Here is a 114,901-nt window from a genome sequence, read left to right on the forward strand (position 1 = left end):
AATCTTAGAAATCAGTAGGCATGTTTGACCACCAAAATCATGATTTCTGACATGTCATACTCATGAACTTCAATCCTAAGAATTGCATGTTCCTGGGACCGATAACGGGAATTCAAATTCTTCGTTCCATGCGGGTATCCAATTGTCCTCGATTGCTTTTGTTCTTTTCATTATAGTATCAGCAGATACTCCCGCTATTCCAACCTGCATTGCATCATGTTATAATATGTTTATAACACGTGATCGATAATAAATAATTACTTTCTGAAAGTGGCAAATGGATGGGTAAATACAAGGCAACTGGGTCGGTTTCCGGTTGAATTGATGATCTCGAACATGATCATATATTTATTCTTGTCAGAAGTACCAAACTAACCCAAACACACCTAAAAATCGTGTAACCCAAACAGGACCAATGTAACTGACTTATCTAAACAAGTCAAATGGGTTTGTTGGCAGGTTGTAAATACATTGTAAACACGTCATAAACGGGCTTATGAATTGCAAAATATTGGGTTAGTGGGCTAACGGGTCTGAAATGCGTTGACGGGAGGATCTGGTCAACATTTTTATTAAACGGGTTAAACATGTCAACCTGAACATGGTCTGTTTAACTAAACGAGTTAAACATGTCAACGACAACGTCAACATGGCTTGTTTATTAAACGGGTTAGATCGACCCATGCTTTCGTCGCCGTGTCAAAGAATTGTCACCATTAGGCATTATGTGAGATGGGTTTGGTAACTTATTCTCAAAAACAATTTGTTATTTAAAAAATTGTGTGTTAAATATTATTGTTAAAGTTTATCTTTACAACAAAACTATAACTTTTGAATAAAACAACAGCGGAGGTTTTATGTACTGAAAATGTGGACAATTTAATTATTTTAAAAACAATTTAGTTATGTTGAAAACAACTGGTTTGTAAAAGAAAATGATTAGCTCATTAGAGATCAAACCTAACCTAAATCAATTAACAGAACACACGATGAGTAAAATAATTAGCATGCTAGAGATCAAACCTAACTCAAATCACTTGACCATTATTACATAAAGTGTCTTACCCTGGTGTAGAAATCAGGAGGTGTGTATGCATTAAAATGTGTAGGCTTAAAATCAGAGGACCATCCTTCGCCCATAAAAACGGTTACCTAAGAAGCATCAAGAAAACTTTTGTTAGTCAAAAAGAAACTTAAGAGATTGAACTACAAGAATTAAAAGAAATGTAAATAGGCGATTTAAAAATATCCAATTGTATGCAATGGGACCCACAAAAGGCAGATGAAAAAAAATATTTTTTTACCTTGAGAGTGATTTTGGCAGGTAATGTAACTCTCGGGTCAAAGATGGAGTCATTTCTCATCAAGATATCAGGTTTCTTGACATATCCACAACCACCATTGGCCTTGAACATTCCTTGCATAACCCAAAGTGATCTTCCATATCCCTGCCAACATAATTTATCATGGGTGGCTTATAAGTAATAGAAACTAGGAACCAAACTGCCACTACACCTTTATGTTGTCTATCATTTATTACTAATATACTTTTTTCTGTGAGTGAATACCATCAGTCTTTGTTGGAACTAGTAAGCATCTTGACTACTTTGTTACTTTTGTTAATCATTAGACCGGCTACTATAGCTTTAACTCAATATTTTTGTGTTCTTTTTAGCATGCTACTTTTAAGTATTTTAATTGATATTATTCAATAACTTTGCTCTTCTTTTGGGGCATTTAGCCAAATCAAGCAAAAATCGACAGTAACTTAATATTTTAGGAACAAACCTGCATATTAAATGTCACCATCTGAGCTCCATGCATCCACCCAATCAGTGGGTTATAATTAGACGAGTCAAAACGTATCCCCTTAGGATATACTCTCAGAATATTCCTCAGAGTGAACCTAAATCAAGCGAATTCTTAGTATATATCTGTATATAACTAAATATATCATCATCATCATCATCATCGTACTCAGTATATCCCACCAATAGCAATGCTATGGTAGGGTCTGAGGAGGGTAAGATGTAGACAACCTTACCTCTACCCCATAGGGATAGAGAGGCTGCTTCCGATGAGACCCCCGGCTCGATAGTAGTTTTGCATCAAGCCTTGGACATAAGGCACATAGCACTCAATCATCGGGACACCGGCTGATTGGTGCATGTGCCCTTGTCTTTCGGCTATCAACGCCACCACATGATGCCTGATTAACCTTCCCCCACTTTTAACGTTATTTTCACGAGATTAGTAAAATAACGTCAAAATTAGTGCAATTTTACTTTTGCCCACCCGAGAGTTCACACATATATACATTATATGCGTGCACCGCCAGCAGGGCATTGTATATAACTAAATATATATAATGTAAAAACTAAGACAATACTTGACAATCTGTGGCCCATGAGTTTTTGCTGCCTTCTCAAGCTCTTGCTCACGTAAGCTAAGATGTCTGACTTTATCAGGGTCAACTCTCAGCCAATCGTCTAAACCGCCCTTCCCTCTTCCAGCATGAATATCAATCAAATTCCTATATTCAAGGGCACAATGGTCATCTTCTGCTTCTTCCAAATCATCCTTAAATTCAGCAGTACTCCTGGATTTAAAGCTGGGAAGTTCACCACCCCATGCTTCTTAGGAATCAATTTTTCTGTGAAGCGCTTCCACTAGCCTTAGTTTCTTGGGATTTAAGATACTCTTTTGGAGGTTTAGTAGATATAATAATCCTTCTTTTACAATGTGCTTAAACTGAAGATGGTTACTGAAACATTTGGAGACATGCTGTTTACTCCAAACACAGAGAGTTTAGAGGAATTCCCATCTCCAGAAAATCTGAAAAGAAGGATTATTATATCTACTAAACCTCCAAAAGAGTATCTTAAATCCCAAGAAACTAAGGCAAGTGGAAACGCTTCACAGAAAGATAATGATTCATCAGAAGCATGGGGCGGTGAACTTCCCAGCTTTAAAATCCAGGAGTACTGCTGAATTTAAGGATGATTCGGAAGAGGAAGAAGATGACCATTCGCATGGGGCGGTAACCGTTTTTATGGGCGAAGGATTGTCCTCTGATTTTAAACCTACACATTTTGATGCATACTCACCTCCTGATTTCTACACCAGGGTAAGACACTTTATGTAATAATGGTCAAGTGATTTGAGTTAGGTTTGATCTCTAGCATGCTAATTAATTTACTCATCGTGTGTTCTGTTAATTGATTTAGGTTAGGTTTGATCTCTAATGAGCTAATCATTTTCTTTTGCAAACCAGTTGTTTTCAACATAACTAAATTGTTTTTAAAGTAATTAAATTGTCCACATTTTCAATACATAAACCTCAGCTATTGTTTTATTCAAAAGTTATAGTTTTGTTGTAAAGATAAACTTTTGTAATAATATTTTACACACAATTTTTTAAATAACAAATTGTTTTTGAGAATAAGTTACTAAACCCATTTCACCTAATGCCTAATGGTGACAATTCTCGACACGGCGACGAAAGGATGGGTTTATCTACCCCGTTTAATAAACAAGCCATGTTGACGTTGTCGTTGACATATTTAACTCGTTTAGTTAAACAGACCATGTTCAGGTTAACATGTTTAACTCGTTTAATAAAAAGGTTGACCAGTCAACTCCCCGTCAACGCATTCCAAACCTGATAGCCCACCAACCCAATATTTTACAATTCATAAGCCCGTTTATGATATATTTACAATGTACTTACAACCTGCCAACGAACCCATTTGACTTGTTTAGATAAGTCAGTTACATCGGTCCTGTTTGGGTTACACGATATTTAGGTGTGTTTGGATTAGGGTGGTACTTATGACAAGAATAAATATATGCCTTGCATTTACCCAACCCACCTTCAGAAAGTAATTATATATTATCGATCACGTGTTATAAACATATTATAACATGATGCAATGCTGGTTGGAATAGCGGGAGTATCTGCTCATACTATAATGAAAAGAACAAAAGCAATCAGAGGGATACCCGCATGAAACGAAGAATTTGAATTCCCGTTATCGGTCCCAGAACCTGCTATTCTTAGGATTGAAGTTCATAAATATGACATGTCAAAAAAGGATAATTTTGGTGGTCAAACATGCCTACCGAATTCTGAGCTTCGTAAGGGCATTCGAGCAGTTCCATTGTACAACCAGAAAGGCGAAAAGTACAAGTCGGTAAAGCTGCTTATGCAGTTCGACTTTGTTTAATTTGTTGCGTGTGTGGTTCAGGCGGCATTGTGTTCGTTGGTGAAGGCTTGGGTGTTGTGTGTACATGTTGTATGTTGTGTGTATACGTTTGTATGTTGTGTGCATGCTGTATGTTAATATTACCGAGAAGTGTTATACAATACGAAACCCCGTCCGTTCAATTGTTCGTGTTCGACCGTTTGTTTGGTTAATGTTAAACGAACCAATTTTACACAGGCCTACACTTAATGCAACAATTTTAGTAATTTGGTAAAAGAATGGTAAGTATTAATGGCACAAGTCAGATCGCAAACAATAAGAAAAGAAACGAAAACTCACATTGATCAAAACTATGATAGTCTTTTTATTAATATGAACCGAATACAATTATTAAAGACAAGACTAATAGACCCTTTAAATGGGAGAACCAAACTTAAAGAACAAGAAACCCTAAACCAATTAAAAGAAAACTAAATAAAAAACCTAAAGTAGAACTACAAAAAATAAACTAAAACTAACTCTAAAATATTCTTAACCCAATTAGCCTGTGAGCCAAAACGAATTAAGTCCAACAGGTATGTTGCAAAAAAAAACGGTTATAATAAGTATGCTATGTACATTGAAAAAAACATATATATAGCTTACTGCATTTTTTTAAAGTTTGCTGGATTGTAAATAAGAAACTAAGACAAAGTTACTCACCTTAGCCACTTTAGCCTGAAGATCAGTAGTAAGATGGTCTTCAAGGGTAATCACAACAGGATACTCAGATGCAGTGAAAGCATTATTCTTGATAGACTTTAAACACTTAAATCAATTGAACCGGAGTTGTCAATGTCCTACACAACAAACCAAACATTGACAACAATTACCATGAAAACAAAGCAAATTTCAATTAGAAAAATTAGCAAGTAGCAACAAATATACACCATACCTTCCATGAAGAACATCCACGTCATCCTTATTTGAATTAGGCCGTTTATCCAACTCAATAACCCTCACACCTTTCTGCAATGCTTTAACTATTGTAGCATCACTACAATCACTGCTCAATTGGTTCCCATTTAAATAAGAATTGTGACCAGTGAATATAAAATAGTGAGATAACGGAGCATTCATATCATGATGAACCTGAAAGATAACAAAGACATTTATCCTCATTACAGCTGTAAACGAACCGAACGAAGCCTTTTTCATGTTCGTTTGTTTAGCATTAAACTAGTTCACGAACGGTTCATGAACGCTAATCAAACGTCAAATCTTGTTCGTGTTCGTTCATTAAGGAATTGACCTTGTTCACGAACGCAAACGAACATGTACTATTTAAGAAAAAAAATCTTAATCCAAAACATTAGACATAATCACCTTAATAAAATATAAAGCTAAGCACTGAGATAATAATAATAATAATAATAATATAATAATAATAATAATAATCTAAACATAATCATCCACCAATCGATTGTTTTATTCTGATAATGTCAACGAAGCACAAGTTAAATTTGTTGTTAGTTAAAGCAAGACTTTATAAATCAAACCATTAATGAAACAAACTCAACATAAACCATAAAAATTATAAAATTTAAATGTTAGGTTGATTATTTTTAATTTGTAAAGACCATTTTCCATTGCATTAATGTTTAATACAAAGTCCATTTTATTATTATTATTATTATTATTATCATATAATTTACTATAAAACGATTACAATAAAGTTGCAGGCAAACGGGCAACAAGCTGCGCCGCAACCCCCTTTTGAATAGCAAAGCCAATCCTGCTAAAAACGAAGCTTTGGGACCTAGAAGCTGAAGAGGTTCCGTGTACGACGCGCTGAACCCTACTCAAAAATTTCACAGCCTCTGGAGCCAGAAAACCAAATGTATCAAAGGCAAATGGTAGAAAGACATGTTGATTATCTAAACAAGCTTTCTCGTGTTTAACAACTTTGCCCGATTCAGCCTTCAACGCAGCCTGACCCACAACAAACCCACGGTCCCTGAGCCCAACAAGAGGAGACACTCCTGTAAGATCCACACAGGCGTGTTCCCCCCCTGCCCACCCGAACACAAGAATATCAGCTGGTCGTAAAGTAGACCTCCCTTCAATAGGATCCGTGAGAAAGTTAACAGGGGCCTCCTTTTTAGCAGAAATCCCTGCCCGTTTAAGAACATCACACAGAACATCCCTAACCAGATCATGTCTGTATTTAAAGCCAGGCAATTCTTTGCAATGCACCGCATGGTCACCAAAAGAATCCAAACAGACCTTACGACAAATTGGGCAAGGTTCATCCGTCGGGAACATAGGGATCATTAACCGGTACTTAAGGATAGCCCGATACTCCAAACCCGACATACGTTGGCCTAATCCTTCAATGGGGATGGCCGTTAGAAAATCCTGAGCCCGAGGAGCCCGAAGGCATTCAAACACCGCCTTTTGGCGAGGGGATAGATCAAACTTCACTTCTAAACTCTTGACGATTCCACTAAATAAGGCACTCGCCACAACATGTTGGGCTTTAGGGGGGGCGGTGTCCTTATTAGAGAACCCGCTAAGATCAAAATCTGGAAGTGAAGTACGTAAACGATCCATCGCACACCCATAATCAGAGTCCAACCCATAAATATCACAACCCCGAAGAATATGGTCTTGCAAACACCACGACTGTGCTCTCGAAGCCACAAAAGCATATGTAGATACATCCTCGGCCGAACAGAGACCCAACCCCCCATAACGGATCGGAAGTGATGCCAACCTCCATTGGAGATCCCCAAAGAACGGACCTCCACAAACCACGATGTCCTCAATCGCCCTTCGAAGGCCATTGTCAAATATAGAAACAACTTCCCCCACATACATAGGTTTGCACGTTCTCAAACCGAACAAAAGCTTGGCGACTCCCATACATGAGCGAAGCAAAAGAAGCTCGCATTGAGGATCCCGAAGTCTTGGGAGACAGCTCTTCAGTTCCACAGCACTAGATGCCCTTTTCATAGCCAAACTGCTGATAAACCCCGCATCCCGGCTTACAGCACCACCAAGGAGTTTCACGCCAAGCACCGGCCTTCTAATCCCGCAAGGGAACAACCCCTCCTGTGCCTTCACCCCATTGCATGTTAGCCAAAATAACTCTGTTTTCTTAACGTTTAATTCAAGACCCAAACGAGGCCCGTCAGACCTGATACTATCTAATGCTTTGGCTACCTCTCTAGTATCCCCGATAATCGTGCCATCATCCAAGTACCAAGCATGAAAGAGAAGCTTGCACCGATCTCTGATTTGGTGAACAAGTGGGTGCAAAGCTAAGGCAAAAAGGAGAGGCCCAAGAGGGTCCCCCTGTTGAACCCCAGTGGTGGATTTAATGAAAGTATCACCCACATATAACCTAGCCGACTGCCCATATAAAAAATCCACCCAAAGAGAAATGGAAGGACATCGACTCCGAACCTCATGTAAAAGGGTCGTCCTATCTACTAAGTTGAAGGCATTGGAGAAATCAACAGTAAGCATAGCCAATGACCCATCCGAATGAAACTGATTTAGAAACCTGTTCGCGCTATGAAGCACGACCTCTGCCCCACTGGGGACTCCCACCCCAAATTGAAAGTCACCGAGGTATTTAGCCATCTCCTTCCCGACACCCCTCATAGCCACCTTAGAGACCAACCGCCTCCAAATGGCCCCAACGGCAATAGGTCTAATCCCATTGTCCGGTTTAAGCAACGGCGTAAGTGGGGCAGACGCAACAAACTCTGCCAACACCTTAGGACACCTTCCCCCCAAAAATAAATTAACCACCGCAGAGAAAGCCTTGAGCAAACCATCCGCAATCGGAGACCCCTCTCCGCACAACGCATCTAAAATGTGTTGGGCTCGCAAACCGTCCCGCCCACACGAAGTCCCTTTAGGGAAAGACTTAATGCACCCAAGCACACTATCAACGTCCACGACAAGGGGAGACTCAGAAAGCAAGGAAGCAGGCATGATCGGAGATGCCATGATGGGATGCTTAGACAACAAAGCGTTCAAAGTATCCTTACCGAAAGGTGTAACCTCTGAAGAGCATAATACCTTGACCGCAGCAGTGAAATGCCCGTCCGCAACTTTTCGCAAACATTGTTTAACATTGGCGCCCAACCCGGCGTTGTTAGACTCGGGTACAAACGCATCACCACCCGGGGCATCTCCTAGGGGTTGGTTAAAAAGCGATATAAGGAGCTCAAAGAAACCGTCACGGTCACCCCAAGCGGATAGCGACCGTTGAATAATTCGGCATTGCTCAGACTTTCTATTGCCAGACCTGCGTTGCTGACGATTAGAAGGTCTGAAAACTCGTAAGGTGCAACGTGGTAACAACAGTTTCACCCACGCCTCAACAGACTCTAGCATAGCCGCCACCTTACCCAGAGCACCCACTAAGGCTTGGGAAAAAGCCATACGACAACTATGAGGAATGTTTTTAACAGTCGTAATAGGAAGAGTGAAGACACGCTCAAGGAGAGCTACATCCACCTCCACCCTTCCCACCACGACAACCTTCCTCCTAACATGTGGCTTCGCAATCCCCACTATATATTCCTCCACATCTCCCGTGACACACCTGTACCAGACCGACCCGTCATCATGATGGCACCCTCGACGGAGAGCATGTGACTCCATACACGCTCCACACATCCACCTACGCGAGACCTTTAAAGCCTCACCAACCGAAATAAACAAATCCAAATTTGTCGAGATCGCCTCCCGTAAGGTCTCTTTCTTGTCATCCGATGACAAATGAAGCCGCTTAATATGTGCGGCCAATCGAACCCCCTTGGACCCCGGTAATCCATCCGGGCAACAGTGGAAGCCTCTAAACGGACACGGCCAAACAACCTCCTCAATAGCCCCGGTCATACCACCCCCGACCCACAAAACACCCCGGTAGCCACGTACCACACCAAGAAAAATAATAATAAAACAAAACTCGAGTTAAGTTTGAGGAATGAACACCCGAACCAAAGAGGAAGGAGGAGAGCAACCACCCGTTGCCCTCCCTTCCTCAAAACACCAAAAACAAAGATTATTTCATTGAAGCGTTTTGTCGAACACCTGGCGGGCAAACTATTTTCTTCAAAATTTTAGTTGATGATGATTCCTTTTTGAATGTACAAAGTGAAAATGGGATTTGGGTTATTTTCGTTGAATAAACTCTTCCTGTTAAAGATTTAACAGTCAATAGCTCAAAAGACTGAGAGAAAGAGAAAGAGAAAGAGGTGTGATAACATAAACAAACGAACGTAATAACACATTACCAAACGTTCACAAACACAAATGAACGAACACCACATCTAATAATGTTCGTTCATTTAATTAAAAAAACAGATAGTTCTGTTTATTAGCGGAAGTCGTAATCATCGTCAACATCATTAATGAATTCGTTTTGTTCATGTTGTATGTATGTGTGAACAAACAAAGTATGGAATCGAATTCTTGTATGAACGAATGGATATTTTATTGAATATCTTGGGTGAATGATACATTAGTACAATAGTCATATTTATACACAAACAAAATGGCGGTTAACCGTTTATAACGGTTATACAGCCAGCCGCCATATTTTATCTATCTAATAATAATAATATAAGTATATAATACTAGGTTTAATTTATCATCTGATACTGTTCGTGTCCGTTCATTTTTTAGTAGATTGTTAGCTTGTATATTTTAAACTGAAAAGTAGTGATCACATCGAAACAGAAAGCAAGCTGAGCTGCTATCTTGGAGTCATAACATTACTGTGTCGTTGAACTCAGCTAAGTAACTCGCTAAGTAACTCCACAGCTTCAGACGCGAGAAAACCAAATTTTCCATGGTACGAACTATCAACTAACTGTTTTTTATAAGTTTTCTATGTTAAAAAAGTGCAAAATCAATTCTAATTAGCTAAATATTAATTAATTAAATCTCTTCTACAAAAAAATATCAAAACATACCGAACGATTAGGATCAAGAGCCGGATTAGAGTCACTAAACAAGTACTTAAAGAACGCCTCAATGTTAAACCCCTTGCGATGAAATAGATGAGTCGTACTACGCATAATCTCGAGCACGCCGTGTCGAGAATTGTCACCATTAGGCATTAGGTGAAATGGGTTTAGTAACTTATTCTCAAAAACAATTTGTTATTTAAAAAATTGTGTGTAAAATACTATTACAAAAGTTTATCTTTACAACAAAACTATAACTTTTGAATAAAACAATAGCTGAGGTTTATGTATTGAAAATGTGGACAATTTAATTACTTTAAAAACAATTTAGTTATGTTGAAAACAACTGGTTTGCAAAAGAAAATGATTAGCTCATTAGAGATCAAACCTAACCTAAATCAATTAACAGAACACGATGAGTAAAATAATTAGCACGCTAAAGATCAAACCTAACTCAAATAACTTGACCATTATTACATAAAGTGTCTTACCCTGGTGTAGAAATTAGGAACGCAAACGTAAAATCTTGTTCGTTGTATTACATAACGCTAATCAAACGTAAAATCTTGTTCGTGTTCGTTCATTAAAGAATTGACCTTGTTCACGAACGCAAACGAACATGTACTATTTAAGAAAAAAAAAATCTTAATCCAAAACATTAGACATAATCACCTTAATAAAATAAAAAGCTAAGCACTGAGATAATAATAATAATAATAATAATAATAATAATAATAATAATAATCTAAACATAATCATCCATCAAACAATTGTTTTATTCTGATAATGTCAACGAAGCACAAGTTAGATTTGTTGTTAGTTAATGCAAGACTTTATAAATCAAACCATTAATGGAATAAACTCAACATAAAAAATAAAAATTATAAAATTTAAATGTTAGGTTGATTATTACAAATAAAATATTATAAAAAGTATAAAACAAACCTTTAAATTACGAATATAAACAAATGAACGTAATAACAAATTACCAAAGTCCAAACGTTCACGAACACAAATGAAGGAACACAAATCTTGTTCGTGTTCGTTCGAAGGAATTGAACTTGTTCACGAACATGTACTATTTAAGAAAAAAAATCCTGATCCAAAACATATGACATAATCACCTTAATAAAATAAAAGGCTAAGCACTTTGAGATAATAATAATAACCATAAACATAATCATCCACCAATCGATTGTTTTATTCTGATAATGACAACGAAGCATAAAGTTAGATTTGTTGTTAGTTAAATCAAGACTTTATAAAACAAACCATCAACGAAACAAAGAAACTAAACATAAGTAATAAAATTTTAAAATTTATATGTTACTATGTTAGGTTGATTATTACTAATAAAATAATAACAAATTACCGAACGTTCACGAATGAACGAACACAACATCGAATAATGTTTGTTCATTTAATTAAAAAACAGATAGTTTTAAACACAGTACATACTAATTCGTACTAAATACTAGTAATTAATTAGATCTCTTCTATAATATCATATAAAAACATACCGAACGATTCGGATCGAGAGCAGGATTAGAGTCACTAAACAAGTACTAAAGGAACGCCTCAATATTAACACCCTTGCGATGAAATAGATGAGCCGAACTACGCATAATCTCTTGAGCATCTTCCAGAGTAGCATTCTCTTGCTTCTGCACCTCAATTAAAAACCGGTGGAGTTGATCGGCGTTCATGATGCGGAGTACTTCTCGAACAGAGCTTTGACCGGCGGCGGAGCCTCGGTGGCGGCCAGCCGGAACCTCCACCGGAAACAGAAGCAGACTTTGTAGGTCTGCTTTGACATTGTTGTTGATTTGTGAGTGGAGAATTAGGGTCAGAATTGGGGGTTCGTATAATAATAATAATTGGGGATTTGTATTGTATTTTATAGAGATAGGAAGGTATGAATGTATGATTGTTGTAATCAGGTTTAAAGGTACAGCAAGGCATTGAGTGTGTGGGACCCACTGTGTTGTTATTGTGGAGACGTGAAGGAGACGTATCATGGGAACGTAATCTATAATATATATAAACGAAGAAATAAAAATCTTATCTTAAGTGTCGCTCTTTGTTTTTTTGAGTCACCAGATTTGCTTGATTTTTAAATGGAGTTTTCTCATGCATTTGATCCGAATTCATAAGTATGGGTCTTACCAAACCCAGATATTCCTAAACGAGTTATAACATCTCATTAAATTAAAAATTATTCTCACCAAATTATTTATTTAAAAATCCTATAACATAGGATATAATAAAAATTAATATCTTATTTATTTTAAAAAAGATATATATATATATATATATATATTATTTAAATTAGAAAACCAATTTTATAGTAAAAAAAATAAACGAGTCTTTGGTCTCATCAAACCATAAGTATATTATTAACTTCCATAAATATTATTTATAATTAATAACCAATTTTTATAGTAAAAAACATAAACGGGTCTTGGGTCTCATCAAAACCATATAGCTTTTAAACCGGGTTATAATATCTCATTTATTTGTGAAAAATATATTATCAAACCATAAGTACATTATTAACTTTCATACAATAAAAATATAAATTCAAAAAATAAATAAATATTAGAATAAACAATATTAAACAACCCCCCGTAATACGGGGGATAAAAACTAGTTAACTTTATATGATTATTTTCTATTTATAGTTTCTCTACTTGTTTTTAAGTAAGTACTTTTAATTCTTATCAACTTTATGACACCATGTGTAATGAATTGACGTTTCACTCTACATAGAAATTTATTTAGCGTTCACATAACGCATTGCTTTTATAATGTCATCATGTGTACTACTTCCATACCCCTCACTATTTGTTGATTGCCTTGGAAAGGAATATCACATTATCATGATAAAATACATACCCGTCTCCTTTGGTGTATATCTTTCATTTGGCTTTGGTCCTAGGTGCATTTTGTGATCTTGACGTGGTTCTAAGTTTCAACTCGAAATGTGTAACTACCCCCCATGTAGTTAGTTTTGTATCATTATTAATTAACTATTTCATTTTTCAATAAAGTCACGCATGTCTCTATTGATGTTGAGGCGAACCACATCAAGTACAATGAGTCCTTAAGTGTGGTTGTAACACCTCGGACAAGCCCAATATCGTTCATCTACATTTGTTAACATTAAGTGTTGGATGCTACAAGTTTACTCATGAAACGTGGGCCGTTGATCTCATCCAAAAACCTTATATCCTAACATAATGATCTCTTTATTCTTTATAGTAAAGCTTAAATCATACATGGAACTTGAGAAATAAAAGACTTAGCAAACTAGCAGCTCCACAAATTCTATATTTTTATTGCCGTGCAAATTTATGGTCCTCTCTAATACACATTTTCAACCATACAACAAAGGTCATTTTCACATGGATATGATTATTAGTCGCCACTTGTAATTTAATTTGTGTTTGATTGATTGTTGATTTGGTTTTTGCCAAAAAGTTTGTTTTTATAATGATTTGGAACTAAGAAAAATCCTTTGCATTAAAGTTTTGAATGCTGGGAGTTGTAACCTTTTGATATTGAGGCATTGGTTCGATTGTTAAATTTAATTTAAATATGGTATTTGCATCATGTCGATAGATCTTTAAAAATTCATACTATGGACACGTTGAATTGTTAAAAACATATCTAGGATTTACAATTTGGTTGTTTGATTTTAGATTTTAGTTGTCTATAATGTGTTTTTATTTATTTAAATTGTTTAATTAATATTGAATTCTACTACATTTGATATTTTCATTTAGGGTTGTAAACAAACTTGTATTTTATTCGAATAATTTTTAAATAAACAAGTGAGCAGTAAATACAATGGTCGAAGTGAAGATGGTGGTGGCGTGACGCAACACTTGAGGGATAGATGAAATTGATCTGGTTACAATAGATGATGAATTGAAGAATCGTAACACCGGCGACATCCCCACACCAGCCCTAAACACATCAAAACACACGTTCAAGTGAAAAAAAATTAATCGATGCCCAAAATATATTAAGCACAAACCATAATTACAATAGAAGAAATTGGTAAATTAACATTAATCATACCTCAAATCAATCAAATTGACTTGTAAAATGAAAGAATCACGGCAACAAACAGGTGAATCCATGCATCAGACGAACCAAAGGAAAAGATGATTCAAAAAATAGACACGTAGCAAATACTTGGCAATTAGATAGATGACCAAAATGAAATAAGCAAGGTACACACATTTCAAGCGTAAGATATAACACAGAATGCACAAACTCAGATGAAATTGTAACATATAAAATAATATTCCTTAATCCATGATTGTTCTTCTTTTGACCTGTCAGATTGTTATTGGATATTTGAATTAGCTATAATTCTAATTCTAGTATTAGTTAGATAACTTATTTTATTTCTTGAAAGTTATAATAATAATCTAATGGGAATATTCTTTTTTTAAACAAAAACTGATAAGGATCATTCGAAACAAAATCTCAAGTATATTGTTCAGTCAAGCTTATATTCCTATAATAATCACAAATCTAGTGAATGCTCTCTTCTCTCCAAATCCTATATTCGATATTTGTTAGGGATGTTCTTATTATAACTAGAATATATACGTAAAACGTTTATTATAAGCTTTTTACTTGTGTAAGATTGAAATATTGAACTGTGAGTATATATGTATAGTAAAACATATTAAGGATAAAGATAACGAAATGAAATTTATAGAAATAAAGGTTAAAATATGTAAATATTCAAGCATGCTAAGAGTAATCGAGTTAGGTTAACTCAAAAAACTATTTAGCTCATTAAAAGTTTTAAAGTCCCTAAATTATAATAAAAATGTAATGTTCTCGTACTGTGATGCCTTTTTTAGTTATTTCTATTTTATCTAAACTATAGTTTTTTTTTAATGTTTATGTTACTAATGACCTTGAGAACCAGATCTCTATTTTAAGATATAGTTAATGACTTAATTCATCATATATTTTGATAGTGTTTTTAACTAACAAGATAGATATACATTAACTAGACGCAAACATAAGAATATAGAATCAAAGCTAACTAGATTATTTTCATGTCATGTTAGAAATTGTCACTCTATTATACACATGCAGTTATGTGGAAACAAATAGAATTTTGCAGGTCTATTTTTTGCATACACATCTCCTTAATGCACTTTGTTTTACCTTAGCCTCTTGTTCCTTAGCATCACATGACTTCTCGTTTAGCTTAGAGTCCTTTTGTACTATTTGCCCTTGTTTCTTTGCTTTAAGCCTTCGCGACTATTACTGGTATTAGTCCTTTCAGCATTCTATGTTTAGTGGTAGTATACCACAATTATTATTAGTACTCATCTGTTTTGTTGGTTCATGATCCACCACTCACATTTCCATGTCAAAAGGTTTATTTAAAAGCCATGTCTCTGAGTGGGAGCAACCTCCTCAAACCCTACTAGCTAGTAGCTTTTATTACGAGTGACATTTTACTGGGTACGTTTGTTTGTTATAATAGCATGATATAAGTATACATGCTACATTTGTCTATCTGTTTAACTTCCATATAATACAGACTTAAAAAGCCATTAATACATGTCAATACTTCACTTATCAGCCTTGTAGCCATTGTCATATGGAACATGCTAATATTTTTGTTAGTAACACGAACGAAACCTTATGTGTTATGCAGTATCTGATACTTATTTCTATACGCTATAGATTCGTTTTTTTATTTGCAATACGTATATCCAACACTTGTTGACAATGATTCCCTAACATTTTCAAATATTGACACCAATGACAAAAACCTCTGAATCCGCCACTTATTTCAACACGACAACATTTTATAACCAAAATTCTGTTATGTGCACTGAACCAATTATTGTAAAAAGTTTATTCAAAAACTATGACTGTAATTTGTATTTATACAAAAAGAAACCGCATAAGAAGCTTTACAGATTTAAATTTCTCTCCTTTCTTGTTATGAAGTGGAACAACACGAATCCCAGGTCTCAACTCGGAAACAGGCAAACATGTTTGACCCGCAAAGTCATCTTTGTCGACATCATATTCTTGTACAACGATTTTAAGTAATGCGAGTTCGGGGACTCTTAACTGGAATGTGAACTCTTCGTTCCATACGGGCGTCCAATCGTCTCCTATTACTTTGGTTCTCTTCTTTGCCACGTCAGCAGCCACTCCAGCCATATATAACTGTTAAACGGGTCATGTTTATGGGTTGAAGACGACACAAACCCAAAAAGTTGACACACACCTCAAAACTGTACCAGACACATGCAACCAGAAACACGAAACGAATTTTCGTCAGGTTGACACAAACACGACCAGTTTGGCTTTGAGGTTTTTATTTTTTAGCATACTAATACTCCAATGACATAAAAATAAAGATGTTTATTAAAACAAACGGGATAAAACGGGTCGACCCGCAAACCCTACAGGTGAACCCGAGCACGAACCTTATAGCTAAACATGTTCATAAGGTCGGCATATATTTTAAAATATATACATAAACAAACTGGTTAAAACAAGTCAACCCGCAAACTCACGAGTTCAAACCGAACACAACCCGTTTAGCTAAACGTGTTCATAGGTTTCACATAATTTCTAAAAATAATTACAAAAACAAACTGGTCAACCCGCAAACATGTCAGGTCAACATATATTTTAAAATGTTGACCTGTCACCTAAACGTTTAGCTAAACATGTTCATAGGTTTGACATAGTTTCTAAAAATAATTACAAAAACAAACTGGTCAAAATGGGTCAACCCGCAAACCTGTCAGGTCAATCCACGTACCGTTTAGCTAAGCGTGTTCATCGGTTTGATGCACTTTTTTAAAATATTTTCAAAAACAAACAGAATAAAATGGATCAACCCGAACACAACCCGTTTAACTAAACGTGCTCATTGGTTCGACATCTTTTTTTAAAATACTATACAAACTGGTTAAAACAGGTCAATCATCAAACCCACTAGGTCAAACCAAACACGACCCAATTAGCTAAACATATTCATGGGTTCGACATATTTGTTAACAACATTCACAAAAGCAAACTGGCTAAAATGGGTCAACCCGTTTATCTAAACATGTTCACGGGTCGACCAAAACTAACCCGAACCCGTTTATTCAAAACCCAAAGTCCAAAGTCCAAACCCATAAATTTCGTGTTAAGTTCAAGTCACGTCATAAGTTCACATGTGAAACGCTGACCTTTGTGTAGAAATCTGGTGGTGAGAATGCATCAAAGTGAGTCTGGCTAAAATCCAACCGCCACCCGTCTCCCATATACACTTTCACCTGAAACATCAACTCATGTTTTTACAAAAGGATCACAAATAATGTCATGAGGTCCAGGAAAAACAAGACTTGTTAGACAACCTTTAATGTTTTCTTCACTGGTAACGGTGCCTTCGGGTCAAATACTTCACCTTTAGGACCCGTGTTCATAAGAAAATCGGGCTTTCTAACATAACCACACGCCCCATTCGATCTGAACATCCCATGCATCATCCAAAGTGATCTCCCATACCCCTAATCACAATAATCAAACAATTTAGTAAAACAGGAAAACCAAAATGTCACAAATAGTTTACTGTCTAGGGGTGTTCACAGTCTGGTTTTGCCGGTTTCTATGGAAATTTAGGTCGAACCACTAACTACTGGTTTGGGTTAGTAGGCCCGGCCAGCCGGTTTGGCGGTTAAAGGTTCATTTTGTGGTTTGAACTTATTTTTTTCAAAATCACTGGTTTTTTAAAAAAATTTTAAAATGATAAATATCATACTAGGAGTGTGAATTTCTGATACGACAGGAAAACACGACACGAACCTAACACAAATTTTACAGGTTTGGCTCGAACCCATAACACGTTTAGCTAAACAGGATGTGTTTGTGTCAACCCAACGGGTTCATGGGTTGACCCATTTAACTTATTTATTTCTTTTTTTTAAATGTGCTTTATGTTCATGGGTTGACCTGGACTGAACCGTTAAAACCTTCAGCACACAAAAACCGAACCATTCGGATCTCCAACCAGCCAAACTGGCTGACTTGCTTCGTTTGTGCGGTTTAGTGAGTTTCAATGGTTTTGAACACCCCTAATCTCGACTTCAAAACTCACCTGCATATTGAAGGCAACCATTTGCGCACCATGCATCCATGCAGTAAGTGGCCTAAAATTTGTTGATGTAACGCGTGTGCCCTTAGGGAATACCCGGAGAATATACTTTTGAGTGAATCTGTATGCAAATAAACCCGTGTTTAGTCCCAAAGAAAAGAACATGTCCCTTGCTTTCATTGCTGAAATTGTGCTTAAAACATAACTACTTACTGGTTGTAAAAAGTAAATAAAACATGAAAAAATGATGCATTTCAAGATTTGTAGTTACAGTTAATTTATACTTTTCATGTAATTGTTGTTCCCTCCAAAAGTAAAACTACTTACTGGTTTTACCTGACAATATCAACTGCATAAAGATTTGCAGCTCTTTGAAGGGCTTGTTCACTCAAACTTAAACGTTTAGCTTTCCTGTGTTCATCTCTTAACGCCTTTCGTGTTCCGTTTTTTGGTTTGGAAGCATGAATTGCAATGAGGTGTTTGTACTCGAGGCCCTTTTTGTGCCCCGATTTTTCGTCTTCAATATCATCATCATCATCCTGATCATCATAGCCAAGGATTTCTGACAATGGTTGAGTCGTGCTAGTGCTTGTGCTTGTGCTTGTGCTTGTGTTGTTGCGTACCTCATTTGCACAATATCTATCACTTACACTGCATCTACCATCGTCGTCATCCGGATCACTGTTGCTCTGCCAAGAAGCCAAATCAAGATGTTATCTTTTGCAAACATAAAAAGAAAATGTTTGGTTTGATTAGGCACGAGCCAAACGTTTAGTATACTTAGGAAGTTTGTTTATTTAATAAACGAATAGACATTAACAATCTTTTTTGTTCATATTGTTAAACGAGCGAACATGAACACATGTCTCGTTCGCTTGTTTATGTCCGTGAACATTCGTTTATTTATGCTTGTTTATGTTCTTTCGTCTACGTTCATTAGTTTACATTTTTAAGTTCATTCATTTATGTTTATTTATATACTCATTTAAATTATGCGTGCATTACAATTTAGTCTAGTTTTATTGTATTTAGGCCAAGCATATTGATGTTCATGTTTATATTAAGTGGTGATCCCTTAGTTATGTTTTTTTCATTTATGTTTAGTTGTATTTGTTCGTTTGTTTTATAAAACCGTTCGTTTATACTATTAACAAACGAACACCAACACGAACACACTCATTTTCTTAACGAACAACACAAACATGCCCCGCTATGTTTGTCCGTTTCATTTACAAGTGAAGAAATCTAGTTTCATCTTTTTTGTTGCATTTTCTTGAGCTTGAAGGTTTCTTTACAGTAGTAAATGAACAAATGGTTAAAAAAAAGACAATTACTCACTTTAAATACAATGAAAAGAATAAATATTTAGTTAGCTCACCCGACGATCTTCGAGCTCATCAGAAGAAGAATCTTTATCCACTGACGAACGTTCTTTGCCAGCATTCTTGGATTGAAGATACTCTTTTGGAGGTTTTGTTGAAAGAATGATTTGATGTTTTAACGCATCGGGTGAAGGGAATGCATCTTTGTCACTTTCCTTTGGGTCGTATAGCATATCTCCGAAAGTGCTTGTGACCATCTAAACAACAACCATGAATGAATGATTTAATATTTATAACGATACGAAAATGTTTGATGTACAAAGACTTAAGTGGAACATGAAGCTAACCTCTGCAACCTTAGCTTGAAGAGATGGTGTTAGATGATCCTCTAAAGTGATAATAACAGGATATGGAGATTTCACAAAAGCATGTTCTTTAATCGACTTTAAACATTTGTGAAGCGTTACTGGGGTCGTCAACGTCCTATTTTATTCAAATTTGAACACAAAACCATGTAAATCATAGAAATTAAAATTAAATATTGTTAACAAATATGAATATGAATATGGGACATGTTTAGAACAAGTTAAAACGGGTTGGGTCAAGTTGAGTAAACATTTTCATTTGACCCGTTTGAGATAAAACAAAACCAGTATACTGGTTTAACTTGCCAGATATAATAAAAACGAATGAAAATGTGGTATGCATAGTCATACCTCCCATGAAGTACATGTATATCATCTTTTGCGTTATTTGGCCATATGTCAAGTTCAATAGCCCGAACACCTCTTTCAAGAGCCTTTATGATTGGTACTTCGCTAGAATCACTACTTAGTTGATATCCGGTAAGATATGAGTTATGGCCCGTGTATATAAAATAATGTTGCAACGGAGCGGTCATATCATGATGCACCTAAAACCATACATATTGTTAAAGAACATAACACCAAACACACAAAAATGAAAGGGCACAATTAAACAAGTAAAGACATAAAGATTGTATTTTTAGTGTACTACATAATCCTATCAGATTCTTGTTCTACTCCATGGATAATTAATTTTGGATTAAATAACATGTTTTGGTTAAAAAAAAACCATTTTGAAATTACATGTAGCTATCAGTGCAAGCTGCATTTTACCTGATCTCATTGTTACCATGGGGCCCGTGAGTTTTCGGTAACGAGTTATCCTACTAAAGAAAACTTAACTACATAATTTTCACATGTGAAAATATGTACAATGTGCAAGTTGACTATTTTGCATAGGTTCACTTGAACTTTCAAGCAAATCTTTATTAAACTATGGTTCCACATAATTAGCATTGACCTAAAATAAGGAAATAAAAATATCCCACTTACCAATTTGAAAAAGAACAAATCTTTTTCATATGGGTACCATAGCTTTGAATTTCTAGGTCAAACAGATTATCAACTAAAAACTTGACACATAATTCAAAACAACTTCACAAAAAATGCATTAAACACCATAACAAAAGATACCAACATCTAATTAGAGAATGTAACATCAGCAACACAACTTTTAACAATCATAAAAAAAGTTCAAATTACAAAAAGTCAAAGGTGACCAAACCTGAGTCTTGATGGGCCCATTGACATCATCCATCATCAAATAATGAAAAAAATCATTAACAGTGAAAACATATCGTGTCAAATGCGACCGTGACATGTTCAAGACCCGCTCCATGATCCGCTCCACGTCATCAATGGTGGTCCCTTCTTCTCTCTGGAACTCAACCAAAAACCATAAAAATTTATCTTGTGAAATCTCCGACTCACCTTTCGTGTACAAATTAAAAATGTCGATCACGTCACGTGGTGGGCCCAGGTCGCTGATTTTAAACTTTCGGTTAAAACAAACGAACATTTTGTAATATTATAGCTTCCCATGACACTTTTACGTCGTCTTCGGTCCTTTTTTTCGTCATTGTGGCTCATGTGTGGGTTGTTGTAACGTGACAAAAATAATTATTATTAGATTTTGTTATTGGAGGTTATTTTGTGTGAATTTGGAAGATGAATGTGAATAAAGGTTTGGTATTATGGGTGTTTTGTTTGAAATGTTACAAGATAGGAAACAGAAAGAAATGATGAATGATGATGGTATTGGTATTGGTATTGGTATTGGAATTGGAATATCGGTAGATACAATTTTTGGACTTTTTTGAGGGTTTGATTTATTTTTGCTGATTATTTGATATGTGTAATTGGATTAGCATGCCACATTTGGAGTTGCATGTTTTTCCACTGTTTTAAAAACCGGTTCAAACCGGCCGGTTAAACTGGATTTCGCACAGTAAACCGGTATTTTGAGACCGGTATTTTTGACCGGTTAGCTAGAACATCGTACCGGCGGTTTTTGTCTAAAATATCGGTTTTTACCGGCAAACCGGTTTTAAGTCCAAGAAATTTTTAATATTTGCGGCCCATGCATATTTTTTCAAAATTATTTTTAACCCAACAATTAACATTAAATGTGTAAACTTTAGGACTAATTTTTAAAATTGAGTGGTTTTGCATTATTCTTTTAATATAGATTAACTTTTGGGTTATGCTTTGTTATAGGATCATTTAGTTTTGGGTTATTTGTGAATTAAAGTTACATTTAATGTAAACTATAAGGTAAATTATTCAACCGGTTGAACCTTCCAGTATAACCCGGTTCAACCGGTTGTACCATTTTTTAGCATAAACCGGTACAAGTAAAATACCGGTTTTAAAAACATTATGTTTTTCGTTTGATTGGTCTTTAAATTTAAAGAAAAAATGTATAGGTTGTAATGATCGAAGTCATTGTATTAAACTGGACTAAAAAGCCAAGAACAACTGAAAAGTTTTCACTTATATTTACCTCGGTTATTCCTACTTTGATAGAATGATAAGGAGGTTAACGTATTTTATAGGATGCCAAGATTCAATCCTTTCAAATGTAACATTTAATCGTTCTTAAAATAAAAGGCCTTATATTTACTTTGATAATCACACACTAAATGATACTTACATAATTGTATTTATTACATAAAGTATCTTACACATTCTTCAATAAATTAACATACATTGTTTAGGTGTTTAGTTATAGTGAATACATAAAAACCAGCCAAAATATGATTAAGAAAACTTACACACCGATAAATAAGAATAAACATTTGTATTTTAACACACATTTAAATCTAAATCTAAGTCTATGATAAGATTTGAATACTCATAACATAAGTAGGGGTGCATTTATCCAACACAGTGATACCATTAGAACATATGTTTTAACATACATAACATAATTGTAATTTAATACCAGAAAATAATATTTCTGGTAAATGGTATCTAATCTAAGTTATTAAAGTGTGATATTATAATTGAGTTTGCTCATGTTAGACAAAACTCACAAAAAGGATAAAACAAGTTGTCTCTTAAACAAATATATACAATTCTAAGTTGTAATAAAAATGTTATACCACTCTTTAATTTTTAGTTCAACAGTTAGCTAATGACCAGCATTCAAAACCTGATTTTGTTTATAAACTTCAAAAAGTCAATTAAAATTTGACCGAATCAAATATAATAGGCAGTTAGTGCTATACCTTGGCATGATAAGTAGAGTATATAACAACCACTTACCCTGTTTTAAGGCTAACTTTAATCAGAAGCTCAAGTTTGACTAAGAAAATATTTTTGATTGCTATTACATATTTACATTGCTAATATACTGATTTATCAAACTAAATTTTAATAGTTATAATTAATGTTATTAGTTGGCCATACACTAATTTTAGAGTAAAATAACTTCTAATAAATGCAATTATATATAAAAATATTTAATAACCTTAACAACTTGTGCTATTTCTTTTCCAATTACGGTTACAAATAACTGAAAACCAATAATAGCCAAATGTTTGGTTTCTTTCGAAAGCATTAAAGAGTTTTTCTAATAATGTACTTGCTAAATACAACAGGTAATACCTGTTTAAGTTTTTATCATATTCATTTACGAAAATGTATTTAAAGTCAGCTACATTTTTAATGTTAATTAAACATATGTCGGAGGAGGTGTTGACTGTGGATTATGGGTATGTTTGGCAAAACTAGCTGGTAGCTGTAGCTGAAAGCTGTTGGCTGTTAGCTGGAAGCTGGTGGCTGGAAGCTGTAGCTGGTAGCTGTTAGCTGTAGCTCTTTAGATATATTTAGATGTTTGGCAGAGTAGCTGGAGCTTTTAATAAAACGTATAAAATTACTAAAATGGGCATAACTAAAATCAATAATAGTGAATGTATTTGTTTTGGAATGTTATTTAAGTAAATTATCATACTAAAAGCTTGTAGCTCTTTCTAAACGCTACTAGTAGGAGCTTTAAGCTTTAAGTTTTTTCTCCTGACCTAAAAGCTTTAAGCTCTTTGAACCAAACAAAGCTTTTAATTGAAGTATGAGTTTTTTCTTAAAAGCTTGAACCTTGTAGCTCCTAAAAGCTTCATGCCAAACATACCCATATATATATGACAAGTTGAATTTTAATAATCTCAACTTAATGCAGTTGACTTTTAATAATTCAAATTTAAAAAATAGCTGTCATCAGTCTCAACTTTCATACAATTTGTTTTCATTAGACATCTGTTAAAAAAACTTACCTCGAAACGGTGCTTCAAACAACTTGTTTTTTGTTAATTAAAAGTTTGCACACCGAAATTGAAGCATCCTTTAGTCATTTGGACCACTGTTTTAAAGCAAATTTTACCTCAGTCGACTCGTATCCTCGTTCCAAACGTAAAACCTAAAACATCAATTTAAAATTTGGAAAAAACTTAACGCCGTTAATTTTTTTTTTTTAACGGAGGTCCAATGAAAACAAACAATATGAAAATTGAGACCGATGACAACTATTTTTTAAATTGAGATTATTATTGACCAAATGCTTAAGTTGATATTATAATACAATAATCAGCCTCTAATAAAATGAAATTCGAACCGATTTTTACGTCACATATGATTTATTTTATAAATTTTATTTTCTTTTTTTATTGGGTCAATTTTTCAAAAAGTGTTAAAAAGATTTTCTAACGTTTTCTCAAGTAGTGTTCTGTTCTGCCCTATGGCGCCGCACCAACACGTGCGCTTCTTCTTATTTATTTATTTATTTATTTATTTATTTAATACGCATTTGTTTCTCACAGAGTTATCACTGCACTGCCCACTGTAACGCTTTGCTCTGTAATATTAATTAATTTAACACCTTCCACTTCATATTTTTCCGATCACCATATTACGCCGCCGATCAACTCTTCATCGTTTCCGGCGGCGACGTTTACAAACAGGTATATATATATATATATATGTATCACATTCCCTCATGCTCACTCATTTTTGTTTGAAATATGCATGTGCCGGAAGAATAATTCTTGTAATCATGTGTGAATCAGTTGTTTTTAATATTTGGTTAAGTTTTAATACAATTAAATAATTAATTAATTGGATTGTCATGAAAAAAAAATGGTAGCATGTTTTTATGGTACAACCTTCCAATGCATGCATGTTTTATTCGATTTTGTGATGTAATCAGCTTGTTATAGCCGCTCAATCGTTATAGGTCGTGCTATAGCTACACCACCTCAATCTGATTTCACTCATGGCCTTTCACAAAATTAAACACTTGGTTTTGACCCGCAAAAAGAAAGTCAAACTTTGAAAATTATTGGTTAAAACAGTAATTTGAAGATTCCGATGACCGTTTGACCAAAAAAGTCAAACATTGAAAATTATTGGTTAAAAACTTAAAATGGTTATTTGAAAATTCTGAGGGGTGTTTGACCAAAAAAGTAAACATTTAAAATTATTGGTTGAATGGCCGTATGAAAAATATTTTGACCCTGTGACTAGGAGTCAAACTTTGAAAAGGTATTAGTCAAGAAACCCCGTTTTTCTAATTTCCGGACCCATTTTGGCCATAGACGGTTAAACTTTAAAATTTTTTTGGTCATGACGACGGCCATTTGAAACGGTGTGGGGATTATATGTCACTCGTGTGTATATAGATGGCCGCTTTCGTTAATTCATTTTCAAACCTAATTCTATTCAGAGATGTACTTGCTCTGTAGTAGATTCATTGTTATGCTGTGGTTGTATGATAATTGTTATATATTCAATGTAGTTTACAAAAGACTTGGTTTTTCTATTCAAAAAGAGCTAGTGTGGCAACTTGTTGCCTGTTTGCTTTCTATTTCGATGTAAAAGTTTACGTGTTTGAAACTTTGAAGCTGCAATGTGCATCCCTAATTATGCAGCTAAACATAATTTTGAATAAGTTGATGATTCTGTTATTGTGAACAGGAACTGAAGAAACATGGTGAATGTTAATGGCAGTGATAATAACAACATCACCAAAGCTAGAAACAGATCTTGTGGATGTCAAAAAGATGACTTCTTACCAGAAGAATCATTCAAAAGCTGGTCAAACTATGGTAAAGCCTTACTGGAAACAAGAACCCGTCTCAAAGACCGGTTTCTAGCCCGATCATCAGACCAGCTCGAGCTCCATGACATGCGAGCCCAAAGCCAAAACGAGCTCAAAAAGACCCTTAACTGGTTCGACCTCTTATGGTTCGGTATTGGAGCTGTGATGGGTGCTGGTGTGTTTGTCCTCAGTGGTGAAGCAGCCCATAATCTAGCCGGGCCCGCGGTTCTAATATCTTATCTTATTTCGGGCTTTGCTGCTTTACTCTCGGTTTTATGTTACACCGAGTTTGCAGTTGAACTCCCGGTTGCAGGTGGCTCGTTCGCATACTTGCGAGTCGAGTTAGGTGATTTTGTTGCTTATATTGCTGCTGGTAACATACTCTTTGAATATGTTGTGGCTGGAGCCAGTGTGGCTCGGTCATGGACCTCTTATTTTGCAACCTTATGCAACCATAAACCTAATGATTTTCGGTTCAATGTCACATCTTTAACCGAGGGGTTTAACCACTTAGACCCGATAGCAGTCGGCATATCAGTCATCATTTGCTGTATGGCATCGTTTAGCACCAAGGGCTCGTCTCGGTTCAACTCGGTTGCAACCATAATGTACTTAATTTTAATGATCTTCATGATTGTAGCAGGGTTTACAAAAGCAGACACATCCAATTTCCAACCTTTCGCGCCATTCGGGGTTCGGGGCGTTTTAAAGGCTTCATCGGTGCTTTTCTTCGCGTATGTCGGGTTTGATGGAGTGGCAACATTAGGCGAAGAAACCAAGAATCCAGGTCGTGATATACCGATCGGTCTAGTCGGGTCAATGATGGTGGTCATAACTATTTACTCACTTCTAGCCACTGTTTTAACCCTGGTCCAGCCATACAACCAGATTGACCCGGATGCACCATTCTCGATCGCGTTCCAAGCCGCAGGTATGAACTGGGCTAAGTATATAGTTGCATTAGGTGCGTTACAAGGAATGACGACGGTTCTATTGGCTAATATTATCGGTCAGGCTCGGTATTTCACTCACATTGCTCGAACCCACTTAGCCCCACCGATCCTAGCCGTGATTCATAAGAATCGCGGGACCCCCATGAACGCGACCATAATAATGACATTGTGTAACTGCCTAGTCGCGTTCTTCACGAATCTTGACATCTTGGCTAACCTTCTTTCAATCTCCACATTGTTCATTTTCTCATTGGTTGCACTCGGGTTACTAGTGAGGCGATATTATTCAACGGGTGAAACATCGGTTCTGGACCGAAATAAGTTGATCGTGTTCTTGTGTTTGATTATTGCATCAGCTATCGGGCTCTCAATTCTATGGGCGATGAGTGTGAGTCATTGGGTTGGGTATGCGGTTATGGGGGCGGTTTGGTTTTTGTCAACACTTGGGCTCCAATTGTTGGTGAAACAAGCTAGGAGCCCGAAGCTGTGGGGTGTGCCAATGATGCCTTGGTTGCCATCGGCTAGTATTTGCATTAATGTGTTTATTATGGGGTCAATTGATGGTGCGTCTTTCTTGCGGTTTTTGGGATGGACCGGGGTGTTGCTTTTGTATTACTTTCTTGTTGGGTTGCATGCTTCTTATGATGCATCTAAGGATGATATGAAGACTGAGATTGTGGTGTGAGTTCTGAAGAAAAATGCAGTTTAATTTGGTAAACATTTATTGCTTTTGAAATAGTTAGTTTAGTTTTAAGTTTAATTGCTTGTTTTATTGTTTAAAACCATGATTGAAAAATGCAAGCAACTTATTGATGAACTAAGATATACCTCATTATTCGACTCTGCATGTACATAGTGATTGTTAGATAAGATAAAGTCGGAAAACAAATAAATTGTACTAACACTGGCGAGGTGATAGGAGGCTTAACACTAATTCACTGACTAATTTGAGCTTATTGGATATCTTCCTATAAACTAGGATTATTAACGGAAACCAAAAGAAAGATTCAACAGAGTGTTCAAGTAGAAAGGTATCCATGAGTGTTTTATGGAACCATAAAAAAAGTTTGACCTCCAACAAATTTTCTAAATAGTTTGATGTATATCCTTATTTTTCGTTGCTCACAATTAAGAGGTTTTCAATGAAACTTGGAGTTACATTTTTGAATATGAAGTAGGAGTGTGAGATATATCATATAGCCATGTATATTCAAATCAAACTAACAGTTTTAAGTATCAACACAAGAGTAATAAAACTCGGGAACACAGTGTTAATATATCATCAACTCAAGAGCATTGCCATCTTTGAGAACAAAGGGCCAAAGCTTATAGTATTGTAGCGATTTCCTTGCATTCTTTTCAGCGGGGCAAACAAATGGGATAAGTGGAAAACCACTCTCCATTACAAAGGAACATATTCCATATAATTATTCCAAAGGTTTATGATTCAGTGAGGTGATTTTACTCGGGACATAGTTGAAGCGTCGATCTATTGTTAAATTTATTCTCGCATAAGTAGCTTTCGTATAAAGAACAAGATTATTGATTCCTCCTAGCAAGATTCGGTTCAAATACGATTAGGATAGATTCTTTGAACCATTGAAGGCGGTAAAATGGATAGATAAAATTTATTTGTATCAACAAACACGTTTTTTTTCTCAATCTAAATTTTATATTAAATACATTCACAACTTTTTACATTGAAATAGAAGGCAAATTGGTTCCGGTTGGGTAGATGTAATAATAATACTCTTATTTAACTTAATATAAAGTTCAAATGTTTTATGTCAGGGCGAAGCTAACCCACTTAGGTGCTGTTTGTTTTTTCAGAGGTAAAACATCTGCAGTCTGCGGACCATATCTGCAGGCATCTGCAACAGAAGAGGTGGACCAAATATCTGCAGTCTGTAAGAAGAAGACTGTTTGTTTTTTAACGTCTACCTATAAACTAAAATTTATTATAATTAATGGATGGCAATGAGCAAATCATGGAGACTTTTTCAAAAAGTATTACTCCTTGATCTACTTGCTCCTATATCATCATCATTAACAATACAATGAAAACTTTTTCACAGATTAATCACCAAAACAATGGAAATAAATCAATAATAAAGCCAGATTTCATCAGGTCTTCCAATAATACCCTTAATCAACAGTCCCATCTTCTTCAATTCAACAAACCAACAACTGGTACCGTCAATCAGCTAACCGAATTCACCTATCTTAATAGAATCTGTTACGATCACATCTAACATAATGAGAGGGAGAGAGAGAGAGAGCGGTGGTGGAGGAATGGAGGCGCCAGCGGTGGAGGAGTGGAGGCGGCAGCGGTGGAAGAGTGGAGGCGGAGGCGGAGGCGGAAGTTAGGGTTGGAGATGGAGAGAGAAGGAGCGGTGGTGGCGTGATGACGGTTGGGACAGCGGCGGTGGCGTGACCGGCGCGGTGGCGGTGGTTCGGGAGGTGCGGTGGCGGTGGTTATGGAGGAAGAGAGGTTGATGGTTGGAGGGGGAAGAAGAGACTAGGGTTAGAGGTTTATGTGTCTGATGTAAAAGAAAGAAGGATAGAAGATGTTAGAAGTTAATGGTCCATCACTTCTAGGAAAAGAGGACGCGCAGATGTTTTTTAATGAAAGGTCTTCCGAAAAACAAACGCACTGCAGAGCCCAATGTCTGCGCGCCCTCTTCTCAGTGCAGACAAAAGATGTGGAAAAGTGCTTTTGAGGAAAAACAAACAACACCTTAATAGAGGCTCTGACCTCTTTAGATGAATGGGTAGATTTGTCGTCCCAAAAAAAGTTATCGTACAATCTATAAAACATGAACCTTTTGATCCATGTAGCAGCATCCACAACAAGCTCCATATCCCTAGGCCCGGATCTACGTGGTGGACGGCAAACCCAAGATAAGCAAAGTCCATCATTATGAAGAGAAGTCTTTAAAAGGGAAGTTTGCTCCTTCAAACTTGAAACAACCCTTAGGTGTCACATACTCTCTCTCTCTCATACATACATACATGCAATTGTGCACATTATATATGTATATAATTTTAATAATTTTTAACAGGTTTGTAGAGATTGTTTGTTGTGAAATAAAATTGCGTTTTTAATAAAAAAATTGAATATGATGTGACAGGATTTGACGGTTTGTGAAAGTGTGTTGTTGTAGATGCTATCACGTAAACCTTTCACTTTAGCATTTTAACAACTTTTAGGTAAACATTTCACTTTAGTTTTTTTTTTTAACTTAATAATGTAACAACTTTTTACATAATTTATCTGTAGTTAAATCTTTCATTTTAACTTTATATTTTGTTTTAAGATAAACATAACTTGAATAATTAAAGTAACTTTTTACCTATTTTAACTTACATTTGCCTTTTAATTAAATTTTCCAACTTAACCTTGTCCAGTCTTTTCTCTTTGAAATTGCAACCTTGAAGATAATCAACATAACAAAATAACAATATTATTTTTGCAGATTTGTTTCATCACTTTGTCTCAATTTACCCCAAAATTCATCATAAAATCACAGATTAACAATCAACATAATATAATATTATAACAATTCATCTCTTACTCATATCATCCGCATCAACCTCCGATTTCCGTTGATGAAACACGGTCGAGAAATTAGTAGACAAATCCGAATACAGCGAGACGATCTTCGAGACGTTGCTATTAATCTCTTGAATTAGGGCAACATTTGACACCATGCTTTCATGATTCTTCGATCGGTGGTTCTCGTTAACCTGCTGGATCAATACTCGGTTCCGATCCAATACCGATTGCACTTCACGGAATCCATCGCTGAAGCTGCTCCACATCACCTGAGACGACTCATCGCTGTTCTGTTCTTCGTCGGAAAGGTTGTTGTTGACGGTGGAAGGAGGTGGTTGTTGGTGGTGGTTAGATTGCTCATGTTCATGTTGTTCATCCATGGTTGAATCGGAAGAATCGAGGGTTGTCATTTAGTCTAAGGGATTATTATTATTATTATTATTATTATTATTATTATTATTGGATTAAAGAATGGATTGTTGTTTTGGTTGTTACAAGTCCACGTGAACCTCACTCGTTAGGGTCGGTCGGGTTACGGCTCCACCCGGCTTTATCTTGTCTTAAAAAAAGTATTCTTTTGTCCATTTCATAATTAAAGAAATTTTCCATTATTAAATATTAATTATAACTTTAAGCACCGCTGTAAAAATCGTTAATCGCTAGTTGGGCGGTAGTGTGAGGACTAGTGATTAATCGCTAGTCGGATTTTAATGTATGATTTTCAATTTTATATGTACACATACACATTTTTATGTGTATTTTTTTGTTTTATATATACACAAACCCATTTTGGCCAGAAATTGGCTAAAATCTCGCCGGAAACCGCTAATTTTAGCCGGAATTTCTCCGAAACCACTGATTTAGGTTCAAACCTCAGAATAAGCTGATTAAGTCCGATTAATCCTAATTTTGGCCGGATTTGACCATTGACCGATTAATTGGCCGATTAGACCAAACTTAATTAGTGAAGTAGGGACTAGCGATTAATCGGCGCATAGTCGGATTTTTACAACATTGCTTGTTAGAGTATTCACATCCAGCCCATCAAAATCAAGTTATCTGAGTACGTTTTTATAATGTATGGAGTAGTTTAGAGTGTTGTGAGTGAAGGAAGAAATGCAGTGATTTTTTTTTGTATATTTGAAAAAACAATTGTTCATGTTCTATAATTTTTTATTATATTTTGAAAATGTTGTGAGTGAAGGAAAGAGAGATGATAATTATAAAGGTATAAAACGGTATTATTTAATTGAAAAGAAGAGCGGAAGCGTATTGATTTTTAGTGTAATTTTGGATTTGGAAATATGGTAAGAGATGAGAATGCTCTTACATAGTTAAAGAAATTCTTTTTTTAACAACCAATGAAGCTCCATCACCCGGGTATACCCATTGGTAAAATGTCATTCATGCCCAAAGGCTCAATATGGTAAGACCCTTGACTTGTGCATGATATTTTGTCACGAACGAGATTTTAACCGGCGATCTTCTCTGGAGAAACTTTCCGGCGCACCCCAAGATTACTGCTCCTTTGTACCTCTGGGTATTGTGTGTTTCTTGGTGATATTTTAGTTTCTTGTGTCATCCAAACGGCAAACAAAAATATTTTAAAGTCTAGTGCAGGTGGCGGCCGAACATCGGGTCGTGGCTAATGTCTTTGCTAAAACTACTTAACTGCGAAATTTTAGCCCTGCTTGCGGTGCGCACATATGATGTATATATGTGTGAACCCTCGGGTGGGCAAAAGTGAAATTGCACTAATTTTGACGTTATTTTACTAATCTCGTGAAAATAACGTTAAAAGTGACGGACGGTTAATCAGGCATCATGTAGTGGCGTTGATAGCTGAAAGATAAGGGTACATGCACCGATCAGCCGGTGTCCCGATGATTGAGTGCTATGTGCCTTATGTCTAAGGATTGATGCAAAACTACTATCGAGCCGGGGGTCTCACCGGAAGCAGCCTCTCTATCCCTATGGGGTAGAGGTAAGGCTGCCTACATCTTACCCTCCTCAGACCCTACCATAGCTTTGCTATTGGTGGGATATACTGAGTACGATGATGATGATGATGACTTAACTGCGAAATTTGTTACTCGAGTTACATAACCCGTTGTCCTAGGCAACAATTGTTTATTGTGATAATATATCCGTTGTGTACTTATCGCATAATCTAGTCCAACATCCATGTCGATATTGATTTCCATTTTGTTTCGAGAGAATGTTCGACACGTCCGCGTTCGTGTACTTCATATGTTCGTCTGCATTTCAGTATGCCGATATCTTTACGAAAAGTTTATCCCGTCAACTATTTGGGTCTTTTCAAGTCAGTTTAAGCGTCCATCAAACTACCGCTCAAACTGACGGGGAGTATTGGTATGTATATTCCAATACTTTGGTAATTAAACACCACTTACGACTTTGTGACACGAGAACTCATCACCGGTATATTAGGAGACACTACTAAAGCCCCATTAACCAATGAAATAAGATAAAACACAATTAGAAGTAAACTTTTAGAAAGTAAAAACAGAAAACAGGTAAAATTCAATTTGATCATTAGAACCCTGGGTGTACGAAGTTACAATTAAAAGACTCACTGAATCAAACAGACTATGACCAAGGTGATTTGACACTTCTTGACCCATACCATTTACCTTGCAAATTTATGGTCACCTACTATACTGCCATCTCTGATGTTGCTCATTATCACCACTAGCCTTCATAAAACAAATGGACAGGGGCGTAGGCAGCTTTAGGGGAATGAGTTCGGTCGAACCCGTACAAAATTTTGTTTTAATATATTAGTGTATTTTGACGTCGAACCCGTAGAAAACCCAAATCTAAGTGATAAACAATCGGTCGTCCGTCCATCGAAATTTTCAGAACCCATAGGAAAATATTTATGGCTACGCCACTGCAAATAGAACGAGAAACTTGTTATGTCAACCCACTTTTTAATGCGTCACATTTTGATTTAAACTCATGTTAGCCCGTTACACAACCCAACCCGACTATTTTGCCACTCGTAACAAAACATTATCAATGTATTCTATATTCTAAGCAGTTAATGCGGAAAAATATCGGATATCGGTTGTGGACCGATATTTGAGATATCAGTAATCGTGGTGAGATATCGGTAACTTTAATATCATGCATAATGTATATATATAGCACTTGAACGCTAACAATCCAGTATACTCTCTTACCATTAACAAACTATCCATTTGCAACTTGCAAAACACTAACAATTGTTACAATTAGGAACAGAATAAGACTCAAAACACCAACATTAAACACTAAAAGTTGAAAATTAAGACTTAAAACACTGATACCGGGAATATCGGTGATATATCGGTCAATATCGCCGATATTATCGGTAAAGGTATTTTGACCGATGTTTCACATGAGGACCGATAACCGAGATATCACCGAGACACCACCGAGATTGACTGCATAGTCTATATTTTACATGACTTAACCCATTTTCTCACTTGTAGTCTTTCATACTGTTTTTGCCACACGTCTTTCCTTTTGTTTGACTTAGTTTTTTTCAGATAATCATCAAAAATTAAAAATACTGATCTAAGATACTTTGTAGTATGATAAACCTCATAAACTATATGGTACAACCGTTCGCAGTAAACAAGAAATCTTAAGAGCAATCCTACATGTAGATGTTGCATTAGAAAGTTGCAACATAAGAACAAGTACAGGAAACCAGATTAAATATCACTAATACAAATCTCAGTTATTGCAATACAAACTAATACATTTCAGTCAAATGCGCGTGTTCTGCGGCTATGAACGAAACCATCTTTTTAATCCCACTGTATTTCCCTGTGGAAAGTCCAGTCAGACGGGTTCAGGGTCGTTTTGCCATCCTTGTAGACTAAATCATAAGGTGAGTCTTCTGAAAACTCAGTGGGCATAGATTTCCAATGTAGACTCGGTTTCCACTCGGCTTCTTTAAGCACCTTTAGTATCTCCTCAACAACTACTTTGCTGCCCTCACCTGATAAATGCACCCCATCCCTGCAAAATCAGTTGTTTTGGGTCAGCTCGTTTTTAACCTCTAGGGTTTTTACTACTTGACAGCTAACATTTTAACACTTCGAATTTATTCGTGGTCATAGAATGATACAGAGCTGATCCAAAAGCTAGCAGACTCATACTTTGACCTAGGAGTACGCAAGAAACTGAAAAAAACGAATCCAAACAAAACCAACCATTTGGTTTTATGTTTTCATAAAAACCTAACTTTCGGTTCGGTTTTAGTTTGCATGTAACTAAAATTGAAAAACTGAACTGAGCTTTTGAATTTTCATTTTTAGTTTTGAATTTTCTGAAATATAAAAATTTAATTAATAGTGTAACCCAAATATTTTAGCCCAAGTGTATAATAATCGAATAATTGTTATTAAACAAAAAGATTTAGGCACAAATTAATTATTTTGGACCAATTTAACTTTGTCGGCCCAAAAATTTCAGGCCCAAATAGCAAAACCAACACCAAATCAAACCCAAATAAAAAAAACGAAAAGAATACCGAAACCGAAAGACTTTTAAAAACTAAATAACCGAATTTTCAGTTTTTGGTTCAGTTTGAGCCCTAAACCGACACAAACCCACCCATAGTTTGACTAGTTCGACAGAGGCAAAAGGGAAAGAAAACGGCCAACTTAAAAGGGCATACTAAGCAGCTTGTCTCAGCTTTCACACCCAAAATCCATCTCGACCAAAAAAATAAAATACAAGTGTAGAAGGGTTAACACTTACGTAAAGCAAGCCTGCCAATCATCTCGTTTCTGAATTGCGGTCCAAAGATCGATAACTTTTATTCCCATATCATTGCACAGCTCTACACAGGCATCTGAATAAGTGTGGCATAACTCATTTGTTCTTACAAGTTCACTAAATATTGAGCTGTTTTACATCACAAGTAACTAGTTTTAGATGAATTACTAGTAGAATACAAATATATAAAAGAAACAAAAAATAATTATCAATACATGTACCTTGTGTTTTCACCAAATTTGACCTCGTCCACTGGTGGGCAAGTGAGGAAAATTAAACGCGTTGTGTCTGAAAGCCCCTGTTCATATTTGTATGTGTGTGGTAAATGTGGAAAGTGATTATGAGATATTGAATAATCATATCAGATAGAGAGATAATAATGAGATACTTAGATATTTTAAGTGTCTTGCATATTCGAATTATTTAACAGCTTGCTTAATATATAAAACGACCAAAAAGGACATCTTTTATATGAAAAAATAAATATGTTGTGAAATGGGAGTAAAAGTCTGTTAATTTAAAAGTATGGTTAAATTATCATATAACCAGCAGGAACTGTGTTCATTCAATATTCAAACATGAAAAACTGATTATAACGACTTCAAGTCACAGTTTTCAGATAATCAGTTCCAACATCTGGTTAAAAATTTAGGTAAATTGATACATTTAAAATTTTTGGAGAAAATGGTACCTGGAGATGAGTGGCTATTTTTCTCATGTTTTCAATATATTCAGGAAGAGGGACATGAGGGCCTAGACCAGACGAGTGAGGCCCCATTGAATCATTGCCTCCAAAATAAGCAATGATCAGTGAAGGTTGGCACTTACCATCCTACATGATTATAACACAAAACCATCATAATCATAGTTTATAGCGTAACATACAGTATAAAAATGCCTACTTGCATAAAGACAATAATGTCAGACACCCCATTTCTCCAACAAAAAGAAAACAAATCAAATAAGTTAAACAATCAATTTAATCAACAAGTGGCAGTCAAAGATTGACCTTTGGAAAAACTTGATCAAGGACCTTGACAGCACGCCTGGAATTCCAACCATAGTATCCACGCAAAACTATATCGGCCTGCAGTCGATAAAATCTTAAAAGCCATGATATGTAAATACTGACTACCTAACTTTCATGAATGATGTTTTGTCATAAAATAATAACTGAATATTCATATTTAATTGGTGATGTATCAAACAAATTTAAACTAGAATCTATGAAATAGGTATAAGAAGTGCAAAACATGATGAAAAGTTTTTACAAGCTCTGTTAACCATCTCTGTATAGCGTTAGTTAAACCAAAATTAAAGCAATCACATCAATTCTCTATCATAGATTCATAGGTTTATAATCTGGTACTCCTAACTATAAAATGTAATTCCAGTTTGTTATAAGAGAGAATTTAGAAACATATTTCACAGTTTTCATTCCACCATAACTAAATACAGAAACTATAACAGATCACAAAACCTATGCAGATCTCTTCTACCTCAAAATTCATTAGTTAATCCAGCAAAATTACACCATTAACACTAGGGGTGCAAACTGCAAATGAGCCGAACTGCTCACGAGCTACTTGACCTCAGATCAATAAAAAGCTCGAAACGAGCCCGAGCCTCAAATAAAGCTCATCTAGTTATCGAGCCCAAGCTCAAGCCTAGTTTGGGAAACTCATTTAGGCTCATCGAACCTTAACGAGCCTTGAATACTTTCAAGTTTCACCTCCTTTTGATTTCTCTATATTAATTTCACACTGCACAGACGAGCTTTCAAGCAAACCAATCATCAAACAGCCGGTCCATGTCATTAAGCTCGTTTAAGTTTTTTCTCAAAAAATATATTAAAAAAATATAAAAATAATAAAAAACGTATATAAACTAATTTTATTGAAAAAATAAATGAGCCAGGCCGGAGCTTGAAAAAACAACTCACGCGCCGAGCTCAAGCTTTAGAAAACGAGGTCGAAAGTCCAGCTCGGTTACTCGGTTACACCCGTAACTAATACCTGAACTGAGACATCCATCCGGACGCAATTTAAATCATACCTACACCGCTACACACGCAAGCTACAAAATAAAAATAAAAAAACCCTGAACCTCAATAGTACGTACAACTACCAAGTAAGTCTAATTACGCGGCTATTTCCGTAAATCGTTACATAAAATTACGATCAATCAGCTAAACAAAATAAAATAATAATAATAAACAAACGAAATTTGATTTGATAAAAAATTATAGTACCTTACGAGCGTAGACATCGGCGAGAATGGCGCCCCAACCGTCATTACTGAAACTGAGCTGAACAATTGACGATCCAAAGAGTACAATCTGTGGCCTCTGTGGTCCGATCATCGTTAAATTTGAATGACGTAAGTGTGGGATGTTGGTGGATTTATAGATGGAGGTTAAGGTTAGGTGATGGGTACAGTGGCGCAGGGATAGGAGAACAAGGAGGGAGATCTTTTCATTTTATTATTTTATATATCTTTATATATTTATTAATTGGTTGTGTGTACTCAGTCAGAAGGTGGACACATTTATTAACTCCTAACTACCTCTTTATTTATTTCATTTATTATATTTATATATAGTTATTTTCATTTTACTACTTTAGAGTGGACAGTTTTTTTTTATTTGTGATTTTCGTTCACGTGGTTTTATTTCACTTACAATTTAACTGAGCCCTACTAACCACGTTAACTCTGGTTGTTAAACTCATCAGCGTACTCCACACATAAGAGACAATTTTGTTCTTTTCATTTAATTAAAAAAATAGACCTCAACCCTAAGTCAAACATGTTAAAACTTGGATTTGAATAACTAGAAAGTAGGATTGGGTTATGATTTAGGAGAAATAAGGACAAAAGTGCATGTCATATGAGTGGCGTACTGATGAGTTTGACGACCAGAGTTAATGGGGTTAGTAAAGTCGAATTTAAATGCATGTAAAATATAACCATAAGAACAATAACTGTAAAATTTGAAACTATTTGACTAAAACCGTAAAATTAGACATACTACGGGACGAAAACCGCAATTACCTCTTAAATGTATTTGAATTTCTGACTTCTATTTATTGTACAAAGAAAAGTCTCCAAAATTTTGTAGTACGATAAATAAATATCTAGGAAGATTAATTGAGTGTAACGAAACGGAGAAGACTGGCTCATAACGTACACTAGATTGATGAACCTGTAGTTACGTACATACGTACCAATATTATACTCGAATTATAGATGGAAAATTTTTATTTTATGGTACATCTTTTCTTTTTTTTTTTCAAAAACAACAAATTGTATAAAACTTATATATGTATTTTATACAATGAAACTTAATATAATTCAATGAATAAGGATTTTTATTATATTACTACTCCAATAATAAAAAATATTATAATGATTATTAAATGAATGATCACGTTCTCATTTTTTTAACAACTAAGTTTGTTTCATCTATTTCATCTCTTGTATCAAGTGACTTTAGCTCATAATCACTTGATCGTAAACTATACATTTTTGTCACTAGACCAATCTACTGGTTGTTCTCACGTCTTCATCTTAGTCATCGACTTAAGGGTTTAGACCGTACTTTCTTATGTTTTAGACATTTTTTTTTCAAAATTACAGTAAAATATGCATTACTTAGTTATATTGCGTAAATAGTTTTTTTATGAAAGAAAAGAATATCATCATCATCATCGTACTCAGTATATCCCACCAATAGCAATGCTATGGTAGGGTCTGAGGAGGGTAAGATGTAGACAGCCTTACCTCTATCCCATAGGGATAGAGAGGCTGCTTCCGGTGAGACCCCCGGCTCGATAGTAGTTTTGAATCAAGCCTTGGACATAAGACACATAACACTCAATCATCGGGACACCGGCTGATTGGTGCATGTGCCCTTGTCTTTCGGCTATTAACGCCACCACATGATGCCTGATTAACCTTCCGCCACTTTTAACGTTATTTTCACGTGATTAGTAAAATAACGTCAAAATTAGTGCAATTTTACTTTTGCCCACCCAAGGGTTCACACATATATACATTATATGTGCGCACCGCAAGCAGGGCGTTGAAAGAAAAGAATATGAACATTATAATTAAATTATAGATTTGTTTTAACACGAAAAAGTATAGGGCGAAATATATTTTTAATGCACTTGTTGAAAGAAACAAATTATATTTTCATTCGAAAAATAGAAAATAAGATATGATCAATACAAAGTAAAACATTTGTATTAGTTTAAAGAAACAAACTATATTTTCATTTGTTTTAATGTACTTGTTTGAAGAAACAATTTGTCTTAATACAATCGGCAGAAGTCCAACAACGCCATACAGTAGAATGGTGAATTACATATGATATGGGTGTGGTTCTTGGATAACTCAGGTGGATTTTTGGCCAAAAGTATAAAGAAAGGGATCGGGTATAATCTTTCTTCACAAGATATTTACAAACATTTTAGGTTAAACCGTCTTCCAACAAGAAAAATGTTTGCAAAGAGGGGTGTATAGCGAATGCCAACAACAGTTGTGTACGTATGGTGCAATGAATCGGAAGAGACAAGTTCTCATTTGCTGGAAAAAAGAATCACGATCAATCTTACAGTTGGCATTAAGACTACTCCCATCTGCTCAGTTATGTTCGTTCGGTCGGTCGGATGAAAAACAATTTTAAAAAAATGAGAACTCTATTAATTGGGTCAACTTGTTCGCTGGACCAACCATGAGTCGATTGTAAACCTGACACCAATACATTTTCCGATCCAAATTTAAATTAGTTTTGCAACATGTAAAATCCTATTGATTTGTTATATATTTTTATTATTGAATAGGTATATCATCTACAAAATCTAATCTTATACGATTCTGGAAAAAAAAAATTCACGAAAAAAAAATCACATTTTTTTCACTATTTATAAATATAATGTTGCCCTATTAATTTCCATACCACTTTGAGTTATCTACTTTTTAATTTCTTTCAATTTCTTATTTTCGAATATAGATCCAATTTTTTTTACCTTTATTTAATACAATAAAAACTAATTATAAAATATATTTATTTGGTTAGGTTGAATAGTTGAAGAAAAAGAAATTAGTCTTTTAATTAAAAGTTGCGTTAAGTGGGGTTATAGATGAGAATAGTTTACCGACCGTGGACGCGTTGATTAAACGTAAGATTATTAATGACCCAAACGCTTGTTGTTTATGCTAGTCTGACGCAGAGAATGTCAATCACCTTTTGACATGGTGCTTTGTTGTTTCGTTGGTGTGGCAAGAAATTAGCAACTGGTGTAAAATCCCTCCAATTTTTTGTTTACGATAGGCGATCTGTTTAATGTTCATAAACACATCCTAGGCCACTTCAATAAGAAAAGAACAGTGCATTCAATCATTTTGGTTGGTTGCTGGAGTTTATGACGAGCCCGTAACAGGTTCGCTTTCTCGGATGTCCCTATAAGGGCAGAAAAAATAATTGGCGAAATCAAGTTTTTGGCTTTCATTTGGATTAAATATAGGTCAAATAGTGTGGTTCTAGAATGGGAGAAATGGAGGAGATTTGATTTCTAATAGTGTATGTTTCGTGTGGTGTTTTGTCTTACCCGTTAGCTGCTTGTTAGCGGGTTTGTAGACTGTTTGTTTTATTAAAATTTGTTGTTCGAAAAAAAAATGAGAATAAAGAGGAGTAAACTAAACGTACAGTTTTTAAAAACCAAAGTTAAACATATTAAATGTTGAAAATGACATGTTATTTAAAAAGAAATCAACATTAATAATTGTTAATTTTTATTTGTAACAATAAACGCAGGTTAGGTCAACCACATAATAACAGAATAAAACTAATTAAACTTTATAAACATTATAAAAAGAGGTCACCGTAAATCCTTAGAAATCCCAAAGTTTTTTTTATGAAAATGAAATATTGAGCAATTGGTAGGATTAAATTGAATTAGATTGATTATGTGAACTTGATTGGTTGGTTTTATTTATTTTTATTTTTTCTAGAAACGATCGTAGTCGTATTAAAATTTAAAATTATACAAAAATAATAATTATAATATACGAAAGTAACAGGAAACATATGTAAATACTAAATATCAAATAAATAGTACAAAAATTGAAAAGAAAGTGTGAAAGCAACAAAAATAAAAAAAATAAAAATAAAAAAAGCCACAAACAACTTCCTTTTTGTTTTCATTTCCAATAACGAAAAGTATATTTAACTTTAACATAAATAGAGAAATCGAGCTCTTCTTCTTCAACCTCACTTCTTAAATATAAGTTTTTTTTTAAATGAATCAAGATTTCATTATATGAACAAACTGAATACAATATACTAGCAGGTAAACGGGCAATAATAATAATTATAATATACGAAAGTATAATATACGAAAGTAACAGGAAACATATGTAAATACTAAATATCAAATAAATAGTACAAAAATTGAAAAGAAAGTGTGAAAGCAACAAAAATAAAAAAAATAAAAATAAAAAAAGCCACAAACAACTTCCTTTTTGTTTTCATTTCCAATAACGAAAAGTATATTTAACTTTAACATAAATAGAGAAATCGAGCTCTTCTTCTTCAACCTCACTTCTTAAATATAAGTTTTTTTTAAATGAATCAAGATTTCATTATATGAACAAACTGAATACAATATACTAGCAGGTAAACGGGCAATAATAATAATTATAATATACGAAAGTAACAGGAAACATATGTAAATACTAAATATCAAATAAATAGTACAAAAATTGAAAAGAAAGTGTGAAAGCAACAAAAATAAAAATAAAAAAAATAAAAATAAAAAAAGCCACAAACAACTTCCTTTTTGTTTTCATTTCCAATAACGAAAAGTATATTTAACTTTAACATAAATAGAGAAATCGAGCTCTTCTTCTTCAACCTCACTTCTTAAATATAAGTTTTTTTTTAAATGAATCAAGATTTCATTATATGAACAAACTGAATACAATATACTAGCAGGTAAACGGGCAATAAAGTTGCATTACAAGTTTGCAACCCATTTTTAAATAACAAATTTGACTATGCTAAAAACAAAGATATTGATCTAAGTGAACGTAAAAAGCACGGTCCGCTAGATCATGGTTAAAAACTCCATAGACTCTCGGGCTTTTGGTACATGTAATTTCTTCTTCTTCTTCTTCTTCTTCTTCTTCTTCTTCTTCTTCTTCTTCTTTTTACGGTCCGCTAGATCATGGTTAAAAACTCCATAGACTCTCGGGCTTTTGGTACATGTAATTTCTTCTTCTTCTTCTTCTTCTTCTTCTTCTTCTTCTTCTTCTTCTTCTTCTTCTTCTTCTTCTTCTTCTTCTTCTTCTTCTTCTTCTTCTTCTTCTTCTTCTTCTTCTTCTTCTTCTTCCTCCACATACATGAATGGTATAAAAATTTTATCGTATTTATTGTTCTATTAAAAGAATACCAAATAAGGCATGCAATGTCACTCATGCATTTACTTGCTTAGCAGTTAGCACACACTTTCTATTCATTCCAACAACACCGTATTCCCAACTAGTCCCACTCCTTCATAAATAATCTACCCATCCACCCTAAATAAATAATGTAATCGTTTTGAATTTACAAAATTTCAATGCAATTATTTTCATATAAATTGAATATCAATCAGTCAGTAAATAATAGAGCATACATTTCCATAATTATTGAAGATTTCAATTCAAAACGCTCTGCTTGCAGTGCGCGCATATAATGTACATATGTGTGAACCATCGGGTGGGCAAAACTGAAATTGCAATATTTTGACATTATTTTACGAATCTCGTGAAAATAACGTTAAAAGTCGAACACTAGGATATGTATTTGAATAGATACACCACAATCTACATTCTACTGGTTTCGAATCCCCAACCATATGGTTTTGAGGCAATTACCAAACTGGCCAAGTCCAATCATTAGTTAAATTTATCTTTCATGTGGTCCTCATTGACTATGAGTGTTACATAAATCTAACTATGCGACCTATAACTAAATATGCATTATCAATTTATCATTTTATGTTTTGCGGGAAAATGTATCTATACAAATGGTGTATTACAAAAAAAAAAGAAAAACTTTATTACAACAAATATACATTGAATTAATAAAACGTGTCACCCTGTAAAAAAGATAAAAAAATAAAGTCGTAACATGTCAAAGAAATGTTTTTTTCACATATATAGACTCTGAATTGAGCGAGAACCTGCTGTTCCATTGATCCGTGAGAGGTAGCAGAGTTTGTTTGTTTTTTTTTGGTCATTGTCTGAATCTGAAAATGGTAAACGATTTAAAACAGGGTTAGGCTAAACGTACCCCCCTCTTCTACTTGTCATACCCCCTCCCCTACACTTTCACTTCCTTTAACAATTTTATTTGACAAATTATATCCCTCTAACATTTTTTAATATTAAATCAAAAATATAAAGTTTTTATTTTTATATAAAAATATAAAAATGTTCATAATACTAAATCAAAAAATTAAGTATAAGAAAAATGTTCTTTAAATAATTTAAAAATCTTTTTAATTATATTTCTATAGCTATTTCTTCATTTTTTAATAAAATATATTTAAAGAATAATGATATAATGCCTTTATAAAAACGATACAAAATGTATTGTATATTTTTATATTTTTTTTCTTATCATATGTCTTTTCCCATTTACAAAAAAAATCAAAACAATTTGAAAATTTTGGCGTTAGGTTCGTAACATGAGATTAATGACACTTGAGAATAAAACCAAACTTGTTGATCAAGCCATATATTATTTAATCTTTTTTATTTATTAAAAACTAATACATTTTTTTAATGTAAGTTATCTCTATAGTTATTATAAACAACACTTTATAAAAAAAATAAAAGAAAAAAAATGGTTTAAAGAAGAAAAAAACCGATTTTAGTCGTTTTAAAATAATTTCAAAAAAGTTTTATAATATATATATATATATATATATATATAAGTTCTTTTAAAAACGTAGAGATAAAACGATTTTTAAACTAATGGTAGTAAAATATAACAAACTGACAAAAAGTAGAACAAAAGAATTTAAATCGTATTAATGTGAAATTTGGAGGACGGGTATATTTAGTAAAAATAGAGGAGAGGGGGTATGTTTAGCAGCACCATTTAAAATAATGATGAAGAAGAGATGTGATTAAGGGGGAATGGAATGGGAGAAAGAATGAAATGGACAAAGGAATGAAATAGAACATTACAATTCCTTTGTCTTGTTTGGTTAATATATGGAAATGAAATGAATAATTACGTTATGTTGTTTGGTATCCGAAAAAATTTTTATGAATGAAATAGAAATAATTAAAATATTCCTATCTCAAAATATATAAATTTTTTACAAAAAAAAAAAAAAACTGAAATGACGACAGTGGTGGTAGCTCTAGAGATGAAAATGGTGGTGGCGGTGGCGACGGTGGCGGTGGTGGCGGTCAGGCGGCGGCGGGGGGGGGGGGGGGGGTCAAGCGATGGCGGTGGTAGGGTGGTGATGACGGTGGTGGTGGCCAGGCAGTGATAGTGGTGTGGCGGTTATGGTCGGGTGGCAACGGTGATAATGTTTGTTGTGGTTATGGCGACAATGGTGGCGGTGGTAGCTTGGGTGGTAAGGTGGTGGTGGTGTAGGTGGTGATGGTGGTGGTGGCGGCGGAGGTGGTGGTGGTGGCGGCGGAGGTGGTGGTGGTGGTGACAGTGGCGATGATGGTCAGATGATGGTGGTGGTGGTGGTGGTGGCGGCGGTCAGGCGGCGGGGGTGGTGGTTGTGGTGGTGGTCAAGCGATGGTAGCATTAGCAGTGATGGCGGTGGTAGGGTGGTGATGACGGTGGTGGTGGCCAGGCAGTGATAGTGGTGGTGGCGGTTATGGTCGGGTGGCAACGGTGACGATGATTGTTGTGGTTATGGCGACGATGGTGGCGGTGGTAGCTTGGGTGGTAAGGTGGTGTAGGTGGTGATGGCGACGGTGGCGGTCAGGTGGTGGTGGTGGTGACGATGGCGGTGGTGGTCAGATGATGGTGGTGGCTATGATAGTGGTGGTGGTGGTGGTGGTTGTTGTTAGATGATGGTGTTAAGAAAATAGGTTGAAGGAGGAATTAAATGAAGAAAAAAAAAAAGGGTATGAAGGAATGGTTTTGATGGAATGAGATTCCATGTGTAATGGATGATTCCATTCCATTGTGTAACCAAACACCTCTTATTTCATTCCTACGTAATGAATCATTCAATTCCGTCTGTCATTACTGCATAACAAACGCTATCTAAGTATGATTTAATTCTAGCTCATGTTTGTTTGTAAATTTGTTAATTGATGTATGAATTCATGTGGGGCCGATAGAGATGATTACGTAATCGATAGGTAAGTTGGTGGGCCCATAAAATGAGGCTGTTGAAGAGAGGACTTGGACTAATAGAGACTTCCTTTGGGCTCAATTAAGAAGCACTATTTTCTATGCTGGTGAATCAGCTTGTTTGGGCTTGATTGATATGCCAGGTGAACGGGCCTAACATTATTTCATCTGATCCTCTTTGTTTATTTATTTCTCTCTCTTTAATTCCAAAGGTCCGGACACCGGGGTCACCATGGCAAGTAATCACCCTTCCGCCCGAAGAACTAAATATGATGACCCTACCCACTCACACAAGAGAAACCCATGGATGGAAAAACCCGCTGCCTTAACCTGGTTAATGGTTAATACTACAGCTTATTATAATCGAGGATTCGAGATCTATAAAAAACATGGATGGAAAAACCCGCTGCCTTAACCTGGTTAATGGTTAATACTACAGCTGATTATAATCGAGGATTCGAGATCTATAAAAAACACCAAACATTTTTTTATTCATACATGATGGTCCAGCCGTTCCATTTCACATGTAATTTTTACATACACACACATTGTCCAAGGCTTTCATTTTAACTACTTCTACACCGTAAGGTCTTTATTTTTATTTCAACTACATAAAAATTATTCTTCAGTTGTAATTTTTTGCACACCAAACACTACATAAGACTTTCACCTTAACTAAGTATACGCATTCCGGCCTTCACTTACATTTCAACCCTATTGACATTTTTATCCACATGCAATGCATGCATATCAGTAACTAGCTAAGGCATTCATTTTAACCACTTCTACACCTTAAGACCTTAATTTACATTTTAACTACATAGACATTATTCATCAAGACATGATATTAAATTCCTAAGCCCTAAAAGGATAATGTTTTGACGTGTATGCATCACTTATGATATTATAATGATTGAGGACACGTCGCAACTTTTTCCATCACGAACTTTAAGTATTTCAATATTATAATTATATATTGTTATAATATACTTGCTACTTATTGCTTGAATACTTGCTTCAAACTTGGTCATTCTAAGTTGAAACTTCAAGTCAGAAACTTGATTCACGAATTGAACGTTTATATGTTTAATTAATTGGAACACACCGAACACTTTGTTTTTGTATTAAAGTTTGGTATTTGGATCATTATTCTTCACATTACTATTACTGATATATATAATTAACAAGTTTGGTATCGCAAGTGGCCTATTGACGACACCGTATTGCCTGGTAAAATTTGTTTTTCTTTTCTTTCCTTTTTAATTTGGTTGCCATACTAAACATAATGAAAACCGATCAAACGTTAATTTTTTTATTTTTAGATTCGGTAGCATAACAAATCTGAAAGAAACCAACCAAGTTCGTGAAAACTCGCGGCCTTATTTAAAGCCCATGACAGACAACGCTACTGACCCCCCCCCCCCCAAATTGATCTTTGGTCCACCTCCATTTTATGTTCTTTCGTTTTTTTAGTTCCGGTATCGTAAGATACACAATCATAATCGACCGAATTTGTGTCAAGTTATCGCCTCAATGCCCAAGACCGACAACGTTTGGGTTTTACCATCGACAGTGTTTGCCAACCTAATAAACATCGTCTTAAATATTTTGTTTTCTTGTATGTTAATGTTTTTATATGCTTATTTGACGAATTAATTTTTGAGTTTTAACCCTCAAATTTTACCGATGATGTCTATATCGTAGCGAACGCAGTTAGTACTGACCGAATTCGTGTCGACACATTGTCGTAACGCTCGAGTTTTACCAACGCAAAGGTTTTGCTAGCTGCCCCGGCGTAACGCGTTAGGTCGAAGAACTATTTGTATATTCAATATATAAATAAATTAAAAAACAAAAAAAGTTAATCGCCATCATCCCCATAATTAAAAAATAAACACCTATGTAGCCATGGGTAATCCTAAGGCTACAATTCTAGACTTGCAAGATTCGTTGTACACTCTGCAATTAGAGTAGTACTCCATGCATGTTAACTTGTACCATCCCATAATTTTGTGAAAGGTGGGGCCCACGATTCCATAAAAAAGATTAGTGGGGTCAGATTGCGTGAACTTATTATTATTAATATTATTATCTATCGATTGAATGCTTTCAAAACAATCGTCATTCATTCTTCCCCGCTTTTCACACAATCACATTCACATCTTCTTCCTTCCATTAAACAATATCAAATGGGCCGATTGTTTCTGGTAGCATTAGAAGGCAAGATTTACAGTTGCAAGCACTGCAAAACACATCTTGCTCTTTGCGACGACATCGTTTCAAAGGTCTATTTTAATCTAATTCCACCATTTCTGATCCATCCAATTAATCTAATTCATTCACTTTTTAATGAATTCAAGTGAACCCATATCGTAATTATGACTCGTTAACGGTTTTTACTTTGATCTGACCTGAAAACCTTCACAAACAGTTGAGATTCACGGGTTAATTTGATCGATTTGTATTGAAGTGTGAATGATTTGAATTGGTATTAATTAGGATTGAAATTGGTTAATTGTATTACTGAATTGGTGGTTTGTGTGATTGTAAGGCGAATTATTGGTGTAATTAGGTTATTGATTTGTTAAAATTAGGGGATTTTGCTGATTAGGGTTTACTCTGTTTTTTTTTTGTTATTATAGTCGTTCCATTGCAGACATGGGAAAGCTTATCTCTTTAGTAAAGTGTAAGCTTTCGTTGCTCCTATATGTTATTATTGTTGGTTAATTTCGGTTTATTTCGTTATAATGTGGTTTCTAACTTTCTGTATGATTAATTCTTATGTTTTACAGAGCAAATGTGACGGTTGGTGTTAAGGAAGATCGAATGATGATGACGGGATTACACACGGTAGCCGACATTTTCTGTGTTAAATGTGGGTCGATAGTTGGATGGACATACGTAAGATCATCTATGAAACTTTTAAGTTTAAGATTTCCCGACCCGTTAAGAAGTTTGAACTTTGATTTGTGACATTTAGGAAACCGCTCACGAAAAGAACCAAAAGTACAAGGAGGGGAAATCAGTGTTGGAACGGTTTGTGTTTTGATTAAATGATGTGTTTATGGACTTTGAACGAGCGGGAATTTAATATTATTGGTTTTGGATTATGTAGGTTTAAGCTTTTGGGACCGGATGGAAGTAGTTATTGGGTCAGTCATGAAGCACAAATGATTCGAAGCGAACAAGAAGTTTGATGACCGATCTACATTTGAAATTTGAAAATTGGAAATCGGAAGTTGTAAATTGTAAATTCTCCCATGCGTTTTCGTCTTAATGTTATCTGTGTTAAGAAGGTAAGGATCGGTTCGGTTAATGTGTTGAATGTCGAATTATGGATTAATTGTTGTTAATGAAATTCAAGCATATTTGATTTATGAATTTGACCATTGCTTCTTATCTTGATCATAGTTTGTGCACTGATCTTGAACAAGTTTATTATGTTCTTTAATTACTTCTAGATCAATTATGCTTTAGCTAAAGTACATTATAGCCCTTGTGAACGACTTTTAGTTTGTCAGATAGCTTATAAAAAATGATGGTACTAAACATTGACGAAACTTGGACGAAAATGTTGAGGGGGCGGAACAAAATGTGTATAGAAATTTTCATTAACGGAGGGGGGCAGACTCAAACTTTTCAGACAAAAACGGATAAATTTGCATATTGAGCAAAAATCGAAGGGGGCCAAAGAAGCTTCGCCAATGGTTTTAGTTGGCATACGCGATGCATGCCTTTTTGTTTAGATATATAATATAACGATATGAGAAGTTGAAAGCTACCAATCTGCATTAACCATGGAGCTTTTGGTGAAAGTTAACTAATGAACCTATGAATAACTAAGAAGTCGAATGCTTTATGTTCCCTTTGGAAGGGAACGTGTATAGGATTAGAATTTGGGTTTCTCAACAATGTTAGATCAAAAAGATTTATATCAGTGTTACTCTACAACCTTAGTTACATATAAATAATTTCAATCGTTGACTTCCTGGTGAGGGAATAGTACATATGTAAGCGTTTTTCCTTTTTGTCACCACGCTACATGCCTCGACATCCCTATTGTTATAGTCGTAGCCCATGTTGCCACAAATATTGCCCTTATCGCACTTGTGCATGTTGATCGGCCGTATTGCCACCAACATGTTATTACAATAAATTAGTAATTCCAAGTGTAGAGGGTGTGGCTTCGTTGTGGAGCAAGAGAGAAGGCCGGAAAGACTAAGGGGGGAAGCTAATGTGTCACGTCTGGATCTACATGAACACCATTTTCGCCCTTTTGCATGGAATAAGACGGAGTAAGAACAAGTTGCCTCCCCAAGATTAGAAAAAAAAGGCATAACAAATGAGATAAAGAAGTGTGAACACACATTTCGATATGATGGTACCTGTATGAAAAAATACAATCCGTCCATACTTTTATTTATCAACGTTTGGACTTACCCTTAATAATCAGATGAACTTTCTTGAGACGTAATGCCAATAGTCCATATTAATTATAACGTTGCATGCATGACTCATCTAAGAAGTGACATGGACACCATCAATTAGGAATCCCACCAATTGAAGGAGACCCTTTAAGTCAAATTTCAAACTTAAGATCATGAAAATTCTAAGTGTAATAACTATTATTATTGTTATCATTCTATTATATATTCTCACCGCTTTACACAAATTCTTATACCCTTAACATGTCAGCTCCACTTATGCCGACATTATTCATCGTAACTATCTTATTTATCTGTGTTAATATTAACAACTATAGTCGGTAAACACCTTGAAACAACAAAAATATTTATATATTTAATATTTCTTTCGAAACAACAGGAGACTGTTTAATACCAAAAATAAAAACTATTTCTGTCTTCTTATACCTAAAACAAAACTCTTACGCTGTGTTTCAGAGTCTCATTTAATGAGGTGTGGAGAGAGGAAGGTGAAGAAAATGTTAAAATATCATGTTCCAGAGTTTTTTAAGAAGAGAATGGGAAGGAAAGGGAAAATACTAGAAAATTTAAACATATATTCATCCTCTTTTTAATTACTAAATGACCCTTAAAACTAATTTTATTTTAGTATTACTTAAAGGCTATGTATGACTTTCTTTTCCACTCAACTTGAAAACACATGAAATATGTAAATTTCCTTATCTTTCAAAACGACTACTACTCCACTCCTTCCACCTTCTCTCTCTAACCCGTGTCCCATTTTCTCTCTCTAACTAAACCTTCATCTTCATACTTACCACCTCCAACGCTACCTTGCATTCTACGCATTACAATTACAACCAATTCATCTCATATTCCAGATCTACACCCATAATATTATTCCTAATTATTATCATACAGCTAATAAATTATAATTCACTCCCGTGCTTTGGTTTCCGTGCATTATATAATTATTATTATGTGTTTTTAGGGTTTAGGGTTTCGGAGTTGTGATTATTTTGTTTATTGTGGCGATGAATCGAAGCTTCCGGGCGCCGGAGAAAGGAATGCCGGCGGGATTGAAGCCACGGCAGCCGCAAATGATGAGTTTTAAGAAGAATGCAGTGAAGGATAAAGAAGATGAGTTAGGGTTATTTTTGGAAATGAGACAACGAGAGATAGAGTGTGACCAGCTGCTGCTTCAAAACACAGAAGATGAGTTTGATTCATCACTTGGTAATTTACTAATTTGTTTATTGTGCATTAACTAGGCGTGTGCAAAGTCGGTTCGTTAGCCGAATAATTTCGGTTAATTGTCCAATGTAATTATTATTATTATTGTTATCATTTTTAGTTGAAAATGGTTAGGTTATGGTGTTCGAAACTCGATTAAGACGTTTCGAAGCTGAAATAGTTGGTTCCAAGCTCGGTTATAAACCGTTTCAGCGTTAATTTAAATGTTTGGAGATGGAAATGGAGGTGTAAAATTTGGTAAAACACATATACGAGGTTTGGTGCGGTTTCGGTTAGAGTCAGTTTAATGAAGATACATTAACCGTAGCTTTAACTGAATGATTGGTCAATGCTAATCAGATTCAATTAGCCATAACCGATTGGTTTTGTCGGTTATGGTTAATTATTCTGGTTCGGTTTTTGCTCACCCATTATTAACAAACTAGGATTGAAAAAGGTTACATTTCAATTTTGGAAATAATTATTACAAAATAACTTGAGAAGGGTAATTAGTTGCCGAGTTGATGGGGCATGGTAATTAGTTGTATATGTATCATGATTTTTGAATGTCACTGGAAGTATGATGCTCAAAAGGGACAATTTACTTGCATATGTAACTTGATGATCGATTTATGTTCTGTATTGTTAGATTTTGCAGGATCGGTTGAAGGAAGTTCACATATGTTCAGTATGCCTTCTGCAACTGCTGCTAGAAAGACTGGTACTGATGAGTTTCTCAACTCTGAAGATGATAAAAATGATTACGAATGGTAATTTGTGTTATCTTGTGTCTGTTTCATACTAAACTTGCTGTCATGTGATTGTTGGCACTAGTTTGTTAGGTTAATGCCACTGATGATACACGCTGTTAATAAATCTTGTTACTGGATTTTGTATCCAGTATTGGGAGCATATATAATTTGTTTATATTCATGCCATATTGGTTATAGGTTTGATTTTATAATTGTTTAGTGAACGTTGTTTATGTTTTCAGGCTTTTAACACCACCTGGCACGCCTCTTTTCCCTTCATTAGAGATGGAATCACAGAAAACCGTGATGGCTCAAACAGGAACACCTAAGGCCCGTCCTACTGCACTAAGATCTCGAGTAACTTCAATTCTTTGTTCTGTACTCAGTACCTTTATATAATTTTTGCATGCATTTTAAACTAATAATACCGTTTACTGTTTACTATAGCTATCATCAAATAACCAACCGGAGGCTACCAGTAGGAATAATTTAGTATCTAGAAATCAAGTATCCTCTCCTGGATTAACCACTTCAAGTACCGGACTTCGTAGGCCTTCATCTTCAGGAGGCCCAACTTCAAGGCCTGCTACTCCAACCGGCATGCCCGTTACTCCAACCGGCAGGACTGCTACTCCTACAGGAAGGCCCGCTTTGGGCACATCAACTAGGCCCATAATAAGCTCAACCAAAACAGTTTCAACATCAACTAGACCAACTTCAACCACCACATCTAGACCGACTTCAACCACCACATCTAGACTGACTTCAACCACCACATCTAGATCAACTTCAACCACCACATCTAGGCCGACTTCAACCACAACATCTAGGCCTTCAAGATCTTCAACTCCTACTTCTCGGCCTACTGTAGGGTCCACTAAGCCCACAGTGCCAGCTAGATCTTCTACACCTACACCAAGATCCACTGCAAGATCATCAACTCCCACAAGTAGACCAGTTTTACCTGCAACCAGACCCGTGTCACGGGCCCCAACACCTACACGTAGGCAACCGACACCAACAACCTCAACAAAAACAACAAATGTTAAATCTCCAACAGTTACAAAACCAGTACCAAATACAAGAAGTGGCACAGGGCCACCACGGTCTAGTTCACCTAGTCCTTGTGTAAGACCAAAACCGTGGAAACCACAAGAAATGCCTGGTTACTCACTCACTGCACCACCAAATTTACGAACCTCGGTTACCGATAGACCGCCTTCGGTTACACGTGGAAGGCCAGGTGCAGCGAGCACCCGATCTTCATCCGTTGAACCGGTGGCTAACGGAAGAGTTAGAAGGCAATCGTGTTCACCCTCGAGAGGACGGTTACCTAACGGTTTGCTTCATAGTAGTGGGAGCTCGGTCCCGGTTCCTGCACTGAACCGTGCGTATGCGAAAGCTAATGATAATTTGAGTCCTGGTCTCTATGGAACAAAGATGGTGGAACGTGTGATTAACATGAGGAAACTGGTCCCACCGAAGCAAGATGACAAACATTCGCCTCTTAGTAACTTTTCTGCCAAGTCATCTCCTGATAGCTCGGGTTTTGGTCGATCACTTTCTAAGAAATCCTTGGATATGGCTATACGACATATGGTATGTTTCTTCTTATTAGGCCTGTAAATGAACCAAATGAACACAAACAACTAAACGAACGGAGTTTTCTTGTTTTTGCTAATTCATTAGAAACTGCACCTGTTCGTTTTCGCGTTCCTTTATGTTTGTTCGTCAATACCATAAACGAACATAACTAAAGATAATTGAACAAACATAACTAAGGAACACCAAATAAAAGTAACGTGGACATTAGTCTGCCCTTAAAAATTAATAAAACGAGACTGAATTGTCATGTTTGATATTTTAATTTCATAAAACTACATTAAATTGTATCGAGTCTAAAATTTTAAATGAATATTTAAACGAACGAACTCAAAGCAAATGTAAATTACCGAACATAAATGAATGAAAAGGCGCGTTCATGTTCGTTCGTTTAAGTAAATGAATAAAAAGTTATGCTCATGTCTGTCCATATATATATAAGAGACATAACAAACTGTTAACTGAACATTTGGTTTGTTTACGGGCCTACTTCCCATCTTACGAGATTTGAGTCTAAATTGCTTGTTTGGAACAGGATATAAGGAGAACAATACCGGGTAATTTGAGGCCATTAATGAATAATATTCCAGCATCATCGATGTACAGTGTGAGAACGGGTCCCACAAGGAATCAAACAGTTAGTGTTTCAGATTCACCACTTGCTACTAGCAGCAATGCAAGCTCGGATATGAGTGTGAATAATAATAGTCTGTGTTTGGATGGGAATGTAGATGATGAGATTAACAGCGAAAGGCGGGTGCTCAATATACGTGGAAGGTGATTCGGTCATAAAGGTTGTTATCTGACTTTTACTTGATTTGTATGTTAATTAATATGTTCAGCACTTAAGCATGATTAGCCTGCGAGTGATATAACCGGTGTCATCTAATTTAGTTGTTAGTCTGAAGCAAAGATTGATCTTATGTGATTGTGTAAATGTGGTTCTCAAACAGGAGATAATGTGTTTAAGTGTTTGGGTAGATGGAATCTATTCCTGATGACGTGGCACTCTATGATTTGTTGGTTTTGATGTGAATTGTCATGTTTGTTTTGGAGTCATGAGAATATGAAGTCTTGTGATTCTTGTTTGTCATATACTGTTGTTTTTACGATGTCATTCAAGATTTGAATGAAATTCATGTATAAAATGGTCCCAAACAGAACCAAAATCCAAAGTGTTGATGAATTTCTAGCGTTAAATGAGATGATAAGACAACAGGTTAAGACGGGTCTACAGGGGTCTACCCTGTAATCTGCTTCAACAATCGAATCAACCGTGAATAGGAGAAAAATATCGAGTGATAGAGACGAGTTTTTAAATATCTTTTTGGGACAACGACCCAACCAGACCCTTGTTCCAAGATTATTAAGAGAGACAAAGTTACAAATATCTTCTTTGCACAGTGATCCAATTCGACCCTAATGTATAATAATGCATCACTCTTTATTAGGGGTGTAAACAAAACAAGCGTAGTCTTAGTTTGGCAAAGCTCGGCTCGTTTCAACTGATGATAAACTGCCTAATTTTCGTTTTCAAGATGAGATGAGATACCTTTCTTTTGCACAATGGAGGTGTATTTTTGGTATTTTTATCATAAATAACTCTAGCCTTTGTTGGTTTAGCCTTGTATTTTTGTTTCTACTCTAGTAGTGTTAGTTTAGTTGTGTTATTCGACGTGGGAGCTTTTAAAATATATGGTTCAGTCGTGTTATAAGACGTATTCTTTTCTTTGTGTCATGTACACAAGATTTGGCTGAGCATGTATGGAGCAGTGGGAGGACTGAGAGCCCTACTGGAATTTTAATTTGTTAAAGCTTCTAACCTTTTGAATTTGGTATTTATGTTATTGCATGGATTTACACTTAAAGTTAAAAGCTAGATTCATTTTCGAACATTGGATATCATGTACCAAGGTGTTAAATAAAATGGACTAATGGAGTCCCTCCCAGTTCCAGGTGGTAAAGCCGTAAAGGGTTCAAGTTCTATTATGGGCAAAAATTTAGAGGTGGCAATAGGAGTAGGCTGGGTTGGATTTGGGTGATGGGTCAAAATGGATATGGGGTTAGGATGGATTTTTAAAATAGAGGGTTAGAATGGATATGAGTTAAGATGGATAAAACTAACCCATCTTGACCCAAGTGAAGGTTGACATACAAAGAGTTTTAAAAACCCCTCAAAAAATATTCAAAAAACTATTAAAAAAATAATAACTCAAAATATAAATAAAAAACGCAAAATGTAAAATAACTAAAATATTTCCCCATCCTCCTCGTTCATAAAAAAAAAAAAAAAACTTTTTGTTCGGGTTCAAATTTCGAGTTTTTCGGGGTTTTTTCGGTTCGGTTTTGTTTTTTTTTTCATTTCGGTCGGTTTCGGTATCTGCTCGGTTTCAATGATTTCGGTTTTGATTTCTCGGTTTTCTTGGTTTCAGTGTTGTTTTGTTTTAGTCAGTTTTTTCGGTTTCATTTTGTATTTTTTTTTGTTTCGTTTCGATTCATTTGTTTTACTTTGGTCGGCTACGTTTCAGTTTTTTGTTTCGTTTTGGTAAGCTTTTTGATTGCATTTCGTTTTTTTTTGTTTCGATCTGATCAGTTTTTCGGTTTCATATCGTTTTTTTGTAATGTTTTGGTTGTTTTTCTATTTCGGTTTAGTTTCGTTTCAGTTTTTTTGTTTCGTTTGTCGGTTCGCTGTTTTTGATTTGTTTTGGTCCGGTTTTTAAATTGCATTTAGTTTTTTTATGTTTCCTTTTTGTCAGTTTTTCGGTTTCAATTTGGTTTTTTTTGTTTCGTTTCGGTCGTTTTTCTATTTCGGTTCAGTTTCGTTTCGTTGTTTGTTTCGCTTTGGTCGGTTCAGTGATTTTGTTTTGTTTTGGTCAGGTTTCAGTTGCATTTCGCTATTTTTTTTGTTTCGTTTTGGTCATTTTTCTATTTTGTTTCAGTTTCGTTTTGTTTTTTTTGTTTTGTTTCGGTCGATTCGGTGTTTTTGTTTCGTTTTGGTCGGTTCGGTGTTTTTGTTGTGTTTTGGTCCGCTTTTCATTTGCATTTCGTTTTTTTTTTTTTCATTTTGGTCAAATTTTCGGTTTCATATCGGTTTTTTTATTTCGTTTTGGTCGGTTTTCTATTTCGATTCAGTTTTGTTTCGGTTTGGTCGATTCAGTGTTTTTGTTTAGTTTTGGTTAGCTTTTCGGTTGCATTTCGCTTTTTTTGTTTCGATTTGGTCAGTTTTTCGGTTTCATTTTTTTTTGTTTCGTTTTGGTCGTTTTTCTATTTCGGTTCAGTTTCGTTTTTGTTTCGTTTTAGTCAGTTCGGGGTTTTTGTTTCGTTTTGATCATTTTTTGGGTTTCGGATGAGTTTTGTTTCGCATATGATAGTTTTGGCATTTTGAAATAGATAAATTTTGGATAACTTGGATATTTTGTTTTGACCCATTTTAACATATAAATGAAACTCACTTGTATATTTCCAACCCATCCTGACTTACTTGTAGAATTTTTATGATCCATTCTAACTCATTTTACTTTTAAAGTTTATACATCTTGACCCAAAACAACCCATTTGAGTTGGGTTTGCCACCCTTAGGCAAAATGATATATTATTTGAGTGCGATTTTGCAAGTTAAAAAAAAAAGATTTCTTATGGGTTGTGTGAGTTGAGCCTAGTTTTATGAAGGGAAAACACGACTCCTATAAAGGAAAAAAGATGTGTCGTCGCTTGTGGTAACTAGATATGTAAACGAGTCACACCGAGCCTAAGCGTAATTAATATCAAGCTCTATCTCTAAGGTTCGAGGTCGGATTGGTTCAAGTTCTATTTCTAAAGTTCGGGTTTGGATCAGGCTCTATTTGTTGATTATTTATCAAATTATATAAATTTATAACTATTTTATAAATTTTAATATTTACTTTTATACATAATTTAGTACATTTAGTAATTTTTCTCGTAACTTTATAAATCATTAATATTATACAAACGTATTTTTTACATATAAAATAAAAATAAATATTTATACATACAGCTCACGAGCATACTCGAGCTCATTTATTAAAAAAATCGTATTTTATGCCCAGGATCGAGCTCATTTAAGTTCTGATAAGTCCAAAAGCTTTTAACAAACCAATCACATTAGCATTATGAGCAGGCCAAGTTTAAATCTAGTCAAAATCAAATAGCTTGAATTGGGCTTCTTCGTATTTAGAGCCCGAGCTTGACTGGTTCGCTAAATGCAGCAGAGGAATATGTGTCAAGAATGCAATGCTTAGCCATCTTAAGAAAAAAACTAACGCAAATAGGTGCAAGCTCTTCATAAACCACTAAGAACCCTTAAAAAGATTTTTTGCTTACATAATCTTAGTTTCTTCTATAAGTTATGTGAAGCAGTACAAGTGCAGAGGATAAACTAATTCAAAGCCTAATAATCTACCCTCATATATGGCCATTAGTAAAATAAACATGTCCTGCTAACATTTGATACTAAGGCCAGTGTTCAATCTTATAACTAAGATCATCAGGTTTAACTGTTTGGTATTAAACTAGCATCTAAATTCTAAGTTTATACAGTTAACTTTGTTGTTTTCAATCACTGTGATTAAACTCCACACATAAGTCTAAATGGGATTTTCATTCTAAACCAACTGTGGCAATAGGAGCAACATATGAAAGATTATATGTTATGATTAAAATCTATTTGGTAAAAGTTTTCAATGTCTCAATTTGTATCCTCCTATCAACCACAATCATTCCTTTTCACTTGCTCTTTTTGCTATCTTTGTAGTCTGCTTATTAGGGCTTCAACGTCTTTCCCGAACAACCCTTCCACCAACACGCCATCCTTCGTGAACCTGTTGAAATCAATTACAAACAGAGAACGAGTCAGAACAGAACCGACCCTAAAACTAAACTTGTTTAAAGGAACCGAGCCCGAAGATTGGTGTTTATTAGTACGAACTTGCATGGTGTTTATTAGGTTTGCAAACAAACCGAACAAACACAAATGGAGCATGTTCGTTTAACTTTAACTGAAAAAGTAATCGAACACGAAAATTAAACAAACAAGATTTCCTTGTTCACGTTTGGTCACTCAGAAAATGAGCATGTCTGTGTTTATATATGTTCCTTTTTTAACAGTGTAAACGAACGGTTCACCAACGTAAACAAATGAGCATAGATGAATAAACATAACCAAGCTAAATCGTAAATCTTTTAAAAGTAATATGAAATACAATTTGTTGGGCACCCGAACCTAAAATGTTAATAAATGAGAGTAAACAAATGAACTTAAACAAATGTCAATTAATGAACATAAACGATTTTAAATGAATAAACATAAACTACCATTCACGAACATAGATGAAAAAATGAGATGTGTTCATGTTCGTTCATTTACTAAATAAACGAACATAAACAAACTCCATGACAAACGGTTCAATGAATGTTCAGTTTGTTTACACGCCTAGTGTTTAATATTATATATATATAACTATGAATAAAATAACTAAATACGTTATATTATTTTATAATAAAGATTAGAATTTTAAATATATATAAATAAATTAAAAAAATAAATAAATAAGCTGAGGCCAAGCAGGCCTCGAGCTTGAATAAATACTCACGAGCCAAGCACCAACTTTAGAATAAGAGCTAGAAATTTACCGAGCTCAAGTTAAGCGAGCTCGGGCTCGGCTCGTTTAGAGTTTAAACCCTTATGTATGTGTGTTTGTGCAAAAGAAAGAAATATACCATTTGGTGACGCTTTTGGTAAATTCGACAGTTGGCTTTGCAGAAATAGATTTAGGATCCGCGCTGGCAATCGTGAGAGTATACATGTCAGAGAATCTGGGCAACTTAGAAGACACCATCAAGCCAGTGCTGTTATAAGCTGAGCCCTACAAATGTAACAAACTTTATGAATGAACAAGGATACCACAGTACGCTATCAAATACGTAAAAACCTATTACAGCATACAATGTTGAGAAAACCTATTACAGAACATTTCGTTACACTTGAGATGACAAAAAAAAAATTCATTATGCATTGTGCTTGTTTTAAGGAGGCAGATTTAAGAAAACACAAGAAGCATGAGTTACTTTCTTCAAGCCTACCGGGATAAGTTTTCTCTCTCCTTTCCTTTACAACTAATAGACCAAATATTCAAACCAAACGACGGCCAACAATCTTATTGAGTGATTACCTTGTAACTTCAAAATTAGACGACGCATATTCACAATTTCACATCAATCACCAGAATTCACAATAAGTAAAATATTGTGCCGTTTCAGAAAAAAAACTTGAAAACACACACAAGCACATGCATTTGTGAAAGACCAACAAAGCATTTACACAACCACAAAAATTAACACACTTTATTCCCAATTTACCTTAACTGCATTATACTTGATTATAAAACATCTTAAATTCAACTTTCCATATGGAACAATACAAAAATCGAGACCCTAAATCCTAAGGCTAGCCTTCAAGAAATAAAAAACAAATCTGCTTAAACATATTATTTCAATATTAATCCAGATTATACACTCACCGACAAAGTAAAAAACAAAAGTTCTACTGCTTTTAAGTTTTAACTAAAAACACATTGTATGTGAGAATTTTTTTTAAGATATATTAATTATCAAAACTAGTCTATAACAAAAGGAAAAAAAAAACTTTCCGCAGGAGGATATGTGAACAAAAACGCATTCTTTTCCTTGGTGTAGATGATCAGCTACAATATCGCATTGAACAACACATACTTGCCATGGTTAAAGATCAAACAAACTTAAATTATAAACGATTTAAAACTGCAGATCAGTTCAAATAATCTAATTTTGCGGTAAAATTAATACATAACAAAAATTCAGTTGTCAGAACCAAGAAAGGATATAACACGATGCACCCGATCAAGAAATTCTTGTTATCCGGAAACTTCTTGTTGTAAAACTGAGCAAACGACGCAATGACGATAATAATCGCTCCGATGAACAACCTAACGTTACTCATCCTCACATCTTCCTTGTACCCGCGGCTAGTCACGATCTGATTCAATTAACAAAATATGTTACTAATCATAATTAAGAAACTGAAATTGAAACTGAAACTGAACCCAGATCAGAATTTCAAAATTTAGATGCTTAGAGTGAAATTGAAACTAAACCCATATCAAAATTATCAAAATTGAGATTATTAAAGTGAAATTGAAACTGAACCCAGATCATAATTTCAAAATTTATATACATCAAGTGAAATTGAAACTGAACCCAGATCATAATTTCAAAATTTATATACATCGAGTGAAATTGAAACTGAACCCAGATCATAATTTCACAATTTATATACTTCGAGTAAAATTGAAACTGAACCCGGATCATAATTTCAAAATTTATATACTTCGAGTAAACTGAACCCAGATCATAATTTCAAAACTTATATACTAAGAGTGAAATTGAAACTGAACCCAGATCGCAATTTCAAAATTAAGATACTTAGAGTGAAATTGAAACTGAACCCAGATCATAATTTCAAAATTGAGATTATTAAAATGAAACTGAAACTGAACCCATATCGAAATTATATCAAAATTGAGATTATTAAAGTGAAATTGAGACTGAACCCAGATCAAAATTATTAAAATTGAGACGCTTATAGTGAAATTAAAGCTGGACCCAGATCAGAATTTCAAAATTTGGATACTTAGAGTGAAACTGAACCAAGAACAGAATTTCAAAATTGAGATTATTAAAGTGAAATTGAAATTAAACCCATATCAGAATTACAAAATTGAGATGATCAGAGTGAAATTGAAACCAAACCCATATAGTAATTTCAAAAATTAAGATGATTAGATTGAAAATGAAACTGAAACCAGATCGGAATTACAAAATTAAGATGATTAGAGTGAAATTGAAGTATACCTCATTGACAGTTTCGTCGAGCAAGTGCTTGATTGAGTTGTGATCCAAGAGATTGGTCTTCTTAGGGGTGGTTTTGGTGGGCGGAGTGGCGGTGGTGCCGTTAGTCGTCGCCGTCGTCATCTCCGATTTCGATTGCTGTGTTTTCGATTTGAGAGTTTTTAGGTTTTGTCTGAAATGAGAAACTGGATTTGGGGGTTTTGTTTAAAGCTGCAACTCTGCAAGTAACGCTCAGGTTTATGGGCCTTGACTACTTGTATTTAGTTTTGGGCTTTTGGCCCTTTATAAAATGAGTTTTCCGGTTTTGTAGAAAAGTAAATTTGGCCTAATTAGTTAAAAACATAATTTTTACTCAAACTCAATTTTTTTACGTAAAGAACCTTCTTTTTATCCAACAATTTAATATTTTTTTATGGTTGGCATATCGTGTAAACCTTACTGTACACGATAATACATGAACACGAAATGTGTATACCTGTACACGATACGAAAACTTATCGACTTATCGTGTACCTGTATTCCAAACACGAATGCGAACATGTTACTACAATGTATACACGATAAAACACGATAAGAGTTGGTTAGAAACACATATTTGACAACCTGTTTAGTGAAACAAAAGTCGAAGATGGAATGTTCGTGAGTGGATAACTTATAATTATATGTGTATTTAATATAAAAATTCTAAACAAGTACTTAATATGTACTTAACATGTAAACATGTAATTTCGTTTTTAGACACGAAAACTAACAGGTAAATTCGTGTCTACTTGTTTTGTACACGAAAACTTGTTAAGGCCTTACATGTTACCTGTTAAAGTCGTATATATATGTGTCGTGTATTCGTGTCTCGTATGTAAATCAGCCCTGTTTTTTTTCCAACTCGGGTAACAAATGAGATTCCAACCAAGTATGAATTATATGACTAAATTTATACATAAAAGGGAGGCAAGCGACTTTAGGAGGAACGAGCCAGTATGGCAGTATAAATTTCTTGAAAAGGTAAACATGTACATGTAGCATGTAGACCTATGCACCGTAATTCTCGAGCTAGAGTTGGGTTTGCTCGAACATTAACAGCAAATCGTGAAAAACACTTTTAGTAAGGATTATGGATCTATGATTTTGATTGAGCACATCAAAATACATTAAATGTCACATACGTTTTTTTTTTAACGAACTCTTAGTTCTTGTGGGATATACAACTCAAATGTTTGGTTCATTTCGTAAGTGGGCGTGTTTTTGTTAATATAAAATTGTTTCATTTCCATTGAATGATGCATTAGTCATCAGAGAGAGTGCTATGTACTCGAATAGTCACCTTCCGGTTCATTGTTTAATTCACGAAATACTTAACACCAAGAGCCATGATGTTATTCTCATTCTCGTTCACCATCTTTGGCACCACAAGTCCACAATGGTTACTTCTACCATTGTACATTATGCTTTTGTATTAAAATGATATTGTCTATATCGTCGTGTAGATTATTAATTTAGAGCATGTTAATGATTGAGTTTAAAAACACCTTACTATCGCCGGGTAAATGTTTGCTTATGAATGAATTAATTAAAGTTATAAATTGTTATGATGTTTGTTTGTTTTTGTTCACATTTTTAGTTGATTGATGTTTGAAACATTTAATGCTTCAACTTATAATTAGCATGTATATATTGTGTTAGAGGGTTGAAATTCTTGAATTGTAACGAGGATTATTTTGACGTAACTGCGAAGGCGATTAGCCAATTATTCAAGCCTGTCGTATTGGTTTTGAAGAGGGTGTGAAGGTCGGGTATCATTTGTTTGAACGCCATGGTTTGACATAACACAAGCATGTTAGAATTAGGTATGTGCTTAGGTGATGTTATCGACAAGACGAAGGTTGCTTAGGGCCCGGGGTGGCCCCGGCCCCCCTTGTTTTTTTGCGTAGTAGGGTAAATTTACCCGTTTTTGTCCGAACGTATTTTATACGTAATGTAAATTTAGCCGTGCAGCCGAAATTTTGAGCCCGATCTCCTTTGTTTGTGAAATTTTGTATACATTTTGAGTTCCCCCCCCCCCCCCCCCCCCCGTGTTGTCTTAGTCCAAGCTTCACCACTGGTTATGGGTCACTAATCACTATTGATGGTATGGGTGTGTGAGTTAGTGCTTTACGCATTATAAAACCAAGGTTGGATACTTATGGCACATCTAACAATATTTTACGATGGAGAACACGCAAGAACATTTATTATTTTCTTTAGACTGGTCTTCGCTAATATTGTAGATATTCTTACATCAATATTTTAGTCTTCGTCTTGTTAGGTTGAAATAATATGTATTTGGTTGATAGTTCTTCAAAAAGGATTTGATCTTCAACTCTTGCATCTTGTAGTTGTCTTCGGTGATTAAACTTCACAATCTTTTAACCAAAATCAAAGTTTGGATTGTTTGATTGGCCAATATGGGTGATCCACAGTTGGTCATGTCTCAACTGTTTGTCTTATGTCCTCAAGTTATTATATTCAACCATTTGTCTTGTGTCTTCAAGTTTTTCCTCTTTTAACTTGCTGTAGCTTACCAACCTTTGTTAAGCTAACCTTACTTTACCTGTTTAATTCATGATAAGACGGTAGGCGTACGATGTTGCTTCCATACTTAACTTTAGCTTCTATTCAAGCAATAATCCTTTGATGCCAGGATCTACTTTATGTGAGATCGTTTGACACCGTATAGATATATTGGTTTATAAACTAAATTTCACCGTATGTTAATCATGCATACACTAACAAAAATATTTTAAGAACTTTTACGATTAACTGTACAAATGATGAATTAATTATCATCTTCATTTTTCCTTTTCTTTTTCTTGTTAAAGAGGGAACTTCATTTGTTAGATATTAGGGTTTACAACGAAATGAAAGGCAAATGGGCAACAAGTTACGCCATTAGTCTTTTTCGAATAACAAAATTAAGCACTTTAAAAATTTATATACATAGATCAAGGGCTCTATTATTCTTGGTCCGTTAAACACGACTACGTAATTTCACAACGCAAAAAAACGAAAAGTATAAATTGTGAAATATAAAAACACGTGTTGGTTATAACGAAACGTTTTCTCATTTGATAATTTTACATAAAACAACTTTTAACACAACATGACCCACGCTTGACACACTATTTCACACACAGGGTTGACCCACTTTAACAAAACACGGTAGACACATTTCGTAATCTGATTTGACCACCTACCAAAACAACACGAATGAGTACTAGACTTGAATATGACCCGAGTCTGAAATAGTGAACGGACCGGACCATCGGTCAGGTTTACACAAACAATGGCGTCTGCCGGAACTTACACCTTCCGTGATCGGACACCTGAATTCCGATCACTGTTCGACACATTGAAGAAATACGGTAGAACATCAGCAGCAGGTGGATCAAACCAGCACACCGATCCATCCACATCTTCTTCTTCATTTCAATCCAATTTCAATAAGAAAGCTTCTCGTATTGGATTAGGCGTCCATGAAACCTCTAAGAAAATCTCCAGACTCGCTAATCGTATGCATTTTGTTAAACCTAGGGTTTCAAATTCTGTTTATTATCATTTTGATCACGTGTTGATTATATCTTCGTAATGAATCAACTGCAAAATTAAATTAGGTGTGATATGTAGTACCGATTAGCGCGATTGATACATACTGCTGGATCATCTGTTAGGTGTTATTGGATCTATACTGATTGATAGACTTGTAACATCTTTTTGTTAGGTTTCTATATGTTTTGTTAAATCTAGGGTTTCAAATTCGGTTTATCGTATTTCAATTCGATTCACTTTCGCACGTTACTTGCCTTGGTTTCGATCTCGTATTGTATTGATTTTATCTTCGTAATGAATCAACTGCAAAATTAGGTATGATTTGTCGTAGTACTGATTAGCGATTGGCTATTGATATATGCTACGGGATCATCTGCTAGGTTTTATTGGATCTATACTGAATTCTAGACTTGTAACATCTTTTTGTTAGGTTTCTATATCTTTTGTTAAACATGGGGTTTCAAATTCCGTTTATCGTATTCAGTTTCGAGTTACTTGCCTTGATTTTGATCTCGTATTGATTATATTTTCGTAATAGTCAACTGTAAAATTAGGTATGATTTGTAGTAGTACTGATTAGCGATTGGTGATTGATACATACCGCTGGTTCATCTGTTAGGTGTTATTGGATCTATACTGATTTCTAGACTTGTAACATCTTTGTTGGTGGTTATGCAGTGTCTAAGAAGTCTTCAATTTTTGATGATCCGTTGAAGGAGATTCAGGAACTGACAGCTTTGATAAAGAATGATATTACAGCTCTGAATGTAGCCGTATCTGATCTGCAAACTCTTCAAAATATGGAGATTGCTGATGGTAACTATTCAGAAGATAGAATTGTCCACTCTACTGCTGTTTGTGATGATTTGAAGAACAAACTTATGGGAGCTACAAAAAAGTTTCAGGATGTATTAACAGCAAGAACTGAGGTTTGTATAATTGTGTTGTAGTTATGAGTTCAACGATTGGGAATTATCTCCCTTGTGTTTCTTTGTCTGTATTTAATATATGTTTTTATGGCAGAATATCAAGGCTCATGAAAATAGGAGGCAGATATTTTCTACTAATATAACAAGAGAGAATCCATTAAAGCAGCAGCAAACAAAGATGGAGCCACCTCCTTGGTCAAGCCCATCTAAATCAGCTGGAAATCTACAACAACCTGAGTAAGTCTTTAATAATATTATATATATATATTTGTATGCGTTTAATCTCATATTAATATCCATCTGTTTGATACTCTAGATAAGATACAAATTAATCTTATTTGCCTTAATCTGCTTTGTTTTTCTCAGATCTTCTGGAAATGGAGTTCAAGTTGGAAACCAACTAAGGTATGGTTATATGGTGTCCTCATAATTCTTCTTTTGTGTCGTATATTTATTTTGTTCAAGAAGACTGTAACTACAGTCAGGTATGTTTATTGAATATGACATTTATTATCTTTGTTAATGAAGACGACGTTTAGCTGCTGATGGTCCACCTTCAAGTTCCCAACATATGGGAGCATCAATGTTGCAGCAGGTGGTCCCACAACAAGAAACTTTTTCTCAAAACCGTGCTGTTGCTCTACAGAGTGTTGAGTCTACAATAACCGAACTGAGTGGAATCTTCACAAATTTGGCTACTATGGTTGCACAACAAGGGGAGCTAGCTATCAGGTTAGTTAACTTTACGTATATATCCTTCAAAAGTATTAAGAAGTTGACGGTATTCATTTTTTTAAATCAAATGTTAATTCATCAAGCCATCAATTGTGATTACAAGAAACAACAGTCTTACGATCATAATCTGGATCTTTTTATAATACATTATAAGACGTAAGCGTTAAAAGTAGACTTTGTGCGCGTTTGAGTGGTTCCCATTATTTGACTCATTAACAAGTAAAATGGTTGAAATTGGAAAATGGTTATATATTTTTCTTTTTAAATGGTTTTTTTTTTTGTAATTATATAAGTTTGTGCATAATGGAAATGAAATTTTGGTATCAGGATTGATGACAATATGGAAGAAACATTGTCAAATGTTGAAGGTGCTCGCGGAGCTTTATTGAAATATTTGAACTCTATATCATCAAACAGGTGGCTTATGATCAAGATATTTTTTATTTTGATAATCTTTCTCGTCGTATTCCTGTTTTTCCTGGCTTGATTAATATGTTTTTATCATTATACCCATAGTTATATTTTTGAGATATGCTTGTTGCAATCAATTTATATTGGAGTATAAATTGAACATGAAATGATATTAAAAGATAGGAATTTGTGATTTGTATGGCAATCAATTTTTCCGAATTCCATGGTGATTATACATTTTATATTGGAGATGAATTGAACATGAAATGATATTTGTCATAAGGTTTGTGACTCATTTGTGTATGATGAGCTTGATATGTTTAAGAATTGTGATTGTAGGCATGGTAAAATGTATAGGTGTGTTCGGGTTCGGGGAGGGTTTAAACCAGGTTCAGGTTCATTGCATTAAAATTGAGCACAATCAACAACCGGTTAACAATCTTATGAAGACCAATGCAACTGTAATTTTAAAATTAAATATTGCATATGGTCATGACCAAACGTAAAATAGCGGATTATAGTTTTAGTGGTTTATGTTAGTTTCAAAATCAATATTATAACTAACTTTGAACACCCTCCATGCTAACTTGTAAGTTCAAAAGCACCTATGAAAGTATAATTGATCATTTAAAATCAAATTTAGTCAAATTAAACAAACAATTAACCAAATCTTTATTTTAGATTCAGATTAGCCACCATTACTTTTACCAAAAGTTACAATTTTTACAATTTAACTTTGTATTTTCATCCAAATCAATCTTCATTATAAGAGACTTTACATATTATTACATACTCTACGTCAAAGCTCAGTCAAATATAGCAAAAACTTATATATATTCAATTCAAATTCTGGGTTGTGCCATACAATCCAAATCAAACGTAACAAGTTCTAATCTTTGATATCTTAAATTATTTATATCTATTTAATAATTTTTTTCCTTTGTAGTTTTAACAATATATTAAATTTTTTTTACTTTTTCTATATCCACAGTATGGGTGTTCATGCTGATAAATTATGGCTGACACGATTCCATATTTCTTTCATGTCAACTTCTTTAGTTTTTACCAAGATAATATTTTAAAATCTCCCAAGTATTCATTTCCTTATTCCTTCTCCGCCTTTAACAATATCCAAAGCCTCCAATCCCTACTAAAATTCCAACAATTTCAACTTCACATGCTTTAAGATGACTTCTGCATGGACTATGATCACGCCTGCGTGTTTTTGCCAGAACTTCGTTCCTCAGTTGCAGTGTTGTGACCTCCGACTGCAGCCGTGCGTATCTTGGTGTGTTGGTTTAGTGGATTGGTTTGTAGTTTTTGAACTTACAATATGAATTTATGATTGGAGTATAATGTTGTGATCTGTTTTTAGGTTAAGTGTTCGTGGAAACCGAGTGGTAAAATGCAGAGCTACTGAAACGGAGACTAGACCAGACGGGGATAAAGTATGCATCTATAGCAGTTCTTAGCATATATACTTAGGTGGTCGTTTTGGGTTGACTTGTTTGACCTTTTGTTGGTCAACTTAACCCGTTCAGATAAATGGGCTACACAGGTCGTGAATTGATGATATGGTGTGAAGAATTATTATTATAATCTTATCCTACGAAATGTAGCCCGAATAGAAAATCAAACATCTTTTGTAGATAGATGGATCTGAAAATGACATGTTAACATGTAGAGACGGCGAATCACTTGAATAATATTTATTTGTTAAAACGTTTATTTTTGAGTAATTAAATACAGATAAATTTTGATTTTAGAACTTATTGATAAGCTTTGTTGTTAGGATAAGGGGCAGCCTAATCAGTTGGAAATACTCAATAGATTTCTGGATAGCACAAAGGCTCAAGGACTAAATGAGGTGATAAGTTTATTAACTTAAATAGGATAAAATTTTATAAAATACTAATCAAGTTTCAATATTGAATTTAATTATGCAGTAATTATTTAGAACTTCTGATTGAAAATTGTTCTTGTTACTTCTGAAGGATAAAGGTCATTCGACTCATTTTAGTCAACTTGAGGCGCTTAACCGGTTACTAAATAAAGATGGTCTTGAAGCTAAACATAAACAAGTTATTGAGGTATTATTCTTATATCATTGAGGCATATAGTTCATTAAAATTTGTTGCAATTGAAATATAATTTTGATGACATATTATACTACTATCAAACTCTTTTTTCATACCAGGAGACTCATAATATAGAGATTACAAATGGATCACACCTACCATATGTGAAGGTGAATAATTCATTAATAACAGTTCCACTTTTATTCATATCATATTATTCTCTCTTGTTAACCCCTAACTATATTTAACAGCCACATCAGCTTGATGGCATCATCACGATCCCAAGTGAAACAATCGAAATATTAAAAGAACGAGTGTTTGGATTCGACACCTTTTTTATTACTAGCCGAGAATCATATCAGGTCATTATACACATTTCTATGTGACTAAAAAAAATCTTGATTATTGATTTACATTTATCTTTTTGTTACAGAGGGGAGTGTTGTTTAAAGGAAACCTGCGAGGATCGCCTGCTGTCAGTTACAAAAAGATGGAAAAAAGATTACAGGTTAGTTATTTGTGTTTAACCGTGAGAACCCGTTAGGGAAAGGCTAAATATGTAACTTTTACATGATGTGAAGGATACTTTTGGGGATGAATATAAGCTTTTCCTTTTGGTAAATCCTGAAGATGATAAACCTGTGGCAGTTGTGGTTCCTAGAAACACCTTACTACCGGAAACAACGGGTATTATTAACAATTAATATTATCTGTCTTAATTGTTTATATGCTTTTCTTTTCATTAGATTGTTGTGGTTAATTCTATTGTTTTCTACGTTAAAGGTGTCCCAGAATGGTTTGCTGCTGGAGCGTTTGGATTAGTTACAATATGCACATTACTATTACATAATGTGCCCGCATTGCAGTCAAACTTGTTGTATGTATATCTATACAATCATTAGAATAGTGTATTTCATTTTGCTTTCTATTAATAATAGTAACGCGCATATTGTGTGTTCAGATCCGTTTTTGACAACATTGACTTATTAAAGGACGGGCTTCCTGGAGCCCTTGTAACCGCACTTGTTTTGGGTGTGCATGAAATCACTCACATTTTGGTTGCCAGAAGTGAAGGAGTTAAACTTGGGGTCCCGTATTTTGTACCGAGCTGGCAGGTGAGGTTTATATACTTAGTCAACTAAAGTCAACTTTGACCCCTTAAAGTTATTTGGGTTATTTTTGATCTCTAACGGGCTCTAGTAAAAATATTGACTTAAAAAGACAATGGTTGAACATGCTAAACAATAAGTGTTTTGTATCAACCCGACCCGACACGTTTCAGCCCACACAAAAATAACCTGTTTTGTCCCTAAGCCTTCTTGACCCGTTAACATCTTTTTGTGGCAGATAGGCTCGTTTGGTGCAATAACACGGATTCTAAACATTGTACCCGACCGTGAAGCTCTTCTTAAGATCGCAGCTGCAGGCCCTTTAGCGGGCTTTTCATTAGGCCTTGTTCTTTTGCTTTTGGGCTTTTACTTGTCACCAAGCGATGGTACAGGGATCGTTGTTGATGCTTCTGTATTTCACAAATCATTTCTTGCTGGTGGAATAGCAAAACTGCTTCTTGGTGATGTTCTTAAAGAAGGAGCAATGATATCAGTGAACCCGTTAGTGATTTGGGCATGGGCCGGGCTTCTCATTAATGCAATCAACAGTATCCCTGCAGGCGAGCTAGATGGTGGCCGAATATCTTTTGCAATGTGGGGCCGAAAGGTTCCCTTCTTTGCTTCATGATGTTTATTTAGTTTGAAATGGGCCGGGCCGGGCTAGTTTGGGTCTAGATAGTTTTGGTTTATTTTCACCGATATGAACACTTTGGTTGTGCTTTGCAGGCTGCGTATCGTTTATCGGCTGCTTCTGTTGTGTTGCCGGGGTTATTGTCATTAACAGATGACGTGGCGTTTTATTGGTTAGTTTTGATATTCTTTTTACAGCGTGGGCCGATTGCACCACTGGCTGAAGAAATAAGCGAGCCCGATAATAAGTATGTTGCATTCGGAGTATTAGTTTTAGTGATGAGTTTACTTGTTTGTTTGCCTTATCCCTTCCCTTTCACAAGTGAATCAATTACAAGTCTTTAGTGATATTAGTACAATACAAGAGCTCAGAGCTCTTAAGTTTAGTGGAATAATAAAGATTTATATTTCAGTTTTATACATATCGATTTTAAAGTTGATACATATTTTTAGTTGGTAAATATAGCAAAATCATCAGTGTGGCAAACGAGTTCTAGCTCGACAACATGATGCATAACTATGATATATATACTTAAGAGCTAAGGGAATGAACTGTGGTGAGCTCAAGCTTGTCAACTCGTTTAACTTAAGAAAGCTCCAACTCGGCTCGTGAGTAGTTTTTCAAGATCGGGCTTGGCTTAGGCTCAGGTTCGGCTTGTTTATATTTCAATTTTATACTAACTTACATTTATAAGTATTTTAGTGTATATATTCGGGTTATAATATTTGTTTGTTTTAACCCAATCCAAACCTCAATTGGACAGGCTTATTGTTGACGATATTTTTTTTGAACGACCAATCAAGAAATATATTAAAAAGAAGAAAGCGAAGAAACTAAAATTTAAACATAAATAGACATAAAAGCAATTGTTTTGCACTAGCAACATAATTGCATTTCCCACATGCAATTAACATAAACTAACCACATTCTAGTTCTGAACAGATTAACAAACCAACCTTAACTCACTCACAAAAGGCTGACTCAGCTAGATCAATGGCTCGAGCCAGACCAGCCGCTTTGTTTTCACACTCTTGTTGCTCATCCTCGGGAACACTGTCGGCTACAATACCCGCACCCGCTTGAAGGTAAGCCACCCACTGCTTCCTCTTGCTGTCTTCTTTGTATAAGTACATTGTGTCATAACGGGTTCCCGTTGGGAACACCATGGTCCTGAGGGACAGGGCCACGTCCATCTCCCCTGAAAAAGATACCCACCCGAACCCGCCACTGTAGGGCCCACGTCTTGTAACTTCTAGTTTATCAATTAGTTCCATTGCCTTCACCTGCATCAGATTGGTGTTAGAGTTTTGAGTTTAGGGTCTTCACTAACAGAGGTTTCAATTTGGACCCATTTACTTCTTTTTGGGCCGGGTTATGATTTATCGTTAACGGCTCAAACAGGTAAATTTTAAAAAAATAGCTGAAAAGGAAACGTGTCGAAAGTATAAAAAAGTGTACTTCTGGTGTATAAAACCTCACAATCATTTTATTCAATAAAAATATTATTTAAATATTATTTATTTAGATTTTACGTGAATCCAATAGAGATGGTGATTTCAACCATGTATTTGGGTTATGTTTTATCTCTGACAGGTAAAAATGAACTTAAAAAGAAAACGGGCCAAAAATCTCGAAAATGTATTTTTAATGCATTAAATCTTGATGTAAAAAGTAAACTAAAAAGAAACAGGTCAAAAGTTATGTTTTTAATGCATTAAATCTTAATAAAAAAAAACTAGATAAAAACAAAGCGGGTCAAAATCAAAAGTTGTATGTTTAATGCATTAAATCTCAATGCAAAAACTAACTAAAATTTAAACTGGGTCAAAAGTCCCAGAAATTATATTTTTAATGCTATATCTCATAAATGATTGATTCATATAATATTTTCATTAAAATAAATTTTTTTGGACATAAGTTATTTTGGGATAAACTATAACTTTTCACTGAAATAATAATTTTTGAATATAAAGTGTTTTGGGATAAAAATTATATAAAAATGACCCAACCCAATTTGACCTGCTACCCGACCCGCCATTTTTTCAACTTTTAGAAGGCAATGGTATAAAGAGCAAACCTTTGGAGCACCACTAACAGTTCCAACCGGAAGTGCGGCAGAAAGAACGTCCCAGCAAGTCAGATGATCCAGCAACTCACCAGTCACCTTTAACAACCAAAAAGAAGCAATAATGATTCAATTATAAATAATATGAATTCTTAAACCAATTATAAATAAATTAGTTGATGTATAGTGTTGAAGAATCTAACTAGAGGTGGTAAGTTTGAAATTTAGAGTAACGGGTTTAGGCTCAAACAGGTCAAAGTCAAAATGGGCCAGGTCGTGTTGACCCACACTTTTTTTAAATAGTTAATGTGTTAATAATTATTACAAAAACAATATTATGATGAAAATTATAAATCTTTGAAAATTGTATGCATTAAAAATGGAATTTTTTGTTGACTTTCAACCCGTTTTAGCTAAATCTTTTTATGTTACCCGTTTGCGATAAACACAACACAGATTGATTCATTAATAAATAAACGAGTTGAAATTACAGAAACAGCAGACAAAATAGTAGTGTCTTACGGTGGAACTAATATGCATCACATGGGAGTACCGTTCAATGGTCATAAGCTTTTCCACGTTAACTGAGCCAGCTTTTGTGACCTACATCCGAGTCATATGTCAGCATCAACAAAGTCAACATTTTGAACTAGTCAAACTAAAAAGTCAAAATTACCTTTCCAACATCATTCCTCCCTAAGTCAACCAGCATGATGTGTTCCGCGCATTGCTTTTCATCTTTTAACAGCATCTTCTCCAACTGTTCATCCTCATCAGGAGTCCTTCCTCTTCTAACAGTCCCAGCTAAAGGTCGATTAACAACCGTACTCTGTCAAAAGATAAATAAATGTTTATAAATCTTTTTGAAGTTTTACAATAATAAGATTATCTATAACTAAAAGAAGGAACCTGATAACTGACATTTTTCACACGAGTGAGAATTTCTGGACTTGAACCAACCAAGATACAACCACGAGCCTGATAACATGAAGCATCACAAAAAGTTAAGTGAGAACAATAACTGAAAAAGATTAATTATAAACAACACCTGCAAATAAGTCATGTATGGACTTGGATTCACGACTCTTAATGCTCGGTAAATCTCGAACGGATCTGCAAACGTGCGGCGTTCAAAGCGTTGACTTAAAACAATTTGGAAGATATCACCTGCAAGAATGTGTTCTTTTGCTTGTAATACTGCTGCTTTGTATCCTTCACTGGTCATGCTAGACTGATTTAAAGGAGTTCCAAATTGCTGTGTGCTTAATTCAACAGAACCCGGAGCTAACTTTGGCCTAATGATTGAAACTTGTGTGAATATATGGATAATAGAATCATCAGAATGCTATATAGAAGATAAGTGACTTACAGATCAATATCATGTACTTTAGACGCCAACATTTCCAGTCGTTTTAGTCCATCTTTATAAGCTTCTTCAGTGGATACATACTTTTCGAGCCTCACCCAGTGAATAATATATGCTTTCTGGAGATCAAAATTATTTATTATGATAAAGTTTCATGAAGAAAAAGTATATTATTATAATATTATGATATGGGACCTTTTGCACGTGATCGAAAACAATCACATCTTCATACAATCCAAGATGAATATCAGCTAGATTCCTGTCATCTGGTGGTGCATCTATAAACAAGAGTTTTTTCTTCTCCACATAACGAACTGTGTCGTATGAAAAGTAACCGACCCATCCACCTATACGTAAAGCAGTCCAAAGTTACAATAAGATTCTTTAAAATATCACTTATGCATGTAAATTATAAACTTTTTGTTAGTATACAAGTCAACATCATGATTTGGTCAATTTACCCTCCCTTAAAGCAATAGAGGTTAAATGAGGAAGCAAGCAATTAATGTTCTACCAAACAATACCAAAATTTAACATAATGATTAAATGCGTATCTACAAAGTACAATGAACGGTCGCCTGGTCAAAAGCTATGAAACACGACAGCAAGAACCGGATGAAAAAAAAAATGCATTCCAACTAATAAACAATGTTTCATTATGTCCTACACTTTGTTCAACTACCCTGCCACATGAGGATTAAATCACACCCTTCATTTCTACATAAGGATACACATTTAAGAACCTGTACTAGCAGTAAATAAAGAGTTGTAGATCATACCGCAAAATGTATCAGGAAGATCATCAAGAAGCTGAGGTTTCCAACCATCAGAGAGACTTTTTGGAATTTCCATAGGGTTATCAACAACCTTCTGAATAGAACTTCCTTTCTCATGGTCCACAATTGTCACACTGTTTTCTTTAGCAATAATTTCAAGTGTTGGATTAGACCCTACCACACTGTACCGACCCTAACAAATTGAAATCACCGTGTCATAAAATCATACGCAATGACAAACATAAAATCATACACAATCAACAAACCGAAAGAGATTAAAAACATTAATCTTACAACTTGTGAGGATTTGAAACCAGGCTCCACCGACTCAAAAAGGAAGCTAGGAGCCTCTTTATCATCTTCGTTGACCAGACAACGGTAAGCTAGAACCGGTGTTAAGTGATCGGCGAATATGCACTTTTTAAGCGGCACCAAATTTCCTTTCCTTGAAGCTTCGACAAATTTCGCTTCATCGGCAACTAAAAATAAAATGTTGAAAATCAAATTTAGTTATTCATCGCTTTTCAAAATTAGTTAAACGTGTTATCAATCAACTAAAAACCATAATCCAAAACAGATTTCTGATATAAATCAGCTAAACAACGAGACCTAAAATTAGTTAATGCTTCATCACCTTTCAAAACTAGTAAAACTCGTTATCAATCAACTAAACAACCTAATTCCGAAACACATTTACGATTTAAATCAGCTAAACAACAAGACCAAAAATTAGTTAGCTTTATCACCTTTCAAAACTAGTTAAACTCATTATCAATCAACTAAACAACCTTCCGAAACACATTTTCAATTTTTTTAGCTAAACAACGAGACCGGAAATTAGTTACTAATGCTTCATCACCTTTCAAAACTAGTTAAACTCGTTATCAATCAACTAAACAACCTAATTCCGAAACACATTTCGATTCAAATCAACTAAACAACGAGACCTAATTACCAATCAACTACTGATACACAAAAATAAATAAATAAACTCAATGCAATACCTAAAAACGCATTATAATATTACCTAGCAACAGAGACTGGAAATTAATAATCAATCAACTAAAACTAGTTAAATTCATAAATCATAATCATCATCAATCAACTAAAAAACCTAATTCCAAAACACATTTCCGATTAAAATCAACTCAATGCAACACACGTTTAAATAAATAAACATTACCTACAGACGGAGACTGAAGAACACATCGAACCGGACTACGAACACGAAACGAAACCGAACCGCGTCTGTTTCTACTTCCGCCGGAGCATTCACCGTTCAAAGGCGGAGAAAACCGGTGAAACGACGGTGACGCACGGAGGTTAAAAGCTAGGGATTGCATCATTCACTGACTCCAAAATGCACCTGAAATTCTCACTGTATGATACAGATACAGATACAGATAGATACATGAAATGAATGTGTATGTGTGTCTATATATATATAGATACATATATATATATACACAGAAATTAATATATATTGTCCAGATTCATAATCATGATATTCACACTGTCTATGCATATACCACTTGTACGTTATCGAATAAGATTTGTACATTTTTAGTGTTTTTATGATTGTTTTATTTTTAGGGTTTTATGTTTTACCACTTTTAACAATTTATATAAGGTAACGGTTTAAATTAAAAAGGTGCAGATCAGATCACGTGTGAAATATTATTAATTTTTCTTCTATAGTCTATATCTATACGAATAAATATAAATATATTTCTATGTTTGTTGAATACGACTTTATGTTTTATGAATTTAATTCTTTTCCAATGAAGGTTTCCTTGATGTACTGAAATTGGTTTCCTTAAAGTGGGATTTTTTAAAGTTTGAAATTGAAAAGGCAAAAAAGTAATTTATAATTAATATATTATCATGTGGGAATATATATTATCAAATATTCAAATCAAAAAATAAAAACCTGATGAGAATACGGTTGAATTTCCAACATTTTTAAAACTGATTCAATAAAGGAATACATGTAACTAAAAATGTGTTATATTATGTTTTGGCGGGTTGCTTTCGTGTTTACAAGTAGTTTAGCGTCTTCTTAGTTTAATGTTTTATTTATTAATTAATAAAATTTGGTGGTTTAGTAAGATAAGTTTTTGGTGACAATTATTTATATTTATGATTTTGATTTATCTATTAAACATGTTTTTTGTTTTTTTGGTGACAATTATTGAACCCCAGTGGCGCCATCCGTGCATAAAAGCTAGAACTAATTTAGTTTTTTCAAAATTTCTGAAGAAATGGTTAACGTTACTCCGGTCCCAAGGCCAGTAACCGACCAAGAAACCCCGGTAACCACAACCCCAGCAACTGGGGGGAACACCGGCGGTTATACAAATCTTACGAACACTACCCCGGCTACCCAAGCCGGGGCAAGTGCAGTAAATATTCCACTGGGGTTCACTGATGCCCAGTTGGAAAAACGAACGAGGGTCCCTCGCCAAACACTAGATCAAGTGAAGGCGTGGGCCGAAGCACGTCAGAGAGAGTTCCAAGCTGAATTGGATGAACGCTTGCGTTCAGTTCAACAGGCTGACGAATTCGGCAATACTCGCCAACATCTCAATATGAACAGCGAGTGCGAGTACTCAAACGACGAGAGGGAAGAATCCGATACCGACGCAAACCCTCGCCATAAGGCGAAAGGGAAGCGTAAGGAAACGGACTTCCAGCCGAAAAGGAATTTTGGGGAAGCTTTTAAACCAACGAATGCGGAGAGAAACCCGCGTGACCTCTCCAAAACCTTTAGGCCAACTGCTACAAATGCAGGAAAGTCAAAGTTCGCAAGGGACATTGCGGAAGCAATCGCCCCGAGAAGTGCCAAACAAATGTCCAACATTGGCACTTATGATGGTCTATCCGACCCAGACGACCACTTGAACAGATTCATTGCGGGGGCAACCGTCAGTAACTGGACGGAACCCACGTGGTGTTATATGTTCCAGATGACTCTGGTTGGAGCGGCCAGGGCATGGTTCGATCGTTTACCGGTCCACCACATATATGACTGGGCGGACTTTCAGAACAAGTTCAGCCAGCACTTCAGCCAACAGAGGAAATATACTGAAGAACAGTGGACGATCCTCAACTGCGTTAGAGAGGAGGATGAATCTTTACTAGACTTCATCACCCGCTTCAACTCCAAAAAGCTAAGTCTCGGCAACATAAGTGAAGATCTTGTTCGCGCCGCTTTCATCCAAGGCGCCGAATACCCAGAGCTTATCCGCACATTGACGGGTAAGGATGGCATGCCATCAACATGGGATGCCATCATGACGGCGGCCAAGCGCTTTGCCGAGACGGAGAAGCAACTGGGAAGGGATCTTCCCCAGAGTACACACCTCTACATGCAGAGGACAAGAGAGAACAATGTTCGGATCGCCCGGCAGAACAAAAAGAGGAAGCTAGGTATCTGGCAGTCAAGGGTAAACTTTGACACCTCATCCAGCTCTCACCCTCTTGTTGGCGGAAGAAATCACACACACCCTTCAAGCCAAAAGCACCGGTGGACGCCACTCACCAAAAGCGTCACGGAGATATTTGCCACTGAAAAGCTACCGTGGCCAAAAGCTCCAATGATCCGGCAGCGACCTAATGCGGATCAGAGCAAATCCTGTGACTTCCACGGGACAAAAGGTCATGGTACGGAAGAGTGTACATCCTTGAAGGATATTGTTGAAGCATTCGTCAAGGATGGAAGACTGGCACACCTGGTGGCATCAATCAAGAAGGGAGGAAGGAACGACAACCGGTACCGAGGCAACGGACGAAAGCCCGTGGACATCAGCATCAACATGGTTCATGGTAAGATCAGAGGAAGAAAAAGGCGAACGCCAGAACCATGTGCGTGGAAGGAAGCTGAGGTGCGCTTCCCGCGAGTCCCAGGAGGACCCAGCAAAGAAGGCCCTATCGTCATCAAAAGCCAGCTAGGGCACTACATCACTTCTCGCACTCTTGCTGACAACGGCGCCTCGTCAACGGTGATGTACAGGCAGTTCTTCGACAAGCTAGATGACGAAGACAAGGAACGCCTGGAAACGATCTGCGCCTCGATGGAAGGGTTTGATGGCAGCACAAACACCCCCCTGGGTATCCTATCTTTCCCCGTCACTCTTACGGATGGGAAACACTCCCGCACAGAAGATGTGGACTTTGTCGTGATGAGGAAGCCACACCACACATACGACATTCTCTTCGGGAGAGACGGGATGGCAAGATTCAACGCCGTGGTATCCTCAGTCCACGGCATGATGGGATGGCCAACAGCTGAGGGTGTAGCGATGATCACCGGCATTCCCCAGGTATGCATCGCATCTGTCTCATCTAAACCCAAACCAAAGATGGCTAAACCAACCATCACCGAACCAGAAAGATGGGCCTTCAACGGCAAGTACCCTGACCAGGCCGTCTCCATTGGCCCAACAATTGTTGATCCCACACGCACCTTACTCAAGCGCTTATTACAAAAAAACGCTGACATCTTCGCGTGGACACCAGCTGACATGACTGGTGTACCCCGAAGTAAGGCAGAGCATAAGCTCAAATGCGATCCGGCTGTTACGCCGATCGTACAAAAGCGCAGAGTAATGGGACCAGAACAAACTAACGCGTGTAGAACCCAAGTCAAGGAACTCCTTGACGCAGGCATCGTACGCGTTAGTAGATATCAAACTTGGGTTGCAAATCCCGTTATGGTACCGAAGAATAACAAACAATGGCGCATGTGCATAGATTTCAAAGACTTGAACAAAGCATGCCCCAAAGATTGTTATCCGTTACCCGAAATTGATCTTAAGGTGGACTCGTTGGCACCGTTCCGCCTTAAATGCTTCCTGGACGCGTATAAGGGGTACCATCAAATCCACATGGCCGTTGATGATCAGGACAAAACCGCTTTTCGGACGCCCGATGGCACATTTTGTTACCAAATGATGCCATTCGGACTTAAGAATGCCGGGTCCACATACCAACGCCTGATGGACAACCAGTTTCATGCCCAAATTGGGAGGAACTTGGAAGTCTACATGGATGACTTGGTCATCAAAAGCCCTGACCCAGAAGCGATGTTGAAAGACATCGAAGAGACTTTCAACACGCTCAGGAAGATAAACATGAAGCTCAACCCGAGCAAGTGTGCATTTGGAATGGAAGAAGGGAAGTTCTTGGGGGTCATCGTCACTAAAGATGGCTTCAGAGCGAACCCTGAAAAGGTCGAAGCCATTATCAAAATGGAATCACCTACTACCATCAAACAGGCTCAGACACTGAATGGACGACTAGTGGCACTTAATCGCTTTTTGGCAAACCACGCGGATAAGTCGTTTCCCTTCGTGTCAACGTTGAGAAACTGTTTAAAGAAAACGCACTTCCGCTGGACACCAGAAGCGGAAGCAGCTTTTCAGGAGATTCGGTCACGCTTGATCGAACTCCCAACGCTCACAGCACCAAAAGCGGGAGAGGAGTTAATCCTATACCTTTCCGCAACAGATAGAGCAACCGGGGCAGTCCTGCTAGTAGAGCGAAAAGGCATCCAGATGCCAATCTATTATGTCACCCGTATCCTAACAGACGTAGAAACCCGGTACTCTACCCTCGAAAAATTAGTTTTAGCACTTATACACGCTTCACGCAGGTTAAGACGATATTTCCAGGGTCACCCAATCACCATTCTCTCCAACTTCAAACTTGCAAACGTTCTAGGCAAACTCGAGTTATCGGGACGCCTAGCCAAATGGGCAATTGAGTTGGGGGAATACGCGATAAAGTACAAGCCAAGACCAGCCATAAAAGGCCAGGTTCTGGCCGACTTTATTGCAGAAGTGCCTGCATCGCGGGAAAAAGAGTGCCAGGAAGAGGCTCAACCCTCTCCAGCACAAGACATCAATGATGTCTGGCGACTCTACACTGATGGAGCAGCCAGTAACGAGGGTTCAGGCGCAGGGCTGAAACTAACAAACCCAGCAGGCCAAGAATACACTTACGCTATTCGACTGGATTTTCCAAGTACGAATAACGAAGCCGAGTATGAGGCATTCTTGGCTGGGCTGAGAATTGCGCGTAAGATGGGAGTGAAAAACTTGGAAGCCCACGTGGATTCCATGTTAGTAGCCAGTCAAATCAACGGGACGTACACGGCCGTGAACGACACAATGGCCCTGTACCTCGCACAAGCAAAATCCCTTATGCGCGATTTCAACGACTGCAAAGTCATACACGTCAAGCGAAGTGAAAACAAATCTGCGGATGCGTTAAGCAAGCTTGCATCATTAGCCTTCACCCACTTAGGAAAGGATATCCGCATTGAACTCCTCGAGGCACCTTCGGTCCCGCACAAGGAAATTTGTGTCATCCAAACCGGCACGGAAACGTGGATGACACCAATAATAAAATACCTTGCGGCAGGTACACTACCAGAGTCAAAAACACAGGCAAGAAAACTACGCTGTAAAGCACTGAATTATCAACTCATCGATGACATCCTTTACAGACGTAACTTTCTTGGCCCACTCTTAAGATGCGTGGACAACCAAGATGCTGACTACCTCCTAAGGGAAGTACACGAAGGCATCTGTGGAGTACACGCAGGTCCCCGCGCTGTTGTAGCTAAGCTAAACAACGCGGGATACTTTTGGCCGGGGATGCATACGGATGCGCTGGCATACATCAGAAAATGCAGGTCTTGCCAGCTTTACGCACCCAACACGCACCGCCCAAAGAATGAACTTGTTCCAGTCACTTCTTCATGGCCATTTCAGAAGTGGGCCGTCGATGTGACAGGCCCATTTCCTACAGCAGCAGGAAATGTTCAGTTCCTAGTGTTAGCCATCGACTACTTCACCAAGTGGATAGAAGCGAAACCCTTAGCCCAAACAACCGCAAAACATATCAAAAAATTTATTTGGGAATTTATTATTTGTCGTTTTGGACTTCCACAGAATTTGGTGAGCGATAACGGCACCAACTTTGCTGACAAGAAGCTACAACAGTGGCTGAAAGAACTTCAAATCACCCACACCTTTACCTCAGTGGCACACCCGCAAGGTAATGGTGAGGTGGAAAGAGCAAATAAGAGCATCGTCGAAGGCATCAAGAAAAGACTCTCGGAACACAGATCCGGCTGGGTGGACGAGCTTCCGCACGTCCTTTGGGCAAACAGAACGCTGAAGAAGGCCAGTACGGGAGAAACCCCGTTCAGCCTCACTTATGGCACTGAAGCCATGGTCCCGGTCGAAATTGGTTTACCTTCACCAAGGGTCTTGATTCAGCCAGAAGACAATGATGCGGAAAGACGGTTGGACCTTATGCTAACCGAGGAACGCAGAGACTTAGCCGCAGTGCATGAAGAGAACTACAAGCGACAAATGCAAAAGTACTACAACACGCGGGTAAAACTCTGCCACTTCAAAGTAGGAGACTACATACTGCGTAACAACGAGGCTTCGAATCAAGAACGCCCAGGAAAGCTGGCCCCGGTCTGGGAAGGGCCATACATTATCAAAGAAGTCCTGGGAAAGGGCGCATACATGCTCGAAAGGCTCGATGGCACTCCCATCCCAAGAACATGGAATGGAGCTCAATTACGCAAATGTTATATGTAGATCAATTCCAAACTTGTAAAGAAAAGGCCTAGAGCCACTTCTAATGGAAATGATTCTCCTTTCACAATGTGTTAATAGCCTTACCTTTATACTTATGAACTTCCCACACTAATGTGCCGGTATTCACCGCATAAATAGGGGAAGAAGTAAGTCGTTACGTGTGGAAGGCGGCAAAACCCGCATAAACACACGGTAAAAATTTCAAGTTTTAAGGAAAACCTACACGCAGGTCAGATGTAAGTAAAGTTTAGCCATCCTTGTAAGTGCAAGTGACGGTCTTACCCGCACAATCACGAACAAGGAAGCAAAACTTCAACCTATCATCTACCACGTTCAAAGGTTAACTTATTCTGAACACTTAGAAAATTTCAAATGAAAAGATGAGGAAAACTTCCACGCAGGTCGGATATAAGTAAAGTTAAGCCATCCTACTAAGTGTAAGTGACGGTCATACCCGCACAATCATGAAAGAGGAGGCGAAACAAACTTATAATTTGCCACGTTAAAAAGTTAACTTATCTAAGTACTAGAGATTACTAAGTTAGATCAAAACAAGCATAAAATAAACAAGGCAAAGAACTAACACAATCTTTATTCCATCAAATTCAAATATTACAAAGAGCTATACAAAAGCAAAAATCTACGCTAATGGTGGAAAGGGATCTTCAGAATCAAGCTTCAGGACCACTTCCACTTGGACCCGCTCCATCAGTAGAGCGTGGTGGTTCAAGGAAGGCTTTAAGAATAGCTAGCCCATCATCAGCAGCAGCGACTTCGTTCACCTTCCCCACCACCGGATGCGGGAAGGCGGCATACTGGTTCACTGCTTGGTCGTAAATAGCTTCAGTATCCACATCATACAAAGGGAAGTTGGAAGGCGGGATGCCTTTCTCAACGAACCCTAGACCAAGCAGGAAGCCGGCATTTTCCCCATCCTCATGAGAAGCGTTGAGGGCTGCGCTCATAGCATCGTCATAAGACGTCTCTGAGAAGACCCGATGCACAACCTACAAAGAAAAAATACAAGTATCAGAACCTTTTTTATTTACAAAGGAAAGCGTGAAGACATGAAGCTAAACATACCTGAGACAACGCTTCTCGAAGAAGCCATTCCTTGGCAACCAGAGCTTCTTGGAGGGCTGCTTGAGCTTCGTTACGGGCGCGTTCGGCTTCACTCTTGTTGAGGTTGGCAAGCAACACATCTTTAGCCGCAGCCTCTTCGACGCCCTTTAGCTTACGCTCGGTATGGTCAAGCACCCCCCTCTGGTCCAGGATTTCTTGAAGCTTCTTAGCGTCCTCCATCGCCAAGGCATCATGAGCCTGCTGGAGAGCCTCTAATTTGGCTTTAAGCTCTTCATTCTCCAGGCGTAGAGGCTCAGCAACAGCTTCAGCCTTGGTGGCCGTTTCAGTCGAGTTCCTAGCAGTCTCCTTGGCCAGCCGAAGCTGTTCATTAACAGCTTGGGCAGCCTTGGAGCGAGCCTCAAGACGGGCCTGAACCTCAACTTCAAGGGCCTTGAACGCCTTCTCCTTCTCCGCCGCCGCGGCGGAAAGCCTCCTATTCTCCTCCCGAACAGCCCGCGCCTGAGCTACTTCCTGAAGGCGAGCTGCCTTTAACTTGTCGTTTTCACGACAAAGCAGCTCGACGCGCGGCTGCATCCGGGCCAGGAGAACCCGAAGCTCATTGCTTAGCCTACCCTCCTGGTAGCTAGCCATGGCTTCCCCCAACGCACCACTGGGAGCAGCGTGACGAGCCCACTCCACGCACTCCACAGGTGTGCGAAGGGTTGTTCCTCGGCGAATGTTCCATCGTGGAACATACACTTAATTGGAATCCGACACTGCAAAAAACAAAGAGCAGTTAGGAAAAGATGATTGAAAAATTTTAAATAGGCCAAAAGAACCCTACGCACCTGTAGGGTCAATAACAGGCCGATAGCCGCCGAACCCATCACCTGAACCCAAGGGAAATCCATCCAAGAGGTCAGGCAGATGGGAAGGTGGCAGAGTTTGGCGATATGCCCCATGCATACCTGAAGGATCGGCCGTCGTTGCCGATGACGGAGGAGGCATGGTAGCGGCCGCCGCTGCGGAATCCGCAGCAATAGTAACCGCCGGCTCGGTGAAAGATGCTGTAAAAATAGCACTCACAGCCGGCGGTGACGTCATCACAGCTGGAACAGTCGGCTCAAAGGAGTGAGCAACTAAACCAGCGGAAGCAGGCGCAGGCGCCTGGGTCGTCGCCTCAGGTAGGCTGACCAAGCCTACCGTCATTGGCGGAGAGGTACTCCTCTGCGCTCCACCCTAGAATGCGTCAACATCCACGCCTGCGTAAAGAAGATAAGTGTTAATGATAAAGCTAAGAAGTTAAAGAAAGGAAGTTTGTACTTACGGGTTTTCTTGAGCCTAAAGGTACGGAGAGGCGGGGACGAACCCGATGGAGCCGGCCTCTTTGCGCCGATCACCGTCGTCTTCTTGGGCTCTCCGGAGGTGACAGTCGCAGCCTCCGGAGCGGTGGTCTTATCACCACCGGGATTCCCCGCCACCTCTTCGCTCTCGGTCTCCGAATCAGACCGAGGCACCGGATCGGCAGTGGAGGCCACCTTCCCCTTCCCCTTCCCGCCGGCAGCCTTCTTCTTCCGCACCAACGGAGGACCATCTGCGGATTCCTCATCAGAACATACGATTAGAGGAATTCCAGCAGAGGTTTCAACATTGAGGGGTCGAGGGTTGAATAGCGCCTTACCTGGCCGCCTGGCGCTCAGGATCTCATGGCCTAGCGGGTAGACCTCCACGAACCGATCCGCCGTTTGTTCTAGGATGGGCAACTCGTTCTCATCTAGAGCGCGAGTACCCATCCGTGCGGGACCGTCAGCCTCCCGCGGGTTCAGGAGCGACTGCAAGTCGTTCCCCTCTGAAATAAACAGGAAAAAAGTTAGAAGAAATTCAGAATCAACAAAAAGAAACAAAGCATACCGTAAGGAACAGAGTTCGAACCGTATTCGAGGACGATCGGAATCTTTCGCGCATCAGCCTCCTTCCACACACGGCTCATCCCCAGCATCACCATCCCGGACTCTGCAAACCGGTAAACCGGAGATTGGACTCGGGATATCTTCGAAAACCATTCCGCCTCCTCGTAGTTGGAGGCGTGAAGGCTGGGAAGTCCTTGCCCGTTCTTGAATTTCATGGCAAGGGGGATGGCGCGAGCGGATATGTAGAAGAACTCCCGCTTCCACGAGCGAAGGCTGCGCTCGGTTGCGCAGATCTTTAAACCCTTAATCCGGGTTATCAATGTATACCACCCCTGGATGCACCTCCAAGTGTAGAAGGTCATCAGGCGGTCAACATAGGGCTCAACGCCCAGAATCCGGCACACCCACTCGAAGTGCCGGATCTTGGCAATCGCCATCGGGTGCACCTCGGTCAGGTGCACACCGTGCCTCTCCAGGACACGGTAAACAAACTTTGTCAATGGGAACCTAAGATTCCCATAAACAAAGAATGCAGCATATACCCCGATCTTGCCTCTGGGGGCATCGTACACGGTCTGATGGGGTTCAGGAAACTCAGGCTCGAGAGACTCGAGCATGAACTTCCTGACGACGTACTGGTATAGATCGACAGGCAAAGCACACTGGCACTCGCCAGCAGTACTCTTGTCGTCGGCTGTAGACTCGAGATCACGAGACGACATCTTGCAGATGAAAGAAAACGATTTCGAGAAAAGGCTCGACTGGAAAGTTGAGTATTCACCGGAAATCGTTCGGAAGATGAAGAGAAAAGTGAAAGTGTGAATTACAAAGAACCCTCTCCCCCTATATACTAATCGCAATTAATGCGGAGGAGAGAGAAATCGAAGGTGCAATGAAACTATGACACGTGGCAAAAAGCAAGCTGGCAACAGCTGTTGAAAGGACGCATACCATTAATTTCGCGGCCACGCGCCCGAAAAAACGGGCCCACGCGCCTGAAAAAGCGACTGGAATGACCAGGTACTGTCACGTTACCATAACTTCCTGCACGTCCTGACACAGTCAGAAGAAACCGTCGCACGACGTTTCAGAGGTTTGGACTGTTCTTATCCTTTCACCAACTCTTCGAATTTCAAAATTCAAAAAGATTCAAAAGTAAGCGGGAAAATACCCCTTACCTTGGCAACCAAGTAACCATAAGACGGGTGCGGGTACAGTGTCAAGGCAAAACCCTTCACATACTTAGCACCCGCAGGGAATTGACGCCAGGAATACCTTGGCAACCAAGTAACCATAAGACGGGTGCGGGTACAGTGTCAAGGCAAAACCCTTCACATACTTAGCACCCGCAGGGAATTGACGCCAGGAATACCTTGGAAGTAAAGTAACCATAAGACGAGTGCGGGTACAGTGTCAAGGCAAAACCCTTCACATACTTAGCACTCTGCAGGGAATTCAAACCAAGAAGGATCTTCTGGGCCATGCCTGCGGAAACGGGAATAACATCCCCGCGTAACGGGAACGTCGAGAACTATATTGTTTGAAACTCCAAGATGGAATTGGTGGTTTTAGCATAGTTGATCAGTATGTTGAAAACTACCAAAACCCCATGGAGAATCCACACAAGTGGGACTCAACGCTCCTGACTTGCGAGGAGGTTACAAACCTACCCGCTTCATACCCAAAGATCAAGCAGAAAAGTCGGGAATTTCTGCGTGACATCAGGAAAACCGCGGGAAGAATCACCACGGAAAACCTAAAAACTAAACCCTTTTCAAAACCCCTTGGTAAGTCCAAAAGTTCACCTCACTTATTAATAATTCATGAGAAGAACATTGGACTGGGGGGACCTGAAGAGGTAGGTCCCAGCAGAGCCCAGTTGGACCCGCAAGACTCACCTTGAACAGGGACGTCTGCGCAACGACCAACCGCTCCCGCAGGACCCACCATGCTCAAAGAACCTTACGCGCAGTACGCCAGCTGTACCCGCAGGGAAAGCCTCCCAATGGTGAAGTACCCCGCCTGTTCCCGCAGTTGCGGATACAAGCCATCAGGGAAGGCTACCCGCACTAACAGCAAGGCTACACGCACAAGGCACTAGCTACTTCAGTAGTCACATGAAGGAATGAGCAAGGCGGGAATTCTCCCGCCTAAATGAGCCAGTCCGTATGCTTCTGGAAGATCTTTTGTACTATACCTACTAAGGTATGGGCAGAAGACGATTTGACCAGAACAGCCCGTGAACCAATCACAGGGTGACAGCTCACCGACAACAGTACGAGGAGGAGCACCCTCTAGTACTGTTTCACTATTAGCCGCTGCCTACTCACCAACCCTTACAATGGGACGTGCGCAGCCTACAGTTGGTGGAACAGTGCGTAGCCGGCAGTAAAGGAACAGTGTACAGCCGACCTTGTTACTGTTGGCCGTAGCCTATCCACCAACCAGCATGGCCTGTGCGTAGTCCACTGTTGGTAGAACAGGAACATTATTCAGCCGGCTGTACCTTCTAGGAAACCTACCTTCGGCTATAAATACTCCAACACCTTGGAATGGTAAGGACATCATCTGATATCTCAATCTTATCTAGCAATCTCTTAATATACACTTATATTCAGAGCAATCTAGTCTGATTCTCACGCCGGAGGGTGGTCACAAGGAGGAACCCCCCCCCCCCTTCTCAGTGACGAGCTTACGGTGTCTGTTTTGCAGGTCCCCTGAAGAACAACCTTCTCTGCTGGACCTCATCCTCGTGGGAAACATTACTTAACCCCCAGATTATCTATAATCTGCCCAGGGTTCACTTAGTGTTTCTTCAGAATACATGTAACTAAAAATGTGTTATATTATGTTTTGGCGGGTTGCTTTCGTGTTTACAAGTAGTTTAGCGTCTTCTTAGTTTAATGTTTTATTTATTAATTAATAAAATTTGGTGGTTTAGTAAGATAAGTTTTTGGTGACAATTATTTATATTTATGATTTTGATTTATCTATTAAACATGTTTTTTGTTTTTTTAAATGAATACGCATATGCATATTCCAAATTGAATACTACTAAATAGAAAACTATGTTAACATTTCACAACCCCAAAGGCCAAAAACGTGAAAAACGTGAAGACAACGACCCAATGAAAATATTATGTCTAAAAAAGTAGCATCGTTAATTAATTATAGATAAAATATTTATGATTTAATAAACTAGAATTTGAAGTTCACGTTTTAAGCCTTCCAAATTAATATTTTCCCCCCATTTATTACTTGTATTGCTCAAAGTAAGAAGATTATGACTCATTGACAGATAATCGGGCAACAAGCGTGTCATAGCCTCCTTTTGAATTGCAAACTCAGTTATACTAAAAACAAAGTTTTATGTCTTAAAGGTCGAAAAAATAACTATTTAATCTATATGAGTATATGACCATTTGTCTCGTGGTCCATGATCAGACCATGAACCGACATCAAATTAACGTTCAACATTAACCAAATCATGTTAAAGTCTTATGTTTACGATCGTTGGTATGGTCACACTATATGGAAGGACCATAGTATCGTACCGCTTAATGATTTTACAAGTTCAAATCAACATTCAACAAAGCCATGTTGAAAGGAAGCCCACCGTTTATGTCATTATGTATCGTGCATCAATCGTATCATATTTGAAACAACTACCTTAACCACGCCTTCAACAACGAGAAATGAATATTGTGTTACCATAATACCATATATAAGAAGAGTAATCTCAAAATCAAAACAAGTCAAACCATTTTGTTTAAACAAAACAAAATGGATAATAATCTTTTAAAGTGTAAAGAAACAAATTGTAAATGGGTTTACAAGAAGAAAAACGGCTTAATATGTATATTACACTTTTAAAATTAGAGTAAACTGTTAAAATTATCCTGAGTTTTGGTCACTTCTTCAAAATTCGTCTAAAAAGTTTTTTTTTTCCTTTTCTTTTTTGCTTTTGCAATCAGACCCTTTAGGTTTACCGATTGTTGCCAATGCCATCCAAATCAATAACTATATCTATTTTCAACATTAACACGTAAATATTAAATTGTCTCCACCTTAATAAAAATTAAAGAAATATTAAATTGTATCCACCTTATCAACCGGCCTCCACCTCGTCACTACAATCCACGTTTAACACTCCCATCTATCGAAGGTGGTTGTGGCTTCAATTGGAGAAGATCAACGACGAAGATAGTTATTCAAGATGGGTTTGATGGTGGTGACGGGTTTATGGGAAAGAAGAAGTTTATGGGGTTTTAAAGTCGAATAAAATATTAAATAGACTTAAAAGACAAATTTGCTCCTCATCTAACGTTAAAAGACGTACGGAGTTAGCAATTGGGAAACCTAAAGAGTACAATTGCAAAAAAAATTCTGTGGATGAAAGTCGTAAAAGTGACTAAATCTCAAGGATGATTTTGATAGTTTACTCAAAAAAAATTCTCTTTATACCTAAAACATTATCGAACCAAAATTATCTTATTTTGTGGAAATTAAATAATGCTTAAAGAGTTGTTAAAAAAAATATTTAAAGAGTCAAAATCAATATTTTAGATATTTCTAAGCGCATATGTTTTCGAGACATGTTAGGCTATGTGTAGTGGATGAGTTACAAAATGGGGTGTTTTGCGTCATGTGGCGACCAGTCAACAAAGGGTGGGTTTTTGTTTTAGGGTGTAATGGTGTTGTAGCCCATTATACATACATACATACATACATCTAATCTAACTATACTAATAAAAGAAAATAATGAGGATGATATGACAATCTTACATTCATTTTATGCATAATCTCTCTTCTCATTCATCCTACTTATCCATGGGTTATGGAGCAAAACCATATTGACAAATGAGTTATAATTTCCTTTATAATTCTCTAATTGATCATCTCATTCATTTTAACTATCTATTGGTCATGGGCCAAAACAATTTTGGCAAATGGGTTATAATTTCATTTCCAATTCTCTAATTTCTCATCCTATTTATCCTACATATCCATGGGTCATGGGACAAAACAGTTTTGAGAAATGGGTTATAATTTCTCTTTTAATTCTCTAATCTCTCATCTCATTTATCAATGTTATCCATGGGTAATTGGTCAAAACAATTTTTGCAAATGTCGTACATTAAAAAATCAAATTTGTAAATTTGAGATTTTAGACTTCTTATTGTTTATACTATATATTTTATCTTCTTTTAACCTATAATTCTGTTCATTTCTTTTAGATAATGGATCTTTTTATTTTTATTATTTGACAAATCCCGTATAACGAGGGTTCAAAAGCTAGTGTATATATATATATATATCACACAACTTATTATTATAATAATAATATATCCCAAAACACAACCCTGGACAAGAATTTGTCGCCCACCCCCACCCCCACACATTTCGCCCCTTTTGTAGCCTAGGAGGGCGGTGTCCAAGCCCCTTTTCGCCCAGATTTGTAGCCCACTACACATAGCCTTAACATGACAGAAGAGGTCCAGACGATACACGATCCTGCCATGGATCTCAACCAACCTTCGTATGGATTGTTTTTGTTTGTCTTTTCTCTTTTCTCATCGGGTGTTTGAGCATCCCATTTTGACCTTTTCAACCTATCCCTTGCACTTTTGAAATTTGAAAGATTTTTCGTATCATCGACTGTTTCTATAAATTCAACATAATTGTCAAGATACACAAGTGTAAAGACATCAAGGGAAAAGTGTGTGACCAATTCGTGGTAATATTTTGTTTTATCACCCATACTTGGTGAAGGAGAACCATCTATCATATTATAATCATATGAGATTTGTAAGGGTGAGAACTGAGAAGTGAGAATACAACTGTGATGATTACTTTTCTAGTGAGAAGTTTAAAAGGGGTGACTACTACTCGTTTTGTAACACTTTCCAATAACATATAATCCATAAAAACTATTCTTATGTTGATTGAATAAAATTTTCATCTTCAGTATCACATACCCACACTTAAAATCCATTTATACACTCCACATTAGAGATAAATAGTCGGTTACGAGCATTTCATCCTTTGTCTAGTGTCAAGAGATACTTTACCCACTCTCTCCTTGGTTTTGATTTAATAAACGGTTATTCGTCTTGTGTCAAGAGGTACTTTACCCACTCTCTCGGTTTTAATTTAATAAACGGCGCTTATACCATATGTTATCGTCATCATTACATCCCCTGAGACTAACCTTTTGAAGATCAACTTTGATGTTTTAGTCAGCCCGCTCATCATTTATCTAAGCCCTATGGTCTAAAATCCCAAATTAAGTTGGTTGCAAAGAGCGAAATTTTACCCACAAAAATGAGAAAATGACCATGCTCAAAACGCAATGCATCTTTTTCAATAAGCTAAAAAAATTCATGGTCACCTCCCATTTGATCAAACCACCACCGACTTCAAAATTTTAAAACTTGAAGAACATTCTCTTCCAAATGAATTTTGTATCATATTTTTAGAAACTTAGATTTATAAAAAATATTTTTGAAGTTTGACTTAAATTATTTGCATTGATTCAATATTAAGATTTATGGTTGGACAGTTCATCTCCATATCATTTTTTAAGTTTGACTTAAATTATTTGCATTGATTCAATCTTAAGATTTATGGCTGTACAGTGCATATGAACAGTGTATCTTGAGTTTTTACTTGAACCTCATCAACCGTGGATCCTTTTGATCAGAATTCTCTGGTTTTGAGACAACACAATTGGCGTACGGCAGATCCATGGCGTCAATCCTGTACCTCTGTTGTAATTTTGTTTTGACCACTTTGGTTTTCAATTACAAATAACTAGCATTTAACTTACACATTATCATCAACAAAACACGTAGTGAATTATGCTTGAGCATGTATACCACACGAAAAGAATTAATGAAAATCAATTATCAAATGTTTATGACAAGAACAAACCCGCAAATCCTACGTTAAACAAGAGCAAATATGACAAAAATGATGCACGCAAGTCACTCAAAATATCAAACTATCATATCTCGTCATGGAGCTAAGTTAATGCAACTTTCTACTTCATTAAAACACTTCTAAGTTTGATTTTTTTTGTACCAAACTACATTGTTTTAAATATAGTATGAACAGATTATGAAGATATGGTCACTACCATATTCCATTGACCATGAATATGACACTATTATTGTGATTCCCACTTGATTGAAGATATACAAAAGCATAACCACCACAGAGTGTGATTCTTTTAGGATAAGATCCAAAAGAAATCACATTATGTAGCACTATTACAGCAGTACAGCTATTGAAACTTTAGGACATGTGTCATCAAACAGCCTAATTTGATATCAAAATGGACCACATGAATCACACAAAATCAGATCTCTTATTACAAAATCAGTGAATTTCCAATGTGGAAACTCAACTGATGCATTCATAGAATGCAAAACAACAGTGAAAATCGATCATTTTACTAACAAGATATTCAAATTTGGTCAGGATTTACTGCTTGCATTCCTATTACCGCTAATCATAAAAATTATGTTTCACTAAAAAGCAGTGTTGTAAAAGTCGGATTCCAAAGCCTTGGAATCGGCGATTCAAAGGTCCTCGGACATCAACCTTGCCGCCTTTTCCCAACTCGGCCACCATTACTCGGTCAAAAGTCGGAGTACTTGGCCTCCAAGGTCAACTCGGCCACCAATTTTTTTTTTACTTTTTTTAGTAAAAAATTAAAAATAACAAGAAAACATGAATTTTTTGAATTATGTTTCTTTTTCATATAAATTATGCTTATTTTGACATGAATTATGTTTGTCTTAACATATATATAATATCCAATAATTATTTTATGATATATTTATCATGTCCGAGTACAAGCGGAGTACTCCCCGACTACTCCGAATACTCCCTACTAGGGGGTCGGTCGCCTAGCGAGTTTTACAACACTGCTAAAAGATAGTGTTTACACAGATACAGAAGGCAACTAGGCAACAAACTGCGCAGAAAGCCCTTTAATTGATCGTTTAAAAGAGTTTGTACATATTCTAACTCAATAAAAAAGCAATATAACTAAAATTAATAACTGCAGCTTCTGTAAGCAATATGATCTGGATCATCAATCATATAAAAAATCCCTAATTTCAACCTTTACCGACACAAAACAGCCAAATCGGCAAATTCAACACCTCGATTATCAAATCAACAACGAAATCATTATAATTATAGCAGTAATTAGATTCACAACCAAACAAACCAAAAGCTCACAATACCAGATTATACAAGTACGCTCACAAAAACCAGAAAGTAATAATAACAATAATAACAATAACAATAAAATCACCTATTATTATTATTATTATTACTATCGTAATCAACGATCTCATTAGCAGTAACTGACCTCGAGTGCTGCACAATCGAGCGTCCGATGGAATTAATCCAATCCTCCTTCTCTTTCTCCGAATCCGCAATGAAGAACATGGTGTCCGATCGAGTGGACAGCTCAAACGCGAACTGTTTATTAATAACGTCTTCGGCTCCTTTGACGGTGAGACAGGTGGCGACTGGTATGACGCCACGTGGCCTAGATCCACGAGTGACGATGGCGTCCTTGAACCAGAAGAGTTTGCCTTGTTTGAGGACGAACCAGCGGCGGCGCCAGGTTTTGATGTACTCGCCTTGCTTGGTGAGCCAGCCGGTGCGCTCGGGGTTTGACCAGTACTCGATTCCGTCGTAGTCGTCCGGGTTGGGTGGTGACTCGCCCATCACGGCTCGCCATAGGCTGGCCATTCAGATTGATTATTGATTGATGAATTAGTTGTGATAGATTGGGAGTCCGATGGAAACAAGAGTTGGGTTGATTATGTGTGATACATTATTAAAAGAAAAGAAAAGAAAAGAGAAGAGGGAATAATATGTTTGGTCTCTATATTTATGATTAACGGTGAAAAACGAGCCGAGTTAGTCGAGATCGGCTTGTTAAAAAGCTTGATCGAGTCGAGTTTAAACGAGCTCGAGTTTCATTTATCAAGATTGAGCTGACTCACGAGACTATCATTTATGTATATATAATAATAATTATTATTGTTAATTAATATGTATAATGTTATGAAAAAATAAATATATATTATTTTATACATAAAATTGTAGTAGAAAAAAGTATCTAAAATCATTATAATTAATAAAAAATAATTGGTACATAATAAACGAGCCGAGCTCGATCTTGAAGATCTACTCACGAGCTGAGCTTGAGCTTTGAAAATAGAGCTCGAAATGAGCTGAGCTCGGGCTCGGCTCGTTTGCACTATGTATGATTCATATACGTTTTGATCGGTGTAGATTAGAGGTGCACAAATCGATTTCGGTTCGGGTTGAAATCGATTTGTTAACTGGGCTACGATCGGTTTCTGTTTCGGTTTTGGTTTGGGTTTTGACCGGTTCGGTTTGGTTAACCTGTTTGGAACCGGTTTTGGTGAAGAAAATTACAAACCGGTTCCGAATCTACGGTTTCAATCGGTACCAAACTGGTTTCTACATAATCGGTTTCAAACCTGTACGGTTCCGGTTAGATTTTCAGGTCAGTTTGGTTAACCGGTTTATTTGTCCATCTCAAGTGTAGATAAGTCAAGTTATTTAGGTCGACTTTTTTAAAGTTATACTTGAAATCGATTTTGCAAAACTCTTGAGTTAATTTAAAGCTTGAGCTCAAACTCGACTTCGATCTTAAACCAAGATTTAACTCAACGAGCTCGAGTGCAAGTTTCATATACTAAGCATTAGAAAACATCGTTATTGTGTATTATATAAATATTAAAAAACCATTTTATTGTCCGTCTCACTGATTCACTATTCATGAAATCCCATTCACCTCAGTCACACAGTATGTTTCCATCTCTTATCCTCAACACACACGTATTAAGTTATATACGTGCAGTCACAATAGTTGTAGTTGAGGTTAGTTTAGAGTGCCAATAGAGTGCCAATTTTTATAATCCTTGTGCTGTATAGATTAATGATTGTATGCTATTTTTATTAGAGTATTTGAATCTGTCAAAATTTTGTTAAAAAGTTTTTTGTTGTTTTTTAGGCAGGTAATATTCGTTGGTGTCTATTAGATGTTTTGATAGTTGTTTTACTTATCAACATCTTTATGTTTTTATTAGTTTGATTGATAAAGAAAAAGAGTTATTTTTGTTAACCAGGAGTGGAGTGGTCGTATATCCATTTATGTTATGACTTATCAGAGATATGCCTATGTGTTGCATTTATGTTGACCATTACATAAGTCAAGTGAAGTGAAGCTCAAAATAACAATATTGATGAGTATTCTTTTTTTTATTATTATTTTGAGACGTGACCCTTACGCCAATAATTAATCTTTTCGATCTTAGTCAGATCAACATCTTGATATCAACAAAACTCAATGCAAGGTTTATGAAAATTTAAGTTGTGTTGAAGGCAATACTAACGCGCCACACACAAAGTACAGTTTTCTATATTCCATTTTATGTTATAGTGGTTATATAGTGTATGTTTATACCCATAGACGTGTTCATGTCGAGATGTGTTTGGTTAATAGTTAGTTATATACACCTATAAGTGCACAACCTGAACCTGAAATGAACCCGAACAGGACCTGTTGCGCGATCTGACCCGAACACAACCTGCTTGAGCTGCCAATTTTTTCTTTGAGGTGTTAATAGTTGGGGAGTTAAACAAGTCGTGTTCGCTGGTTAGCAAGTCCAACTAGACATGAACTCTAAAACATGAAATGATTCCGAACATGACCTGAACATGTACGTTTACGTTTGTAAATGTGAACAGGTAAATCTGGGTTAGGTTTTATTTCTACATGAAATTTGACCCGTTAGCGAAACTCAAAATCAATAAAAACTTATGTTTGGGTCAGAACAAACTAATTGCATGTCTTAAAAGCCTAATAAAATGGATCTCGATGCCAAAATTTGATAATAAGGAAAAATCCAAACCGGCACTCCTGTGAAAACCACAATAGTGACAAATACATTGGTCGGTAGAAGTTGCGGATGACCAGACCCGTGTCAGATTCGGCCAACACTATTGATTTCTGCCAAAATCTTTAGCTTTGACTTTCATAATTTAATGCTTAAGTTTTATACATGCATGTTTACAATTTCTTTGCAATGTAAATTAAAATTATGAAAGGTAATATGCAGAAATCATACTAAATGCATATTCACTAATATTTATGAATACTGTTCCTAACAACTACAACCTAACCAACTATTATTTTGGTCAGGTAATCCAGCCCAGGTACACATTCGCGGTGGTTATCTTTCTGATTCCTTCGAATCTCATCAACAATTCGAATTCAACGTAGTGACGATGCATATACAATATCTTGGGCCACAAATTATTAGTCTGTAAATTGTTTTCAAACAATGGCTGTAACTACTAAACTCCATATGCAGTAAATAACTTCCTTTTAAATTTGTGGCACCCTCATTGAAATGACACCAAGATCTACAACGCGCAGCAACGAGCGGGTCATAACCCTTGTTTATATTATAATGCATCAAACCCGGAAGAGTTCCAAATTAAATGTCTTTTTGGGTCTTCCTAAAATATTAACCCCGACCATGATGATAAGTATTGTGTAAAGAAAGTTCAAGTTATAGTTTTGAAATCAAGAAAACAGGAAAAGTTTACGAAGTTAAGCCCAGGCCTTTGGAGGACAAGGTGAAGCCGTGAAGGTGATAGGTTCCTTTGGAATTAATGTGATAACATGCATTTATTTGTTTCTTTCCCTTTTCTTTTTTTAATTAAACTCGGAAACACAACACTCCATTTATGTTCCCAAAGGAACCTATCAACTTATCTCAATGATATATTTGGAATTTTATAAAACTTTGTACATTAAAAATTATTAAAAAAACAAATATGAGTAAAAGTAGTAATAATAATAATAATAATGTAGCATTAAATCAATCAATCATACCAATCATACCCAGTGGAATCCCACCAATAGCAAAGCTATAAGTAGGGTCTGGGGAGGGTGGGATGTAGGCACACCGTACCTCTATCCGATGGGATAGAGAGGTGGCTTCCAGAGAGACCCTCAGCTCAAAATAACATTGTATGGGGAAAATAAGGGGCATCAAAGTACAATAGTAATAAAATTGATAGTAGCACGTAGTAAAATTAATAGTACCAATACATTTATAGATAACCATATAAAACTATATGAGAAGAGGAAACAATATGGCGTGTGACCAAAAATCAGGTAAAGAAGACCGCTAAGGTATTCCTTTCTCCCTAAAAGTCCTTAGCCTTAATTCTAAGTCTACAAGAATTCCTATCCTCAACCATCTCCTCTGAGAGGTTTAGGTCTAGCAAATCATGTCTAATCCTCTCTTCCCAAGTCAATTTAGGTCGGCCTCTACCCCTCCTCCCCCCTATAATAATGTAGCATTAAAAGCAATGAACGGTTATAATATAGCATTAAAAAAACAAAAAAACAATTTAGAGGCCAAACATGTCATGAAAGACGCGTTTGGTGGCCAAACATGTAATGAAAGAGACGTTGAGACCAAATATGCCGTCAAAAACGTATTTACATGGGACATTTCTAGAAACTTATATTTATATGGACAAAAAAGTAATCTCTATCCATTAATAGACATTCTGAGAATTTTACATGTTATTTTCCATCTCCAACTTTGAATCGTAAAAATGACTGGCTTATGACCAAAATGCTATTGGTGCAATCAGTGTTGGCCCGTAAATATGTAATCATTCATTCATTCGTTTGGGCTGGGCAGACCTTTTAGGAGGTAGGCGACAGGAATTAATCGAGCAAATGGTTAACTCAATCTAAGGATTAAGAATTTGTTTTTTTATTAGTGAAATACAAACCTAGTCAAATTAGGATTTGTATTTGTGATCAAATTAGTATTTTTCAAGTTCTTGTAATCGCTATATATACCCGAGCTTTTGGGTTGTATGCTTGATTGGTTCTTTCAAGTTAATGAAAGATTCTTAGATTGAGTTATGATCTAAACCATTCTTTGAGTTTTGTGGTTCGATTATGGTTATCCAATTGCATTAATCAGGTCAAGGCTTAGCCTAAATAAACCCATGGCCCGTTCCATAGTTCCAACCAAAACTATGTCATTCTTTCAGCATAAGATAACAAGTTATCATGCATGCCAGTCATAAAAAGACTGTTACATTAAAAATAAAAGATGTATAAGATGACTCCTACAACTTTTCATCTAAATCTAAACAGCCTTTAATGCGCAATAAGATTATAATTCTAACCGTTCAATGCTTTTAAGCTGCCTGCTCCTTAGCGCATAATGTCTCACGTCTAGCACCTGCATTAGTGTTACCAGCTATATTATATCAATAATTTCATATTTTCATCTCACCAAAAAAAAGTCTATATACCTTCTCGTCCTCGCTTTTTCAATTTCTTCCTAAAGCTTCGCTTCCTACTAAATGCCTTTTCCTATACCCATATATTAACATAAATAAATATCCATGTGAAAGAAAACCAATCTTGTTAATGGTTATTAACATGTTGTTCAAATTAAAAGCTCAAAAGCATACTTACCACAGGCTCACATACTTTCCCAGCTTGCCGAACTGCAGCCACAAGATCACGGTTTGACTCGTTGTACATACTTGTAACTAGCCCGGGCTGACCTGCTCTGGCAGTCCGGCCCACCCGGTGCAAGAAATCAACCGCAGACGTAGCAAATTCGGCCTGGATAACGTGTGAAACATTGGGAATATCCGTCCCACGAGCAGCAGCATCAGTGCACACAAAGATGCCACCTTTTTCTTGAAAATCGATCAAGTTTCTCGTACGGTCTTCTAATGAGCTCTCACTGTGATAACAGTAACATTCAATACCTGCTCTCTGTAAAACCTTGGCAATAGCTTCAACAGCCTCAACCGTGTTTGCAAACACCATTGTTCGACTACAACCACTTGTTAAGCTCGTGTCAAATTTATGATTCACGGCATCTATAAGTACATCCACTTGTGTGTCAACTGTAACTTCAACCCACTTCTGCTCTAACCTCGGATTGTGGCGATGAAGATAAAGCCCACTAACCCAAGTGGCATCCGGAAACAATCGTTTGAGTTCACCACCAGCTGTTCGCTTTCCATTTTCGGGTAGTGTTGCTGCAACAAAAATGTATTGCTTACTGCGTTCGTATATCTCTCTCGTCCTTCTCCAGTCTCTTTTCTTCATGATAACCGCTTCACTTTGTTCAACGGAATTCCCAATATCCGCCTCGTCCTCACTCTCTTCACTGTTTTCTAGATCCAGCGGGATACTGGATTCAGACTCCATATCATCTAATAATAACTTATTGTCAGGTGAAGAATTTTTGGCACGTGACAATAGTTTTTCATCAAAACGAAACATGTTTATGAGGCGAATAACTTGGTTTTGAAAACTCCCACACAGGAGCATGTCAGCTTCATCAAAAACCTAGGAAATATTAACAGAATTTAAGACATTAACTAGTTTACAATTAGTTTGTGTATGAATCAAGTAAGTGAGTAGATGGATGGTTACCATACATACCACATGTTTAACATCACGAATAAACTGAGCACGGCGTCGCCTTTCAGGATCAATTGCATGAAGGTAGTTCAAAAGAGCAGCAGGTGTTGAGACGACTACGTTAGGTTTATTAACCGGCCATCCCTATAATCAAGAACCACAGCACAACACGACTATTACATTAAGTTAAATTTAGAAAAATTACACTAGAATAATCACCTGTCGGCCACAGACAGCTGCAACTCGAAGAAGTGGTTGACCATCAGCATCATTGCAGATAGAGTTGGCCATACGAACGACTTGCTCACATAACATGACGTTAGGGCAAAGAACAAGAGAAATATGATGAGGAGGGCTTTCATCATCAGAAATAGTGGTGGAATGAGTTAAAAGGAGGTGGTTGTGGAACAATGGAATAAGGTAAGCATGTGTTTTACCGCTGCCGGTTTCTGCAGCAACGACAACATCATTTCCAGCAAGTATAGGAGGTATAGAAGCAGCCTGAAGCAAGCAGTGTATAATAGACATCACAATTACAATATATCTATGTATCTATCTAGCTAATAACAATAACAATAACAATAACAATAATAATGTAACAATAACAATAACAATAACAATAATAATGTGAATAATAATAATAATGTATCTGAATGTATAATTAATTACCTGAATGAGGGAAGGACGAGTGAGAGAAAGAGTACTTGAAAGTCTATCAGAAATGCCTAATGAACTCCATGAAACACTTTGATCGGCAAAGAAGGTATTATAATCTTCATCAACGGCCTTTGTAGTAGTAGAAAATGCCCTAATTCCACAACCAGACGGACGATGGTGGTGGCGGCGGTGGAATCTTGACGCTGATGAAAATAATACAAGTAATTTGGGAGATGATCTTGTTGTTATCATGCTGAAACTGAGAATTGGTTGAAGAAGAATCATCAGTATTTGATTTCAGTGCTGCTGCTGCTGCATAAACAATTAGGTCAAATGAAATTTTCATGTAAATCGATAAATCTGAATCAGAACATAAGAATATTGAAGTATTGATCAGATCCGAAGCTTAATCCACAACAAACAGACTCTAGCAAATCAATCGAAGTAAAATCTATGCAATAATAGATCAACTGAATCACATATATCAATAAATCTGAACCGAAACCTAAAAAATATTCACCTGTCGATCAGATCCGAATCCTAATCAACAACAAACACACTTAAACAAATCAATCGAAGAAAAAGCTATGTGTAATCAAATCAACCGGATACAAAATTAGGTCAAGTGAAAGTATCGATGCATCTGAACTGTGTGACATACGGATATTATTAACCTATTGATCATATCTGAAGCTCAATCGAAGTAAAAAACTACGTAATAATCGAATCAACTGAATAAAACTAGGTCAACTAATCGACGAATCTGAACCAGAACGTACGGACATTAACCTATCAATCGTATCTGAAGCATAAACAACAACAAACACACTTCAACAAGAAGCAAAAACTATGTCGTAATTCTATACAATTAGGTCAAATGAAATTTTGACGTAAACCAATGAAACTAAACCGGAACATACCGATACCGATATTAACCTATTGATCAGATCCGAAGCTTAATCGAAGCAAAAACTACGCAATAATCAAATCAATTATATAAAAAAAATTAGGTCAAACAATATTATCTATGAGTCTAAACTGTAACATAAGGATAGTAACCTATTGATCAAATCTGAAGCTCAATTGAAGTAAAAACTAAGCAATAATCGAATCAATTAAATAAAAGAAATAAATCAAATGAAATGAAATTATCAATTAATCTAAACTGTAACATACGGAAATTAACTAACCTATAAATCATATCTGAAGCTCAATTGAAGTAAAAACAATGCAATAATTAAATCAATTACATAAAACTAGGTAAAATGGTCGATGAATCTGAACCGAAACATATAGATAATGAACTATCGATCGATTCCGAAGCACATAATCAACAGAAAAACACAACAGCTATGCAATAATCAAATCAATGGGATACAAACAAGACTTACAGATATTAACCTGTTAAAGATAAGATTTTTCAGTTTTAGGGGTTTTGTGGGCGGTAAGGGTTTAAGTTTGGCCTGTTGTTTTTCATTTTTAAGGGGCTGATTCTGTAAATACACGTTAGTTTTTTTGGTAATTTCTTTTATTGGAACTGAAATCTTAATTTTATTTTGGTTTGTTCGGTTGATAAATAGTTGGAATTAGAATTCAATTCTTTTAAAATCCTTTGAATAAAGGAATTCCAAATATTTCCATCATATGAAGGAATTCAAGTAATTCATGAGAATCTTTAATCGGTCAACTGACATGGTCGCGTTCGGGTTGACGTTTCAAGTGTCGGGTCGAGTTTGACGCCTCGTGACAGTTTGCGGTTCGACCTGACCCGCCGACGACCAGGACCGTTTCGACCCAACCCGGTTTCGGTTTTTTGTTTCGTTCTGATCATTTTTCTTGGTTTCGTTTCAATATTTGAACATAATATAATATAATATCTACTAATATAATAAACAAAAATGATGGTTCAACAACATATTCTCTAATTGGCCTAATATGATGCCAAGTGGCACCCTTATCTTTTCATTTTTAATTTTTAATTATTTTATTAAAGTAAATCATTTAAAACATTCCATAATTCATCTATTTATCTATATCACATCAAAACACCATAATTCTAACATGATTTTTCCATGAAATTTATTTTTAACAAAAAAAATGTTTCTTAATGATATCCTTTTACAATATATGTTGTAAAAGTTTAAAATAACATTCCATTGTTTTTTCAAGTTTAGTGACTTATACAAAATAATGTTGGTTATTTTAGTGTTATTGGATTAACTTGTCGATCGAGAAAATAACGTTAGAGATTAAACGAGTTAGGTGACGCTGGAGTGCGGGCTCGATTTAATTCTAAAATGTTATTTGGGCTTTGTATTTATATTTGGGCTTAAGTTTAATGTAAAGTGGGCTTCTAATTATTGATTTGGGCTCATATGGGTTTTTTAGTTTAAACAAATTGATGTTATAATCCCAGGGGATTTGATAAATCTCGATCGATTAAACAGAGAAGAGCAGACGGTTACTGGGTTCTCTCTGGTTCTTCAATTCACAGACACAATCAAAATCCAATTCCAACTACAGAAAATCTCTGTCTTATCCGATAAATCATTGCGTGTAACCCGCAAATAAGTTTATCTGAAAGTGATTCACGATTCAGAGATTAATCCAGACAATTGTTCAAGAAACCATGATTGAAATCAAGATTACAGGTTTGCACCATTAATCGAATTCATCCTCCAGGTACGCAATTTTACAACAAATAATAATCTTAATATTCTTATATTAAAAAGTGAATGCTTTCAATTTTGTACTTAATATTACTTTTAATTTAAATTGTAAACTACATTTAACACTTTAATTCTTAAAAACCATTCATGATTTCTAAAATCTCATTTTCTTACTATAATTATAGCTTCTATTATATTCCAAATGAAATAATAATAATAATAATGACATGCTATAAAGCATAGAAACTAATTTTTATATACTATTACTATCATATGTTTTTTTTTTTATTAAAATTGGTTTATTTCACATAAAAACAAATGTTTAAATGTTATAAGTGTTGGACAAGTAGACAACCATCCAACAACTGTAACTTTCATTGTCGGTTATGCGGTGTTACATGTTCATGTGCATCACATCTAGATAAATACCTTTCAAGAAAAATACATGTAAATATGACCAAAATATCTGATAGTCGCTGTTATCCAAAAACCTATAATGGTTTCCAATTGTTTGGGATGTTTTGTTGCTTTAAAAATGTGAAGTTGTTTTATATATTTAAGATAATATTTTTTATGTTTTAGTACTTTTTCGGTTATTGTGGAGTAACATTGTTTTAAACTTTTAGGGGGTGTTTGGGGAAGCTTTTAGATTTGTTTTTTTTGCTTATTTGATTTTTGAAAAGCAAAAGTCACTTTTGAAAAACTCCATTTTTAAAGCTTTTGTAGGAGCTTACCCAAACACTTTTTGCTTTTCGAAAAACAAATAGCAAATAAGCAAGTTTTAGAAGCTCACCCAAACACCCCCTTTAGTATCTTGTGTATGCTTATATATATTTTTTTAAATGTTAAACCCATATATAATTGATATTGCTTTATAATATAATATAATATAATATAATATATTTATTTAATCTTTGTGTATTGTTTATTTAAGTATTTGTATGAGTTGCATCAACCTTTTATTATTATTATTATTATTATTATTATAAAACACTATTCTTCTTAAAAATATAAATCAATATATTAAGGGAGGTGTTTGAGATTCCTTATTTTAGCTACATATAGCTTATAACTTATGGGTTATAAGTTATAAGGTGTTTGGGTTATAACTTATTGTGAGTGTATAAAGTATAAGTTATAACTTTATAACTTATAATTTATGTATTAAATAAGTTATAAAGAGGTAAAATAAGGAATCCCAAACACCCCCCCCCCCTAAATTAATATTAGTACTAAATGATTTATGTTTTTAGTAACAATCGTGTGTTACTAGTAAGAAAAGTTAATTAAATAAATCTAAACATTATATACAAGGAAAGTTTTTAGAGATTTAAGTCGCACTTTTTAAATAAAGGTGGTAACTACAACTGTTGTATATGAAGAAATTTTTAAAATTAATGAAAATTTACCATTTGATTTTCTTTTTCTTTTTGTATTCTATTCAACGTTGTAATGCATATTCATTCATCTAATACTAAATTAGTATAAATATTTCATATTGTTTTGTTATTTTGTTAATATAGTTTACCCAGCCCGTGTATACACGGGTATTTAACCTAGTAATAATATATATATAATCCATTCCACCACTTGATTTTTGATTCTAGAAAACTTTAATGAATTGATCCAAGTCAGCATATATTTTGGCTCGCTACCATTGGACCGACAATATTCAACCATATCATATCATGATCCATCTCCAAACGTGAATAGCAATATTTTTTTAAGGCTTAAAGGTTTTTGGATAGTAAAAAGATACGATCCTAATACAAAGGCAGGTAAGCGGGTAACAAGCTGCGACGCCACCTCTTTTGAATGGCAACGATGAAAGCAACATCGAAGCCTTTATTACAAGGTTAACCCATGCCGGTAGTCTATCAAGCAAAAGTCTCCAAGTGATATATAACACGATCATATAATTCTCTACAGTCTATCGTCATATTGTCAATGCGAGTGAGGCTGAGTCGTTTACAAGCAACTAGCTCATCGACACATGGTGCCATGATACGTATGATCTAAAGTGTTTACGCGCTTGTCAAGATTATATAAGATTATATGCTATAAAAACAAGAGAGAAATGTATATAAAATTTGAATGAAGTTGACATATATTTTAGAAAACTGTTGCAACGTGAAACATAACATGTGTTTCTGTGTTATGCAAATCTTCAAGAAACAAATCAACAATCAGCTATTTTGACTCATTCATTCATAGCATCGAATCATCTTCAACTTATTACATCGCTTCTGTTCGATATGCATGCTAACCAGATCAGTATTATCTCACCAACACCATCCTCTGATTCATAGCATCGAATCATCTTCAACTTGAATTAATTTGTGTTTATGATATTTTATGTTGCAGGTAGTGTTTGATTGCATATAAGATTATAAATAAGAACTCCTGCGTGTTCATAAATATCGTCTCAAAATGTCAGAATATGGCCATGAGATGGAAAGGGAGTATTCTGCAAGTCTATCTAGCAGTCAGGAATCCGGTACGCATGTAATTAGGGCTGTAAAAACTGTTCGACGGGAAGTTCTTTTAACTAAACGAGACACGAACGAGGCAATGTTTGTGCAATTGTGTTCGTGAACGTTCAATAATGTGTTTGTTTACGTTCGTTAATGTTGGTTTTAGGCTTGTAAACGAACCGAACGAACACGAACATGGCTTTTTTATGTTCGTTCGTTAAGAAAATAATGTGTTCCCGAACGGTTCACAAACACTTACCGAACGAGATTTTATGTTTGTGTTCGTTCATTAAGGAAATTAGTCTGTTCACGAACACAAATAAAATTAGCAGATCCTAGAGATTTAGATCGATGTATTCATCACTGTGAATAATGAAAGCCTGTAAATGAATCGAATGAACACGAACAAGGGCATGTTTGTGTTCATTCATTAAACACAGACACTTAATCGAACAAATATTTATGTTAACGTTCGTTTATTTAAAAAAGGACACTTGTGTTCGTTTATGTTCGTTTGTTTAAAATCTAAACGAACATAATTGAACAAAGATAAACGGACATATATGAACAATTGTAAATGAACACAAACAAACATAAATGAAAACATTAATGAACACAAATTAACAAATATAAAGCCTATAAGCAGATGACCTATCCAGATAGTATATAATTATTTTATAGTAATACATAAGCGAACATAAATAAACAGACATAAACGAACGTTCATGAACATAAATGAACGAACGGAACATGTGTTCATGTTTGTTCATTTAATTAAACGAACACAAATTTTTTGTTCATGTTCGTTCGTTTATTAAATAAACGAACATAAACGAACTTCCCGCCGAACGGTTCACGAACAGTTCACCGGTCGTTTGATTCGCTTACAGGCCTAGTTTGTTTGTTTATTAAAGGTTTTTAATACTTTTCTAATCTTATCATATAGATTTAAGCAAAATTATTAGTTATAAATAAAAAAACGTATATGAGTATTATGTGATAATTTATATGTAAAATTAGCATATGAATGTTAGAGAAAACACCAACACAAACTTAGTAGTCGACCTAACCGTTGACACTGACCGTTCTCGGTAGCCAAATCAGATAAAACATTGTTTGTGTTCAATTGTGTTCGTGAACCGTTCACAAACAAGTTTATTTCTTTAATGAACGAACACAACAAGGAACTTCATTCGGTTACCTGTTCGTGAACCGTTCGCTTGTCTGATAAAACCATAACGAATGAACATGAACAAGGCCTTGTTCAGTTCGGTTCGTTTACAGGCCTACATGTGACGTTCATAACAAGGGGTATTTTGGTCATTTTCTACATTTCAATTTTGGTAATTGATTTCTTGAACTATGAACATGTAGATATGGGAAGTGAATTTAGATTGGAATCTGTGATCTACATTTCTGCGTTCGCTGCAACGATCTTGGTTGGTGTTCTTGTAACGATCGGGATCTTTTTGATGACTGCTTTAATTACATTGGTGGTCATGTTACAATCATGTGAAAGCCGGAATTCTGGGGCAGTTGAGATGTTAAGATCTGTCAATCAGTTTGATTTTAATGTTTATTATTATTGCAAAACGGTTTCTCTACATGTGGAACTTAATAACAATAGCTTCGCGTCATATTCTTTGCCTGAGATTTGTATAAATGCGGCTGTCAAGTATGTTAAAGATGGTCATCACACAAGAGATTTGAGTACTGTCGTGTCACTTGTTGATAACTATTTCAAGAATGTTACATCTGTTGTTGGTGGTCGCGATGTGGTGTTAATGGACATCGACGACTTGTATGTTCATAGGTAGTTACATACTCTCTACACTTTTAATTTAGTGAGACTGATATAGGCTAAATGTATTTTTGGCGGTGTAGATTCCATGATTATGGACATCATAATGATGTTAAAGAGGCCAAACACATGAAACACGCAGCGTTGGTGCAAATATACACAAAACTCCGATCTGCTGAATGGCCGTTGGTTTTATTGTCAAGGGAGCCTGAGAAACGACGTGGTGTGGTCATTGGCATGCTTATATCGGCTCGATGTAGAGGTTGGTCTGAAATGATCATGAGGTATTGTTGGAGGGTAAAACAGTCATTTCCCACTCAAACCACATGTCATGTTTGAATTTGTGTTTTGGAACTGATTATCTGATTATTGTGATGTGGTGCAGATCGGATGAGGAGATGAAAATGGATACCCGTGAGTATTTCTACAAGCAAAAGGCAATTATGGTTAAAGGTGTCCTATAACCAAACGTTAACTAAACCAATGAATTTGTAGTGTTAGTGAATCAATTTAATTCTTGAAATAATCAAAATAAAATTGTGATGGAATGATTCGGTTTAAATGTGAAGTATCAAATATATACATAATAACCTAAAGAGATATAGGCAAGACGTACTTATACTAACTTTTGGTTGAGACCCAAAACATAAAAAAGATCAACTGAAAGGTAAATGTAGTGTAGAGATAAGAATTGGTCGTTTCAAAGCAAATCAAATATAACGAAATTTCTAAATTTGACCAAAACTAAAAAGTAAAAAGTAGATTAAAAACACAACTAACGGGATGGAATCTGTGACCTTTTAGGCTTTAGAAAAGTGGATTTGATGACAAGGGCTAACCACTACACCAACTTTCAAGTTTCTTATATCATTTCTAAAAAAGAAAGTTTACGGGTACTATACGTGAGTCTGCCAATGATGTAATAGGCTCGTTGCCTCGTTTGGGAACATATAGTGATAGGGCAGCGCCTATGTTGCCATGGTAACTTGGGCTAGCAAATAGCAATATGGACGACACCGTAGCTTCAACTAACGATATGATATGATGATAGCTTCAACTAACAATACAACATGATGACAGACATACATACGCATGTGATAGTTGCAAACCTAGACGTTTAAATGTACCCTTGACTTAAGGTAGGCTAAGGGTAATGGGGCTTGGTTGAGCGCCAAGTAATCCAATCATAACACGACACGTAAGCGATGACATGGCTCGTGATCAAGTCCCATAGGGTGTAGTGGGGCTTGATTGATCCACCCCAAGTTTTTTATTCAACCCATGCTCAAACACTCGTTCAAGCCCCGCGGTCCCGGCCACCCCCGCCGTCCGCGCCCCTGATTACATGAAGGGTGTAGTGGTGTTCGCGAGCCACGTGATCAGCCACCTGGACCACCCCCCACCCATCGCGCCCCCATTACCCTGGTAACTCGGGCTAGCGATATGGAGGACACGATAGCTTCAACTAACAATACAAAATGATGACAGGCATGAGATACGCATGTGATAGTTGCAAACCTTGACGTTTAAATGTACTCTTGACTTATGGTACATGTTGAAAGTATGACGGTGTTGACAGTTATAGAGGTAGGGTAGCAAAAAGACACAAATACCCGTGGGTGGAAGAAGACTCCCTCAAAAGTCACACGCTGAACATATTAATCACCCGCATAACTCAAGTCAGAGAAATAATAATAATAAGACCCAGATACTATCTGCGGGATAATCCAGACGCCCTCAGAGGTCATCCGCAGGGTATTATTCCCACCCGCAAGGATGACCAGAATGTGACGTCAGAGGGACACATGTAATTAACTAACTTCCTTCTAGAAGAATTACTAAGATCTTTCCTTGGGAAGCACGTGATGTAACAACCAATGAGAAAAGGACAGGTGACGAGTTTGTTATAACCGCGCACATGACATTTAAGCTCGCCCGATCATATGCGGACACGTGTCCAGGTTGTTACAAAGACATCTTCTAGATAAAGCCAGTTGGGCCAATAATATTCCCTAAACCCTTAGGCTATAAATACCCTCATCATCTCCATGAGGTACTCACACTTTACTCTCACTCTAAATACTTAAGTACTTTTTTCTCCTTAAGATCAATACTTATTCTCACGCCGGATGGTGGTTACGGGAAGACCTCCCCTCTTGTCCTTCCCGTAACGAGCTTACGGTGGTTGTTTTGCAGGTTTTCGTCATAGGACTTGGGAGATTGAGTTTGTATTGTTAGTTTGGTAATTGTTTGACCGAATCCTATGAACTCATTGATCTAACTCCTTAGGGATTAAATCTGTATTTCTTCAATAGTTGTGTGTTGAAAATATGATATGTGTCACAAATTAACATTAAAGTATGGTAGTGTTAAAGTTATGTTGTATGTTTAACACTTAAAACCATTTTAAATGTTTAAGACAGTTATAATTCATTAAGTAATGTCGACTTTAATATGTACACCAGGTTGAAGTTTATATGTTTTTTAAGAGCTTTGCAGGCATGTTGAGCATAGGAGAGTGTTACCACTATATCCGGAGACGGATATCCCGATGTTTATCTTTATGTTTCTAAACTTTGATATTTGAATGATAACTATAACTAATTAAATCATAAATGTGATAAAGTTGATTAAAACAGAAAAAATAAATGCAGAGTTAGTAAATAGAGACTAGAGAGTTACACATGAAAAGAAAATATGAATAACTGATAACTGATGATGATTTAACTATTTGGGTTAAGAAATTTTTGGATACTATTTGAAAGTGACATTATTTATTTAATAGTATACAAAAATAAAATTAAATATAACATAGAAGAAACGTATAAGATTCTTTCAAATTTTGGATCATGATCATGTGGATTTGTTTGTCATTCTATTAATTAAATATACTCTCTTGGTATTTGACTCAAATCAAACTAGAAAAACACTACGATTATAAATTTAAAATTAAGATAATGATATAAATATATACATTAACTATGCTACAAAATGATAAATTAGTGTGTCATATAATCATATAATTCATTCTTTTTTTATTTTATACTATTAAGTATTAACATGAGTGAGGCAAAGTCATCTCTACATTTTTACTCACCTTTTGACCGATATCTTCTTTCCCATGTGGCCCTTTATTCCTCCCGTCTAATCAAATAAGGGCTTTATATCCACAATAAATTAAATATAAAAAACATTAAATATAAATTTATTATAATAAACTCAGAATTATGTATTAGTTTGGTGATAATCTTGAATGCTTGTTAGCTACATGTCATGAGTTTGAGATTGGTTAAGTAGTTTTTTATATTTGTTTTTGTTTACAATTACCATAAAAGAATCACAAAATCTCGTTTCAATTTAGACATTCAAAATAATTGAGCTGATATGCGGGCATTTACGCACTTTACGCGATAATAATAATTATTCTATTTAAATTACTTACGGATAAGATTACACGTTATAAAAAAAATAGATAAAAAAAATTAAAACGTAAGTTGACATATATTAAAGTAAACTGTTACACCTAGAAACATAACATGTGTTCGGGTATTGGTCGAATCTGCTAGAAACAAGCAAATCAACAATCACCTATTTTGACTCATTCATTCATAGCATCGAATCATCTTCAACTTATTATATCACGCTTCTGTTCAATTCACATGCTTCCAGGTAATCTACTTACTTGTGTTGTGGTTTTTTAAATCATATCAAAGTTTGACATCAAATTACATCTGGGTACATTTGAATTTGATATGGGTTTGGTAAATTTAGTGGCTAATTTGATCACGTAATTTTACGTTAATTTGTATTTATAATTAAAAACATTTTTCAGGTAGGATTTGATTGCATAGGGTCAAAATGTCAGCATATGGCCATGAGATGGAAAGGGAGTATTCTGCGAGTTTATTATCTAGCGGTCAGGAATCAGGTACGCATGTAACTATTCGGAATTTGTTCGGCGAGATGTTCGTTTATGTTTGTTCATTAAAGGTTTTTAGTTTTTATTGCCTTTTAATGATTTTTCTGGGGGTTTTTTAGATACACCATGGGGTGTTTCCTAAACACCCACCCACTAAGCCGCGGATCGGCCTATCCGTCGCATATTGGTTGGGTGTTTTGGAAAGTTGTGTTTTTTTTGTCATTTTGCTGTCTTTTTCTATTATTTTATTATGTTTTTGTCTTTTTGTTGTCTTTTCTTTTATTTATTTTCTTTTGTTAGGTTTGTTTTTTTGTGGCTCGGGTGTAACCGTTTCTTGATTGGTTTAGGAATGTGACAACGAAAAAACAATTTTGTATGTCGGGTGTAAAAGGAACGAGATTTATATAATAATAACGACTTATGTTTGTTTTCTTTTTTTGTATGTCAGGTGTAAAAGGAACGAGATTTATATAATAATAACGACTTATGTTTTTTTTTGTATGTCGGGTGTAACAGATTTTTGATCGGTTTTAAAGTGTATGTCGAGTGTAAAAGGAACGAGATTTATATAATAATAACGACTTATGCTTTTTTTTGTATGTCGGGTGTAACAGATTTTTGATCGGTTTTAAAGTATATGTCGGGTGTAAAAGGAACGAGATTTATATAATAATAACGACTTATGTTTGTTTTCTTTTTTTGTATGTCGGGTGTAACAGATTTTTGATCGGTTTTAAAGTAATAACGAATCAACAATTTTAAAATTGAAAACGAACAAAATAAGCATAACGCATAACCAGATTTATAAAATAATAATAATTATTACATTACGAGTTCGAAAAAAAAAACCAATCGAGTTCGGGAATAAGTAACAACATTAATATAATATAATATAATATAAAAAATAATAAAAAAATGGTGACGCGACACTGGAGGGGCTACAACACCATTACACCCCAAAAACAAATTCTTACTATTTGCTGACTGGGCGCTACGTGTCGCAATTCGCCTAATTTGTAACCGCTCCACTACACATAGCCTTAGTGGGGTGTAACCAATTTTTATTTTCAATAATTTTTTTGTTTTCAATCTATTGGTTTTAAAATTACAACGAAACAACAATTTTAAAATTGAAACAAAACAAAATTTATATAATAATATTAAATACATAACAACGAGTTCGAAAAAAAGAAACAAAACACAAAAACAAATCTAAACTGCAGCACCACCCGCGCCGTCGTCTCATCTGCGTGTGGTGGGCTTGTCCCAAGCATCATTGTCTTCGTCGTTCTACCGTCGTGACATCTCGAATTTTTTTATTTGTATTCGTTTATGTTTACCCGACTCGAGAATGTAATTCGGAACTTTCTTATTAATAAAAACTTGTATTTATGAGTATTTAATTTTGTTTAATTCATTTTATATCCTCGTATTATTTAAACTCATCAATCAATACTGTTTAAATATGAATTACTTCAATAAAACCAGTAGATTAAACTAGTTTGAGAATTTTTATTAATGAAAGTCCCAAACTCGGGTTTAAGCGGATGTAAATCCACTCGATCTTGACATTAAACCAAGTTTGGTTCCAACACATCACAAACTGAAAATTTAAATAATATAAAATGAAACATAAATTAAAGATGTTAGGAAATATTTTTGTTGATTTGAACAGTGACTAGCTCGTTAAAACGAGAAGTTTAACGTTTACTCGGTTTTTACCCGAAACTTGGTTTAAAATGAAAAATATTTAAAAGTATTTTTTTTAAGATTACTAATACAAAATCATAAACAAACAAAAGAAAAGAAAAAATAAAAGAAAAGACAACAAAACAATAAAATAATGAAAAAAGATAACAAAAAGACAAAAAAAAACACATTTTTCTAAAAGACCCCACCAATATGCGGCGCATCGCCCGATGTGTGGCGTATTGGGTGGGTGTTTTTAATTTTGGGGTGGTGTCTCTAGTAGGACCCCTTTTCTAATCTTATCATATAGATTTATTTAAGCAAAATTATTAAGTGCAAAACAAATATGTATATGGGTATTATGTGATAATTTATATGTAAAATTAACATATGAATGTTAAAAAGAAACACCATCACAAACTCGGTAGTCAACCAGACTGCTGATACTAACCATTCTCGGTTAGCTAAATAAAATAAAACATTGTTTGTGTTTATTTGTGTTCGTGAACCCTTCGGAAACAAGTTCATTTCCTTAATGAATGAACACAAACAAGAAATTTTGTTCGGTTCGCTTGTCCAATAAAAGCTTAACGGACAAACATGAACAAGGCCTCGTTCGGTTCGATTCGTTTACAATTTTACATGTCACGTTCAATCGTTCATAAAAGAGGTACTTTGGTCATTTTCTACATTTCAATTTTGGTAATTGTTTTCTTGAACTATGAACATGTAGATATGGGAAGTGAATTTAGACTGGAATCTGTGATCTACATGTCTTCGTTCGCTGCAACGATCTTGGTTGGTGTTCTTGTAACGATCGGGATCTTGTTGATGACTGTTTTAATTACATTGATGGTCATGTTACAATCATGTGAAAGACGGAATTCTAAAGCTGTTGAAATGTCAAGATCTGTTAATCAGTTTGATCTTAATGTTTATGATTATTGCAAAACGGTTTCTCTACACGCAGAACTTAATATTAATAACTTTGAATCATATTCATTACCTGAAATTTGTAAAAATGTAGCTGTCAAGTATGTTAAAGATGGTCATTACACTAGAGATTTGAGTACCATAGTGTCACTTGTTGACGATTATTTCAAGAATGTTACGTCTGGTGTTGGTGGTCGCGATGTGGTGTTAATGGACATAGACGACTTATATGTACATGGGTAGTTACATAATCTT

At 36.0% G+C, this 114,901-nt stretch overlaps 10 protein-coding genes and 5 pseudogenes across 17 annotated transcripts; 7 read left to right on the top strand and 8 right to left on the bottom strand.

The window, feature by feature from the left end:
• Window positions 1-6: 6 nt before the first annotated feature.
• Window positions 7-12,000, bottom strand: LOC143596204 (phosphoinositide phospholipase C 2-like; annotated as a pseudogene). The gene is made up of 8 exons (XR_013146662.1): window positions 11,695-12,000; window positions 5,140-5,336; window positions 4,908-5,044; window positions 2,390-2,857; window positions 1,789-1,906; window positions 1,305-1,448; window positions 1,066-1,152; window positions 7-204 (listed from the first exon to the last, which is right to left on the bottom strand). The product of XR_013146662.1 is annotated as a phosphoinositide phospholipase C 2-like (transcript).
• A 4,037-nt stretch (window positions 12,001-16,037) lies between these two features.
• Window positions 16,038-21,739, bottom strand: LOC143596194 (phosphoinositide phospholipase C 6-like). The gene is made up of 9 exons (XM_077075035.1): window positions 21,230-21,739; window positions 20,356-20,552; window positions 19,987-20,122; window positions 19,696-19,896; window positions 18,654-19,006; window positions 18,321-18,438; window positions 17,581-17,733; window positions 17,413-17,499; window positions 16,038-16,393 (listed from the first exon to the last, which is right to left on the bottom strand). The coding sequence occupies exons 1-9, from the start codon at window positions 21,521-21,523 to the stop codon at window positions 16,103-16,105; spliced, it is 1,830 nt and encodes a 609-aa protein (XP_076931150.1). The 5' UTR covers window positions 21,524-21,739; the 3' UTR covers window positions 16,038-16,102.
• Window positions 21,740-25,926: 4,187 nt separating this feature from the next.
• On the top strand, window positions 25,927-27,735 carry LOC143596195 (cationic amino acid transporter 1 pseudogene; annotated as a pseudogene).
• Window positions 27,736-30,612: 2,877 nt separating this feature from the next.
• Window positions 30,613-31,014, bottom strand: LOC143596203 (protein EARLY FLOWERING 4 pseudogene; annotated as a pseudogene).
• A 3,222-nt stretch (window positions 31,015-34,236) lies between these two features.
• Window positions 34,237-37,790, bottom strand: LOC143596196 (GDSL esterase/lipase CPRD49-like). 2 transcript variants are annotated; one of them, XM_077075037.1, is made up of 6 exons: window positions 37,650-37,790; window positions 36,432-36,485; window positions 36,090-36,230; window positions 35,620-35,696; window positions 35,381-35,527; window positions 34,237-34,636 (listed from the first exon to the last, which is right to left on the bottom strand). In XM_077075037.1, the coding sequence occupies exons 1-6, from the start codon at window positions 37,758-37,760 to the stop codon at window positions 34,423-34,425; spliced, it is 744 nt and encodes a 247-aa protein (XP_076931152.1). In that variant the 5' UTR covers window positions 37,761-37,790; the 3' UTR covers window positions 34,237-34,422. The 2 variants fall into 2 exon arrangements, with proteins under 2 accessions (XP_076931152.1, XP_076931151.1); XM_077075036.1 differs by having other exon boundaries at window positions 36,408-36,485.
• A 10,147-nt stretch (window positions 37,791-47,937) lies between these two features.
• Window positions 47,938-49,285, top strand: LOC143596197 (protein yippee-like). Its single transcript, XM_077075038.1, has 5 exons — window positions 47,938-48,061; window positions 48,419-48,462; window positions 48,569-48,677; window positions 48,757-48,812; window positions 48,892-49,285. The coding sequence occupies exons 1-5, from the start codon at window positions 47,966-47,968 to the stop codon at window positions 48,971-48,973; spliced, it is 387 nt and encodes a 128-aa protein (XP_076931153.1). The 5' UTR covers window positions 47,938-47,965; the 3' UTR covers window positions 48,974-49,285.
• A 1,854-nt stretch (window positions 49,286-51,139) lies between these two features.
• On the top strand, window positions 51,140-54,803 carry LOC143596205 (uncharacterized). 2 transcript variants are annotated; one of them, XM_077075042.1, is made up of 5 exons: window positions 51,140-51,436; window positions 52,083-52,203; window positions 52,428-52,542; window positions 52,633-53,784; window positions 54,323-54,803. In XM_077075042.1, the coding sequence occupies exons 1-5, from the start codon at window positions 51,235-51,237 to the stop codon at window positions 54,566-54,568; spliced, it is 1,836 nt and encodes a 611-aa protein (XP_076931157.1). In that variant the 5' UTR covers window positions 51,140-51,234; the 3' UTR covers window positions 54,569-54,803. The 2 variants fall into 2 exon arrangements, with proteins under 2 accessions (XP_076931157.1, XP_076931158.1); XM_077075043.1 differs by having other exon boundaries at window positions 52,092-52,203.
• Window positions 54,804-58,383: 3,580 nt separating this feature from the next.
• Window positions 58,384-61,944, bottom strand: LOC143596198 (signal peptidase complex subunit 2-like; annotated as a pseudogene). Its single transcript, XR_013146661.1, has 5 exons — window positions 61,693-61,944; window positions 60,653-60,817; window positions 60,456-60,533; window positions 59,524-59,669; window positions 58,384-58,625 (listed from the first exon to the last, which is right to left on the bottom strand). The product of XR_013146661.1 is annotated as a signal peptidase complex subunit 2-like (transcript).
• Window positions 61,945-64,977: 3,033 nt separating this feature from the next.
• LOC143596199 (syntaxin-31-like) lies at window positions 64,978-67,508 on the top strand. Its single transcript, XM_077075039.1, has 6 exons — window positions 64,978-65,234; window positions 65,950-66,200; window positions 66,295-66,437; window positions 66,567-66,605; window positions 66,729-66,932; window positions 67,263-67,508. Exons 1-6 carry the CDS (start codon window positions 65,009-65,011, stop codon window positions 67,420-67,422), a joined length of 1,023 nt encoding a protein of 340 aa, XP_076931154.1. The 5' UTR covers window positions 64,978-65,008; the 3' UTR covers window positions 67,423-67,508.
• A 1,025-nt stretch (window positions 67,509-68,533) lies between these two features.
• LOC143596208 (putative zinc metalloprotease EGY2, chloroplastic) lies at window positions 68,534-70,566 on the top strand. Its single transcript, XM_077075050.1, has 10 exons — window positions 68,534-68,634; window positions 68,722-68,794; window positions 69,139-69,213; window positions 69,341-69,436; window positions 69,544-69,594; window positions 69,676-69,786; window positions 69,858-69,932; window positions 70,006-70,111; window positions 70,208-70,301; window positions 70,386-70,566. The coding sequence occupies exons 1-10, from the start codon at window positions 68,534-68,536 to the stop codon at window positions 70,564-70,566; spliced, it is 963 nt and encodes a 320-aa protein (XP_076931165.1).
• Window positions 70,567-71,992: 1,426 nt separating this feature from the next.
• On the bottom strand, window positions 71,993-76,757 carry LOC143596206 (anthranilate synthase alpha subunit 1, chloroplastic-like). Its single transcript, XM_077075044.1, has 11 exons — window positions 76,555-76,757; window positions 75,666-75,850; window positions 75,375-75,564; window positions 74,791-74,942; window positions 74,599-74,714; window positions 74,278-74,524; window positions 74,151-74,207; window positions 73,906-74,058; window positions 73,752-73,832; window positions 73,242-73,328; window positions 71,993-72,447 (listed from the first exon to the last, which is right to left on the bottom strand). The coding sequence occupies exons 1-11, from the start codon at window positions 76,715-76,717 to the stop codon at window positions 72,127-72,129; spliced, it is 1,752 nt and encodes a 583-aa protein (XP_076931159.1). The 5' UTR covers window positions 76,718-76,757; the 3' UTR covers window positions 71,993-72,126.
• A 17,381-nt stretch (window positions 76,758-94,138) lies between these two features.
• LOC143596201 (pleckstrin homology domain-containing protein 1 pseudogene) lies at window positions 94,139-94,838 on the bottom strand (annotated as a pseudogene).
• Window positions 94,839-98,861: 4,023 nt separating this feature from the next.
• Window positions 98,862-102,496, bottom strand: LOC143596207 (DEAD-box ATP-dependent RNA helicase 22-like). Of its 4 annotated transcripts, none has more exons than XM_077075046.1 (7): window positions 102,352-102,496; window positions 101,174-101,470; window positions 100,724-101,005; window positions 100,526-100,648; window positions 99,539-100,429; window positions 99,373-99,433; window positions 98,862-99,317 (listed from the first exon to the last, which is right to left on the bottom strand). In XM_077075046.1, the coding sequence occupies exons 2-7, from the start codon at window positions 101,444-101,446 to the stop codon at window positions 99,256-99,258; spliced, it is 1,692 nt and encodes a 563-aa protein (XP_076931161.1). In that variant the 5' UTR covers window positions 101,447-101,470; window positions 102,352-102,496; the 3' UTR covers window positions 98,862-99,255. The 4 variants fall into 4 exon arrangements, with proteins under 4 accessions (XP_076931161.1, XP_076931162.1, XP_076931160.1 ...); XM_077075047.1 differs by having other exon boundaries at window positions 101,174-101,467; window positions 102,352-102,484; XM_077075045.1 differs by lacking the exon at window positions 102,352-102,496 and having other exon boundaries at window positions 101,174-101,471.
• A 3,740-nt stretch (window positions 102,497-106,236) lies between these two features.
• LOC143596209 (uncharacterized protein At2g39920-like) lies at window positions 106,237-108,569 on the top strand. The gene is made up of 4 exons (XM_077075051.1): window positions 106,237-106,327; window positions 107,679-108,117; window positions 108,189-108,389; window positions 108,491-108,569. The coding sequence occupies exons 1-4, from the start codon at window positions 106,261-106,263 to the stop codon at window positions 108,567-108,569; spliced, it is 786 nt and encodes a 261-aa protein (XP_076931166.1). The 5' UTR covers window positions 106,237-106,260.
• Window positions 108,570-111,954: 3,385 nt separating this feature from the next.
• Window positions 111,955-114,889, top strand: LOC143596202 (uncharacterized protein At2g39920-like). The gene is made up of 2 exons (XM_077075040.1): window positions 111,955-112,033; window positions 114,447-114,889. The coding sequence occupies exons 1-2, from the start codon at window positions 111,964-111,966 to the stop codon at window positions 114,887-114,889; spliced, it is 513 nt and encodes a 170-aa protein (XP_076931155.1). The 5' UTR covers window positions 111,955-111,963.
• Window positions 114,890-114,901: the final 12 nt, after the last annotated feature.

This window comes from Bidens hawaiensis, unplaced genomic scaffold, assembly GCF_021521415.1.
Source record: "Bidens hawaiensis isolate Kalapana, Puna unplaced genomic scaffold, B.hawaiensis_p1.1 tig00046153_1, whole genome shotgun sequence".
NCBI lineage: Eukaryota > Viridiplantae > Streptophyta > Magnoliopsida > Asterales > Asteraceae > Bidens > Bidens hawaiensis.

Excerpts from the sequence above, each read along its gene's own strand:
- LOC143596194 (XM_077075035.1), bottom strand. The coding sequence starts at position 21,523 with ATGTTCGTTTGTTTTAACCGAAAGTTTAAAATCAGCGACCTGGGCCCA. Across the intron at positions 20,553-21,229 it reads ATGGGCCCATCAAGACTCAG|GTGCATCATGATATGACCGC; the intron begins GTTTGGTCACCT and ends GTATGGTTTTAG. Across the intron at positions 17,500-17,580 it reads CAGTGAAGAAAACATTAAAG|GTGAAAGTGTATATGGGAGA; the intron begins GTTGTCTAACAA and ends TTGATGTTTCAG.
- LOC143596209 (XM_077075051.1), top strand. The coding sequence starts at position 106,261 with ATGTCAGAATATGGCCATGAGATGGAAAGGGAGTATTCTGCAAGTCTA. Across the intron at positions 106,328-107,678 it reads ATCTAGCAGTCAGGAATCCG|ATATGGGAAGTGAATTTAGA; the intron begins GTACGCATGTAA and ends ATGAACATGTAG. Across the intron at positions 108,118-108,188 it reads GACGACTTGTATGTTCATAG|ATTCCATGATTATGGACATC; the intron begins GTAGTTACATAC and ends TTGGCGGTGTAG.
- LOC143596206 (XM_077075044.1), bottom strand. The coding sequence starts at position 76,717 with ATGATGCAATCCCTAGCTTTTAACCTCCGTGCGTCACCGTCGTTTCAC. Across the intron at positions 74,715-74,790 it reads TTTTCGATCACGTGCAAAAG|AAAGCATATATTATTCACTG; the intron begins GTCCCATATCAT and ends TTTGATCTCCAG. Across the intron at positions 73,329-73,751 it reads TGATGCATATTAGTTCCACC|GTGACTGGTGAGTTGCTGGA; the intron begins GTAAGACACTAC and ends TGGTTGTTAAAG.
- LOC143596207 (XM_077075046.1), bottom strand. The coding sequence starts at position 101,446 with ATGATTCTTCTTCAACCAATTCTCAGTTTCAGCATGATAACAACAAGA. Across the intron at positions 100,649-100,723 it reads CAGCTGTCTGTGGCCGACAG|GGATGGCCGGTTAATAAACC; the intron begins GTGATTATTCTA and ends TCTTGATTATAG. Across the intron at positions 99,318-99,372 it reads GAAAAAGCGAGGACGAGAAG|CTGGTAACACTAATGCAGGT; the intron begins GTATATAGACTT and ends GATATAATATAG.
- LOC143596205 (XM_077075042.1), top strand. The coding sequence starts at position 51,235 with ATGAATCGAAGCTTCCGGGCGCCGGAGAAAGGAATGCCGGCGGGATTG. Across the intron at positions 51,437-52,082 it reads TGAGTTTGATTCATCACTTG|ATTTTGCAGGATCGGTTGAA; the intron begins GTAATTTACTAA and ends CTGTATTGTTAG. Across the intron at positions 52,543-52,632 it reads CTACTGCACTAAGATCTCGA|CTATCATCAAATAACCAACC; the intron begins GTAACTTCAATT and ends TGTTTACTATAG.
- LOC143596197 (XM_077075038.1), top strand. The coding sequence starts at position 47,966 with ATGGGCCGATTGTTTCTGGTAGCATTAGAAGGCAAGATTTACAGTTGC. Across the intron at positions 48,062-48,418 it reads GCGACGACATCGTTTCAAAG|TCGTTCCATTGCAGACATGG; the intron begins GTCTATTTTAAT and ends TTGTTATTATAG. Across the intron at positions 48,813-48,891 it reads GGGAAATCAGTGTTGGAACG|GTTTAAGCTTTTGGGACCGG; the intron begins GTTTGTGTTTTG and ends TGGATTATGTAG.
- LOC143596196 (XM_077075036.1), bottom strand. The coding sequence starts at position 37,760 with ATGATCGGACCACAGAGGCCACAGATTGTACTCTTTGGATCGTCAATT. Across the intron at positions 36,486-37,649 it reads CCGATGTCTACGCTCGTAAG|GCCGATATAGTTTTGCGTGG; the intron begins GTACTATAATTT and ends TATCGACTGCAG. Across the intron at positions 34,637-35,380 it reads GATTGGCAGGCTTGCTTTAC|GGATGGGGTGCATTTATCAG; the intron begins GTAAGTGTTAAC and ends CTGATTTTGCAG.
- LOC143596199 (XM_077075039.1), top strand. The coding sequence starts at position 65,009 with ATGGCGTCTGCCGGAACTTACACCTTCCGTGATCGGACACCTGAATTC. Across the intron at positions 66,438-66,566 it reads GGAAATCTACAACAACCTGA|ATCTTCTGGAAATGGAGTTC; the intron begins GTAAGTCTTTAA and ends TGTTTTTCTCAG. Across the intron at positions 66,606-66,728 it reads CAAGTTGGAAACCAACTAAG|ACGACGTTTAGCTGCTGATG; the intron begins GTATGGTTATAT and ends TTGTTAATGAAG.
- LOC143596202 (XM_077075040.1), top strand. The coding sequence starts at position 111,964 with ATGTCAGCATATGGCCATGAGATGGAAAGGGAGTATTCTGCGAGTTTA. Across the intron at positions 112,034-114,446 it reads ATCTAGCGGTCAGGAATCAG|ATATGGGAAGTGAATTTAGA; the intron begins GTACGCATGTAA and ends ATGAACATGTAG.
- LOC143596208 (XM_077075050.1), top strand. The coding sequence starts at position 68,534 with ATGACTTCTGCATGGACTATGATCACGCCTGCGTGTTTTTGCCAGAAC. Across the intron at positions 68,795-69,138 it reads CTAGACCAGACGGGGATAAA|GATAAGGGGCAGCCTAATCA; the intron begins GTATGCATCTAT and ends CTTTGTTGTTAG. Across the intron at positions 69,595-69,675 it reads CACACCTACCATATGTGAAG|CCACATCAGCTTGATGGCAT; the intron begins GTGAATAATTCA and ends TATATTTAACAG.